Here is a 144,179-nt window from a genome sequence, read left to right as displayed (position 1 = left end):
TCAGTGGAAAAAAATCATAATTACATAAACTGAAGATCAGACTGAAAAGTAAGCGACTGTCTGGGGAGCAGTGGAGCATTTGACCACTAACAATATCAGGAGGTCGTGGAGACTAAAGTGGAGCTTAATGGAGAACAAATATGGGAGACAGGACTCCAAATGAAACATCTGGATGCATAAATTACAAACTGTGATTACAGTTTGTTGCACAGGCCCTTAACTGGTAAAGAAGTCAATTAATACACGTTTTTCAATCCTTAGATTCAATAAAATGATGCAGAATTTACAGTTGGATTGTGGTACGATCACTGCTTATATCTTTATACCTCTAATGATCTCGTGTGCCAAGATGTTGCCATATTTGGCTGATATTCGAGCAAAAACTAACAGAGACGTCAGTGCAGAAAAGCTTTAACTGTATATCTGCACTTTCCAAAACTTTTTCACACAGTTTTTGCCCCTGACCTCAAACGCTCGCCCAAATACAAGTCACCCTAACCTCTATGGACTGGCATTTGAAGGTTAGACCAAGATATTTTCTTATTCTTGAATTGTTGTATTGCATTGTCCTTTATGCTCAGTCAGGCTTCCAGGAACGAATGATGAAGCTGCGGTAGGTGCGGTTCTATACCGCGTAGTTGAGTTATTGAACAGACGGTAGCTCTCGCCGCCTTTTGCTCCACACAGTGCTTACAAAATTGCAAATCTGTGCCACCTGTGAGGGGAGAAACAAAGCAAGGAGAAAAAAAAGTCTATTGTTCCTCTGCTCCGCATTACATTATCAAACTTTCTTACTGTATTCAACGACAGACAATCAGTCGCTGCCGCGGTTCGCCTCCGTTCCAGCCGAGCCGCCGCTCATCTGCATAAAAAACCAGCCATATTGAACATGATCTAAAGGGTAAAAAATGGGCTGATAAAACAGAGGGAAAGGGTCATTAAGCACCAGGTTGGGAGACAGACAGAGACAGCTAGGGAGACATAGAGTCCCAACTTCATCAAGATTAATCACTGACATCTGGTGCCTTGGAGGACCTAGTTAGTAACCCTCTGTTTTCCCCCTGGTTGGGTGTGAATCATCGATGGCAGGCGGAGATGCAGGAAGCACAGCCCTGGATGCCTGTTGTATCTTTTGTCACACTGGGTGACAAAATTGTATAATGAATGACAGAAGGGAGTGTATGCAAAAACACTTGTATTCAGGTGCCTTATATTTTCATCAATAATTCAGCAGCGGTGCAGTATTTATGGCATCGGAGGCATTATTGTGGCAGCTTCTGTTGACAGAAAACAGAGATGGATGGATGGATGGATGGATGGATGGATGGATGCATAGATAGATAGATAGATAGATAGATAGATAGATAGATAGATAGATAGATAGATAGATAGATAGATAGATAGATAGATAGATAGGTGCAATAAACCATGATTGAACTGTTATTTACCTGTAAACAATGTTGCATCTCATTGAAATTCACATAAATGACAAAAATACTCCAAAGTCAAGGATAAGTTGCGGCTCATATGCAGTGTAAGCGTGTGTATTCATGCATCGGTTTAATTAGATATATAGCCCAGGTCCGATAACCGATTATGATCGCCACTGTAAAGCTCATAATGTGGTGAAAATCCAATCCGTGAGGCTCACCGGGCAGCAAAAAAAAAAAAAAAAAAAGGAGGCAGACATATTACGCTGAATTAAGAATGAATGAATATAAGGTGGGAATCCTTGACACCTATTGGTTGATTTAACAGAGTCCTGCTTGCAGATTGCATGGAGGGAGATGAATTGATGGCGAGGTGAGGGTAGACAGAGAAGGTCGAGCAAGAGCGGGAGCCGAAAGGGGGAGGAAAGAAGGGGTGAGGGGAGGCGTTGAGTCCTCTCAATTAACTAGCAGCCTGAAGGAGGCTCTTCTATGCTGGTTACGCTATATTATTATGTTCGCTTTCAGCCCCTGGGCTCCGGCTTGTAAGGAAAGAGTAGTGTGACCCACATCGACAGTACACATGCTTTTTCTTACACTTATTATTTTTGTTATCGGTCGGTATCAGTCGCAGGCTGGGGCTCGTAGCGGTGGAGCAGGTGAGCCGGCTGATGCTGTTGTAAACTGGATAATTAAGTCTGAATCATAAGGAGATAATTAGGTGTGTTGTTAGGGGAGACTGGCAGCAGAGCAGAGATCAGTCTGCCTCGGCGTTACTGCAGAAATGTGTGGCTGTGTCTTTACATTTTTATGGTTTAACACGGGGATCATTCAGGAGGTTCGAATTGAGGTGGTAGAATCTCATGTCATGTTTTTCAGATGATTACATGGTTCAGATGGTTTGTCACACCTTGACTTTATGACCTCTCATCTAAAACAGCATCGGTTGACCATGTAAAGGTTGATTTTCACCTACAAGCTAACCTATTTTGCTCTTCACTGTTCTGCTCTAGCCTTATTTTAGCTTTATTATGTCATTCCATACCGTTCAAAAGTTTGGGGTCACTTAGAAATGTCCTTATTTTTGAAAGAAAAGCTTTTTTTTCAGTGAAGATAACATTAAATTAATCAGAAATACAGTCTAGACATTGTGTTAGCTAATCGTGTTGAGGGGCTAATTGATGATTAGAAAACCCTTGTGCAATTATGTTAGCACATGAATAAAAATGTGAGTCTTCGTAGAAAACATGACATTCTCTGGGCGACCCCAAACTTTTGAATGGTAGTGTATGTCTTATTGCATTTCTTATGTTTTGTTATTTTGTGCTTTTCTAACCAATACATGGCACAAGAGTTATCTTTGGTCTTTTTTCTGCCTTAAAATTGCTTAGAGTTTTCACAAATGCCGTAACTGCTGCTAATGTTTCAAAATGTATATCTCATTCATTGCTGTCAGCCTTACCATTGATTATAACCTACCAAATCAGAATAGTTTCAGACTTTCAATTTTAAATCTAACAGTGACATAGGATGTAATGCTAAAATTACTGAACTATAAGATTAGAGCACAGAGTTTGTCATTACAAAACTCCATTGAGACATTAATATGAAACCTTATGACTAGTTGTACGTCTGTTGTTCCATCCTTCATGTCTGAATCCTGTCAGTTATTAGCAATAGTGATTCCTCCCCCAAAAATGTTTTAGTTGTAAAGTCAACCATATAGCAAACTCACATATTTCCCTCCGGTGCAACATTACTGCCTTCAAACCTGTGCATTATGAATATTTTGAGCATTTAAAAAGTCTGTACAATATCAAATTTTTTCTGCATATATACAAGAATATAGTCTGCAATATCAGCATTTTCTACTCAAGGCTGTGCAATATCATTCTCTGCAATATCAGTATTTTCTTCCATAAAGAATAACCTTGTGCAATATCATTACTGTCTTCATTCAGTTGAATCTCTGCAATATTTGAATTTTATACATATGGAGGAATCTGTACTATATCAAAACAGTACTTATGTATATTTCTTGCGCATTTTTACTTTTTGACCGATTTTGCACTTTCCTCTTTTGCTGTTCTATCACTGCAAATTGCTTTGGTCAGTTTAGACCCTCAAAAACCAAAGAAATCAACCTTTAAGACCAATTTAATCACTAAAATTGCTGGAATGCAGCTTTCCTCCAAAGCTGTAGAAGAGTTTTATTAAAGGATGCCATTCACCGTAGTTACGAATTAGGCTTTTAAGCACAAAATTATTTCCTGCCATTCGGAAATTTGGTATTTTTAACATTTTTACTAAGAGAAAAACAGAAAATCTGAGCAAATATGTTGTCTACATGCCAGGGTTTGTGGAAAACTAACTGTACCAAGTAGTTTTAGTCGCCCAAACTCAACCATTTATTAGAAATCATGTGTATTTTGGAGCTGTACTTGCAAACCACATGTGATAATGATGATACCTGATCAGAAAATGCTAATACGGGTTGTGTTCCAAATGACCTCGTTGCTCTTAGAACCAGATGTGTTACATTTTTGCTCATTATTCCCAAAATCCGTCGGCCACTTGCTTCCAATTTAGACTCCGTTTGACAGAGTGCAGGTTAAAAATCATCCACCGGCATGTTAATCTGGTTTAGACAAGCTCTGTTCTGTGTGGTCTCAACAAATATAATATCCCATTTGAGTCATCTATCCTGGATTTCCAAGGGCGTCATCTCATTATTGATTGGAAGAAAGTGAAGAGATATGGATATTACCGGGCTGAAGGCCACAGAGGTACTGAAGGTGATTCATGGGAGGGTCTTCCTCATAATTCAGACCCTGGACAAATAGTTCATTTCCAACAGTGTTGGCATTTGAAGAAATCAAATTCTTGAGGTGAATTTAAAGCAGGGCCAGAGGCGGATCTGTACCTCGTGCCTACCTGGTGGACTCCTTTGAGGTGTCGCAGTTATCTTTCAATTACCACCACAATATAGCTCTCCTGCACACACAAACACCCACCGTCCCTAATCCACTGTAAGCTCAAACACTGCCTACTGTATCTGCTGCATGACTATTAAATGCCTTTTCTTTCTCCACCCCCATTTTTACTTCTTTTTTTTAGCAATGGCTGCAGTATATTTTATCATAATGGTTGCTATTGTTGCACAAAATCACTAGAAGATTATTGTTTTGCAGACGGAGGGATGAAAGAGTAATTCTCACGGTGCAATTTTTTACTGCAGGGACTAACCATTATCATTTTCCTGACCGTGCCCTTTCTGGTAATTCTCCTCTATATAGCCTCAACCTTTCTTATGGCTGTCAGTTGTAGAGAGCCAATTAACATATTGTGTCCGAGGGAGTCATTCTTCCCAACACTCCTCAGTTTCCCTCCTTCTGTTTTTGTCACACTGCTAGCTGGTGGGCAGAGTCACACAAATTAGTGGTGTGGGCTGGAAGGCTCAATTACCTTTTAAGGACTTTAGAGGTAGTGTGTGTCCGTGTCAGCCTGTCTCAGAGCTTCTTCCAACCTGCCTCGATAAGGGCACAAAACGAGAAAGGGTAGCGGGAGGAGGAGGAGGAGGAAGAAGAAGAGGCGGTGGAGGTGGTGGAGGGGGGAGTGCAGCAGGAGGAGAAGAGCAATTGGTGTGCGAGGGGCTGGGTTGAATTTCTAAATGGTCTAATTCCTGTCTGTGCAGAGCGTCTCACTGCTGGCATCCACTGTTTCCCCCAGAGACGATGGCAACTCTACTTCTCATCAGCCCACCTCAGTCTCACCTCAGCACCTCCCCGTCCCTTCTTGCCTCCCACATTTCTCCCATATCTCCCATATTGTGCGGAGCGAAGGGGAGGCGGAACAGCCAGCAGAAAGTCCATTTGAATACGGTGGCAGGGGTGTATTCTCAGAGGGCAGCACCGCTCTGTGAGCAGTGCCAGGCCTGGCCTTGTTATCCATCTGTGACCATGTAATGGAGATGGATACTGTACCACTGGCAGAGTGAAATGGAAGAGATACATGGGCCAGTAGATATCAAGCATCTCAAATACTGGAAAACGCTGCGAGCATTGGAAATGTTAAGCATGAAGCAGGCGTGGAAGTGCTGCGATGTGTGACTGCTGGGACATCAGTATTGCTGACGCTGGGAAGCAGGATGACATAGATACTTACAGATGAGGCGTGACATCCTAAAGGCAGTTTATTGCAGTTTGAGTCAAATATTTGGTCGTTGTTTCGGTTGGTTCAAGACAACAGTGCAATATCGGGGCTCATTTGACCAAGAAACCCAATGATATTTTGAGGTAATCGCCTTTGTTTCCACAGATATTGCGCCATTCGACTGTCCGTGCTGTCTGAACAGCAATGAGGCTTTAAAGGAAATGTAAAGCTCCCACAAGATTATGTTTTCTATCAACTTGATGATGAGATGAAATCAATTAATGCATTTTTGCTAGTGGCAGAAATGCTGAACCTGCCGTCACAATGTCATTATTTTTTCATCTTGTTCCAAATCTGCTTCTAGCATCCAAACCAAGACAAAAGCGTGTCATTATCAGATACTTCTGCTCAAAATCTACCATTTTTCTGCATGGTTAACACATCAATGGGGTGTTTGTTCCATAAAATAAGCAGTCAGCACAATTAGCGTTCACATTTCCAGTTTGTTTTTGCAGTGTACTGATATCAAAAACAGATTTAGACATCTGGGGTTTCATACGTAACAACCCCAGTTCAAAAATGTGAACCTGAATTTCTGCAGTATTACAGTTTAGTACTATGTATTGGAGAGTAGCATTTGAGCAGTGTTGTAGGTGAGCTGGTGTTCTTGAGCTGCAGTGAATGCAGAGATTAGTGGAAAAAGAGTCATCAGCATATAATTACAGCTAACCCAGCTAGCAGGGAACATTCCCACAATATTAACTAGCATTACATACAAGTTCTAGTCAAAGGACATTTAAAGGACATTTATTTATTTCCAATACTGTTCCTATCCGGTAAAAAAAAAGTGAACTAAGAACATTTTATTGTCAACACTCAGAGGATGTTTGGAGGATGTCGATAGAACCACAATTTATGTTCCGTGATAACACAAGAAAACAATGCTTTTCACATGTTCTTGAGGCCTCAGATAGATTTTTGTAAAGCATTCCCACAATGTGGTGCTTTTTCAAAGGAGGAGCAATGTCGTGACCCAACACCTTTAGGATTTCTTTGGTTGTTCTGCCTTTAAGGTGAACATTCTGGGAACTAAAACTAAACTTCCCACTGAAAACATTACTAGAACTTTGCAGAACTTTCTAGCTTAACTTCTCCAACTACAGTCTAGCTGGGAAGCCATATTACAGTAGGAGGGAGTTTTATGGAATTTAATCAATGTTTGGAGCTCTAGCTGTATTTGTTTAACTCCTATAATGGACCCCTGAAGTATCACAATCGATAGAACAGGACTGAAGATGCTGCTTTTTTTTATTCCGCACATTCTTTTTCCTTGCAAAAACCTGACATCCACATTATCAGCAATGCAACTGGTGATACAAATTGGAGTTTCAGGTGTGTAGCAGTTGCTAACAGCAACTGTCAACTTGCCATCAGTTAGTTTGATTATTTTTTTTTAATGGGCTTACTTTTTGTTTAAAAACTGTCAGTCTTTGCCGACACTGATTGAAAGGACATCACTTGAGGCAATTTATTGGATTTCCTCTGGAGCAACGGAAGACTTTAGAAACTATTTTCTCATAGGTATATGTAGGAGAGTTGGGCCGATGGATGATGCTTATAATTTAGAAAGTCAGTAAATAAGTCGCAGAAGAAGGAAGTTAGCGAGAAACTGTACGTGAGCGAGTTCTTACTATGTGAGGAGTCTGTGAAAATGTTATGCACGAATCAGCAAAGTGTTGCAGCTGAAGAAAGGCTGAACAAGTATGTCACTTATGTGAATTCAAAGAAACACAAACACGTGATGAATTTCATAAGACAGCTAAACAGAAGGGGTTGCTTCACCATGTGCAGGGACACTATGTTAGCCAAGCTTTGTGGTGAAAAACACTGTTAAATTGAGCATCTGTATTGTCCTTTTCCTCACTGAGAAGACATTCTGTGTTGGTGTAAAGAGAGGTTTAGAAATACCAGTAACTTGCACATTATGCTATTGTGTTTTTTGTTCAGTGAAGGCAAAGGAGCTGTTTTGAGAGCAGCAATGTGAAACAGAGGAATTGGAGTTGTATATGAGCCGATTTGGTAGACATCACCCAACTCTAGTCTGACTATTCTCCAGTACTGGAGAATAGTCAGACTGCATTTTAATATTATTCTGATATAGCTACAAAAAAAGGCCAGAACTTGTTTGTATTTCTTTAAACTAATCATGCTTATTTGCATGGTGCTAAGCCCAGGATACAGTGATGGTGCCCCTTCAGTGCAGTGACAAGGGGGATTTAGCTGCATTCATTTGAAATCTTTAGTAAAACTTGTCATTTTCAGCCTGTACAATGCTGTTTGGAGGTTGTTGGGAAGTGGTTACATCTTGATAGTGGATAGGGAGGAGAAAAGTGCATAAAAATTGTGGCACAAATGGCAGACTTATGCTGGAACTCTGCAATGAGTCAGAATACCCAACCCTAATATGTGTAATAATCCCCAGACATTAAAAACAAGATTTGATTTGGAAAAGCAGCTGACTTCCCCTCAGCATGTAGCTGAAACCGGTGTCTTCCTCAACTTTTACCAAAGTTTCACTGTCTTCCTCAACTTTTACCAAAGTTTCACTGTCTTCCTCAACTTTTACCAAAGTTTAACTAACTTTAAGTACAAATGGGACTCCCAGTGCAAACCTCGGTCTTTGGAGTCAAGTCTTGTCCATCACTAAATATTAAACATCCCATATTATGCCTCTTTTGAACAAATTTATCAAAGTCTCAAAAGTCCCCATAGTGCACCTTTCAGTTTTTCGGATCACAATACTGCAAAGAAGGCCAGAGCTGTGAATCACAATTCGAGTTGGACAGCTATTACTTAGTTGAGTGTTACATAGCATAGAAGGCTAACAAGTTGTGTGGGGGCTTGAGGAATGGCAGAAGTAAACATCCTAGAGTTTATAGCTACCAAAAAGCAAAGCAAAGATGGATTCCCACTATATGGGACCTTTAACACTAAAAACAACCCAAGAAAGTAATAACTTTTGCTTCAAAACATAATTGGCATCATCACCAGGATGTGATCTTTCTTGCCATGTTGGACTTAGTGTTTGGTAATTTATACAGCCTAAATCACAAAAATATCTCAAGGGGCTTTAAAATCAATCTATCTACATCACTGTGTCTTTAGTCATTTGGTTGAGATAAGAAATAAGATTTGCCCTCAAACATTTCATCCTTCATACTGTCATTTTCCTTTATTTACAACAAAGAACTCAGTGGGAATAATGTAATGAACATGCATAAGTCAGAACTGATGATTAGAATGATCAGAAACGACAGCAAAAGCGACAGAAAAGGATCCAAGTTGCAAAGAAGGAGAATTATGCTTTTGTCAGAAGATGAGATGTGTAGACATGTAAGCCTTTGGAGTTGATGATGATGATGATGATGATGGAGAAAAAAGCAGCAGCAAAACCACTGTCTCAGCAGTGGAGGGATGCTGTAAGCACACATAGCTCAATTTTGCATGACAGTATTTCACTTAAACATTGTTTCCTGCCTTAGGTGCTTTCCGATAAAATATACTTTTGTTATGCTCAAGCTCGCCCAAGAAGTCACAGTCAGCAGTTAAATTCACACATTACCCAGAATGTCGGGTTACATTTTATTTATTGATATTGTTTGATGTATTTATAAGTCCAAGCTCATGCATTATACATGTGGTCTTAAGGTCCGTATAAATCTTTGCACAACAGAAAGGGGGAAACGTGGTGAAAGAAATACAGGCCTGGGAACAGGAAGGCACAGTCATGATCAGTGGGATCCTATTAATAGCAGTGTCAAATCAAGATACGAGGGCATGAATGGAGAATATTTAGTATTTGTTTGCATATAATGTCTACATTGTGTTTATCACCGAGTCCAGTAAAGTCAGACTGAACACGAAGCTTCCATTGTACCAATTAATTACACAGTTGATTGCTTGTGTAGAAGTCTGTGCATTTATTTTAGACTAATCCAAACAGATATTATCCAGTTCGACCCTGTAAGTTGTTCATTTTCTGTCTCCATGTTTGATTAATGAACTTCCTGCTGCCTCTAATCCATAAATGTCAGATGTGCACTTCTTCTTTTGTTCAAACAACAACAAAAAAAAATATATCAAGCACACTTTTTTTCATGTGTGTGTAAATCGCTCATTACCTATTCTTGTCAGAAACACTCCCGCAGCTGTTCCTACTGTATCTGAACCAGCAGCAGTGTGCTTTGTCTTTACGGTGGTGGCTGGAAAAATGATGTGGGAGGTGCACTGGAGAGAAAAATGATTTTCACATTCACTCAGCTTCAGCCTCAGTCTGCTCAGTTCATCCAGACTCCGGTGCTTTTATGTGGATCTGTGGACGGACACGATGGAAAGTGACACCTGATTGTTAGAATTTCTCACTCTGCATGCCATCAACGTTGTCCTCAGTGTCCAGTTTTGCTATTAAATGAGCTCAAATGACAATTTCAGTGCAGTTTACAGCGTGGAGCACGTGAGAGGTAACTTTTGTGACGTGTCGTCGTCGTTATTTGTGTTTGATCAAAAGGGAAATGAAGGGAGCGGCTGAGACAAATGCTCTTTGCTGTTGGGGAACTTTGATCCTCCACCAGGGGTCACTGTTGTGCAGGGAGATTGATCTCAACTAACCCCCTCCTGAGAAGATCAATGAGTCCAAGTCTTGATGGCAAACCCCCCGGCCCCCTCCCACAACCTCATTTCTGTGCATCTCTGAGCGTCTCACTGTGTGTTTATGCATGTGTTAAAAAAAAAACAAAAAACACACACACACTCACACAGAGGGGAATATATGTGTGTTTGAGCTGTCATTTTGCAGCGCTGCCATTACTCTGTGTGTTGAGAATATGTAGTGCTAAGTAGTCGCAGCAGAAGCAAACTACTGAATGTGAAAGTGGTCCTTGTGCCGTGGCCTTGTGTGGTTGCCAGGATGGACCTGGGTACACGGCTGGAATGTGAAATGGTTTTTTTCTGCACGCCGCACATGTGGTACCCTGGCAGCAAGGTGAGTCTGGTAGCCTCAGATGAGGAGGGAGGTGTTAGCAATGCCACTGCTCACTGTGGACTCGGTCAGCTCTTTCTTGTCTGTCTGTCCGTCCGTCTGGTCGGCTCATTGTGATGCTGTGCAATGTAGCAGCATCCTTGAAAAGGGAAGATAAAGGAAAAAATAGTGCTGCCATTTTATAATTATGTGATGATGATGCAGCAATTTTGGGGCCTGAAACAAACACTATTGTTCACATAATTATTGTATTAACACCAGTCCTCTTCACATACTAATTTTGATTGGTGGAGCTCCCATATGCAGATTTATTCTGATTGTTTCGGTTTGGAGCAGGTGCACAATGCATTTCACTGTGCATTGTGCTTTGTAGGTTAAAGATATAGAATGCAAAATATAGAATTGCAATATAATAATTCCATACAATGAACTCCTCTTGATATAAATGTAAATTAAATAGCATTAAAAATGACACAGAATCAAAGAAAATAGAAAGTCAAACTGTAAAACCAAAGACAAAATGTTCAAAAATACAGTAAAAGACTATCAAAAGCTAACAGAAGAGAAGACATTATATACATATATTCATACATTTTTTATTTTTTTTTTTGTTTTGCATTAAAGCAATACTTGAAGCCAATATAGAACAGAATTTTTCTGCCCATTTCCATCATCTAATGTTTCTGTAATATCTTCCAGTATTAGCTGTTAACTCTGACTTGTTTGTCACCACCAATCAACCTGCTGGATATTTCTATCTAAGTGTAAATCAACAGTGTTAAGTCTTTGATAGATAGATTGTGGAGAACATCATGGACGCCATTTCCCAAATGACACATTGCTGTTAGCATTTTGAAATGCAGAACAGTGAACACTAGAAATGAAATCTAATTAACCAACATATTGGGGCTTTTTTTGGGGTGGGGGGGATTTAAATGAAGTGCGCATTAAAAAAATCTCGATCATGTTTTATGCACCATATGTTTTAGACATTTTATTGCATTTTTATACACAGCAAATGCCCCAGAAAAGCCAGAACATCACTGTGGTATTTGCAGACTGCGTTGTTTGTCCATGTGTTGCTTTATTGTGGATTTTGGATTCCATTAAAATAACATTTGTTCAGAAACAGGGCTATTACAAAATCTTCACTTACTGTAGGGAAGCGCAACAAAATAAAAGCATAAAAAGCACTGAGCTGAGTGTTAATAATATATACTGTATGTCTGTAGTTTCCTTGAACGGGCAAACCATCTGTTCCAGGCAGCCTGAAGCCTCCCTGTTCTAATTGTCCCGTCTGTGGTGTTTGATGTGCATAATTAGACTTTTAATAATCTTTGCTATGCAGGTGATGTTTGCCACGAGTTCACAGAGATTTGTATTTCCCCAATGGTTGTAATGGGCACTGTGAGTCTCCCGTTAGCCGTGTCCTACTCTGTCAGTGTACAGACGCCATTTTTCACCATATATGTTTAATTTTAGACATAAACAAATGGTTTTAATTACAAGATCCTCATGCACACATGCATTTCTGATCCTGATCATGAGATAATTATAAAATAATGTACATCAGACTAATAGGGCAGGAATAGGAACGCTGCTGAAACTAATAGAAAACATTGGAAACACATATAAATCAGGGTTCATGCTGCCTATATTCTAACCTACTGTATCCATGGCAATGTCATTCTTACTTTTGTTGACATTCACGCTTATATTCATTACATTATATCAGCAATCACACCAGTGTATTTGCTGCAAACTCGTGCAACGCATGAAGAAGATCGTGTTTCAGTGTAGTGGGCAAAGTTAGAGCCAACTTTGACAAAAATTAAACAAAGAAAATGGAAATTGTTTAAAATTTTGTTTCCATGGACTGTCATCGTAAGGTGGCGTTGTAGGCTTCAATAAGCATGGCTGCAATAGACAGAGCAGAAGAAGTCGGAAACAAAACCAGCTGTTTGCCAACTGCCAAAAATAAAAAAAACCCTCAAAGGCAAGGAAGAAAATAACTTCAGCATCTACAAGACAAAAATGGTCTTTATGAACTTTTTCAGTCTGTAAAATTGTATTTACTGAGTCATGGAAGCTATTTCTGGCCATGTTTTATGCTCAATAATCCCAAATTCTTGATTTTGAAAGACTCAAAAACTATCTCACATGAGCACAACCAAATTTGTGAAAATTTTTTCTAATTTTTGCTGTTTTCAATAACTTTCTCTGATGATGTACTTTATAATGGCCATAAGTATGTTGTGAAAACACAGTTACTGACTTCTTGGTCACTCAGATCACACAGACTAAATTTTAAATGAAATTCCATCCATGGACCGTCTTTTTTAATTTTCTATTTTTGACATGAGAGTAAAATCAAAGTTGAAAAAATAACCTTTTATTTTTTATTTGTATACTTCTGAATGGGATTCATGAATGAATTACAAAGTGATTGACACATTTTCCAATTCTGGATTCTCAACTGAATATAAAAAGAACAAATTAACACAGATTAACGTAAAAGCTCCTCTCTTTTAAGTCACTTACTTAGATCAAATCATAAAATATGACAACAAGAAAAGCACTCAGAGTGCAGTACTCCACCAAAGCTGCTCAGTTGTTGTATCATTTCCGACGGATGAAATCTTGAAAAAATTTGTGGCAGAAATTACGGCAACATAGAATGTGGCCATTTAGTATAGATGTACCCACAAACAAAATGACCTGAGCACAGGCGTATGTTATGCATGTGTACGTTATGTATGAATGCCGAATCGTGTGACCTGAACATGTAGTGGGCAGTGGGAATTGATGGGACTCGGAAACACCCCCCACAATTTAATAAGTTGTTCCTTGTATCATTTGTGATGGATACGTCTCGATAAGTCCACAGCGGTGGATTTGAAGTAGGATGGCAAGCATGTGATCATCAGCAGGCAGCTGACGTAGCGTTCACTTGTTGTCATGGTTACAGTGATGCCGTGCCGCTATCTTGCAATGATACTGAAATCTTAAACAAATCCGTGGATCCAGATTATAAGCTGCATCACTGCCAAAATCGCATCATCTCGTCCTTGTGTCATTTCTGAGCTTCCCTGAAAATTTCATGTGTTCTCGTGTCCTTTCATAAAGCGATAATGTTTTCTTTTTCTAAAACAAAGTAGAGAAAAGATACCCCTGTACGATGAATCAACTCCATCCAAGGCCTCTGCAGTTGTTAAAAGATCTGCATACTGGATGGTTCAGTGTTTGAATTTTCACTGTGCTGGAAGAAAAAAAAACATAGAAATAAAGCGCACAAAAGAACATGCAGCAGAAGTTCACAGTTTTCTATTATCCTTTTTTTAGACTCCAAATGAGAGAACGATTTTTTGTGACTTTGCTGAATGTTAAACTGAAAAGCTATTAGCTTATTTTGTAAAACATACTGAAGTCTTTTTTTGCTTCTGCTTTGCAGCTGGAGAGGGAGTGACCTCTTGGTAAAAAGACAACACAATATCAGAAATGATCTTTTCATTATGGCCACGACATAGCAAGCACTTGACAGCAGCATGGTGGAGTTCAGAAACAAACTAAAGAAGTCTAATATGTTCACGGGAATAGCAGGAAATGATACAAAAGCTGATTTTAAATGGTATAAAATGCAAGCTGAGACACTATTTTAAGCCTTAACTAACTTAGATGACTGAAAAATGTTGGTGTTGTGTTAAAATGCAAGGCTTTTTTCAAGACGCTGATGGGTTTAGGAAAAAGCAGCAGGAAAACGGCGTTACACACATGTCCGACATTATTTAAGACGATTTAAGCACAGCGAGGCATTGCAGGAATGCTGTTTGATAACCGGGCCTTCGTGTTTCTGCGGCGCTCTCGGTGAGTTTTGTCGGGCGAGGCACTCCAGCACAATGGTAGTGTTTGTGGCATTGCTGCTGCCGAGGCCCCCTGAATGCCCACAGTGGAAGCGGAGGTTTAAAGAGCACACTCAAAGGACTCGCTGATCAAAGGAGCGTTTCATCTGCGAATTCTGCCGCTGCGTCGAATGCCAGAGACATGTTATGACAGAGATCTGATGCTAAGAGACTGACAGCAGAGTCTCTGATGACCTCTCTGTACAATGCGAGAGGGAATAAACAGGAAAATAAAGAGCGGTAACAGATACTGCACAGATTACACAGCATCCATAATTAGGAAGACAGGAAGTTCACTGAAGTTCAACATGAGGCAGATTAGGAAAGGGTGCATAGATGGAACAGTAATGTAACATAAAAGTAATCTTATTTCCTTTATTTGCATTTGCAGTTTTGTTTTTTTAATGAAAGTCATGATGGTTGAACTGATTACTAAGAAGAAAAACTACAATATTTATTTTTCTATAAAGAGCCAAGGGAGCATAGTCTTATAGATGGATGTCTCGTTCTGTGGGGAGAAAAAAGAAGAAATAGCAGTTTTTATTTTGCTGTCAAAAGAGAGATACCAAAATAGGAGAAGAAATGGTCATGCACTGGTTTTTGGATATAGGGTGAACATAAAAACGATTTACTTTTATATAATTTGCTCTGTCATGAAGTTAAAGTGGAAAGAGGGATGTCACAAAAGAAAAGAAAAGGTCATGCATACTGTTTTTACGAATGTAGGGTGAACACAAAATAGCTTTACTCGTCTATAATTTGTTCTATTCCATGTGTAACATTATTTTGAAGCCAAACACTTTATTTTTTCAAATAATTCTGTTAAACCACGTTTTAGAAGCAATGTCTGATTTTCATTGGTTAATTTTCATAGAATTTTTATTTATTATTACTTTTGTCAGATTCAAATTATTTCTCTGACCATTGTGGGTTTTTCTTTCATTAATCGAGGGGTACCAACAATTTTGTCCATGTGTGTAGAGTGAACATTAAGATGCATTACTTTTATCAAATTTGCTCTGTCACATATTAAAACCACATTCACTGGCCACACAACACAACATACTGTTTTATGGATATAGGGTGAATGTTAAGAACTTATACTTAAATGTATTCATATTTTTATGGGATGTGCTCTGTCCTGTATTTAAAATCACATTTATTGGCCATAATACATTATTTTGAAGCCAAAAGTCCAGCAGAACTTTAATTTAAAAAATACTGAAATTGTATTTATTGTGTTTTTTTTACATAAGTGACATACAAATCTCTGGTACATGACAAGTTTTTCTCTGCAGTTGTCTGTTCTTATGACAATTGTGACAAAGTGGTGGAGGTGAAATGTTGTAAATTAGCCCATAGAGATAGTTAGGTGCAAAACTTGATAGAAAATTGTGTTTTACACGCAAATAATTAATTATAATTCTACCTACAGTAATATAATATGGGTCACATCTTATTATCGTACTTATCTGTCCCTTAGGAAAGTTATATATATGATATCATATATCTACCCAGCACTTTCCACCCATAATAGTTGATGAATAAATAGGTAGAAGTATTTTTTCCTCTGTCGTTTATTTGTATCAGCCACTGTGACAACTATTCCTGTTAAATTACAGTAGAATACTGTTACCTGGGATCCACAGTATTTACAGCATTTTCACAATGTTAGGTAAATTGTAATTTAACTAAACAGCGATTCATAATAAAACAGAATGTTTAAAATCTCTACAGGCAGTGTGGAGGTGCTATGTAAGACAAACCCTGGATGTTACTCTCCACATATCTTATTATGGCTCGTCATCAACCTCCTTGCAGCCTCTCTGATCCCTCGGCGTCACATTTGAAGGCTCTGGGTCTCCTTTAGTGTCATTTTGCAACACGGTGTAGTCGCATCAACCTATAAAACCATGTGAACATCACAAATAGACGCCATGAGACCGAAGCCAAATGTTCTCAGCTTTTCAGGCAACGAGAAGTTTGCTTTGTAGCACGCTGTTAGTGTCGTAGAGGGTTTTAACCCAAACCAGCATCTTTTCTAAGACAAGCAGTGAGAGAAAATGGAACTTAAATGACAAAATTCAACAAAGCTAAATGAAAAAACATGCAGTCCAACATAAATGCAGCACAAAACAACCATTTTACTGGTTAATTTGTAAAATTATTTCATTGCAATGAGGAGAAAGACAGATTTTGTCTAGGAAACATTCTTTACACAAAAAAGTTTCTTTTCACTGTAACTTTAAACTTCATGGGAACTAAAGTCTCCATTTGTGAGCCTGGTCATTACTGAGAACTCTGGTCATTTTAAGGGGATTAACATTTAAAGAAATGATGAAAAATAAGATTGCTAACCTCCTTCTGAGGCTTTTTTAAAGAGGAAAAACTTCTATATCTCTATGAGCTTCAAATATCGACGCAGCACTGATGCCAAAGGTCAGACTGAAAAAGGAAATATTTGAAATGAAATATTTCTATTTAAACAACTTGTATTGGCATTGAAATACCATATTTAGCACTGAAGAAAGTCCTACTGAACAATAAAACACAGATATTAAGAATTATTTAAGGTTGATTTGATGTTTTTTTATATTTTGATGTGCTTTTTAGTGATAATCTTCAGATTTTTTTCATTGTGTCTTTTTAAGGACTTTTATTTTGTTAAGCTGTATGGATTTTTTTGGTTTCAACTTTGTATCACTGTTGTTGATTTACGTACTGTTTAATTTGCATACAAAGATCTGCAGTGGATTGGCAATCCTGCTATGAGGAATTTCTACTATCTATGTTTTATTTTTCAGTGGAATTGGTCAATGCGCTTTTCGTTTCTTTAGATTATTTTCTTGATGTCTGTCTTTTTCCAGTGACTTTTATTTTGCTGAGCTGTCAGTATTTTTCCATTTTAGCTTTGTGGTACTGTTGTTGATTTACACACTGTTTCATTTGCATTTTCATTTTCAATTTGTAATTTAGATTTGCACACCAAGGGAGCCTCTGGAGCCTGAAGTGACATTTTATTTCACAAACTACAGAGTTATGCTACGTTATTTCCCTTTGTGGAATGAGGAATTTTTGAGGAACGGCGGAGTTATGTGACAATTGGCGTATGTGTGTCTGTCTGTCCGTCTGTCTGTCTGTCCGTCCGTCTGTCTGTTAGCAACATCACTCAAAAACGGACTAACAGATTTGAATGAAATTTTCAGGGAAGGTCAGAAATGACACAAGGACCAAGTGATTGGATTTTGGCAGTGATGCAGCTTATAGTCTGGGTCCACGGATTTGTTAAAGATTTCTGTATCATTGTAAGATAGCGGCATGGCGTCACTGTAACCATGACAACAAGAGAGCACATGATTGTGATCCTACTACAAATCCACCACTGTGGGTTTATAAGGACTTATCCATCAGAAATGATACAAGGAACAGTTGATTAAACTGTGGGGGTGTTTCTGAGTCCCATCAATTCCCGCCGCCTGCTACATATTTAAGTCACGTGATTCGGTATCTGTACGTAACGTACACATGCATAACACACGCCTGCGCTCAGCGTGAGGTTATTTTGTTTGTGGGTACATCTATATTAAATGGCCACATTCTATAGTGCCGTGATTTCTGATCATCAATAACTAATAAACAAATGCTTCATTTCTTTCTTCTGACCATGCCATATGGGGGAATGAACAATCTTGGAGGAGTACTGTGCTCTCTCAGTGCTTTCTTGTTAATATCTGTATTTCATTTTTCAGTAAATTTTTGTGTTTTGTTTAGTGCCAATGCAGCTTTTCCTTCTTTAGTTCACATTTTTCTTTCAATGCCAAATTTTATTTTCCATCCCAAACTACACTGTCTTAAAATAAAACTAGTCTGCGACATCCTGGGAAACAGCTCCACAAATATTTTCACAGGCCCCTTGACGAGTGAACCGATTATCTAAATTTATTAAAACTGCCAAAACACAGCAACACACTCTGCTCTCGACGACTGTATTTTAAGTCCACAAATCAACCAGCGTCGTTGGAAACGTTTGATTAAACTGTGCGTTGCCTCCGGCTAATGTCAAGAAACTAACTAACAAAGTGCATTTTTCAATCTGCGCGTAGCAGGTTCACATGCTAAATAAAGCCAAGAGAACAAATTAACTGTCACCAACAAGTCATCCATCACTGACCCCCAACTGAAAAGGTAACAGGTCGGCTGTAGTTAACCTTATTGGCTTTAATTGTTCCCAGGTGCAATCAGGCGCTCACAGATTCTCTGAGGGCACATTGTTGAGGTCACTTCACTTCCTGCCTTGGTGCATTATGGTACGAGATCCGATCAAAGTCGCTTTTGCAAAGATTTCAAACTTCTATCGAGCAGCATTTGTCCTCATCAGTTATGTAAACACATTTAGATTCACGCCGTTCGTCAAAATAAAAGCATGTATAGGATACACACACTAATCTTTGAAATACAAATTGTCGTCTCATTTGAGCCGTGGAGACTGTTTGGTCAAAATATTTGTGCTTTAATTGAAAGACAGAGTCAAAAAAAGAGAAAAGCTACAGTTTGATCAGTTCACTTCTGAAGTTTGCTTTCATTTATTTATGGCTCTTGTGTCACTGAAGTTATTTTTGTTATTTCCATGTAAAGACCTGTTTTGCTTTGTGTGGGTTTTTTTGTTTGTTTTGTTTTTCCATCATCGCGGCACCTCACAATTTATTTCTTCGTTTTCCAATTCCCACACCTTTCCATCATTCTAATGTTATCAGTCAGTCGATGTTGCTTCCACCCCTCACATCCAGCCTGGGATGGATAATGCTATAATGTATAATGAATAAAGTTTTCAAGCTTTCATGAAGGCATCTCTGATTTTTTGGCAGCTCTCTGACAAACTTCATAAATCAACAAGCGGGTTAATAAATAAATGCTTCTACCTGCAGCCTAAGAAAACCTGGACTTTTCACGAATACGAAACAATGACACGGCGGTTCGGAGTCATGTGTCGACGCTTGAGTGGGTTTTCAAGGTTAACCACTCATGAAACGGCACTGTTAATCTTTGCTGCTTTCATTGGTTGTGTCTTTTACTCTGCATCAGCAGACACTGAGAAATAAATTATCCCAACATGGTGCATTTATCCAGTCCAAGCAAACAAAAGTACCCACACATATGCACTACAACTGGCTGAAAGATTCCACCGGGGGGAGAATAAAGGCAGCACCCAGAACAATTTCAACATAACCTTCCCTGTACAGTCTATAAAGTCAGCGTTTTATTACAGTGCAGTCGGAGCAGCGCTGCATGCAGAGGCGGCAGCACAGCAGGCAGCATTATGATGTTCTGTTTAGAGGAGAAACACACCTTTGATGACTTTTACACATAGTGGAAAGCCATCAATCAATCCGTTGCTGGGCGCATCGCAGGAGAAAGTGTTGTAATTTACCCCTTTGATGCGTCTAGCCTCCCTCAGTCTGCCTCGTCTTCTCCTACTTCAGTTAGTGATTTCTACCGCCGCAGAAGGGGGTTATCTGCTGCAGGTAAAGAGAGAGAGAGGGGGAATACTGCAGTAAAAGTTTTCTGAGCTCTGTGGTGCTTGCAGTTATGTAAAATCCCAACCCAGTCGTTGATTAACCCCTAAAAACTCATTTCTGTGTATTCAAGTTACATATGTAGTAGTTTTTTTCCCAATGAAAATGATCACTTACTGCCTTAAAAATGAAACTCTGCACTGTTGCTTTCTTACTTTACCAAGGTTCTAATGAGTAGGTATTGCTGTGAGACTGTCAACCTTGATGCTTTCCTTATTTCTGTAGAGTTTTGTTGCCTAAACCCAACCGAGCAAACTTCAGAATGTATCTGTACTGCAGCTAATGACAACAAAACCACACTTGAAACCTACAGACTGTATATAAAAGACAGATGCTGCCTCTGGTTCTGAAAAGAGAACCCAATGCAGTTGTGTTTTAAATTGGCATTCTTTCAAACAGCCAGCAGGGGGCAACTCCTCTAATGGCAAAAAGACAACAGATTGCAAGAAAATTATACTACTTCTCACTTGATTTGCAACCTTAATTAATTTTTTTTCTAATATGTTTACGGTCTCCATCACTAGCTTTAAGTCTTCTTCCATACTGGGTGCTTATTTTGTAAATCATGCTTTCATTAAGATTACAATAGACAATAAAGTACTGTATGTTTTTAAGGTGGAAAGGCCTTCCTCTAATAGCTCCTCATGTGCCTTTCAAAAGGGCAAGACTGTTACAGGAAAATGCCAATTTAAGTCCACAAATCAATAGTTGCCACATCCATCTTTAATGTACATATGTGGAAAACATTTCAAATGGCAGCATAGCTAAAACAAAAAAGAAAAAAAAAAAGCTTTGATTGAGGTGGACATCAACCTCACAGCTTTCAACCATCGTCTCTTGTTAGTTTTAGATCATTTTTGAATAGCTGATTTTACATGTTGCACGTTTAAATTGGATCTCATGAATGGTTTCTGTTTATAGGAACAAAAATAGACCGAATAAATCTAATTTATCATGTGCTGGACATATGTTTCAGTTTTTGTTTATCTTAAATCAACAAAAATTAAAAAAAAAATACCCAACCAAACTCTCTAACAAAACCTTTTCCACACTTATATATCATAAATAACTTGAATTTTCTCTTTATTTATTTATTTATTTTTTTAAATTCTTTGGAGAGATCAGCCTTTTTTAAGGTGCTGTTTTTATTAAGTCACAATGAATTACCAAATCGGTGCACCTCTGACCTGTGATATTGCTCCGGTAGCTATTAGAGCCCTTGAGCTAATGGTCAAGGACAGTTTTATGAGCCGACTGAGCTTGTTGCCTCGATATGCCATTTGAGTTAATGAATATGTCTTTGTGTTCAGGGAGAGTTATTAAAAGCATTGTAATATTTTAAAGGTGAACAGAGGCATCTTTTCTGCACAGAAAACAGAAACATACAACCTGAAAATGTGTTTTTAATGAATTCTGTTGGGTTTTAATAGTATCATGTTGTCTGGGTGTTTCTATATTGATAAGTTTTCAGTTCCTGCAAAAATTTCTGACACAGGAATAAAATCTTATCATGAAAACACTGACCACTGACAGTCAGAGGCTGATTTTGCAGTGCCTCTTTGACTATCATACGTCCTTGGTGCAGCACATCTTATGATGAATCCTTATTTTTTTTACCGACAGGGACATCAGGGTTGTTATTTTTGAGGACAAAACACATAAGGAGCAGTTGTCTCCGTGTTAAGATAAGTGACCATGCTGGAGCTTCCACATAACCACCATTACAGTATATCTTTCTTATTCTAGCTCAGAGACATTTCCAGAATCAATGTTGCTCTGCCAATAAATGCTCTTGAGTGAAGTGTTCATTCCCTCATCTTATCCTGACTCGACTAGTGCAGGGCCTAAATTATGTGCCCTAGCAACGGTGCCTTATTGCACTTTATGTTCGTTTAAACACAGCCGAGTTGCAGCAAAGTGCCTGTGAGGACTAGTCATGGTGCTCCCATGTGCTCCTGTGCTGATTGCCAATGAAACTACATTCAAGATTCTCCTCATTACCATTGGAGTAGAGTCCTGCATTGATCAGGTAGCAGAGATCCCTGCAGGAATCCCCAAAAAATAAAACAAGAAAAGCACTCAGAGAACGCAGTACTCCTTCAAGGCTGCTCAGTCATTGTATCATTTCGACGGATGAAATCTTTAATAAAAAATTATGTTGCTTACGCACGTGTACATTATGTACGGACACCGAATTGCGTGACCTCAATATGTAGCAGCAGGAATTGATGGGACTCAGAAACATCCCCACAATTTAATAAATTGTTCCTTGTATCATTTCCGATGGATAAGTCCCGATAAGTTCGCAGCAGTGGATTTGTAGCAGGATCACAATCATGTGATCATCAGCAGGCAGCCGATGTAGTGTTCACTAGTTGTCATAGTTACAGTGATACTGTGCCACTATCTCAGGATACAGAAATCTTTAACAAATCTGTGCATCCATCACTGCCAAAATCTAATCACTTGGTCCTTGTGTCATTTCTGACCTTCCCTGAAAATTTCATCCAAATCTGTTTTTGAGTAATGTTGCTGACAGACAGACAGACACACAGACACACAGACAGACAGACAGACAGACAGACAGACAGACAGACAGACAGACATATGCCGATCATCGCATAACTGCCATATTCCTTGGTGGAGTAAAAAAATGCAACAAATCAGGGAGAAGTTCATTGAATTTGCACTTTAGTTTGAGGTTTGTGTCAGTTAAATTCCCATTAAACTCTAATATAAAGCTGAATTGAGCACATGAAGACAAGCATGTCATCAACAAACGCATGTTTCTCTGTTATTTATCAAGTAATCACTTACTACATAATGAATTGATAGGATGACAGTCTGGTTTCTGTTCAGTTTCTCACAAGCGCTTTGGCCTACGGAGCCTTTTTTGCAAGGCGGCACCACTGTGTGCAACAAAATCCATCATGGTGACACATATCAGCTTAGTTGATGTGATAAAAGCACCAAAAATAAGGACCCATTCAGCACTCTGCAGGAAAAACGCTAAGAGCTCTGGCTTCATTCTGCATCGCCAACTTGTTGATGCTGCATCTGCTGTGTGTTTTTGATTGTGCCGCCATCTCTACTGTTTTTAGCCATACTAGCAGCATGGCTCTGTGGATGGCAACGATGGTCCGTCCATCTGTTTCGTTCAATGCAGACGGAACCATCGCTAGCGTCGGATCGATTGCCACGAAATTTGTGGGTTTTTTTATTTAAAATGCTTCCGGCAGTCTGTGCATCACACAATAAAGGAATAGAGGCGCTGAAATAGTTAAAGGAAAAGCATCCATTTCTGATATCCAAGTCTGCACTATCCCAAAATGGATTGTCAAAAATTTCAGCGAGGAGGCTGTCAGCTCTGTCTGCACCGTGACACGGGGCACTGCTAGGATTTGTCTACACATTTCTTTTTTGCAGCCAAAGCTGTTTGGTCGGGCTGAATGATTAATATTCCTCTGGATGACAAGGGTAAACAGAATGAACTTGTCTGTGATGGCAGTTCACAGCCTCAGGACAGCCAGACATGGATAGCAGTGCAGACAAAATACCCTTAATCCTCATCCTTTTAGATTAGGGAAACAATGCTTGTATCAGGAAAGGGCAAAAAATGATGACTGCTGACCTGACAGAGAGCCAACGTGAAAATTGCTTTTCGGATTATTATATTTAAAATATGCACTCACATATATTATTGACCTCAGATGCTTTAATTTTCTTGTTGAATCCAGCGTTTGACAAAAAAAAAAGGAGCGGGGTCACATGAATGTAAATGTACTTTTTGTGCATTCAGCTCGCATTTAGCTTCCAGTGGAGGTGGATGAGTCCAGTTTGTTGCTCAAGGGCACCGTTGGAAAAAAAAAAAAAAAAAAAAAAAGAGATCTGGCTCTTTCACAATAGGACAGGACCATTATGTCATTAAGCAGTGTTTGAAATAGAGTTTTTTTTTTTTAAAGCATCCATAGTGAACGTGCATTTCTAAAGGTTTTTCAGGCTCTTAATGCAGTATAAACATTAGAGGAGGGTAAATCTAAGTTTGAGGAAATAAGTCACTCTCTCCTTGTAGAAAAGGGTGAAACTGAGTTAATCCACTTTAGCAGCTGGATTGAAGTCTTTGATATTAATCTTTACATTATTCCCATCATCCAAATGTACTTTTTTAAAATTCAAAATACAGTGTTTATATTCAGGGCCGCACATCTGCATGATTGCAAGCGACTCGAGATAAGTGTGTATTTTTAGAAAAAAAAAAAACGGCGTTCTCCTTAACACATTTCCATTCTATACTTTGATGTTTTTTTTAGTCACTTTTGTCTGCGTTTCGGCATCTTTCATGTGCGAAAGTGCATAACAGCGGAATGGTAAACAGCATATTACTGTTGTGTTGTGAGGAGAGGCAACAAAAAAAAGCAGAAAAAAAAGGAAAAAGGACAGGGCCTCATAGAGAGTAAGGGCACATAAAAGAACATTGGCACCCAAGAGCGTAGTTCATTGTAATGCTAAATAGGAAGCAGGAGTGATTCCGCCTGTGTTTATCTGCCAGGCAAAAGTTATCACACCCGCTTACTTCAGCTTAGAGCCATTCATGGCATGCATTTCCGAGTGCCACTGATCTAGCCCCACGTCAGAGGTTACACAGATCAGCAAAACCTACTTGTAAAATGCAAATGCCGAATAAGAAATTAGGAATGAGACTGTGGCGGACAGATAAGGTGGCGCTCGTCTAGATTTTTGCACATCGGAGTGAAATTCTTGCAGGAATTTTGCATTGTGACATTAAGACCTTTTGTGTGTAATTCTGGCATCGGAGGACTGTTCCGTGAATGTGCAAAAACCTCCCACCAAAGTAACAATTCGATACGCTTGTTCCACACGATTTTCACCCACAACAACACCGGGCTGCTTGGTCAAGGACAGGGAACACTTTTACACTTCATAAACAATTTGTTGTTCTCAAAAGACCAAAAGAAAAAAAGCAGACATTCGGTACATAGAGTTCAGTGGAGTGCAGGCAGAACAAGACAGGGCTCCAGCACAGGCAGGATTACAGAGGATAACGGAGATGTAATTGAAAATAGGAAGATCAGGTTTCTGCTCGGATCTATTTCAGCAAAATCTGGACTAAATTTCGTTAAATAATGCATTTCTAATCTTTTTTTATTTATCTTTTGCAGGAGGTCAAGATTCGTCCATGCATGTGAGTAAAAAAGAGATTACAGTGCATGTTTTGTCATTTTTGCTGCCTTTTTTTTATCTTTTAATCCCAGATCAAATCAGTACTTCTTAATATAGATTTGGTGAGATAAACCATAACGTCCCGATCCCTTTATATGTTGTCGGGCAAAACAAACGCAGAGAAAACAGGGGAAATGGGAAAACCTCTTAATAATAGATGAGCCTATTTGGGACAGTGTCCAGTCCAACCACAGGGGTTTGCGTCCTAATATTTCAACAACAAAGTGCAGTGCATGCCCATGCTGCTAAACTGTCACCAATTTGGATTCACCCTTGGTCTCTCTGTTTTTCTTTCACACACATGCATGAAATAAACACTCCCACCAGCACAGCAGGTTAGCTTCATCATTTCTGGGAGGAAAACACACACACAGACTCACACACATAACATGCACATATTCACAAAACAGGGAAAAGTTTCAGCGAGAAAACTTGTACAAGAAGCCATTGTTTTCGTGGAGGTTGAAAGAGAAACAAAAGGGCTGCAAGGTGTTTGTAGACTTGGTTCTTGGAGGTTGATTGAATGCTTGGGAGATAAGCCCGGCGACATTAGATATCCCAGTGGGTAGAGGATGGGAGGTTAATCTCATTCTCCGCGATGATGCATCCGAAGTGACTCTTTTTGCCAGTGGTATCGTTTCTGAGCACTCCTTGGGTTCCAAGGGCAAGGAAAGTGTCCATTGGAGCTGGTGCATTGATTGCTTCAAGATTTGATTAAACCCTCGGCTGTACTCCAAATGTAAGACAATAGCATTGAGATAATCTCACCTTCTCTCCTCAGGTCAGACATAATGCGGTTTAACGATATGGCTGTGCACTCCGCCCATGTAATACCTCACCTAGGACATTTCCAGTTAGCTGTAGGCTTTGTTGAGCTATGCCGTGTCGAAATTGCCAAAAAAAAAAAAAAAAAAAAGCCTCCACAAAGGCTGGTGCGTCTCGTGTTTACCTTTGATCGCAAAAGAGAAAACCTTGCTTCTGGATAAATTAGTGTCCCAAATGGCCACATTGATAATTAAGACCTAATATTTAGAGAGAGATGTGAAGGTAAACACCAGAACAACCCTGCAGCCTTGGATGGGTCACGTCCTCCCAAAGGGCAGCTCCTGTGACTCTTAAATAGGACACCAGTCCATCCACTGCTGCCCATGGCTAATATCTTTATTAAACCTCATTAGCAGCCTTCCTATACAAATTTATTCGCTGCAGATTACCAAACCAGGCTCTGGGGTGGGAAACCACAGCCCGGTAAATCATTAATTGATGATCCTGCAATTCCAGTCCTGCAGTATTTCTCTGAGCTGCAAGACTCAAACTAACAACCTCGCATGTTTTTGCCTCAAACGTTCTCCACACTATAAGATCTTTTTTCCCTAATAGGGGACTACAGAGAGGCAGAGCTTTCTTCTGCAAGGATCTTTAAAATGACCTTGTCTCAGTCCATTCCTCCCTGAAGCTAAACATATTTATTCTGCTGTGTTGTCTCAAAGTCAGAAATTGCAGCTAAATAATGGCGGAACACTTTATATTAAGGGCTTTTGTCTCACAGGGTTTAACAAAGGGTATGGGGATTAGGCTGTCATGAACTGTATAGTAAGTAGGGTAGGGGGTCTGAAAGACACTGAAATAATACTTCTGCCTCCCAATAGGAGAGTAATTTCCTTGACAGGATGGGTTCTCCAAAAAGGCGTGGGTTTTCTATTTCTGGGAAAGAGATCTTATTCAGACACAGTTAAATCAGAGACCCTGCTGAGGTGAGATGCTTGTTCTTCTGCTGTAGCTTCCCTTTTTCTTTTTAAGACCGTGCAATTTTAGTTTTCCAGTCCATTCTGTCTGCTCAGCTCACTCCATTAATTTCTCTGATGCACCACTGAATCCTCCTCCTGTAATGACGACAATTAACCTGGAATCACAGTAATATTAAAGACTCGAATCGGTGCACATCAGCCAACTACGAATGCTAATCGACTTGATTGTTATTAATTTTGACATTACGTTCCAATTAAAGATAGCAAAACACTGATTTCATTTTCTTTTCATTTTATGGTTGGAGATTAAGAGGGCATCGATCACACCTGAATGACTCAGTATGTGTGTAACTAATTAAAGACTGAGATTGCAATTAAGATAATGAGTCTAAGTTTTCAAATGGAACACACAAACAATGTTTAACCCAGGCAGTTGGGGACAAATGCTATTAACTGCTCAGTGTATATCGCAGTGTATAGTATCATCTGCATTCCCAGGACATACCCTGGAATGAGCACATTTTAAATCTCAGATGAGCTGTAAAGGCTGGAACATACTTATGTGAGTAGCAGCTAGTTTGACAATAGCATAACTCTTTGTTGTAATTTGGTAAATGGGCATGTTAGCTTCCTCAGAAGGCTCTGTTTGCATGGTTTTGCAGAAGTGTTTGCACATATCTTTGCAGAACCATGCATATAATCCCAGGCTTATTGAGGCTGTGTTGGGGAAGAAATGTCACGCACAGGAAGGAGGGGTGCCGCAGTAATATTTCAATGCTGAATCTCAGATCAAATTATTTTTTTAATGTATTATACAGGCAGGACATCCTTTCTGCCAAGTTTTTATAATCAACAAATGGGTATATAACCTGTCTCTTCGCTGACAAGTGCTGTAACTCATTGTCTCTGGGCCTTTTGATAACAATGGGGTTTGAAATGGTTTCAGTTCTGAAGCACATTGTGGGGGTTTAGCTAGTAAAGGGACACCATGACAAAGACTTCAACTCTTAATGATCTTTGACTGGCACACATACACTACCTTTCAAAAGTTTGGGGTCACCCAGACAATTTCATGTTTTCCATGAAAACTCACACTTTTATTCATGTGCTAACATAACTGCACAAGGCTTTTCTAATCATCAGTTAGCATTTCAACACCATTAGCTAACACAACGTAGCATTAGAACACAGGAGTGATGGTTGCTGGAAATGTTCCTCTGTACCCCTTTATAGATATTCCATTAAAAACCAGCCGTTTAAAGCTAGAATAGTCATTTACCACATTAACAATGTCTAGACTGGACTTATGATTCCTTTAATGTTATCGTCAATGAAAAAAAATTGCTTTTCTTTCAAAAACAAGGACATTTCTAAGTGACTCTGAACGTTTGAATGGTAGTCTATTTTTATAATCCACAAATTGGTGTGCAAACTGTTCCCTCCTTGACAAGTGATGTAACTCATAGGGTTTGGGCCTTTGAACAAGAATAGAGTCTGTAATAGTAAGGCAACACTATAAGAAAGTCTTTTGAGATGCTTAATGACCTTGGACCAGAACATATATTTTTGAAATCACAAATTCGTAATAAATTGGTAAATATACTATCCACTCATTGACAAGCAATGCAACTCATAGTCCTTAGGCCTTTTAGCAAGAATAGAGTTTGAAGTAGTTTCAGTTCTTGAGTGCATTGTGGGGATTAACTTGTAATGGTCACTATAGCAAAGTCTTCTGCAATGCTTAATGACCTCCAGCCAGCACATACATTTTTTATCATCAACAAATTGGTATGTAGACTGTCCTCCTAACCCTCATTGACAAGTGATGCAACTCATAACCTTTGATCCTTGTAACAAGAATTGTGTTTGAAATAGTTTTAGTTCTGAGCCATTGTGGGAGTTTAGTTAGTAAAGAGACGCCATGACAACATCTTTTGTAAAGCTTAATGACCTCCAGAATGAGACTGTGGAAATTAGTTTTGTCAATAAGGTGGTTGGGTTCAGCCCTATTGATAGAAAGTGCATAGTACAGTTGTTGCTCCTTAATGTCGAAAGAAGCCAGCTGACAGGGTTTGGGTATCTGATCAGAAGATTTTTTGGGCATATCTACAAGTTAGATAGGAACTAAGCTTTTCTTCACAATGAGAATACTAAAAAATGAGTAAACAGAGCAGATATGCCTATCATAATTAGCTTAAGATTCAGGAGTACAGTCAAATTGTTTCCTCCTGCTCTCCCCTGCTGCCTAATTCTCTGACTTGGTGTAATGGCAACTTGCCAAAACCGAGTTCAGTAAACAAGGTTTCTGTGACTTCATATGCCTTTTGTTCACTTATCCTGTTGCTTGTAATTTGGGGATGTGAACCTAAATTGACCTAAAACAGAAATGCAACAAACTAAATGTTCTTGTAAAGAAAAAACCCACACAATTCAGTTCTGTGACTGCACCATTACACTTGGAACAGATAGCATGTGTCGATGCTGTTTTGGGAGTTTGGACACGGCATCAAAAGAGAGGAAGCAAAACTGACTTCAGCTATCCTTTTCAGTCTTTTTTTTGGACATTTCAGAACAGCTGAGTTCAGACAAAGGGCCATTTAACACCTTGAAAATAACACTGAAGAACATGTGAGAGCTTCAATCTCCTGAAAACAGTGATTGCAAATCTAGACTTTCAAGCCGGACATCCACAAGTTGTTTGTTTGGTGAAATTAAGTCAGAACAACACTTCGTCTGGATCCGTCTTAAGCTAATTTAGTCATGTTTATCATTCAACTATTTCTTCTCGGATATGCAGTAGGAGCACATATCCATTTCTTTCTATAATGAATAAATTCGGTGACACCCAACTATTCCTTTTCCATTCCCCGGCATGTTTTAATTGTCAAAGTATGCATGCGCTCTGAGGTGAGAATCTTGTTCTAAGGCTTGTTGACTTGAAATAGCTCATTAAAAACAATGCTGGTATGCATGTGTGTAATTACATATTTTGCCTTGGATTTCCTCCAGATGCAAAGGCTGACCTGATTTTCTTAATGACTAAAACCTCGAGTCCATGCTGGTCCCAGAGACATTTCTGCACAGTGACGTTGCTGTGCAGTTGAAAGGGATCTGGCCTAATTAAATGAAATATCCTGATGCAATGGGGCGTCCTGAGGAGTGTGCAGTAGGATGTTCGTTTGATTAGAGCAGCAGTCTATTTATTATTGGATAAGGCGAGCTTACACTTACCTTTGCAAGTAAGGACATTGATGCTCAGTTTCTCTGCCTAATGCAGTGAATATGATTTGTCATTCATTATTTAGTCTTTTCACTTTTGCATTACTTTCTATAGAATAACATTAATGAGGGAGAAGTAAAACCCTTCACTAGTAATAAAGCTTAAGACTGTAAAAAAAAAAAGCTGGTACAGAATGTTTCAGTGAGGTTATCTGTTTTAATTAAAGCTGGATTGCGGGACTTTTACATATAAATGAACATCGGTTACATTCAAGCCCTTGACAAACGAGTTCACACAATGTCAATGAAGTCTATCAGGTAAATCTCGCCATATGTATCTCTGCTTTCACTGTATATTAGAGTTATTAAATCTTGTGTCTGTGGTCTGTGATACATTCTATATGTTTAAGAGCAATGATCGGATGGCAGAGCTGAAGAGGAGAGTGGGCATAGCGACAGAGATGGATTAGGATAGAGTAAATGGCATAGACTGTGGTGGAAAAACCTAGGTATCATCTAAGAGAAGTTTACGATAACAAAGAAACTCGAAGTTCAAAGGAGGGATTACAGTCTGAAAAGAAAACCATCAATGGAAAGGAATAAGCATGTGTTGAAAGAGTTTATGTAGTTACTCTCACTGCCAGAAGGGGGAGACTGAAGTTCTACACTGTAGGTTTAAATGGAATCTTTCAGTGTTAACCTGGTTGTTGCACACCTAGTTGGATACCAATCGACAGCTTTCTACTGGAGGAACTCTGGTGACAACAATGTTTACAGAGATGGTCCCACAATTGGAACTGTTAAGTTTGAGTGGCCAAAAACAGCAACAAATAGTAGCTACTGGACTCAACTCCAGTTCTACAAGCATGCAGGAAATAGAACAATGAAACTTAACCTAAATGGAAAATTTTACATTGTCAGTGGCGATGCTAGGAGGATAAGACTATTACTCAACAAGGACATTAAAATGTCAAAAAATGAGTTCGTAGGCTGAGAGGGGAGTATGGAAGGTCTGGGTAGGGGGAAGTCGGCGGTGTGTGGCAACAAAGTGGCGGCTGGGAGAATGCAGCGGTGCAGTGGCGGAGACCAGGTTGACACAGTGGGGGTCCAGTGGTGGGTGAGTAGGGTTGAAGGTGAATCCAGAATATTATTTGTTTGTTTTTCGTGCCGTGCCTCAGTGATGCACTAGATATTTTTCTTCCTTTTTTATATGTTTATTTCATAATAAGAAAAAAAGAACCCTGCTTGGTTCCTGTTTCCACCTCTGGGCTTCAATTCATGAAGATTCATACCTGTGGATGAACCACTTTGGTGTAATTTATGACCCATTCCACAACATTTACCTCACCATGATTACTAAGATAAGGCTATAAAGTGGAGCAAAATTCAATTTGGACAGAAGTGGGTGAGTGTAAAAACATAGCTGAATTCGGAAAACACATTTTAGATGGAGAAATCAGTGAAAAAACACCTCTGCCATTGTATTTTATTAATAGTTAATTTGCCTCTGCTTTTTTATAAATGAGCAGGGAGAAGGATTTCACAAGTCTGTGTCCTGTGGCATTATACAAAAATCAGAAGAATTTTGTTTGCTTTTGTGTAATCTCACTTGGGGGGGGAATGAAAAAGCACACTATTTGCCCTCATCGCCTTTGCTAAGATGTAATTGATCAGCCGCTGTCACACATGTATGAGTAATTAGAGTGATTTCTTGGTGAGAATATTCTGGTATTTAAGTGACTACACTTTTACTATTACCGGATTTATTAAAAATGCATTCTCCCACTCATCATTAAGAATGTAGGCTGTCCAAAATCATGTTGTTACACTTGTGGTTTTTGTGTGGTTTCTGGCTCCAGAAGGGAGGTGTGTCTGCAGATATTAAACACTACTTTCCCTCCGAAATGAGCTTAATCAAAGAACCCCCTTTGAGGGAATACTGTATGTGCTCTTAAATGTAAAATGTCCAATTGTATGAACAAAATAATTCCTCATAGGCGTCATATTTCTTCACATCTGCCCCCAATGGTATTTTCTTCTTCCTTATATTTTATCATGTTCTTTTTTCTCCACAAGCTAACAAAATGCCTCTTCAGAAAAGAGTAAAAAAATAATTATCACAGCTCTGGAGTAGGGGAAAAAAGAAGAGGTAATTAGCACCGCTGAATTAATCAGAGATAGAAAAATTGCAATTATACTTGTTCTTATTAAGTTCCATTATTTTGTGGACCACCATGAAATTATTTTTTCTAGTATTGCATTCCCTTGTATGACTTATTAATAACAATGGTGTTTTCATTTAAACTTTAGAAGTGGTGGGTTGCAATTGAACTTAATTCTTTAGTTACAAGGTCGGCCTGACATGAAATCTGGCCTGCATTAAGATTAAAACATATATATGAGGTTCAGCTTTAACGAGGAGCAGTTTTTAAGGAAGCAAACTGGACAATTCTGGCCCAGGTGTATTCACCAAAACTCGCATCCTTGAATAAATAAAGGCAGCGGTATCGTGCGCTGAAGGACAGAACAGAACAGAATGCGCCATTCATTCACAGTTTCTTTGAAAAAAAATCACGTTAAGATGTGCATGTATCAAACATTTCATTGCTGATTGTGGCAATAGTCAAGTTCATCAACAATTCTGTCACTTTTTTACAAACAGCTCATTATATATGGGAGCAAAATGAAAGGTTTTGTTTGTATTTTGCTTCATTTGCTTATACATCTGCAGAATATTTATCATTACTCCACCAAGGAGGTGGAGCCTTGGCAGAGTTATGTGACAATCAGCGTTGGTTTGTCTGTCTGTCTGTCTGTCTGTTTGCAACATTACTCAAAAATGGACTACTGGATTCGGATGAAATTTTCAGTGAAAGTCAGAAATGACACAAAGACTAACTGATTAGATTTTGGCAGTGATGCGGCTTATAGTCTGGATCCATGGATTTGTTCAAGATTTCTGTGTCATTGCGAGATAGCGGCACAGTGTCACTGTAACTATGACAACAAGTGAACGCTACGTCAGCTGCCTGCTGACGATCACATGATTGCGATCCTACTACAAATCCACCGCTGCAGACTTATCAGGACTTATCCGTTTGAAATGATACTAGGAACTATTCATTAAATTGTGTGGGTGTTTCTGAGTCCCATCAATTCCCGCCGCCTGCTATCGGTATCCATACTGCCTCTGTTATTGCTGCACTTTTTCCCTCACATATACATACCACTTATGTGCAATAACTGTTTCAACCTCATGTCTTCTTTAAAAAAAAAAAAAAAACTACATAGTGTTCTCTGCGTTTATGCACTGTGTGTTTCTATTTATTCTGTACTGCCTTTATACTATTTTTTTTTTCTCCTTGGAGCTGCTGTAATGGTGAACTTTCCCCACTGTGGGATCAATAAAGTTTATCTTATCTTATCTTATAACGTACACATGCAAAACACATGCCTTTGCTCAGCGCAAGGTCATTTTGTTTGTGGATACACCTATTAAATGGCCACATTCTATAGTGCCATAATTTCTGCCATGATTTTATTCAAGATATCAGCCGTTGGAAATGATGCTTGACAGAATATTGCACTCTCTGAGTGCTTTTCTTGGTTGACCATGAAACACTGAGTACAGATATTACTATGAACACAGTAGTTAAGAGTATAATGTAGTCTACTTTTACTTCCACATATGGAGGATTCAATACACAATCCTGTTTATGGTTTCTCATTTTCCACTCATCTACAATACACCATCCTCATCAATAACCAAGCAGTGGAAGTAGTGGACAGTTTTAAATATCTTAGGATTACACTCGACAGTAAATTCACCTTTGACCAGCACACCATGGACATCCAAAAACGAAGCCACCAGAGACTCTCAGCCATCCGTAAACTAAAAGGACTTTATGTTGCCCCCCCATCTCATCCTTTTGTTGCTGTATCAAAGCACCATCCAATCTATTCTCCTGCACTGCTCCATCTGCTTCTATAACATGTTCTCTGTTACAAACAAAACCAAACTCATAACCACCACAGCCTCCAAAACAAACAGTTTTCCCACACCAAACCTCACAGAATTAAACAACAGGGACATTACATGAATTGCAAACATAATAGAACAGGACAAAACACACCCGCTGAGCACATATCTCACCCCCCCAGATTTCTGTGTAAACATGGATTCAAACAATGCTGGATTTAAAGTTCTTTGAAAAAATGGCATTGCAGATGCTTTACAAAGCTCATAATGCATTCACTTTATTTGTTAGAGCTCAAGGACTCCCTCATTGTGTTGTGCTAAGAACACATGAGAATAAGAACGTTGGGTGGGACACGTTAATTGGGAGGTCTAGAGGTTCTCCTCCAGGAAATTCTGAGTGTCTGGTGAATTGTCATGCGCCAGTTTGTGCCTCCTCTGCAGGCATCTATTGTTGTTGTATTGTTGCGTCTTTGAGTAATGTTGTGGAGGTTTTTAATAATAAAAGTCCTCTGCTTCTTTCAGACGTCAAATGCTGTAAATATTGACGAATGCTCCGATCTACGCCTGTGAAAGCATAGTTTTGATTAAAGAAAATCCAAAAAGCACCATTATTGTCAACAGCAGAGTAAAAACATCCTCACAAATAGAAAGGCTGCATCATGAGAGAGATGCAGGAGAAGTCCAGATGCATTTTAGAAAATTACCTTCATTGTGTTTTTGCTTGTAATGGTTATTGGTTTGTTGATAAGTTTTTAAAAAGTTGATTGCATCCTTGCTTTTCTTAGGCGTTAATCAAATGTTCCAGATGGTTGTTTCAGTGCAGAACAACAGAAAAAGGTAACTTGTGTTTAAGCTTCGTTCTTGTTCTTTGTTTTTCCCTAGAATTTGCTTCTCAGGATTGCACGTTATTCTTTTGATACTTAGAGCAATCCAAATTTTTGGAGATTTTTCATGTGCGTGTGCGAGCAGTTATTGTCATGAGTCAGGAGACCAAGTGACTCCACAATTTTAACATCAGGACCAGAGTTAGGCATGTTTTTGTGACCACTTTTAGCGTTGCATTTGAAATTCTAGCATGAATCTCAAACTCAGCAGCCAGAATGAACCAACCTTCATGTTAACAATTATCACTAGTGATGAGGGGTGGGTCTGCAGCGACCACAAGAGAAGAAATGGTATTATCATGGTGGAAGGGCTGAAGGTTCTAAAACCAGCCAGGAAACACTAGGGGCATGCTTGTTTTCTTCAGCATTAATGTGGATGTGCATCCTGAATTAGTCTCCCAGGGTTAGATAGTCGACTGTAACATCTTGAGGTGTCAGAACAACTTCAACTATCATGCAAGGGCATCTCGGAGCTCCAGTGTGCTTTTTGCCTGATCACAGCATGGTATTTTTGGGCCACAACAACGGAACCTGATAGATTTGTCTCCGTCTCCCTCTTTCCAAAATGAAATTGAAGTCAAATCCATTTTGACACATGGCGAGGGAGATTATTCCTACTTACATAATGTGACTTCCAGGAGCACTGGGAGCAGAGTCACTGAACAAGGAGCCCACCTTGCCTGGAATAGTGGCCACACTTGAATCGGGAGTCATGTTCAATTTTTAAAGGCACAATATTGACATTTTTTTATCGCACCTCGTACAGACTTCCATCCATGTATTATCTATACACCGCTTAATCCTCATTAGGGTCACAGGGGGCTGGAATCTATCCAAGCTGACTTAGGGCAAAGACAGGGGACATCCTGGACAGGTCACCAGTCTATCACAGGGCTACATAGAGACAAACAATCACATTCGCATTCACACCTACGGACAGTTTAGAGTTACCAATCAACCTCAGCATGTTTTTGGACTGTGGGAGGAAGCCGGAATACCCAGAGAAATCCCACACATGCACAGGGAGAACATGCAAACTCCATGCAGCACTTTGGCCTTGCTTCTAGCTGCAAGGCGAAACTGCTAACCACCACGCCACTGTGCTGCCTTGTACATACTTACTGAAGACAAAACAAAAGCTTTCCCTGCTATCTAGCAAACAGGAAACAAACAAAAAAAACAACATTGTCCTGTAAACCCATTCCTATTTGTTGAGCATGTGATCCTACCATAAGAAAACACTGAGCATAAGAGGATGCAGAAACACAACTTCCTCATTGGTCAGCAGCTTGCTTTTGGTCAGTGGCATGAATTTGGATGGTAAACTATGTTGAGACTTCACGGATGGGAGCTGACCCCACCACAACATTTAGCATTTTAATCGCCTCGTTTTTTGTTTTTTTTCAACTTTATCCTGTAGCATTTCCTCTCTCACATAATAGCTTGTTGTAAATGTGCTCTTGTACGCTTGTTCGTATTAGAAAACTTATTCCGATGTATCACGTCACCCCATGCCCTGTAGCTGTACAATATAAGAAAACATTAACACTCTAATCCTCCCTGTTTAATGTATAAAGTTTCAAATCTAGTTACAATTCTAAACTGTGATCCGTCATGACCTATTGCTGATATGTGTATCAGTTATGTCCGCACTGCTCAGCGTGGGCCAAACCAAACCACAGATCTCCCACTCAGCTCTTATGTCTATAATTAGTTTCATAGTGAGAGCAAATTCATTTTCACATGCCTAACAGCCTCCAACTGTCAGGCGCGGCCAATGGATATGGATGGACCCTATTCAGCTAATTACTCATAAGCAAATTTGCCTTTTTCAGCCTTTGCAATAATAAAAGTTGTACCTTTAGCCAAGACTTCGCTAATGCCCGTTTTAATAATCACAGTGCCTATATGGGATGTGTAATTAATAAATAAATGATTGCAAAATGGCCCTTCAGTGGGGTTAGAAAGACAGCAGTGAGTGGCCACTCAAAACATCTTTCAGTGAAATTATTCTTCTGCCCGTTCTTCACAAGCCCTTTCAGCCTTTTGGGAGTGGTGGTTATGTTATGTAGATTAATTTAGTGGTGTCAAGCTGTGCCGACCACATGCTAGGTCACTGCTCACGTCTCCATCTGCTGCACTTACCAGTTAGTCTGTTCTCAAAAGTGGACCTGATGCCACGAGTGAATTCTGAAGTGTTTCATCTTTAAAAATTGAATCCACTTTTCAAAAAAAAATTTGGGGGGGGGGACACACACATCTGTTTTGTAAGTGGCTCAAGCAGTTTCCTTCCAGCACTGAGTTCAGTTATGAAAACACTGCCGTTTGTGATTGGGAGGTGGTTCAATTCATTTTCTTGACATTAAATCTGGTGTCAGTGCAGCTGCAATCTGATCCAAGTCTGTTTTTTTATGATTTCAAACCCTCTACAGAGAAGAACAGTAAATTATGCAGTAGGTGGGGAGATGATTAAGCATCCTCACAGCGATGGGTTTACAGTTGCTAGCAGAAATAAGACTGATGGTCCTTTGGTTCAAAATTATTCTTTACAAGTCCAGCCTAGTTTGTGGTAATTGATAATGAATGATAACTGGGGTTTGCTTGGGCATCATTAATCATTCTTACAGGCTGTAAATACATACGTTAAATGATACAGCCCTTGAGAACTGAAGGAATAGAATAGAATAGAATAGAATAGAATAGAATAGAATAGAATAGAATAGAATAGAATAGAATAGAATAGAATAGATTAGAATAGAATAGAATTTTATTGCCATTTGCATGTGTACATTGCAGTACAGGTACATTGGAATTCTTTGTGGATTCTAATGAAAAAGGTAAGACCCATCACCAATAAAAAAGACAAATACAACATATGCTACTGTTCAAAAGTTTGGGGTCAGCCAGACAGTTTCATGTTTTCCATGAAAATTTACGCTTTTATTCATGTGCTAACATAACTGCACAAGGGTTTTCTAATCATCAATTAGCCTTTCAACACCATTAGCTAACACAATGTAGCACTAGAACACAGGAGTGATGGTTGCTGGAAATGTTCCTCTGTACCTCTATGTAGATATTCCATTAAAAATAAGCCACTGTGCAGCCCAAGTGAAAAACAGTGAATGTGAAAGTCAAAACGAGCTTTAAATCATAAAATAATACTACAGTAATGGTCCAAGATATCACTCAAACTCAAATCTACCACCAACAACCCCTTCAAATTATGTTTTGTTTCCACTGATATGCACAAATTCATTGTTTTATCACCACTAAATGGGGTGATAATGGCTGAAAAAATCCAAAATGGGTAAAAACAAAAACACACACAAACACAACGCCAATGAGTACAACAACTAAATGAATCAGCAACAATCGATTTTAATCAGTTGCATCAACTTGTCGTTGCACTTCTATCACAGACACACATGTACAGTATATGTATACAGACAATTATTTCCACCTACATTTAGAACTATGAGCAATTCAGATTCAAAGCAACAGAAAAATGCAAATTCTACAAAGAAAAAAAAACAGGAAACATTCATTCCCTTTTACAATGTCACATCTAGCAATGAAACATGGTATTATTTTTTCTGACACGTCCCATTAATAAGTCAGAAGTCATCCATCTATCAGTGCAACACATTTCCAACTGTCACAGCTGGACCACTAAACAAAACATGAAAGCCCCTTTATGTTCAAAAGCCTCTTTCCTCTCAAAAAAGGGGGTGGGAGTGGGGAAATCATGTCATTTCTATCTCTTCATGTTTATTTGTTGTGTTTTATCAACAACACGTCTGCGAGCACAACCCCTAATCACCTTTATTTGAGCGTACGCTTCCTTTCTCGTGCACAGATACGCACTTGTGATTTATATTATTGTGCACAAGCAAATTCGAGGTCAGCTTTGATCTATAATGCAGCGTCATTTCTTACAGGGACTGCTGATGAGATTTTCAGCTTCATTTGGCTGAGGTCTTGAAATTATATTTTGTCTAGAGGGAAAAGGCATATGGCTAATAAAGCCAGGGAGTGAGTTATCAGTGGAGTTCTCTGTGGTGCATAATAATGCAATGTAACCACTAAAGAGTCACTGAGTAATTTTACCTTGAGTGGAAATGTGAGTTCCACTGACACCGGATAGCTCAATATATGATTATATTCCCGATACAAGAACTTATACGTAGATGTAGGTATATACAGGGGAACCTACAGAGACGAGAATAGTCACAGTTCCCTGAACTATTTCTTTATTATCTGCACAGATTATACCTCTTGACAGCCCTACTTAAAGGAGTAACTTAACACCCTCCAAAGACACACATTTTCCCTTTCCTTTTAGGAGCTTTCATGTAAACAAAAAACAAAAAACAAAAAACATTTACCCTTGTTCAGAAGTCTGAAGGACAGCCTTATCCCTTGTTTATTTTACCTCTCACTGCTGACCTATTGTGGCTGAAATGCCAAAGCAAAGACAGACAGTTAAGAATCCATAGCAGCCACTTTGGCCTCGGTTTACCGCAACAAACGAGGCAATCGTCCACCGAGGCGATGCCTTCGTGGACCAGTTGTTGGATAAAACTGGCACATTTTGCGTCCGTGGGCCGGCTTTGACAGCACCGAGACTCCTGGGTTTGCTGTTGTTGAATACTAAGAAAATACGCTTTAGCACCATTGAGGTGCTCAAAAATTTTGCCTTGCAGTTCGCTGGCGGGAACCCATTTGGCGTTTAAGCCTCTGTTTTTCAGGGTAAGTGTGTCGCCTGGTGTTCTGTCATTCAGACGTAGTTCACTGTTACGTTAATGCTCCTCGCGGTTTCTTTGAGACAGTGACGGAGAGATATGTGGCATGTGCAGGATTGGATAGTACATCAAGAGACACATAATGCATTTGTTTCTCATGTTGCTGCTGTTTAGGGAATGCTCTAAAGCAATCGTGCTTTTAGTGACATGGACAGTGGAGGAAAATCACTTATTACATTTACCTGAAGAGCATCTCTTGTAGTAATGAAGCTTTTTATGTTTTTTGTTTACTGGAAGACATATTGTGAAGAAAATAAGCAGATGACTCCATGGTTGACGATTTCTGTCTTGAAACTACATCATCTCAGAAACACAGACTCAGACATCTTGAGTTTCAGGCATAAAAAAACCAAAGGAACCAGTCCATACAGTAGTTTTACAGTGTTTTAGCAGAATTGTAGAGATGGTTTAGGGTGACATCTAAGTTGTTTTAAGGCCTTTTTGAATTGTTTCATGGAAAAAAAAAAACTTCAAAAAATGAAGCAAAAACCTGTTTATAGGGTTTAAATCAACACCCAGTTGCGGACTTTAGATATAATTTTGAATTACATGTTCTTTTCCTGAGTATTTCCATTTTCTGCTACTTTAAACATTCACTTCAATTCAGAGGCCAATATTGTGATTTTCATCCAACTATACTTATTATAACTCAGGTTTCTTTGCAGTTTTAGTTTATCAATACTAAATGTAATTACTAAATAAGTTATAATGTCATTATGTAGTTTAGACTCAATCCCCAAGGATAGATTCATAAAATTCCTAACAGATAAGCTATAGAAAGTAGTTAAATCATTTTTACCATTGTGCCTTGTAAGTGCCTTTAATGACCAGTAGGGGGCTGCAAAAAGAGACCTGAGTTTCTAAATAAAATTACCCTACTTCTCACTTTATTTGTTGCCTTAGTGAAAATGTTCCTTGTCATTTTTTGGTCTCAATTGGTAGTTTCAAGACTTTTTGAATGCAACAAAATGTTCACTTAGTAAAATATGGTACCATTTAGAGGAAAAGAGTAAATGAAGCAGGGCATGTTTTAGAATGGGGCTACTGTGTGATTGACAAACTACTACTGTACCGCCATTCACAAACACATATTTGTTCTTTTACAGTGTGACTGTATGACTACACTGTTGTAAATCTGCTGAAAATATATTTACTTTACAGATATTTGATAATCACCTTTTTATTTAATTTTATAGTTTTCCACAGTTTTTAACATATTTTTTATAGGCACCCTTGCTGACAGATTATTTTTCTACATTAATGTGATTTTATGTGGTTTAGGCTTGGGCTATTTTGAAAGTGATACATGAATACTACCAGATTCGACCCTGTAAAATTAACATTTTGACTTTTTTGGAAAGGTAACCAAGGTGATCATTCACACATGAAGCCAACATGTTCAGATGCTGTCAGATTAATGGAAGGCAGGGAGTCTGAAAGGGGCTTTATTAACAGAAATCCACAGTTTTGTGCTACTTTTTTTGTGGAAGGAAGGCAGAAAAAAATGTTTGACCAAGGCCAGTGAAACATCTTTGCTTAAAAGAGGGAGTGGGACTTCACCTCTACACAACACTTTGAGTTTAAAAATCAATATAGTGTAAAAGGATGGCTCCTTTGAAGACTTGGTGGTGGCAGGGAACTTGTTAGAATTGAAGTAATCAAGCAGAACTCTGGACATTATACCACATGACCACATAAATGGAATTTTAATCCACACTGAACAATGCTGATGGTGGTAATGATGTCACATCTTCATCATTTTACAGTCAAAGTCAAAGGCAAAGTCAAAATTACTTACAAAGCACATTTAAAAACAAGAAGAGTGGAATCAAAATGAGGTGTAATTAAAGTAACAAACCATAAAACCAACAATAAATGGACAAATAGGCAAATGAGCATTAAAGGGAAGGATAAAATAATATGAATAAAGAGTTACAACACAATAAAAAAAGATGATGTCATAGTGTCAAACTGCACTTGAATGCAAATGAGAAAAGTTTATAAAGTCTGAGCAGCTCTTGAATGAAAATGTTGCAGAGATTTGGTGCATTTGAATTTACGTCAGTGCTCGAACAAGGGAACAACAAAGCAAGAGTTCTAAATAAACAATAAAGTCTTAAAACCAACCCTAAAACAGGCAGATATCCATTGGAGAGAGGCCAGTTTATGAAAACAGGATGCTGATAATATGAGTAAAGATGCATAATATTGGTGCAGAGACAAAAACTTATTCAGAGGACGTCCATTTTGGCCGCTAAGACTACGCTAACTCACCTGCAAGCCCTGTATAATGCTGCAGCAGCTGTGGCTGTCACTCTATGGATGGATTAATGTCTAGTAATCATACTTAATTATTATCCCCACCTGCTTGCGGACTGCCTGAGACTGTGGGACCTTGTAAAACGCAGAGCTGAGCGCCAAGCAACCGTCTCCCGGGAGATGGTTGAATGTCACCAAGCAAGCCTGGCCAGCCAAGGAACATTCAAGGCTGTCAGGTTGGCCCAGCGCTTTTTGGAAACCGTATAAAAACAAAAAGGTCACCGGTTCAATGGCAGCTGCAGCCGATATGCCCGTCTACACCGGCACGATCTGCCCTACTGTCTCTCAGCATCGGAGACACTGACGGAGTTATTTCTGAGTTAGACGCAACATCTGCTCATTGGAATATGATTTTTTGTTGTTGTTGGGAACCGTCTCACAGTATGAATCACACAAGCAGTGCTTCCATCGCAGTTGTTTTCAGACTTTGGAGGCATTTATAGTCTGTTTTGATGTTTTTGTTTCCCGAACTGCACTTTTTCCTCTTTAATGTCGGCTGTACAGAAACACAATGTACAGCGCTGTGCAACGTTAGGAACCTCAGGGTGATCTGTGCTTGGCATAAATAATGATATATTTATATTTGTATAATGACTCTGCAAAAACTGATTTTTCAAAACTTCCTTTGTGTTGATAATATTAACCCCACTAACATTTCCAGCTTGAGTCAACACTCTTCAGTACATCTAAATGAACATCAATATTTCATGTAATTGGAAGGCTTTTTTTTTTTTTTTTTTTAAATCAGGATTGGGAAGTTATTTACTTACTTTATTTGTTTTATTAACATTGTTTGGTCATTTCCTCATTTTAAGTGCAAATACACAAAAGCGTTTAGCATTGTATTTTACCCATATTATGTATTAAAAGCTGATAAATAATTCTGCTAAGAAATAGTCCCTCCTACAGACCCAGGTTAGATATTTTCCCTGTGTTTTCAGTCCTTACGCTGAGCTAAGACAGCTGGGGCTTCATATTGAACTGACAGATACAGTACTTTGAGAGTGTATTGATTTTTTCCACTTAAAGGCCAGTTCATATGATTTGTGCATGTGTTTACGGTGGAGACTTTGAACACAGACACCAGATGCACATGTGGTTGCATTATTAGGTGCTTGTCGGTCTACCACTACAAATGCACTGCTCCTCATGTTGAATAGAGAAGAGCCCACAAGGCTCATGTGGACGTTTTCTAAAAGACTGGTGGTACTTTTGCTCTTTTCTCAGGAAACACCGGCTACTTTTGTCCTCTTGTGGGATGGGTGAATGTAGCAGGATTTCAGGAGAATTTAGAATTTTCCAAGAAAATGTATGAATTAAAGAATCTCAAAAATCCAGCAGTGACTACTTCAGTTGCAGCTCATATAAAAGTCAAACAATTTGCAAAAACATTGCAGGAAGATTGCTCAACTTTTATGTCTTATAAAGAATGTTCTGCGGTCAAAGGTCTAGATAACATCTTGACAACGTTTTTCAAGTGATGCACTGAGAACATCCTTCCTTGTGTTCATTGGTGAACCATTTTACAAAAACATGTTCTATTATGTGTTCCTACAAGAACATCGCCAAAAACATCCCCAGAACATTGGAAGAAGAATTTTCCACATTTTTAAATACATCACACTACAGGAACATCATATAAAGGACATTCTGTTATCTGAGGTCTGGGTAACATCTTGAAAAGATTTTTGAAATGTTTCATTGAGAACGTCCCTCCTTAGTTTTCATCAGGGAAACACTTCAGAGAAGAACCTTTTATAATATGTTCCTTCAAGAACATCCCCAAAACATCCTGAGGACATTGTATCAAGAATGTTCCACCTTTTTAAAAAATATAATATTGCACTAACGTCTTATAAAGGACGTTCTGTCATCTGAGGTCTGAATAACATCTTGAAAACATTTTTTGAAGGTTGCATTGAGAACATCCTTCCTTAGTTTTCATTGGGGAAAAACATTATAGAAGAACTTTCTTTAATATGTTCCTTCAAGAACATCCCCCAAACACTCATAAGACATTGCAAGAAGAAAAAATCACCTAAATCCTTAACAACATATGAAAAACATTTTTTGAATGTTGGTTGAAGAACGTTCCTCCTTTGTTTTCATGGAACATAATCTGTGCTCCCGTTAACATCCTCCGAATGTTGACATTAAAACATTATATTAACTTTTTAGAAATATTACTGGAAATCCAAAACTCTTAAACATACTTTGAAACATTGATTAAAACATTTTCTCTAAACAATAATTAGAACTTGTAGGTAATGATATTCAGCGTTGTGGGAACGTTGTCAGAATTATGTTGACCCTTGCAGAGAAATAGATGCAGAAGCAAAGAAACGGCTTTAACTGTTGCCAAAGAAGTGAATGTGTCTCAAAATAACTTAAAAGCTATTATTCAAGAACTGGAATTGAAAATATAGCAGAAACACACAGAATTTAAAAAAAAAAACAAAAAAAAACCAGTTTCATTAAATTCTAAAACTTTAAAAAGGAATACATTATTCTGGATTGTTGGAATAACAAAATGTTAAGCAATAACACCAAAAGCACATTTTTATCATATGTAATCTCAGTTCAGACTGGACTCAGGTTGAGTCAATGCAGCTGCAGTCTGGGGACACATATTATTTCTATATCTTCCTTCTGTTGAATCAGTTGCAGTAATGCGACTGAAGCAGGCAGAACTGTGCAGAGATAATTAGCTTCACATCACAGAATATCATTCCGGACTTGGGATTTGCAGATGCAGAAAAGGTAAATTTGCATCCATTTCCAGTGATCAAAGGTATATGAGTTTTTGTCTGCCTTCCTATGAATTTATGTGGTATCTCATTATAAGTTGTTTTGTTTATCTTTTACAGTAACTTAATTACAGCCTGCAGAAACAGATGTCTCGACACCTTTCATTATGAAAGGCTAGCCAGCGAGATCCAAGAATCCTGCTCCACAGGCAACCAGAACAGAACATGAATTTCAATTCACACAAGACAGAGGGAGCGGTTCCATTAGATTAGCAACAAAACAGTGGAAAATAAAGTGAAACATAAATAGCATCTTCATTTAGTTTTCAGCTTGGTCAACAATTGAACATTCTTAGAGTGGGGAGCGTAATAAGAATTTTTTTCTTTCATGTTTTTCTAAAGTGAGCCGCTTCATTTTATATATTCGCTGTGGGATATGAGGCTTCTCTGAAAAGAGCTTTTCACTGACTCTTTTTTTTTTCCTAATACTCATGCTGGGTGTGTTGTATAACGGAGCAGCATAATTATGCTAGAAAGGAAATCTATGGAGAAAGTTAAAAGATGTGTCTGCTTCGCTCAGTGCGTTTGAAAAAGACAAAGTTGTTTTGTGTATCACTAAGTTTATGGGAAAAATATGCTCTTCAGTAATAATGGAGCCGGTGTAACATTGGCTTTTTCTAACACTATTTAGACAGGAGTAATGAAGTGTGTGCAAGATTATATCTTTTCATATCATTTCCATACTTGGAGCACACTATAGGAATGGATGTTTTGTGAGGTTTTAATCAGTTTTTGGAAGGTAACAACAACATTTCCGCATAAATATCTCACTATTTTTGCTTGGAAAATGGTTCCATCCATCGCCAGAGCTGCTGACGAACGAAACCAAGAATTCTGCCTGTTTTTGCATTATTTCTAGATAATTACTGTTTGCTTTCAAGCTCTGACAATTCATTAAAACGATGCGGCAAGTGAATCGAAGAAACTGAACCCGAGCCGTGTCAGAAGTGTGATTTACCTGCCTGAAAGTTTGTAGCTGCACTCAGATAAAGTCAGAGCCTCAAAGTCAGTCAGACACACCAACTAAAGTCTGAAAGCACATTAATATTGCCAGCCTGGCTGTCAGCGTTACCTTAGGTCTCAACTTATTTTATTCCCACTTCCCTTCCCACTGCTAAACCCTCTTGTTTTAGATTGAAGTGTTGTATGGAGATGTGCAAGTCATATAAATGCAAATCATATAAATCTTTTTACCTCCTGCTAAAGGAACATTATAACCCATTTATACATTTAAACTTTGACAAATCCCACACTAATGCTTTATTGATGAGTTTTACAAACTTTAGTAAACCCTATATGCAAACCAAATCCTCTGAATAAATGTTAACAAATGATCTATTGTCCGTTATCGGGGCCAGATTACTTACAACTCATTAAATCTTCATATTGAAACTGGTTCTTACAGTTAAGCCCAGAATTGGCCAGTAGGTTTCTATTGCCTAGAAATTGTATATCAAGTGACAAAAAACAGTAAAACATTACGTTAGATATGTTACTCGTTAATAATTACTGTTTTCTACTATTTTTTTTTTTGCATATTTACAAGAGCTGTTTCCAAAATTACTCATGCACCTTCAAGTTGTTGAAAATTCTTGAGAAAACGCAACTTTCATACTTTATCAAATGGTTCCAGGACTTTCTACTGTTCTAGAGTTTTTTTCAGAATTAACTGAGAACAGCTGATGCATTAATTCTATAGTCAGTTACTAATCAATTGTAAATCATGGCTTCAATAAAAAGAGTTTCATGAGAACCTTTGGTTGTGCATTGTGACTGCTTAGAAGATGGGAAAAGGCTATGAAGTCCGATCAAAGTGTTTTCAAGTGCCAGTGGCCACAGTGCAAAGAATAATCAAAAAGGACAAAGAGTTACATACCGTGAAACATCTCCATGGTTGTGGTGGGAAGCCAAAAAGCAAAGAATCCAACCATTCTGATGAATCAGAACCATTCTGGTACCAACATCTCAAGACAGACACTCCAGCCGACAATGAACGAGTTCGGTTTCAATGGACGCCAACCAAGGAAGACTCCACAAAAGCTCACCTGCACAACCAAAGAAAAGCCTTTGGCCATCAGTTCAGTGGTTGGATGAGCTAAAAGTAAGTTCGTTTGGACAGGAATATCATCCCAGTGGTCCAGCATGGTGGGGGGAATGTGATGCTTTGGTGGTGTTTTCCAGCCAACGAACCAGATAACCTTGTTAAACTGAATGGCATCATGAGAAAAAAGAACTACATTATGATTCTGGAGGAAAACATCAGTCAGTCTGCAGAAAAAAACAACTTGGCTTTAAGGAGCACTGGGCCCTCCAACAAGACAATGATATAAAACATGCAGCCAAAGTGGTCAAGAAATGGTGAACAGACAACAATATGAGCATGCAGGAGTCCAGACCTGAATCCCACTGAGAATCTATGGAGGAAGCCAGAGGGGTGGCAAGAAAACTGTCCAACATCAAAGACTGGAGACATGGAAACAAGCTTGTTAGCAATTATAAGAACCGTTTGATTGCTATGATGGCAAATAAAGGCTTTGGAGAAAAAGAATCATTTTGGATTATGCATTTTTAGTAAAAATGTACAAAAAGCAAAGAAATAGTTAAAATCTATCAGCAGTATCTCTAATACAATGTCTGTTGTCACTTATTTATGCCATTTTCAGCCAGAGGAAACCTTTGGTCAAATAAAAAATATCCTAAATAATTCAAACTCTTGAGCCTCGCTGTGCTTCTAATTGCCTTCAGTCAATAGTAGTGTCACCAGAGTAGAGGTAGATGAAAGATTAAAAAGTCCTTGCATACAATATGTTATGAGATGCATTATTTACTCACAACTAACAGTTTAATCTTTATTATCAAGGGAAGTCTTGTGATGCTGCAGGCTTTTCTGGTTCCGCTTTGCCCCACTGTATGTAAAATAACAGAAAAACCATGGCTGGCTTATTCTGGTCCTGAAGTGAATGAAGTGTTCCTGTGCTTATCTCAAAACGTAGATACGTTCTATAAACCTTTGTTCATCTCTTCTCTATTTTATTACTCGAACTTTTACAGTACTTATTCAACATAATACATTTTGTGGGTCATCGTTGTCAATTTCCGATTAAAATACGTCTCCCTCTTTTGCATAATGCTGTTAACACATTTCCCTGTCCTTAGCTGGTTTACTGTCAAAACAAGTCATCTGGGTTACCCCTTTATCAGCTACCCACTCAGCACTGCTAGAGATAAATCCCTCTTACTCTTTTACCATGCTGCTTATCACTGACTGTGCCATGATGTGGTCACAGCAAATACAGCAAAAAGAAGATGAATCTGCTTGTCTGCACAAGTCACTACTGCAGATATGCCTGAATTTTAAATTCACCTCAGAAGTAAGCTTATATAAGCCCACCAGCAATTAAAGTTTCCAAAGTGGATAGTTGCCATTTTCCTTCTTAACAGATTTTTATTTTTTTAATTTTTTTTTTAGTTTACATCTTTATAGCGAGGCAAGAAGGAGGGGGAAAAGGACTGGATATAAATTTCTAGTGATATGATAGTGATCATTTCCAGGAGCTTGTGAAATTATAATTAAACTAAATCATCTTGATTATGCAGAACTTTTCCAGTATGCTTCAACAATGTTGGACTGGCATGCATGAAATCTACTACTTTATTTTTACACATATGGAGTGGATTATTTGCATGAGTAGTGATGAGATTTTGAATAATTTATTTCAAAACAGCCACTTACTAACATACATTTGCTCCATAAAGCTAGATGTGTGTTGGATAGATGTATTAATTTGTAATAGCAAAGCTAATATTTTTAGCATAGCCTGCAGCAAATGCTCTAGTGATGGGGATTTTGGTTGACTGGTCTAGACTCTAAACAGCTTTTGGATGGATTTTTATGGAGTCTTGTACAGACATTCATATCCATGGACTCCAGAGGATGAAGCCTATGTCTTTTTCTGATTCTGTTATGTACCAGTGAACTGACATTTTGGCTATATGTAAAATTACGTTGCTGCTGCTGAATAGATTGCCTTAAAATTCTGTACAGATATTCATGGTGCCCAGAGGATTAATCCTACCAACTTTGATAATTCCCAAACTTTTTTCTGGTTCCACCAACATGTCAAATTGTTCAATTAACCTGTAAAACATCTACTCAGCATCAATTCAGTGGATGTTTTATTCAGACATTCATGGTTCCCAAAGGATGCTCCTTCTGATGTTTACTCTTGCACCACCATGAAGTTGCCTTTTGTCTTTTTTTAGCATAAGTTTTCTCAATTATTTGATAGACTGCTATGAAAAGGTGCAACACAAATCGATGCCCCCTCCCTCAGAATGAATTATTGTCGTGTTTATGATTATGCTCAGTCCTCATTTAACACCATTATTCAGACAATGTCACGGCAAGGCTTTCAGAAACATCCATAGGACCTTCGTTTGCATTCCTGTGTTTGAGATGAAGGACAATGCTGGACTTCTTCTCCAGTTTCTAGGTTTTCCAGTGTGACGAGTCTCGCTTTATCTAATATATGATTGATTGGATAAAAAGGAACGACAGTATAGAAATGAAACAAAGGGCAAAGGTTGTGATACCTTACGAGCAAATCTAATCCTACAGAAAATACATTTAGCTTAAAATGTAATTGAGAATGTAGCTTAGTTGTATAGGAATGTCATTTTGTGGAGACTGGATTCAATTGATAAAAGACTTCCACAGAAGATACACCTGCGTTTCCTCGCTTTAAGCTCCTTCAGAATCCTCTTTCCTCACTAATTGTCTCATTGAGGTGCATTTAGGTAACTGGAAGATCTTCTGTGACGGTGGAAGGGAATGATTTCTGGGTTGCACAGCTTGGGAGATACCATAATGAAAAGCACCTTTAGTCTTGCTGAGAAATCCTTTTTCACCTAGAAATGACTCATCTCTTACTAGCAGTAGCTAAATAATCCATTGTGTCAGTAAAAGAGGAAAAGCTAAACCAATGAGAAACAGACCTTCAAAAAAGGCTGTAGAAATATAGATGAAAATTTCATGAGGTGCCTTTAAACATATCTTCTCTGGAGTCTATTTGTAATTAATCAGCTGCCCAAGCAACTGTATGCACAATGCAAACCATAAATAGGCAGAAATTGATTCATTTAGTTTAAAATGACTTTCTCAAAGGTACAAGGACCCAGAAACTCTTTTCTTGACCCACTTACCATTTTACATCAACCCTGCTACAATCTGTTGTATCTCCCTGCTACAAATTTGAATTGAAATTGTCTTGTCTGCTCCCAGCGCTCAGAAACTGCATCTAACATGCTTGAGAGACTTTATTTTTCATTTGTATGAGCTATCTAACCTTGTGACAATCACACTGCCACCCATGTGTATAATAGTTGTTTGGACATCATTTCGGAAAATGGAAGTTAACATACCCAAACATGTTACTGTATTGCCTGTTGCAGAAAAAAAGATGTATATATCAGCGTTGTAGCCCTGCAGAAGGTTTGAAGCTCAAAATGAAATAAAATAACACATCTTATCATAAAAAGAGTGATTTATAAAGCTTTATGACATCTGTGTCCTTCTTAAATTTAGCAAACACAACAGCTAGAAACCCATTCGGAGGCTTTATTGTGTTGCTGGTGGTATCGTATTGAATAATGTGCGTGTGTGTCCTTAACAGAGCACTACAATATGTTTGGATGATTTGAGGACACGAGGCATAAACGCGTGTTATAAATTTAGCCGGAGTCTTGGCCTTCCTTCTCCCCCTTCGTCCCCCCGACGACCAAGGCCAGGTCCCTGCTGATGGAGAGAGAGGGGTCAACTCTGGCAGCAGGAACAAAGTGGACTTGACAAGTGTGAAAGATTTAGTGCTGGGCATTTAGAGTGATCATCTTTTCCCCTTTGTCAGCAGGTAGAGAAATTTCTCCGCCCTTACTGTGTCCTTGATTCAAGTTTGATGGCACAGGGGGAAATCCTGTCTCCTCCCTCCGCTGTGATGTTGTCCTTTTAATGACTATTATTGCTCAGAATGGGCTGATCAGTGTTGTTGTTGCTATGCCAAAGCTCGGCTTTCTGTCTGTATGAGCTGCATTTTTACCGATTTAAAAAAAGAAAAAAGAAAAAAAAAAAAAAAAAAAAAAAAAAAAAAAAAAAAATATATATATATATATATATATATATATATATATATATATATATATATATATATACACACACATATATACATATATACATATATACATATATACATATACATATATACATATATATATATATATATATATATATATATATGTATATATGTATATATGTGTGTATATATATATATATATATATATATATATATATATATATATATATATATATACACACATATATACATATATACATATATACATATATACATATACATATATACATATATATATATATATATATATATATATATATATATATATATATATATATATATATATATATATATATATATATATATATATATATATCTCAGAGGAAACATTACAGGTCCACAGGGAGGACTTTAATCTGCGGATGGTTATCAGTCTAAAAAACTATCACCAGCCTCTTGAAAGGAATTACCATTCTTCTGTTGTCAAGTTATATTTCAACCCATTTCCCATTATTTCATTTGCTCCTGCACTCCACAACTCCCCTCTGTATTATATGACTTAATTTTCCTGAAGAGCAGCAAATGTTACAGTTCAGTGGAATTTTGAGGCCTCTTAAATCCCAGGGAGTGTGCCTCATAGATTCCAGTAAACTATGAAATTAAATATGGGACCTCCTGTGTGAATTAGATTTAAATATGCCTATTACTCTGGCAAATGAATAAAAAATATATATTAAAAAAACGAAACATAAGATTAACTTTTAAATGATGGTGCGAATCCTCCTGTTCCACAGCTTCATAATTAGGTCATTAGTGCAAGCATGATGCTTCATAATCCTTCCCAGCAGCTGGCGTGATACTACAGATCCATATCACCCTGTTATCAGCACTCCAGAGATGCAACTATTGCTGTTCTTCCAGGATCTCACCTGGACAGTGAGAACAAACAATAATAAGCCATAAATCCACCTCGGTTACGTGCCAAGTCCCCTGATGAGATGGATTTAGAGGCAGTAGGTTCAGGTGAATACTGAGCCGTCTTAATGTTGGGTGCTGCTCTCCAGAGGAACCTACTTTGAATTTTTTTCCATCCAATCTCCATTTTAATTTGACCTCCACTTTTCTATTATTTATTTTTTGTGATTTAAACAGCTTGTACATTAAAAATACCAATATTGCATCATGTTAAAGCAATTTCTCTACCACAGTGGCTGCAAAAAAAAAAAACGCTACACTGCAGTTTTGATCAGAAAATACTTATGCATACAGTAAGTTTTAACTAAACTTGTAGTCCTTATCCCTGAAGTATTGAAAAAGCTTGAACATACTGATTAGTTGGATGAAACACAGACCTTTATTATGCAATAAAAACAAAGATGAACCGGAGTTCTTAGAATTAATGAATATAAATATTATAAACTTCAAATAATTTCATCGCAGTGAAAGCTTTGATTGCATTGTTTGAAGTATTGACTAAAAGCACTGCTTTTTTCTTTAAAAAAACAACTAAAAACATTCATAGACTTGCTTTTATCATGTCTATTTTATTTCCCTTACTATTACTTCTGTATTTATTTATTCATTATTATCATTTAATTTTTAATCTTCAATTGTTTTCCTATAATAATAATAATAATAATAATAATAATAATAATAATAATAATAATAATAATAATAATAATAATAATAATAATAATTATTATTATTATTATTATTATTATTATTATTATTATTATTATTATTATTATTATTATTATTATTATTATTATTATTATCAACAACAACAATAGAATGATAATATTTTTAAATCTTTATTTCATTTTATTTGTATATTTATTCATTTCATATTTAAATCTAATCAATTATTTCATTTTATTTGTATATATTTATTATTCTTTTTTAAATAGCTTACCCTCAGTTTTGTTTTATTCAATTTATTCTTTTCCTTTAATGTGAAATGTGGCATTATTGATGCTTTTATTATTTTATTGCTGTGTTGTATTGATTTATTTACACTGACATTCCACATCTTGCATTTTGTATCTTTTATCATGTTTATGTTTGAACTTTTTGCTCCTTTGTAAGCTGTTTTTTTAAAGTGCTATATTAATAAAGTTACTTTATTATTATTTGTACAAATCTCACATATGCGCTCACTTGCTAAAGTTACTTTGAACTCTGTATTTGAGGTTTTGGTTGCACTCGGTCCTGTTGTTTCTTTGGTGTTTTTGACTTGGTGATCAAATTTGCGTCAGTGTGTTGTAGGAGGCTTGCTAACTGGAACAACAAAAACCCACTGTGTTGTTGCACCAAAACCAATTAGAAACCAAGCCATGACAGAAGGACAGTTTTTGTAAGTTTGCAGTGAGTGTTGGAAAACAGAAATTCAGAAATCCAGTGAGCAGGGTTGACTTCCAAATTTGTGAACATAGTTTATACTCCAAAACAACAACATGTTTATGTATGGGAACATTTTGTCAATAAAAACATGTCCATGGAGCCCAATGGTCAAATATTAATTGGCCGCTTCTTGTAAATGAATAGTAATGTAGCAGTTTGTCTCCGGTATTAGATATTATTCAAGTTTTAGCAATTCCTCTTAAGTTTTATCCCACCTCATAGAGGAGTCACAGGATTAGTTCAGGTTTTGAAGCCTCTCAATAGATGTTCTATGAAACTGACACGATGCTTTTTTCTCACTTGTGCTGCAGTCGCTTCAGAAAATATGCATACCATTTTACTTTATGTGCCTTTTAAAGTCCAGTAAATTAGACTTTTAATGGACAAAATCAAAGTTTTTCCCATCACTGTTTACTCAGTAGCCATATCTTTCAAAATCATAAAAAATCACATGCAGGAAAAAAAATCCATTTGCAAATTTAAAAAACCCAACTCTAAGTGTTCAATCCTTTTAGAGAATTACCACAAAAGATCTGAAGCTGCAGCTATAAGGATGTCCATAGAAAACTGAATTAAGAGTCTGATTACTTTCATAAATCCACGATTTCCATTTTTGATTTTTGGTCATATCGATGTAACAAACAGCAGATGTCATCATATCCTGAAGGAGACAGTTTAACCCCACAGATACAAAATAAAAGCCCTCTGATTCTGTACTTTGTGTTGCCTGTTGATGTTTTGAAGAGTCGACTTGGAAAAACTACTTTTTGTGGGATTAGTTTGCTGTGGTCAATTTGACCTGAAACATAGAAAGTGTCTGATTATTTTCACATCATACGTTAGTAATTTATATAAATGTAATACTGTAAGTTCTTACTATCGATATTTAGTCAGGTACATTTGTATTGTATGTAATATTGCAGCATCTCAACCTTAATATCTATGTATATTTAAGTAAATTTGTACTATATGCAATATTGTAGAGTCTTAATTCTAATATTTAAGCTGGTAATGTTAATTTGTGTGATATATAATTAGTATAATTCATCATGTACATTTATACATGTAATATTGTGGGATTTTAATCTTCATTTTTCAATTTTGTGTTACATATAGTATAATATTGTAGGGTCTTGACCCTAATGTTTATGTTAGTCAGGTTAATTTGGCTTAGATATAATATTGTAGGTTCTTAAATTTAATATTTAAGTTTGTATTGTCAGTCTTGGCTGAACTGCTGTTGTTTTATGTAATAATAAAAATAACTGAAATAACAGTGACTGGACTTGACTTAATAAGTGCAAAGTTGACTTTTATATATTGACAACAAAGTTAATAATAAAAGTGCCTAGGGTCTCTGTCTTTAATTAGTATCTAATAGTGTCTTTCGGTTATCCATAGCCTATTCACACTGTTTAATAAACTGTAAGAAATGACTTGCTAAACATGTTTGGTATAAACATTCCTTAAAATGCTTAAAAGCAAAAGTTTTTAACAATCTTTCTAACTTTTTTTATCAGCACGTTTTACACACATTTAATCTGTACTAATTGAAAACATAATTTTAAAAGTTGTTTAAAGCTTTGGGGGGGGGGGTAGAGCACTGTGCTATTTGGTGGGCATTTGAAAAAAAAAAAAACGAAAAATAAAAGCAATAGAAAAGCAAAAAACTACTTCCTCTCCTGAGGTCATGTGATTTATATAAACAGACGTCGGCCATCTTGTCTTCATTCAGGCGCGTTCGGGAGAACTTGGCCGTTAGCCAGAAGCGAACTAGCGGCTACTTTGCTAGCTCGAGCTAACGTTAGTTAAAGTTAATATAGCTTAGGACTAGCTCGGCGACCGATAAGGTTAACGGAGTAACCGCAGTAACCTTTGAGAAGCTTTGTGAAGAGGTAAGAATGAAGGAGCAGGTGGCTAATACCACTGCTAGCTTCACAGAAGAGAGAGAGACCACAGGGCGGCAGTGCACGGCCACGGACATCCGCGGAGGAGTCCATTAGCGCCACCAAGCCTTAACTGTGAATTCAACTATCAAATAAAGTCTCCTGGACTGCTTTTGTACAGGTTGGTGTAATGTTTTTAAGTGGACTAAGTGTCGCAGATAAGTGGATATTATTTTTACATTAAGCTGTGGACGTTTTTCTGGGATTTTTACTTAGCAAACTGACGGTATGCGGTGGAAGCTGTGCACCAAATCGCCGCAGGACTGCGCCAAACCAGACACAAATCAGTGGGAAATCATCAGAGGTAAGCCTGAAATTATTGTATTTGCCGTGGTGGATTTTCCATGTTGTTGTGAGCCCTGCTGTGTGTTTCTGCGTGTTAGCTAATTTGGTTGTGAAGCTGTGTATGTAATATTTATGGCTTGTAATGCATGAGACATGGAGTTTGCTGTTGGTTTATTGTTGCAGTCTATATTTACGTTTTAGCTCAGAGATGGCTGTGTTAGTCTGCCAATGAAGTTCAATATGCTCATTCAAGGATTTAAATAATGCCTTGCTGTGTTGGAGTTAGAATTTTCTCCCTCTTCCTGTTGATTATGGCTTACCTACATGCTAAAACAATCATATTGTTGTTGTTTTGACAGATGTTGTAATATGAGTGATGAATTAAGGTGGCATTTTTTTTTAACCCTTTTCAACATTTTTATGATGATAGCCTTAATAAGTAAATTAATTGGGCAATTTTTTTTTATTTTTTACATAATGTTTTAGGTACCTTAATATTTAATTTTAACAGGCTAATTAGTACATGTATTATTGCAGGGTTCTTTATCATAATATTTAAGTGTGTCACATTTATTTATATAATAGATAATACTGTAATGCCTTGAACTTACCTAAATATTTAAAATGATTCCGGTAAACTAGTGTTTTTATATATATATATATATATATATATATATATATATATATATATATATATATATATATATATATATATATATATATATATATATGTAATACATAATACTGTCGGGTGTTAATGTTATTATTTAAATTTGCTTGGTACACCTGTACGACATATAATATTATAGCATTTTACCTTTAATATTTAGATTAGTCAGGTAAATGTGTTTGAGAAATAATATTGTGCACGGTTTTAACCTTAGTATTTAAATTGTTGCGGTAAATTAGTATTGTATATGATACTGTAGAGTCTGCATATTATAATTGAAATTTTCCAGGTGAATTTGTATGAGATATAATATTGTACAGTTTGAACTTTGCTATTTAAATTAATTAGGTAAATTTGACATGATATTTGTATGCTTAATATTATATCAGTCAGGTTGATTTGTATTATATGTAATATTGTAGGTTCCCAACATAGATATTTATATTGGTTGGGTAAAATTACATTGTACATAATATTGTAGGGTCTTAACATTAATAGTTCTATATGAGATATAATATTGTGGGATTTTAACTTTAGTATTTACATTAGTCGGGGTAATTTATAACGTACAGTGTATGATATTATTGGTTTTCAACCTAAATATTTAAATTAGTCAGGTAAATTTCCATTGTATGTAATATTATTGGGTCATAACATTAGTATTTAAGTTTCACAGGTCATATTTGTATCAGATATAATATTGTAGGGTTGCTGTCTTAGTATGAAGTTTGTCTGGAAAATTTTCTTGACCTTAGTATTTACATTTGTCAGGTTAAATTGTATTATGCACCATATTGTAGTGTCTTAACCTGAGTATTTAAAATTAGTCTTCGAGATTTGCGTTATATATTGTAGTCTTTTTACCTTAGTATTTATGTTAGGCAGGTTTATTTGTATTATATATAATGTTGTAGCCTCTGTTTGTGAAGTTATAGTTACTGAAAGCAACAGATTGATTTGTTCTGTAGAGGTGTTGATGGATGTCTGCACCTGTGCCTATAGTATAGTCTAAATGTATTTGAGCTATATTGAATTGTCTAAAGGGCCAAACAATTAATTAAGGAATCATTCCCCAACTATTTTGAATATAATTTTAAGCAAAAAAACAAAGAGTCCTTCTTTTTCATTTTAGTATTTTTGCATTTTTTTAAAACTCATTTTTCTTTAAGACATCAGCTCGGGATTTGAGAAACATAAAAGGACATTTTTTTTTTACCATTGTCTGATGTTTTATGGAGCAAATCAAGAAAATAACTGACAGAGTAAATGACAATGACAGTAATCATTAGTTGCAGCCCCACTTGATAGAATGTGCAAGAAGCCAGAATGAATGTAAAACCATTTGAGCAACTTACGCCGCTAAATTATGTGTCTTTCTTTACACTACTGCTTGGAACCTGCTCGTTAGACTTTCACATCCCTGATTTGGTATATATTAGCACAGTGAACAGTCCTTGCGAAGCTGTCTTAGGTGTAGCCCTGCTCACCTGACACAGTGCTTCCCAGTGAAACGGCTTAGAGCAGATGTATTCTATTAATTTCAAATGAGGGCTCTGTCGATACTGCTTGGAAACCATGGATTTTGATTCTCTTTTTTGTTGTGAACAAACAATGGAAATCACTGCACTGTCAGAAGGCTTTACTGAAGCCAGTGAATCATATCATTTTTAAAAAGTGCTCTCTGTGTATATCCTTTTTGTATTCTTCTATTTAAGATCCAAGATGTTCATGACAGCACATCTTTTCACAATGTATAATTTCAAATCGGTGGAGTGAATAATATTCTATCAGGAGAAAGGGACACAAGGATAGAACACAATACATTTCCATATATCCACAAATTGAATTCCCCTCAGGGATCAATAAAGAGCTATATTTAAATGGCAGCAAAAGCTAAATTTCATTTACTATTTGCACTTGATGAGCCATATCACAGGGAAAAAAAAAAAACAACAAGCTCTGTTGGCAGATATTTCATATCTTGCCATTAAATGATAACAATTATTCGATCTGGATTTTTCAGCGCCGGCAAAGTTGGGTTTGCAAGTTGTATGCAGTGAAGACTACTGTGCATAAAGCATCCACAAAGAAATACCATTTACCTGCCTCGCTCACATTTAGATGTGTGATCTGCCAGGCAGGTACAAAGGTTACAGTGCAGAAAAAGCCAAGAGAAAGATGCTGAATAATGCAACTTCAGCGGTCAGTGGAAGACTCGTTATGCTGGTTATGAGAATATACTTTAGGTGTCTGCGAGGAGGAGATAAAGGAATATGTCATTATCTGACAATAAGTCAGAGAGAGGAAAGGTAAAGGCCAAGATTTTCAATATCATCATAGTCAGAGGAATACAGGCTTCTTTCCTCAAGAGCTTTTTTTTCAACTATGTACTGTAGTTCTGTCAGAAAAATTGATGTCTTTACACCGAGAGTTTTAAGATGTGGAAAATCACATTTGCCTGGAGAGATGAAAATGAGAGAGTACAAACATCTCTTCAAGGAAAACATTTTAAAGTAAATGAAATCGGGGAGCCAATCTAAAACTAAACAAGATAAACTGTTCCACAGGTATGTTCGTTGTTAGTGCTCAGAAAACATTAGTCGAGATATTTTCTTTCTAGATTTGATTTGACAAGTCTGAGTTTAAGATGTCTGCATAGCACGAATAGAACCATGAAATACTATATCTCCACATAGAAAAGGCACTACTTCAAACAGCATTTGAAATATGGGTTTAAAACAGGGGAAAAATACTCATTATAAATATGGGGAAACACTATAAACCATCCTCAAAAGGAATTTTCTGGTAGTTTAGGATTTCTAATAAAAATCACTTTGAGATTCAAAAATAAGGGTGCTCTTTGTGAGCTGGTGGGAGCTATTCAGCAGTCTACTTTGAATTCCTATAGTGGAGCATTGTCTTTGAAAACGTGCTCCATGTTTCAAACAGACAGCCCATGAAATGAAAGAGTAAGCATCGGATAAAAGAGTCTCACTGTTGATAATGGTTAGAAAGCCAAGACGGCAGGAAGCAGTCGGCTATGTCTCATTTGGGCCTCATTCAAACCAAACAGACAATGGGCCATTAAATTGTGACATGTTTACAGCTTTGTGTCATTTGTGAATGATGTAAAGTATGTGGTGTAGCATTTCAAGGCGAATGACAAGCTACAACTGTGGTACTGTAATATACGGAGAACACGCGGATTCAGCAGGAAACAAAAACTCTGACAAGTGGATAAGGGCTTTGGCAAATGGCTCCATAAGTCTCTCTTGTCACTTATATATATGCTCCCCCATGTGATCCATCATGGCAATGATTGGAATCGGTATGAAGCTCGGGTCAAATCAGCAGCTGGCCCCTTTAAGGGAGTGCAGAGAGAGGGAGACTTGGCATGGTTGGCCTGTTTAAAGGTGATGTAAACAGGCCCTGATGGATGAAGGACTCCCATCCATCCATCATTCTTCCATCCTGAAGGGCCTTAATCTTCCGCAAACACAATCCTGCCTCTGTGCCCCTCATCTCGTCCACCTTGTCTCTCAAGTCCTTAATAATATCCCTTCGTTTGGGGACCTTGTTCCTGCACTCTCGCTGGACAGAAAGAAATGACACCGTCTAGAGGTTAAAAGCCCTGAGAAGCATCGCGAAAGGACTCTTGAGCTGAGAGTTTTCTCAATTTACCTGGCTCATTATTTATTACTGCTGTGACATGAATAATACAGGACCAAACAATTGTTGACATCTCATTAATTGATAGAACCCAACCTGTGATAATCCGCTGTAGGGCAGCTCTCTGAATTAGCTTTTACTTTTTTCTTTTTTTTTCTTTGTTGAAATGACTGACAGCCTGAGTTCAGATTCAACACGTAAAATCAAACTAATTTGGGCCCATTAACTATACAGGTGTTCAGGTTTATTTTTGAGGTACTGTTGAGGATCATATATACTGATATGTACCGACAGTGACGTTAAATTGGCATATGTGCATAGGATAAATGCATCTGTTATGGTTCCGTACATCCCTTTGACTTTCAATTGATTTGAGGCATTAGTTGGGTTTTTGGCTTTCTGTCAGTTGTTGTCTCATTGCCCTTCCTGTTAACGCCAGTGCAGCCAAGCTGCTGTCTCAGCTAAATAATGTAAAACTTCAGGGTCTGATGGGAAGTTTTATAAATGTTTGCCAAACCCGGCCACCAGACATCATTAGGTTTTGGTTGCCAAAGTTGATAGAATATTGGACTTATCTTGATAAGCTTCAGTATGAGTGATAATGGTCCAACGTGCGTATAGCCCATATTTCAGCACCGGCAGAGTGATAAAGAATGATTAAGGACATTTGTCACGACACAAGTGTCTTCTTTCCCTTTTTACTATTAAGGACAAAGACACACAAATATACTTGAGGGCATAATAAACATATATACCTTTTATGAACTATTGACCTCTAAATGTATCAAGTGCAGCATGTTGAGTCGTAAGAATGAAGTGTTGCACACCTTTTAGGCTATAAGAGTGCAGGACACAAAAACATGAGGAACCATTATTCATAAATAAGCAAAAATTATGCATAAACAAACAAAGGTTTTCCAGCTAGTGTTGAGGATGAAAGACTTGGGGAAATATCTAATTGCAATTTTTCTGACAAACTGATATTGGATAGACTTTATTCAGTACTTTATTTATTTAAACCCTGGATCAGACAATCTGCATGACAGTTATCCTAAATTGTAGTCATTTGTGATTTGCTAATTGCATTGTTTAAATTGGGATTTGTATTTACAATCAATTAGTTGTTTCAGCCCTAACTAACATGTATTTTGTTTCTTGACAGGAGCAAAAGTGTGAAATATAGTATAATATAATGTAGCTTTTGAAACAATTATTAACACCAAAAATCAGTAAAAGCTGTTTAATTTAACCTAACAAGAGCAAGTCTCTTCAAATTCTGCTTTCAGGAGGTCTCTGGTTAACAACCCCTTTATTTGTATTCTTTTGCTTCCAACTGCAGTTTTGTATTTAGAAGAAGTGCCGAGTTCAGTGATTATGTATTAGAACTGGTATCAGCAAAGGTTAAAGCAAGAATATTGGTTTGTAGCACTGAATAGTCTTAACATCAAGTGCTACCTGGCGCCCTGATTCAGTCTGACACAAGTCAGCTGGTCACCACCTGCACTGCTTGAGCAAACTAAGCTCAAATGAGTTTCTAACAAGGGTCGACTGTTTGGTTATTTTTTTTTTGTCTTTTTCAGGCCTGATACGAAATATTGTTAATCAAGGAGACGAATAGCTGATAATACTGGAGTCAAAATTTAGAATAAAACACATGTAACATAATTCATTCTGTGGGTGGACATGATATTCATTGACCGCCTAGTTGTTAACATTAGTTTAGGTTTTTATTTATATAGCTGGCAGTTAGTTTAATGATATGTAAGAGCTGAGTAGGTGGAAGAAGTGGAAAGCTTTTGGCAGTGTCAGACTTGAGAATGTAAGTGAACATATGGCTCAGTCATAGGCAGACTCACTTCATCTCGAAACTTTGTTTATGTGCCATATTGAAAGTGCCGGTAGGAAAAAAGTGCTTGTTCCAAATTGACAAGTACTACTGTTACTAGCTGTGCATTTAGATCGTGCCTTTGCAAGGTAATGCACTGCAGTAAACGACAATATGATGTAGGGCTGCAGCTATCTATTATTTTAGTAATCGAGTATTCTATCGATCATTCTGGCAATTAATCGAGTAATCGGATTCTGCACAAGGCATGCACGTTACAACATCAAAAGCGGAAGTGAGCATGTTGTGCAACAGAAATAACCATCTTGGACACATACAGGCTATAGTATAGTATAGGGGCATTGTACATATATAGTCGGAAATTATACAATGACTGAGAAGCCTTGGTGGAATACTGTGCTCTCTGCGTGCCGGTATGGACTCAAATGCAGCTGGATCTCAACGTCTTTCTAAGTCCCGCCCCTACTCTACTTCCCATTGGCTAGTGATATTAGTTTGGTTGAGAGCAAAAGCTGCGTTCCCCTTATTCCATTGGTAGATTGGCAATGTAGTCCTATCTTTTTTTTTTTTCAAGCCAAATGCTGGCACGGTGCCTGAATACTTACAGAAAGCATACAGTGAAGGTATGTGTCCACTAGATGCATTTTTCCCGTATGTAAACGCGCCGCATCTGAAAATGGCTCGCATGGTGGGCTGTCACTAGCGGGCCACAACATTGTCACATGACAGCGCTTGAGCTTCAGCGGGTCACTAGGTGGTCACGTGACCGATCTTTCAGCTTGACAGTCCGGCAGATGCATCGGATAAACATAGCGGCTCGGCTGCAACCTTTCTCCTTTATTTCAAAAACACTTCAGGGAAAAGTATTTCTGAAAGCATTTGAGGCGAGAAATAAACTGTGCAGCAGCTGAATCTGTCCTCATTTTAGTTCACCGACGGCTAGTTTAGTTGACCGTTTAGACAGCGGACTGGTTGGGCACTCCTGCTGTACACAATAGAGAAGCTGCGCTGGTTAAAATAGAAGCATCCCCTCAAATTTAAGGACCCAGTTTGTATCTAATGAAGTCTTGGTCTGGCATCGGACCGCGGTCTGCCGTTTCGTGACCTGGGGTCTAGCATGTAGTTCATTAAATGAAGCGTTGATTCAGAGAATTTTGCCTTGAGGAATTTTAGTAATCGAATTATTCTCATAACTCGAGGAATTGTTTCAGCCCTGATATGATGCCTTTAAAGTCTGAAAGTCAAATGCTATGTAAGGCAGTAGTATGTCCACATACATTTGTGTACTTGGTTCCATAGACTCCCTTACTTGCAGTTAAGGGAAATCTTGTGATGTTTTATAACATAATGATATTTATAGCTATGTGCTTTCAATCCTTTTACATTTCTACATAGTAAAGCCTTAATGCACAAAGCCCAGTTTGGTCTGCAAGGACTTGGTCAACCAGTTGCAAGTTTGTTTGCTCGTTTTCAAAATCCCCTTTACTATGGTGAACAACAACCACTACCTCTGGGCTGGCAACCTACCACACTAATTCTACCTTTTCAGTGTATTTGGATCGTGCATTAAGGCAGTCATGATAGTTTTTTCAGTGAATTGTCCCTTTTAATTACAGCGCTTGCCTCCCTGTGTGCAAAGGACCCCAAAAAATTCTCTATTTTGGGTGAAGATCGTCCCCTCATCCTTTGCTGAGCTCTGCCCAAAAACAACTGCCACTGATTTAAAGAAATACCAACAAGCCAGAGTGTTTTTCCCAGTATAGAACAACGATAATAAGGTGCTGTCAGACCGTTCTGCACAGCAGAATGGGCTGGCTATGTGAGACTGCCTTGGGTCGAATTGAATCTCGGTCTTATCACCCTATATTGGTACCTGACCTCAGTAAAGGAGAACAAATCCCTGCAGCCAGGTTATAAAATCTTGTAGAGAGATCATCTAGAGAAGTGGACGCTCTTTGAGCAACACATTATTGCCAATGGTTGTGTCAGAAATTGTTCAGCAATCATACTTGGCTTACAACCTCAGTAATGCATTTTCATTTTGAAACGCATAACCTCTGCTGTGTTTACGGCCATTGACCACACTATTCCTGTATTTTAGCACCCCTAAAACTGAAACTTTGGGAAACACTGGCTTACATTGTTTTAGTTTGAAAACTGAGAAACTGAGACTTTTGCAGACACCCATGTCTGCTTTATTTACTTTACATTAACTACATTCATATCCTGATTCATCACACTACACTGTTACCTAGTGTGTGCACATAGGTTATTTCTAAAATGGTGCTAAAATGTGAGTCTGGACAGAGATTGTTTTTGTTTCAAAATGCTGTGTTAAAGTGGAAATTTATTACTGTGCAAGTATCCTAAGCTGTAATGTTAGGGTGCACATATTCTTTTGGCCATATAGTGTGTTTGTGTGGGTCAAATTTGAACTATTTTTGATTTGAAGAAGCCGCAAGCAAGTACGGGCTAAAATGAGAATATAGTGAAGTTTTCTTTTTACAGTATTGACTGATTTTCTGCCTTTATATTTCTTGGCCTCCCCTGTGCCATTGTTTGCCTGCTATCCTGCAGTTCAGTCCAATTCCAAGTTTCCATTGTGGGCAACACGGTAGCTCTTTCTGCCATGTTGACGGGTCCTGTTATTGTCAGGCTCTGGGTCTAAACAAGTCTAATATTTTCCAGTTTAAACCCTAAAATGCTAGTTAAATTTGGTGTAATGTGTACATCACAGATTTTGTTGCACTAATTTCAGAATTTATGCTCTATTTTCTCTCTTTCTCCTGCATTTCCTGCATTCACAAAACACACAGTCACTACACGCTGTTTAAATATTGTTTATAGTAGGTTTCCCCTCAGCGATGCATGTAAAACTGAAAAAGCAGCCTCTTCTGTGTGTGTAATCTTTGGTTTTTTCCCTCAAAACTCATTCACTTATCACTCACCACATACAGCGTCTGTATCTCTGCCATGTACCCCAGGCTGTAACCATCAATTGAGTGGGAAGTTTACTGCAGCAGCAACCTATTATTGTGAGAAGCACAGAAAAATGAAATGGATGCCTTAAATACTTCTGAGCACCTTTGTATGTTTGGTGGGTCAATAACAGAGTAATCTCATTCTTCACAGTCTTCAGGTCACAGACTGGCACAATACAAGCGTTTCTTGGAAGCAAACAAGCAGTGGAGAGGCAGAAATATTACTAGTTGTGTTCAGCATACAGTTTACCACAGCGTTAAAAAAGACAAAGCTTTTCTGGCTTTATGGTAAAAATAAAATTGAAATAAATACAATTTTTCATGAAGTATTCATGCATAAAATACTGCTTTGGTGGACTTTTAAATTACAAGGTCTTACAGGTACAGATTATGCAAAATTTGACAAACTTAACCACTTAATTTCATTTATCTCAACTAGCCTTTATGTTTTTGTGAATAATAATTGTTTTTCTGAAATATTGTTTCTGACATAAAATTACCTCAAGTTAATAGAGAAAAAAAATCTAATTATAGATCACAATCAGCAGTCTTTTTGGGATTTCATGCTACCTTTGCAGCAGTCTCACTCACAACTGATTATTACATTTTTGTGAATCACTGTTTTAGTTTTAGTGATACGAGGTTCCAGCTACTGATTCCAGACCTCTGATCTGACGCCACCTCAGACTTGGTCATTGATTCAAATAACAGGATTTATGTTCATGCTGCTTCCTACCTGGCTATCCTCATGAAAAACTGACAGAAAAAAAAAGCAAGAATTAGATTGTGTGTGTAAATTTTGAAAGTCAACTCAAAGAAATAACAGCACTTGTTAATATAGGCCCTGAAAACCTATTTTCTGTTTGTATCATAACCACAGTTATATGAAATCTTAGATTAAAACAGTATTTTCTGCCAAAGTTGACAAGGGAGATTTCCTCTCTTGTCCTTGAGTAACAGACAGATTTAATCAATATTTGAATACAAAACGTATGACAGTTTATAAGTTTTCTCTGTTCCAAGACCAACCTGCCATTCATATTTGATTAAACTTGTGACAAATATAGATGTTCAACTAAAATCACCTTTGCCAGTTTATAATAATCACGTGTTTTCAGATGTGTTACCAATAATTTTAGTACAATCACTGGCTGTGTAATGTGTTGTAGCTGAGCAGTTAAACAGTTATCGAGTCTGCAGACTGATGATCGCAGCATCCTTTAATCGGTAAATGTTTGTTCGGTGGCTCATTCAAGAAGCTTAAAGTTCAGGACGAGATGCGTGCTCCTGTTTGTAAGTTAGATAAGGAGACGTTAGCAGGGAAGCTAATGTTGTCTGTTTACTGTTTGTACCTCCTGTCATGTTGTGTTGTGTAGCAGGCTACTGTTTGGCTCAGCGTCTTACCGCAATTATGCAACATTTGATTACCTAAATTTACACAGACAGGTGCTGGGAGACTATTCCATCAAACTCATGATGAACTCAAGGGTGCCGTCAGTAAACCTGAATCTGATCATCTGAATTTTATTCTTTTGTTTTCAAATGTTTTTTCTCAAAAAATGTTATTTGTAGAGGAGATATGTGTGTGGCAGCAGACCAAAAAAATGTGATTGGATTTCATTTGGACTTTAATTCTTCCTATAAAGTGTGTTTCCTACAGGCAGGACTGACAAATCTATTAACCACAGACTGTTACAACAGAAAAAAAAAACGAAAACTATAGTCGCAACAATTCACAATTCTTTTGTTAACCGTAAAATAATCAGCATCTATTTTGATAATCAATTAATTGGCTTCAGTAATTTAAAAAAACAAAAAAGTCTAAAATCTTTTATTCCAGCTGCTGAAATGTGAATATATTCTGGTTTCTTTGCTTCTCTTTAACAGTTTAGTGAATGTCTTTGGGTTATGCACAAAACAAGACGTTTAAGAATGTCACATTGAGCTTTATCTTACATTTTATATACCAAGCAATGAATTGATTAATTAATAAAACAGTCACAGATTAATTGGCAGTGAAAATGAGAGTCAAAAAGCTTAAAAGTTTGGCTGAATGACTGAAGTAAAGTGATGCAAATTCAGTGTGTTTATCAGGCTATTACCATGTGTTATAGCAAGTTAGAATTCCTTTTTGGTTTTGCTTGTCAGTATATCAGTCATAATGTTATTTACCCAGATTGTTGGTTTTTCTTGTCGGTTTTGTAGCTAAAATCAACTAATGAGATGTCTACCTACAGAGCTGCTAACTCCCCAGAACTAGAACTAAACCCCCGAGCTGTGGTTATTTACATCATCATTATGGTTGACAAATCAAAAAATATGAACACATTTACCATGGGTCGTCCTGCACTTGTCCCCGCCAATAGTGTATTTTTATTCACTGTTGGCATATTCAGCACAAAGTACTGACTGGGAGAAGAAGTTGCCTAAAAAGTTACAGTGTGAAAGCTTTATTTCGCACAAGAAAGAAAGACATATTCAGTGAGTAGGAGATCCTGAGTACTTTACAGAAATATTTATTGCCTGTGAAGAGACGTCCACATTTTAGTACTGAGATTTCGCGGATACGCTCAGAAACTGTGATTCACAATGACTGATATTGTGAACTGTCTTTTTATTATTCCGCTGCTCTGCTTGACTTCAGTGTGTGAGAGATAAAAAGAAGCCCCGTGCAATTTGTCATCCTGTAGTAGGAATATTAACTCCGTGGAAACGTGAGACAAAATGAAATATGATAAGTGTGAAGAGAAAACAATCAATATGACAAGAGTTTTTTTTTTTTTTTTTTTCCCCCTCGCCTTGTCTGGAAATCCTTGTAAGGGCGTGAGGGTTATTGATGGACAGTGTTTTCTTTTGTCTCAGCTGCTGTGGAAAAAGTTAACTCTTAAGCAGTATGAATCTAAACAAGCTAAAAACTAAACTTTAATATGCAAACTTCCACTATGCTGCAGGCAAAAAAACCCCAACAACTGCAGTAACACAGTAAGATCGGGGTGCAGCAGGGACATTTACGTTACGTTTACATTTGCAGGGTAAGCGGCCCATTGCGACTGCTAATCAGAATAGCTCTTAAGCTGCTGCACTGGTGTGGCTGGAGAAAGAGGTCTGTTAGGGGCCTGAGTGCCACCTGGTCCTCTCCTTAATCCTTTAACCTATCTTCCATGCCCCACCAAACAGTCAGCTCCCTCACTGTGGACAGCCATTAATCATCCATTAATCTTCATTTCTGTTTGGTCCCACATGATTTACTGATATCTGGCCTAAAACACACACTGCGCTCTTTCATATTTCTCCGCTCTCCTCATGTGGTCTCTTGCCGGCGCGATTTATATCGTAATCATTGAGGCGTTCCCTCATGGGCGTGTTGTCCTTTGAGGTAGAAATGATAGGTACGAAACAGACTCCCAGGCCTTAGATAGATGTGTTGTTTTATCTTGCTGTTAGCTGTACAGTCAAGTGAAGTGTAAAATCACAGAAAATGTTGCAGCGTCGAACCTTCACCCCCCCAGGCTCCGAGTCAGCAACAGGTCTTGGGAATCCATGCAAAACAAACACTAATAATAAACATAGCACTCGGTGTGACACAGTTCATGTTTTACTTGTCAGCAGTGTTTTTTTTTCTCCTGGTCTTTAGAATATTTAATGACACACTAATGTGTCAGAGTAAAGTGTCTTCAAAGGGTGACATAAATATACCCCACACACGCAGTTGGAGAGGATTTAATCACAAACAAGCCCTTTCAAGTGCCTTTAAAACTGTTAAACAATCGCCAGCGACTTGGACTGCGAGGACACAGCAAAGGTATTTAACACTGAGACCCCTCTGTGTGTCTCATCTCTGTCAATTTTTGTGTTTTTCAGTTTCAGGGACTTGACTTTCCAAACTCTGTGGAACTAACAGAGGAGGATTTAACTCTCACTGCTGGTGTGGCTGACATCTCCACACCAGAGGTCATCATAATTCACTCACAAAGTCAATACTGCTGTGTTGTCAAAACAAGAACCATCTTGACTAGCATTCTCCTTTCCTGTAGAGACTCTCACATCAGTACTGTAGTTGGGCAGTAGCAATTTTTCTATCACAGTGCTCGGACTCCGACACTCCAGATGGCCGCTGTATAACTTGCGAAGGTCAGATGTCCATCAGTCTGGATGATAAACTTATTTACAGGTGTAGCACTGCAATCCTGAAACATGAAAATGTGTCACTTGGTCCTCACAGCACAGCCAAAGTTCTCATGCTGAACTGCCTCTATATATCCGTTAAATATGCAGTGGATGTAACGGCATTGTAATTAATATGAAACAGCACATGCTGATTTTGACACAATGAGATTTACACTGTTACATCTAATTTAACTGGGCTTTTTATATCAGTGAAGGCATTAACATTTCACTGTCATAACCAGAAAGAGCACAAAAGTTGTTAGTTGGGGTCAGTGAAATGTGAAATGAAGCACAACAGCAGCTTATGCTAAAAATGGATAAAAATGACAAAAACAATATTAAACCAGCATAAATGCAATCAATGGAGGATTGTTTCAAGGCCTTTTAATGCTTTCTAAGTGCTACGACATAATGTAACACTAAAAAAAAAGTCTTTATAACTTTTCAAGTGCAATATTATTATGTAGCACTGCTGTGCTTTATAACTAATTTCAACAAGTGGAAGCAAGTGAAAACAATTAGAAACAACAATTGGAGACTAATTTTAAATGCAAAATCCCAGCTTGAGAAATATGCTCTCTTGAAGTTTCAAGGCCAGTTGTGATTAATTAAAATATCAGTTTTAAATAAAATCTGGACACCAAGTGGGAACTAGTTACTAGTGAAACTAAAGATTACTAATATAGTTTATTACCTGCATAGCCAGACTTTCTATGTGAAGGCTAACCTAAAAATAATGGGTACCACAATGGGGATTATTGACTTTCTTTGTTAACCAGGTTCTCCTCTTCAGGCTCTGTGCTTGCTCCGATTAAAGGTTTTTTTTGATGCATCATGGGACTCTTCTTTGCCACAAAAAGAACCGATTGTGTGCTGCCTACTTCAGTCAAGAGGAACAGATTGTTATAATGGAGTGCTATAAGGAATGAAGTGAAGGAAAATGATTACAGTATAAATCGTTATTACTTGCACTCTCAGTGCAGCTGCTTATTTCCAACACGACAGCTGCACATTACAGGTCTGACACTGTCGTATTATAATGGAGATGCAGAAAACACCTTAGTTTTTGCCAAAATCGAAGTGAAATTAATATTGCTGATTGAATGTTCTCTATGATCAATGCCAACACATTAATCTATGTTCTATTCTTGCATTGTAGTACATGCCTCAGGTCGAATACTTACATTTTCTGCCCAAACGAGACTTGTGTGAGTATATTCAGTACAAGTTGTGTGCTTTTATTATCTACATTTCCTCCTGCAGCCATACTTATCAGCATTTTTCTGTTGCATGCGTTATTGTGTAACTTTGGGCAAAAGCAACAAACCCTTCCCATTTTATCAGCTGTGTTAAACCCTCTGCAAAAATCTTTTCATGCACAGATTTCATACAGCCAAAATTCAAATCCACTCTTTTCAACAATGTCCATCTTGAAGTCAACATGCAGCTCAATGCTAAAGAAGTGCAAAAGAGCTGTAGGTGTCATTCTTTTCATTCCACTCACCTTCCCCTCTCAGTGGATATTTCAGAGTTATTTCACACTTGCCTGGGGGATAACAGTGTAACTCAGCTCAAGCCACAACTACTGGTGGCACTGCTGTATCCAAGAGTTAATAAATAACAAGCAAGCATAATGTAAAATTGTAATGGAATATGAAATGGCAACGATAACGTGCCACCGAATTCGAACGTTTTCAAAAACCCAGCATTTTTGTAATAATGTTATGACTTCAACCAAGCTTCCCACTGTCTAATATTTTAGGTTTTTTGGGCTCACCTCAATTGCCATTTTACACACACTGTTGTCTACAAAAAGGCATGCTAATCCACACAGAGCTTAAAGTCTAAACCTAATGCGAGAAGTCTATTCCAGACAAAAACATATTTTGTGTAATGTTGTGAAAATTAGTTCCACCAAATATGACCAACTTTGAAACTGTCTTGACAGAAATTAAAGATTGTGCATGATAATTTACATATCATATTGGTTATTTGTGCATGATGTTACCCATCCTTAAAGTTGAATTTTTAATATTATTTATTAGGTATATTGCAATTACTTTATGATTACAATTGTTTCAATTTCTATTAATATCATAAAGACTAGTACATTGCTTGTTTAAACTGGGCTAATCTTGGCAGTCAGTAGTGTAGCTTTCAGCTTTGTCTATCAACCAGCTTATTCATACTACTTTAGGCTTGACACTGACTGTATTGGGTTATTAAAATATTTACTTTCAAACTCAAATTATGGCATAGTCTTAGGTTCCACTTAATGATGACTTTTTATTGATTAATCCTCTTTTTTCGTTGATTATTGTTACGACTAATTTATCAATTATCTAAAGATGATTTCTATAGCTTAATTAAACAAAAATCAAGTTCCATATTGTTGGCTCTCTGTTCTTTAAAGTCCAGGTTGAATTTTTTTAGCCGTGTCTTTTTCTCTGGGAAATGCATGCTATGGCCTATGACCGGGTGCAGCCATCTGATGCAATGTTGTTGTAATCAAATACGTTGTCATCGTCCCCCATTCTTATCGCAGTCGCCATCTATCTTTATATGTTACTCAAGAACCAATCATCCAAGCAAGTTCACACTCGATGCTGTTCCTCCTCGGGTTCCTGGCGATACACCCACAAAGCGTGAAGTAGATCAGATCAGCAGTAGTTGAGAAAAATAAAGAACAGACACACTGACTTAAACACATAAAAAAGAGATTGCTTGATTTCTTTATGAGCAAATCCATGTTCTTTTTGTTTTTACAAAGCTTGAGAATATGAAAAAAACAGTGATGTGTCCTAGAGATCAATTTATTATCAGCTTGGTTGATTATTGGGTCCGATATTTTGCATTTTCAGAATATTTATACAGTGAATTTATTTAAAAATGCCTGATGCAGCCACCTGTCTCCATAGTCAGTACTCTCCCACCAACAGCACTATGCTATGAGTAATAGCCTTTAATTAAACATAAATACAATATTAATAAGAAATGGTATTGTAATATAGCTTTTGTGTTTCGGTTACTCTGAATTTTCACACCAATATTTTTATTTTTACTGTTCTCCTTGATTAGTGATCATTTGTATCTGTGTCGTCTGTAAAAACTCAACCAGTGATGTGTCACTTTTCTGAAATTTACGTCTTCTGAAATGAATTTTTTTCCATTAAATGCCTCTCAAACATACAGCAACTGTGCTATCATATTTTGATTCCACCAGAAATAATCTCCCTCTGGAACAGTTTTACCTTTCAAACATGCCTGTACTGCTAGAAATCCTATCTACTCAGCTTAAGCCTCCTTGAAATCGCTCCCACCTTCACCCTACCACTGGTACCTGTGAGTTCACTGCGATGTCTCTAGGACACTTCTATCGCAAATGACATATTGGCTGTTCCAGAGATCCAAACCATGACTTCCAGTTACATGACCTGCTCTCTCAGTGCTGTGCCACTCTGCATAGCGCTTCTTCAATGTCATCAGCACAACTCTCGAAAAGTCATCTCAACTCTAATCCATAATTTCCTAATGGGATAAAAACAAGTTCTTGATACAGGAAAGTGGAGAATAAAGGAGTATTCTTGGGGGTAGTAAGTGCAAAGAAGTGTGAAGAATGACTCACAAGTTGCTTGTTTCACTCTGTTGGCAACAACAATCTGTCAGACAGCTTACTGGGATTCACTCAGTGTCTTATTTGAATATACACCAGGCCGAGGAGGAACACCTTATCACGGAGATGTGAGCAACTGTGATAAATTTGCTGTATCCAGCTGCATTGAGCTGATAAGCACCCAAATTATATTCTCTCACATGCCTGCTCTAATTAAAAAGAGTCTCTCAGGTTTCAGCAAGTCACCATTTGATGTATTTAATCTTTGTTTAAAATGATGCAAGTAGTGCATAAAATTTTGCGATTACCCCCCCCCCCCCCAGTTCTCCAGATAAGAAATAAATAAACAGAATATTATATCCATGCCCTCTTTTTCCCGACCACCTGCTGCTTCCAGTCGCAGTCTCGCCGCATGGTAGCTGACATCATCAGTATTCAGCCCGCCTCTTCCCCCTCCTGTCGCTTCTCACAAAGGAGCCCTCGGGGCATTAGTGGTGAACCTCTACCCACATGGGACCTATTGGTCCCCCTGACACCTGTCTCCCTCAGGTTGACCCCAGTCACGCTGTGGATCACGCTACGATGCCTCCGAGCCTGAATCTGTCGCCATAGTCAGACATTGAGAGGCAGCTACCACTAGCCGACATGCAGTGCTTTTGGAAACAAAGGGAAACCTTCCAGAGAATGAATTAAAAATATCGCCAGTAAGATCATATTTATTCGAACGAGTCTGGTCACTTTCACGGTCTGGTTGACTATTGATTGTCAAGCCCTTTAGCTGGGAGATACACTTAATGGAATTAGAAAAGTTTTCCAGAATTGACTTGGAAAAGGCCATGGCTGTAAGTGTGGTAAAAAGTCACGTTGAAAACAACAAGACAGAAATCTCTGCCAGGAGAAATCGATGCCTATCGCCATGTCCAGTACTGTATATGATGATGATATCTTTATTTTCTTTTTGTCAGTGGAAGCACATGAAAGACGTCTTGTGTAATGTTTGTCCTCGAATGCTTAGGAGACCTTAAAGAGAATCATTAGAAAGACAGAAGAATTAATTCCAGTAATGTCTTCACTGTGACAAGTTATTGAACCAGTGGCTATTTGCATATGTTTCACAAACTCCGTAGCCATTATGCCATATTACATATGTCTGCATTACAGACAAAATATTGGCTCCGTAGAGGATTAAAATGAACCCCTATCCTTGACTTTAATTATGTTTTTGTCATTTGTATTTGCAGCATCATTGTGTGAGGTAGAGGGAACACAATAGTTGTCGTTTTGTGTATTGAATTCATTCAATACTGCTGCTATTTCAACTTGTTACTCATTATTCATTCATGTTGGCTCCTGTCAAATTCACACTGTGATAAAATCCATCTAAATACTGTTTATTTTATTTTAAGGTAATCATTTATGCTGATTAAATATGTATGAATAGTTTGCCAACGTGCTTTGTCACTGTTTTTGAAGATGCTTTAGCCTTAATTTTTTTTTTTTTTTGGACATTGTAGTGAGCAAAAATCCTCATCTATGATTAATGATTAAAGAGTTATAAATGAAATATCAACATTTTGTGCGTTCGCAGACAGATAATGATTAAAAATGCAGGCCTGTTTTACATGCGTGTTTGTGATGTATTAACATCTTTTACAGGATCTCATGAATAAGTTAGGTGTAGCTGTTTCTTGAGTTATTCATATGCTAAAAGGCCTGTCAGTCTACTTTTATTTATATTTGGATTGCTGATGTTGCATTTAAGGCTATTATTACCCTTACCATCTCTTATCTGAGTTTACCTGCTGCATACAGTTCTAAATACAGTCACACACACTGACTCTGCAAAGTTATAGCTGGAACTTTTTTGCTGAAAAAGCAAACTGTTCACTTGTTCCACATAGTGAGCCATGAAAGTGACTCTGTGTTTTACATCCTAACAGCACACAGTAATTTACTCTGCAGCAGCTGCAGGGACCACACAACAACTTAAAGTCAACATGAGTGCCTTTTCATTTTTGACCACTGATGCAGAAATTTAAAGATGCAGGTAATTTATTTTTTTTTTTGTTGTTATTGCAGAAAATACTCCTACAGTTAGTTGTGAAGCAGCAAGAAGAAAGAGATGTAAAACTTGTTTATCAGTAAATAAAGATAATTGACTTAATCTCAGAGGGTTAGGAAATTTTAATTGCCGTAAACAGCCCTAGATTATAGGATGTTTAGGTTAATTTGCCCCTTCTTTGCCCCTCTCTACATACAGAACAGAATCTGATCCAAGGATTTTGTTGTTCTAGATGTTTGGATCTGTATATCTCTCAATCTTCATCCACAAAGATTATCGGCACCTACTGAGGAGCTTACATGTGAGAGATGTTGGAATAACAAAAGCTCCAATCAGCAATGGTACACAGCAAATGAGAGCCTGGTTTTTGCAGTCTACTTAATGCATTGAAATATGAATTTTCATAACTCTGCAAATGTATTTTGATACCTTATGTTTTATTTATGTTTCCTTTTGATGCTGCTGCAACAGTATGAATTTAACAAGGGGCTATTGTTCAAAACCATATACGTCATTTACCGCTTGTGTTCCTAAGAACTAGAATTTAATAACTGATAATCAGCAGCCTTATCAATAAATAATTAATTGGTAACTTGGAATGAACTCAGTGGATATAATTCTGTGTCCTAATATGTACCATACTCTACTCCAAAGGCATAGATTATCAGCAAAAATGGCACTATCTGATTGCATTTTAAATTCAACCACTAATGGAGACTCTGACTAGTAGGCATTAAGCATCCCAGAGGACTTTGTCATGGTGGCCATTTATTAGCTAAACTCCAGGGACTGCAGCTAATATATACAGTGGTCCCTCATCTATCGCGGAGGTTACGTTCCAGACCCCCTCGCGATAGACGGAAGTCTGCGACCATATTTATTTTATTATTTATATATATTTTAAGACTTTATAAACCCTCCCCACACACCGCACAACACCGCAGAGCAACACTATATACAGCGATCAGATGTCTATGTAAAATGGACAAGGTGAGATGCTGAATGGTCCTACATGGGGGAGATGGACAAGACTGATGCTACACGCTGAATGCTACACATTTTATTTTGAGTAAATATTTTTAAAATATGTTTTATTATTTTTCATATTTTTTTTTTATATTTTCATTTTTTTCGGCTAGAAAAAGCTTATTTTACTGCAGAAATAATTAAAATAATGTAGTGATCGCAGAGCCAGTCGATATGACTGAACTGTTGTGCTGCAGTGCACCATTAGAGTTCAGGGTGTTGGGGGTTTAAATGTTATTATTGTGGTTTATATTAGTGTTACGGTGTTATTAGTGTTTGTGTTTTATTATGTTTTTGTGGTTTAGTGAGCCTAGTTAGTTTGGTTAAGTGTTGTGTTGTCAGGACCATGCGTGTGAAGTGTGGTGTGTTTAATGACTTCCTGCCACATTTTCTATGGTGCTGCTCTCTGTGTCAAAATAAAAGCATCCGCCAGTTGCAGAGTGCGTAAAAGGCAGATATCCTTTCTCCAGTGTCGTTCTTCAAGATAGCTTGCAATAATAAATGTATAAAAATGCCTATATACCGCAAAATTCCGCAATGTAGTGAAAAGTCCACAATACCAAATGCAATTTAAAAATCCGCAATATAGTGAGACCACGACAAGTGAACTGCGATATGGCGAGGGATCACTGTAATACGTTTTCTGACATGCATGTCCTTTGTCTTCTGCCTTAGCATACTTTTAAGTGGTTAAATTATTAATGGCAATTACCGATTAATCAGTAACATCCCGGCTGAAAGCTAAATGATGTAGTTATTAAAGATATTGACATTGTTATGGTGTTTTCACCTGTACTCACTTCCATTAATTAACGGGAAATTAAGTCCTGTTCTGACCACATGTTTGACCGTCTCCCTGTCGGCTTCAATGTCACCAGGTTCCAGATAATGATGTCCTCTGCATTTTTGCAGAGGAAACATTTCCCCAGCCATTTATCAGCGTCCACTTTCCTGTGTACAGTCTGTCATGTCACACTTTGCCTGTGCAGCCGGAATGTGAGGCACAAGAGGACTGTGGTGTAAGGCCAAAGCTTTCCTTGTCTTGCGACGCTGAGTCTCTCTGGTGAGAAATGACACTCAATTTGTTCCCCATCATGCTACCTGGGTAGTCACGTATGATTAACGTACCCCTGCCGAGTGACCCGTGACGTGTTTTTCTTCCATTCTGACTTGGCGTACTTGGGCAGGCACAGCACACGCAGCCTTTGACTCACTGAGCGTATGGTAAAGTTGTGGATTTAACCTCTCGCTTCTTTTTTTTTTTTTTCCCTTGCTGCACTCGCATCTGGCAGAGTGTACACTTGTGTTGGTCTTTCAACATGTAACAGAATTTGGAAAACTCCTCCAAAACTGTTGGCAAGGCTTATAAGTGTAAGGATTTGCTCTATTTGCAATTCAGCCCACTGGAGAAAACCTTTCTGACACCATTACTTTTTGAACACACCGATGTACTTTCACTCGGGGAAAGTGCAGTTGCTGAAAAATACACCATCACGCAGAAACTAGCCAGGTGAATTCTTTACACTACCTGGCGGTGTGATAAGGAGAGAAAGAAACTCGAACCCATGCATGTTGCAAATGAAAACGGTGAAATGTTTTGTGTAATGTGGCATACATATGTAGTGGAGTAATTCTGTTTTTGATAGATAAACAAATGAGAAGGAGATGTGAGAGGGAGATGGGCAGTTTATATTAGGGCCAGAGAAAAGCGGTACAAACTGGGTCTCCAACAGCTGTGTGAAATGTGTTCTTGTCGGCCTTTAGGGAGGAAATTGGAAAGACTAGACGACAGTTTGGGGAGGCACAGAGGGAAGGAGGAGATCTGACTTCCACAGAGACCTTGTCTGTGAAAAGAAGATATGGAGGGGACATGCTTATAGATCCATGGACAAAATGAGGCAGTGCCGACACACACCCTGGACTCAAAACATCCCAAAATACAACTCCATTACTTGAAAGAAGACCCAAATACTTGAGAGAGCTGGAAGAATTTAAAAAAATAAAAAATCTTGATGGAGTGAACAGCATGAAGTTGCAAATGTGAGCTTGGGGAGTAGAGAAAATAGCTTGTCTGTGTCACATGCTAAACTGAACATCTTTTTTCACACGTCTGGCACTAAAGTAAAATTAAAACTCAGCACTGTCAAAAACATTCATCAAATATCTTTTTTTAAAGTTGGTCTCTTTGAAATTGTGGGTGTGGGAACTTTTGATGCCTAGTTTTGACATCTTAGCTATTATCTCACTTCTGACTTCGCTAGCTACGACATGAAACATTCAGTTTGCCATCACTGAGCTCTGGATGGAACTAGAACTTGTGATTTGTAGGTATTAGGTTAGAAACATCCACTTTAAGATGCTTCACAGGTTTTTGTGTTTAGGTAATGTATGCATATGTTTTTATTAGGGCTGTACTGTTTGCACGGGATAAACAAATTCTGAATTTTACTCGAATTTACTGACATTACAGCACGGATGTGATGTCAGATCTGTGCACATTCCAACATCTGCTGTTGTCACTGTTGTAGTAGTTGTCATGGCAACAGTAAATATATCAAAGCAGCAACATGACTTGAAAAGAGTGGGCAGCGTTGTCGCCCATCAGGGCGTTTGTATTTAGTCTATTGAAACATAGGCCTTGAAAAATGTTTCTTACCCCAGCTGCTATGCACATCATCCATCTCTATATCCTCCGAAATTTCCCTCTTGTTGTTGATCTGATTTTGCCATTTCTGCGAATGGTCCACAGGCCTGTTGTGTATAGGCGTACTCCTGCATTTGCACCTAAAATGCTGCCAATAATTTCCACCGCAGCCTCCATAATTCATCCGGGACAGAGGTAGAAAAGGGTGCACAATAAAAAAAAAAACAACGAAAATACCCCCCAATCAGTGACATGCAGATTCACACGGGACTAGTGTTATCACAGGATGTTGATACTCAGTAAAATATGGTAGGTGGAACTTTTACTTTACAAATTACAGACATGGCGCATTTGCACAGGATTAAGATCACAGACATCCTCTGGAATTATTACAAATCATCATTGGTCCTGAGGTAATACTAAACTTGTGCGATTAGGGCATTCTTTTCAGTCTGTTTGCTCATGCAAAATGCGACGCGATTAATACAGATTAAAAAGGAATTCTATTTAATCCTGATGAATCAAAATTAATCCACAGCAACCCTATGATTAATCTGATCAGCACAAGGTTTTTTCTTCTTTCATGGATTGCCACCTGGGTGGGATGTTATCATACCATTAAATAAACCTAATCATTGTGCATGATTCCTATACGTGAGCCAGTAGGGACCTTCTGTAGCTTCTATCAGGCTTAGTAGGCTGTTATCACCTCATTTAATTGCAGTGAAGTTGCAATTTTGCGCTTTAAAAAAAAAAACAAAAAAAACAATAAAAGTCTGCATCTAGAAGTTGGAAGGCTTGGTGGTGGTGTCAGTCAGTGGGCTTTAAGTCAGGAGATTTAAGTCCTGTGTCAGACCATTAATATAGTATTATGTTTGACTTCAGTCTCTTGTCGAATTATAATTTTGCACTTTGTTTGGTTCAGCATAGGTACCAAAAGTACATGGTTCAATTTCAGAAAATGAGATTGTCATTCATTTATTCACTCACGTCCACGAGGTCGCTGTTGTTGTTGGGGTTCCTTTCTATTAATTGATAATCATGATATTTGGTAAGACGAGATAAGCCTTTATCAGTGGGGGAAATATGCAATGCTACAGCAGGAAAAGGGGAGAGTGCAAACGTAACGAGAACATCAGTAGAAAATAGAAAGAAATAAAATGTATACATAAGTACTAATTGTTCCATGTGTGTATATTCACATATTACACAGGAAAAAATGCTCTGGATGTGGAAGAATAAAGTTCATATTAAATTAAAACAATGACGCACATATCAATTGTATAGCACAGATTCTTCAGTAAGTACAAATAATGATATAAGAAATACTGATATTTCACACATTGTGTATAGATATGCACTGCATAATTCTTCTGCAAGCAGAAAAATACTGCTATTGCTAAGTTTCCTGTATAAATAGAAAAATGAAAGGTAGAAGAAGTAACACACCTACTGAGCCATCTAAAAGGTAGAACAGATCCTTATGTATATGGGGATTGTGGCTGCATAATGTTAAAAGAAATTGACATTGGGATATTTTTACTTCTCTACAATATATGTTTCAACCAGAAAAAATACAGACATTTTCACGAGAAGTCTTGAATAAATATTTGGAAAGAATTAATCACTACAGAACGGTTGAGGTGATTTTGAAGGGCATCTGAAATGAAAATGGAAATTTTTTTTTTTAAAAAGCTGAAAAAACCTGGAACTTTTCTCATATGGTGCAACACTGGCAGTAGCATCTGGAATAGTGTTTTGCTTTGTATAGCCTTCAGATCTAGCTTTGCGCTTGACGTACAGAGCTCTGCAGTGCTGATTTAAATGGTCAAATAAATTAGCCATGTTGCCTTGTGTGGCGGTAACAATTGCAACACGCTGCTGACAGAGTACCTGCTTTTTTTTTAACATCATCCTTTCTGTACCTGAAATATTTTAACACAACTGATGTTGCATTTCTTTTGACAACCAAATCTTCCTTTTTGGCTTGTCTTCCCTGTTCCTCACAAGAAACTCTGTATCTTGTAAATTAACTTTCAGAAAGGTGCAGCCAAAAACCCTTAAATCGGAGTCAAAACGCAACCTTGAAAGTTTTCTTTGTCTATTATCCATTCAGAAATGTTGCAGCATGAATTATTTGAGCTAATTTGTCTGACTTCACATTGCACTGCCTGCAATGTGACTGTTGCACATTCAGACATCGCAGTGTCGAAGCTGAAAGGACATATTGTGCAGCCCTAATGGGAATCAGCCATTTAATAGGCTGATAACATCAGAATCCTGTGGGATTGCAGAAGAAAATGCGAAACAGTTAGCCTTCGTATCTAAAACAAGAGCTTATTTTCAGAATATATATCTGTGGCACAACATCTAAGCCCTGAGAACCAACCTGTGTGCGTGACCCCTATCAGCACTGTCTGTGAGGAACTGCTGGAAAAGAAGGGGAAAAAAAGTTGCCATGAAGAAAAGTTAGTGGAGCTCAAAGAGTTCAGAGGGCTTAGATTAGAGTTACACAAGAAGATTAGAAACAGAAAACAAACAGTAGGTAGTGGCAGAGAACATTCTCTGAACTAGAAACCGTACCTCCTTGAAGTGGGAGGGGAAAATATACTGTGCAACACATGAGAGACTAACCAGAACCTAATTTAAATTGCGCTTTATCTTAGAGGTACAATGGAAAAAGACCACAGAGGATTCACTCATCAAACAACCCAGGAAACGTCTCCATGGGTAGGGGAAGAAAAAAGGAATAATAATTGTGTACACTCTGAAGGACTAAGATTTGTCATTATAGAAGGGGAGAACAGAGGGAGAAATAATAAGCAAGGGATTTCTAACGTTATTTAAAGAAGTTCTAATCATTAGTCCGCTGTGCAGCTCGGTCAGAGGAGCCACCAAGGCCTCTTCCTGTGAAAAGAACATGATCAAAGAGGATGAAGGTTAAATAAGTTTAGTGGGTAGTAAGACAAGAAAACTGACAGGGTTTCTTTTCATTTCTCTGCTCACTCGGCGACAGAAAAGATGATGTATCATTTGTCCAAAGCCAGAAAACATTCTGAAAATGCAAGAAATTGTAATTCACACAATGAAGCGGATTGTGAAATTGGCAAAAAACAAAGCAAAGGTGGTTTTGTTTCATTTCACATGAAAGACGGCCAGAAACAGCTGAAAATCTATCCAAATCTCACCATGCGGTAGAAGGTGAAAATCAACTGTTAGTCAGCTGCTCCTCTCCAGATGTCCTTGTATTTGCCAAGATTGAGCTCAACCCGTTTTTTCCTTCTTTTTTTTCCCCAGCCAGCCTCTGTCCCCTTTTCTACACACTGCAGCATCTCTTGTGATCTTTTGCCGTTAATAAACACTTCAAAACCAATTTCCTCACATCCTTAAATACCCGTGTATGTCCTCCGAACACAACACGGTGTTTGCATGCTACAGCCTTCTTGTTATTGCACTCTATATTTGCACCCAGACGATATTAAAACTGAAAACTGAATGATGTGCTTTGTCTTCATAATTACATTTTTTTTATTTCTGTTTGGAATAAGCTAAAGACTGTCAGATTTTCATTGCTAGTAGAAATAATCATATAAGCCATGGGTGATATAACTTTATCTGCTAGCTCCTGGCTGTTAATATAAAACAATACTAGTCACAAAATTTGTATGAGCACTTTAAATATGATATTGATTCTGCAATATATCCAAGTGCTTCCTTTTTATTGGTTCTCGTGCAGTAGGTTTTGAAAAATGCCACAGACCTCTTATCACATAGATTAGAATGGATCGCTTTTAATATTACCTCCAATAACGGGTCTTTGTTCCAAATGGCCATTTCCCGTCACTGCATGAAAAGTCAACTTCCATTTGACAAGACATTTAGTATGGCTTATGTGGCACAAACTGTGCATAAACTTTCAAATTGAACTTTTGGGGGAAATTTCAGGATATTTCTGGGTGTTCTCTGCGAAGCCAGAATTTCTGGATCATTACATGCGTTTCTCCGTCCTGTATATCAATAGGCAGAATGTTGCATTTCCCTCTCTGCCATTAGTCAAAGTGGGCTAATTTAAAGTAGGGACACTATTGGGGTTTGTGTGATAAATGACCCATGTGAGAGCCGCCCACAGTGGGTAATGGAGGGAAAGGGTTGAGTTACAAGCAGTTAGAATACAAATACCCTCCTTTTTTCCCCCTTCTTTTGACACTGCTATGCGATATAACATCATGTCTGTACACTCAGTTCCGTGTTCTATCTGAGTAGGGTTCATGTCTTTCATAGTACATCCAATTTTAGAATGAAACAAATACGTTTTCAGTGCGCACGTTGTCCCTTTCTGTGAAATGGAAGGTTAGAAATTCCTCTGTAGATGTTCAGTGACAGCATCGCAGTGCCACCAGTCATTACTTTGATCATTGTGTCCTGGCAAAGATCAAGAGGCATTTGCTTGAAATGAAAAGCTAAACATTTATCTATAGACAGTTCTGTTCCTACACACCGATGTCAATGTGAGCCCTTTTCCGGCTGAGAGAAAATACTCTTTCGTTGCAGTTTCATATAAGAAAAACATGGATTCTACTCTGAAAACATTGGACTTTTTCCTACACTGTCCTCCAAATACCAAGTCCTAAAGCCTAGACAGCATAATAGTTTTCTCCTCATCACCTTCCAACATTACCAGTATGAGTGTTTTCTAATCTCTGCCACAATAGCCTCGGTTGACAGTGTGTTTTCAGGCAGATACATCCATATAAAATAATTTGTATTAAAGATTTCTCGCCTCTGTGGGTCAAAGAGTACTGTACCAGTTTAGCAGTGCACTTCTATAACACTGCTGTACTCCCAATGGACAAAAAAGAAGGATTCTTTAAGATGTAGTTAACTTTAGGGAGCTAGAACTGGTTTGTTTAGTTGTTCAAACGATGTGGCGCAAGTAAACCATTACTTATTGATGTTGATAAATGCAGATTTGCATGCTTTGTTGGCTCAAAATAGTCTGTCGGTTTTAGTCTCCATAGTGGAATTTTTGATACCCCCTGAACACCAGCACTAAAATTTAAAAAAAAAAAAAAAAAATCTATATACTTTTAACCAGTAAAAACAAGTTCTGCATGCATCTTCCTGCAAATTGCACCTGAAGCAGGTACTTCTCAGCTTCTAAATTCACAGCCTTTTATTTTGCAAACAAACATTTTAACACTGTTTTCATTGTAGTGAAAATGGAGAACGTTATGAGCTAAATGGATATTTGAAACCCAAAACAGGTGTACAACTTTCATTGGATACATGGTTGAACAAGGGTTTTAAATCTATTAGATGGAAGATCCAGAGGTGGAAGTTGTCTTAAAGTTACAAAAATTACCAAACCATTTGATGGAATGGTCAAAGATAACAGGAAAATGTATAGCTAATTGTGAAATAAGATAATATATCATTCTTAAAGTCAAGCTAAGTGTGTCTGTCAGGCACCGAGGACGGTATGAGTTTATAAAACCATTCACATGAAAGTTTAAACTGATCAGATGTGCTGTGTAAGGTATTTTAAATGGCAGCCTTTGCAATTTGGCAGTTTCATTGCTTCAAATTGCGATTTTTGAGTATGTAGTGCTTCTTCCCCCGCTGCGTTTGAAAATCACTGTCTGCATTGCCAGAGGAGTTGTTTTAGTTGTTTGAACCAACAACGTGAGAAGTCTACATTTACAGCATGAACGCCATAATCCTAATGACAGTGCACATGATCCACTGAAATCTCAGTTTTCTCACTTTGATTCTTACATCAAAAAGCTCATTGAGGCCATTTAAGGATCCATTAAATTTGCCTGATAAAGATTACACTGGTGCCCTGGATTCTGTGCATGTATTCCCAGTTTGGTAATTGTCACCTGATGACAGCGATCAAAACCATTTCCCGAACAGCTGCTATTTAAAAACTAATTCAACACCTACCAGCCAAAATGTGATATGCGATTGGCCCCTTTTCACACCCATGGCAATGTTCTTTTGCCAACACCAGGCAGTTATGAATTCCAGTCCAAAATAAATATGCTTTCACCTACCAGTCAACATACTGCATTGAACTCTAAGCCTGTCTCATGTTTTCCCTCAACAATGGGTTGCATGTACAAGGAGTCCATTTTTAAGCCAATTTCTTTAGGGCCTAATCTGTGTGATGGTAAATCTGAGTCACCACACTCGGGGTTGGCCGCTACACCGAGGTGAATTAACTCCTAGGAGTTTTCTTCTGGGCTCGAAAACACAAACAATATTTGTGTCATGATCTCCAGTGGCCTCCTGAAAGAAAACTCAAATAAAACAACAAAACTGTATTTATTAAGCTGTTTTCCTCCAGCACAAAGCCAAACACCTGCTGGGTTGTTTGGCTCCGTGTTAAGTACGAATAGCACTTTATAAACTCGAATGGGTTTTAGACACTGTGGCGGATAGTGTCCTTCAAATATCCTTGGTCAAAACGCAATATCGAGGCGTGAATTCTGCTCTCTTGGACCACGTTTTCATTAATTCCAATGTTTCCTGGACTGACTGGTGTTTTTTTTTTTTTTTTTTTTTTTGGCCTAGCACAAAATTAATACATGTCATAACAGCTGTTGCAAAACATCAATAAACTGTCAAGCAATAAAAAAAATAGAGCCGGCTTTAACAGAGAACGAAAGAAATTGGCACAGACCAATGGAAGCAGCAAAAATGTCATCTGTCTTGGAAGATTTGGAGAGCTCCCATGAAGTGGCTTGCAATTATATTGCACATGTCACCACAGACAAGTAGATAAACAACACTCCTTCAGTTCGTATTGAATCAGCCTCAGACATTGATTGGAATGAGTGTTTCATAACTGTAATTGCCTCTTTGATTCTGGTCATTGATCTAAATGTGAACGATTGTCTATGAAATGCAGAAAAAAAATGAAATTATCGGTGTCTGAAAGTGTATTTCATTAAGCTTGATTTCCATATCAATGTGGAATATGACATCATTGATTGATTTTGATAGTTTAACGCATTGAAAAGATGGGAAGTTATACCTTCAGAGGGGGTTGGTGGTTGTATAGGAACAAGCAGTGCCCACTGTTTCTAATTTCTCTTTCAGTTAATTTTCACAATGGAATGGAATGAAAGTGTAATTTCATAGCTTTCAATGTGACTTAAAAAGTCATTAGAGAAAGGGTGGGGGGAGTCACCAACCTCCGTGACATGCCCTACATTTCTATACAGGAGCTCTGTCTGGAGGCAGCCAGCCGACAAATACATCACCAACCAGTCTGAGAAGACATTAGCTCACAATGATATTTGTAATGCGACACTTTTGGGAGAGGTATTTCTCATTTTGTGACAGAGCGAGGAAGGATAGGTATGGTAAACAGTGGCTCCCGAGGATAATTTGACCTCTGAAAAGCAATGCCATTTATTTTCCTCAGCTTAATGATACAAATATGCTTGTATTTTATGAAGAAATACTACCGCAGCCAGGCATCTGTGCGGATTCAGTGCTGGAACAATATTAGAAGCACATGGAATAGAAACCGGAGACAAACAACTTCAAATGTTAGGTATACATTCAGCGTAGTCTGGGCTTTCAGTCAGAACATCTTATCAAGATAAATATCACAAGTTGTCAGCATGTGGTTTTGGTGGAAAGTACACTGTCCACAGTTTTCTTCTGGATGGCATTTTATTTTATAATGGTATTAAATCCATATTGAACATAAAGCTGCTGGTGTTTTAGTGTATTAAACCTGCAGTGTGCAATTTTTGTCCCTCTCGTCTGGCAGTAGTAATATGTACACAGAGACTATAGACTCATGCTTATGACGTATGTGATTGTCATTGATCACTTCCTCTTTTAAACTGTAATCCTTACTCTTTTTTTATCTGGAGGATCTGAAACTAGGTGCTTCTTCAGTTTAACCCACATAGGCTCCTTCATGTTCTTAGTTAGGGCTGAATAATTCTTTAAAATTGATCGAAATAAAGTGCAATATCCAAAATTTGAGGAGCTGCAATTCTTTGATAAAGATAGAATGTGTCACAACTAGGGATGCAAAGTCTCAACATTCTTACCTGACAATCGGTAGTGTTATAAACCAATAATCGATTAATTGATAAACAAAGTGGGTGCAGTGAACAGTATTCCATATACCATATAACTGGGTCAATATATAATTGAGGGACTTTTGAAGTCCATGGAATATATCTTGCATACATTTTTGTTAAAAGTAAAAAAAACAGATCTTTTTTTAAGTTCATTATGATCATGTCTTTAAAAATCCCATAATTATTTTAATTAAAAAATGACTGGATATCACCACAATGTCAACTAAATAGCCATCCGAATTTAATAACAACCACCTTCTAATTAGCTAAACAATAATAATATGAGCTTATTCAAAAAATTGTTTTGTGTTCTTTTTATTAAGTTGAGACAGCAACAAAATAAGAGATGACACCAGGGTGTTAAGGTCTACTTGAACCAAATGCAACGGAAAGAGGTGTTTCTAAAGCAGTGATTTAAAAGTTTCTAAAGTCTGAGTAGTTCTCACATGGAGAGGTAAACTGTTCCAGATATTAGAAGCAGCAGCTGCGGAGACTCCATCAGCTCTATTTTTAAGCCCGGATCTGGGAACATGTAGGAGCATAGATTGGTCGATCTCCCAGCTCTAACTTTGCATTTGGTAGTTCAAAAGCTAAGTAAGGTGGCGTCAAGCTGTATAAAACCTCAAAAACAAACCATAAAAATCTTCAAATCAATCCTTTTAAAGCACAGACACTGACACTGAAGGTACACCCATTCTATGCCAACATACAAAGTTTAAACCAGTATAACTGTGTGCTAATAAAAGTGTGAATAACTTTTTAAAAATCTTTGAGAGGGAGATGGGGCTAAAATTGTGACTCAGCTCAAAAAAACAAAACAACAACAACTAAAATTGCAACTCCCATCACAATTCTGTCACAATAACTGCAATATAATTCATTTTTATTTTATTTTGCATATCATTCAGTGCTTTCCTAGTTGCTGCAGTTGCTTTCCATTTCGGCTCTGGCTAAATGCAGTGCAGGAATATCACCACATAGACAGATTTACCTGCAGTATAGACATGTACAGCGGCATGACTAAGCATGTGACATCTGTACAACCCTGCATTGGACTTACAGGCAATTTACCACTCTGTAAGTTCATTTAGGTGTGCTCAACTCATAATTATGTTAGCTCCAAGTGCGTGTGCAGTTAATATCTGTCCCTGTCTGGTGCACTTTAAAGCCCTTTTAAATGAAATTCATCTATACCTTACTTCTCAGCTCCTAAAGCTTCTTAAGTACATTCAAAACCCAGCACAGGAATAGGGTATTTTTCCACCAAGTTTTCTGTTAGATTGACAGTAATGGCACTTCCCTGCCAGACATTTGGCATTTGATTACTAAATTGTTATCAGTGGACCGAGTTGGGTGAGTCATTGCCGGGGCTGAGTCTAAATTTAGGCCTGCCACATCTGCAGATAACTCTACTGTTGGAGAATGCTCATTTGTCAATAAAATATGACCACTGACAGTTCACTGAACCCATAATGGATTCTTTAGCAACCTTATCAAGTGATGTTCTTTGAAGAGCTGTATAGCCTGAGGGTTTTTCTGCAGTTTCCGTGAAAGGACCCCCTAAAGGATTATTTTTGTTCTTTTAGCAGGTGAGGGGGCACTGACTCAGCATATTCACAAAAGCCCAAATTATTCAAGATGCTCAGGATTACCTTTGGTGTTCTGCCACTGTCGTATATCAAACAAAATTTTGACACAAGCCGTCTTTGTCAACAAGCAAAGCGACTAAACACATTTATCTCCCATGTGACAAAGACTTGGCTCCATGCCTGAGAAAAATAACAAATCATTTTCCAGCACACCATCTTCAGATGAAGAGCAAGTCTTTATTTTGTTTCCTGCCCAGAGACGATTATTAATCAGCCACGATAGGAGTTTGATTCTTTGTGTATGTGTTTGTGTAATCCTAACGACTTATGCAAATAAAATAAAGTTTGAATTAATTTTAATGAGTGCGTAACAAAAGGGCCAGAGCTAATTAACTAAATTCCTTCTCTTTGAAAAATGGGTAACACTGACCCCCCGTTGAATATAAAACAAAGCAACGAGCATTGGAATACTCATTATAAAACATATTTATGTAACACTGTGAGGTTTATGTGACCGTGTGTCCCATGGGAGGAGGAGGCAGATTGTAAGGTGGAAATATATAGTTTAAGCTTCAAAGCACAATAAGGTATATTGTATTAATTCATTCTGCCGCCTGCAGGGACTAAAGGATGTATAACAGAATTAAGTACTTATATTTGCTGCATCTCTGCTTCAGTTTCTTTCCTCAGTAATTTTTATTTTGAAGTTCAGGTAGTGCTGTAAAAATGCCCCCTTTTATAAAAGATAAAAATAGCTCGACATAGAAGAATACATTTACTGAAGTCGAGATTTCTTTTTTACCACAAAGCAGTTTGGTTTCTCGTATCTTTGAGCTGAATAACAACAAGGGATGCTACAACAGCTTAAGAAGATGTATGGCACTAGCAGAGTACTATACCATCAGGTATAGTCATTAAGGGACACAACAGGATAGGATTTCCTATAATGAATGCAAGGACATGGACAAGATGAAACCATTAACACTGTGAAGAAGAATCTTATAATAAAGGTGAGACTAGTGTCATGTTGTTAATAGCTGCAATTATCCATCAACGGGCAAATGAGCCATCAACGTTTACTGCTAGCTCTCAATCACACAAATCAGCCGTGATTGCTGTGCCACTGTGGAACAAGCTCCCTGCCACCTTTAGATCTGCTCTAATGCCAGGTACTATTTCTTTAATCCCCCCGTCTGCCATTTGTACAGTCATTAACCATTGTTGTACCAGTCTCAACCATGGCTGACAGTTGAATCACATCTCCTAACTACCACGTCTGCCGCCATCACAGTGGCTAATTGGAGAAATGGCTTTGTGCAAATTAAGTCAAACCATGTAACTATCAGTCCAAGAGAAATGTTGTGGTGCAGATTAGTATGGATTTTAAGAGCTGATTCTACTGCTGCCCTTGTCTACCAAAGCCTGTAACAAAAAAATTACAAATGTAGTTAATCTGCTAACTAGTTACCTTATCATTTATTTAATATTAGCTTTTACTTGGCGCTATTTCTGTACCAAATCAAGCCCCTATTGATTGCATCAATTCACTATGTGCAAAAAAATGTTTATTAGCAAAAAAAATTACAAAAGCACAAACAGAAATGTTGACTGCTAATTGTGGGGAGTTTGCAAAGTGTTTGTTGTATGTTTATTATCCCTTAGAGCCTCACGGGTGCACCTTCCATCCAAATTTGCATCCCTTCACTTGCTCTCAAAGAATTGATTGCAGTATGGTACAGCTCATATCAAGTTATATTGCATAACTTGGCCTTTCCAACAGGCTAGTTGTTTGTCTGTGCAAAGTCTCGTTGAGAGAGAGGAAAAAATAATTTACATGAAATTTAATCATAGTTGCAGCTTTTATAAACTCTGTGTCCCTTTAAACACCCAGTTACTCAAGAACTTGCCATTGCATTGATGTGTTAATAACTTTGTAGGTTCATATCTAATTAATGCAAGCATTGAATGTAATATCGAGCGAAGAGTGAAACCAGAGGTTTGTAATTATGGTTGTTACATATTTCTACATACTGAAATGCTTCTTGGTTAAATATGTCAAGATCTTATCATTTCATTACGCAGGTCAACCACGTATCAAAATAAACAGCAGAACTCAACCTTTCTGATGAGAGTAGTTGTTTGCCGTGGTCAAAGATTATTCCAGTTTTGAAATTACTGCACATTTCTGTCTTGTTTCCAACACAGGGCTGACACTGTATTAAAAATAAAAATAATGGATTGTGCTTGCCATTGGAATAATTTAAAAGCTGTGGTCAAAAGACGAGGTCAAGTAACCTTTGAGCAAAGGCAATGGGAATTCAAGACTCTGGGCTAACCAGGTGTTGGGGTAGAGTCGGGGTGGGCGGCTGATATTTTTCTAATTTGCTACCTATACAAGTAGGCTACCGTATGTGAATGCTTAAGTTAATAAAATAATGATGACGACAAGACATCCAGATGGAACCTCTTACTGTTCAGTGACTGTTTAGATGCCCGTACTGTCTTGGCAAGCAGAGAGCATTGTGGGAGTTTAACTGGTAAAAGGCCACCATGAGCAAGTCTTCTGTGTCTCTTATTGCCTCCAGAGCTAAATTTGTTGATTATCCGTAAAGCTATTGGTTCAAAATTTGCACCTGTACTTTGAATTTTGCCAGATTCCAGATAATCTCCCCTATACAGTTTTGCAAAGATACTTCTACTGTCAGTATTTTATGGTGAGATACATGGAATTTTCATAATAGTTTTTTTCCTCCTTGATTTAAAGGCCAGTGTATAATAAGAAATTCTAAGTATTATCATGTCAGATGATGAAAGATGTGGAAAGCCTAGAAAATATAGATGTAGCATATATGTAGCAACAGTAGGCAGTTACTGTAGCTTTCAGAGCCTTTTTCGACTTTCTCTAAACTCAGCTATTGGCTCCTCTAGCATTATTTTCTCAGGATTGTATATCATTTTCTTCAAATAAGAATTACTGGCACAGAGGGGACAAGGTTCAGCGAGGTAATTCACTCACTAAGGACCTCTTGGCTACCATCAGCTGTCCATTTTCAAGATTGTCGTCTTGATCTCCAATGGGACCAAAGTTTACACAGGTTATTCAAAATACCTATTTGTATCATCGCCTTCTGTCCCCGCTGTCCTCAGCCAGCTGGTCCTCTTTTATGAAGCTGTTTTCAGCCCAAGAAAGGAAGTAAACTACAACCGATTGGAGCAATACAACCAATATGATCTCATAAAATCCTACATTTTGGAGTCTCTGGGTCTTTACTCCCTCAGTTGTGACTGCTGTAAAGTCAGCTCAGTATTTGTGAATGGTACAAATTTGCATGTTAACTGATTTTGCCTTAAAAAATGTAGTTTTTAATGCTGTACATGCCTAGCACCTCCTAGAAAATAATACTGTTAGCCAATTAGCAAGTCAAAGTTAAGATTGTTATTCTGCTGGAACACACAACTAGAAAATTTTCAACAGTTTTGCTAATGTGTTGCTTGTTTTGAAATGGAAACCTCGAAGGATGAGCAAATGAATTCACTGTCACAACAAAGTCACTTGTTTTTAGTTGTACAAGCAGCAGAAATAAGGTATAATATAACTCTCATAGGTAACAGAACAATTGTATTCGGTGCAGGAGTTTTTTTTTTTCCTTGTGAGGAAAGAACATTTGAGGATAATCCATAAGAAAATCACTTAGTGCTCTTCACAGTCATAGCTACTGAAGCGCTGAGGACCTCCTGTATGACTTGGAGAGGGGGAATTAAAATACCCATCTGTGTTACACAACGATTTTGGCTTGCTGCTCCTCTGGCCTACCCCCAGGCAAACCAATTTCCATTTGTGTAGTTTATTCAAACAATGAATTGCCGGACCTGAAAAAATTCATAATCATTACCTACATCATTTGTTTCACCCCTCGGATAGCGCTGCATCTTAATGAAGTACACTATGTGCTTTGTAAGTTCTGAATTAATCAAACAACAAACAGCCAAGATGTTTTTGTATATTCTTTTCAACAGGGAGCTCCTCATTCCTCTTTTTCTTGATATAGAGATCCTCCATACCTCATCAATATGCACAGTTAGAACCCTTTGCCACCTGCTGTGTTGTTGAGTCTGTTTTTTCCCCCGAGATTTCCATTTTGGCATTCTGCCTTTTATTAGAACGGATACAGATGAGAAATGTGTGGACTTCCTGCTGACGGCGTTTGCGGCCATGTGGTATGCGCTCTAACCGCTCGGCTGTTCAGTCACCCTATGTTGTTGATTGTATTTTGATGACCACTCAACAGATAATAAATGTAAGGAACATTATATCCTCCTAATGAAAATGCAATCGCTATATATTGGGTTCTCGTGCACAAAACTGGAAACTAGCTCAAGCAAAACAGATTTCTACAGTTACAGTGTATCAAAGATGTCATACATAAAATACGCAACAACATAAAATAGAGTGAATTTGCATCAACTGAAGGGCTTTACAAGAGACAGATGACTGGACTTTGACATGTAGTATTCTGAAAGCTTTGTTTACCCCCTCAATACGCAGAGGAGTTTGCTGATCTCAATACTTCCCTCACCATCTGTCTATCCTCTGATTCTTTAGGCTGAGAAATCCAGAGATGTTCTTCGCAGTCTGATGGTGGAGCAGTTCATTTCCCAGTTGACAGAGATTTCCATTTGCATCCGATATCAAAGTTCACATCAGTTGCTTGTTTATGAGCCAGTGTTTTACATCACAACAACAGCGTGATCTTTTGGGCATACTGGAAAAGACTGTACACATTGAAGTTCATAGTAATAACTCGAGGAGCTGCATATTCTTTTACTTTAATACTTGCCTGATCGTATTATTCGGACTAATTATGATACCGGGCAACAGGTTTGTTGTTTTGTAACTGTTGGAGCACTGTTGCTGAAAACAGTATCTGTGCTCGGTGAATGCACCTTGGAAAAAGACCTACTGATAATCACAATGCTGACAGGCTGTTGCCAAGCAGGTAAAATGTTTCACCCTTTTAGCTTTGCGCGTTAGGCTGCCAATATTATAATTAACACTAAGCACAAAGTAGAGCAGAGGCTGACGGGAATGCCACAGAGTTTTGGAAGTATTTAGTCATAAATTAAAGTATCTGACAGTTTGAAATGTTTACCTGAGGTTTACGGCATCACTGCAGTGACAATAATTCATCCTGAGAAGGACATGCACCAAATTTCTTGGCAATGTGTCCGATGGTTGTTGAGATGTTTCTTCCAAAATCACAAACCTAGCTGTGTAGGAGGAAAAGAATGTAATCACCGTCTGAACTCTTAAACCTTTTGAAGCTTTTGAAAGGCTTGTTTTCTTTAAAAGAAAAACAAAAAATTACACCATTTGTCAGAGCCAGAAAGACACAAGTAATCGTCGAATTTTCCACTTTCCAGCTTTTTGTGTACTAATCCTTTGTGATCTTCGCTCTGTCTGGAAAATAAACTCGATCTAAGATCAAAATTGTGACATTTAAATATATTTACTCGATTCTACATGTCTCATTTAAAAATTTGCCAAAAGCAACAGTGTTTGCACCTGATAATCCTGTGCCCAAAAGTCATTCCAAACATTTTGAGACTGTTCAAAAGAACTCCAGGCAACGTTCACAGTAATATGGAACAAATTTGAGAGATTGAGAGCAAAATAGCCCAAACACCATTAATAAAATACCTGCGGCATGGTTTACAAATGCTATACAAAGGAGCAAGTTGTTGAAAGATAGATTTATTCATGGTGTTTGAAGAAGTTGTAAAATATCTGTTGTGTGTAGAGCCAACCTTTTTCTTCAGTCTTGGTAACACCTATGGGCAATTTCACGTTTGTTTAAATTTTTGTAAAATGAAAAGCTTCTTTATTTTTTCTTTCTTTATGATTTACAGCAGAGGTGTCAAACTCATTTTAGTTCAGGGGCCCAATTTCATCTCAAGTGGGCCGGACTAGTAAAATCAGTGCGTATTAACCTAAAAATAGACACAAAAACATAGACACAAAATGACAACCAAAAAAACCAACAAAAGCAGGACAAAATATTGAGACACAAAATGACAAGTCAGACAACAAAAAACTAAATATTACAAAAATAAGACAAAATGACATGTCAGACAACAAAAAACTAAATATTACAAAAATAAGACTCAAAACGACAACGAGAAACAAAATGACAAAAAAAATGAGTCCGACAACACAAAACAAAAAGACAAAAATTAAGACAAAAAAATTACAAGGCGGCAAAAAAATGGACAAACGACAACTGAGACAAAAAATACATAAATGACATAAACAAGACAAAAAAATGACAAAAGCGAGAAACAAAATGACAAAGAAAGACAAACAACATAAGAAAGACAAAAACACAAAACAGCAAAATGATACACAAAACAACGAATAAAGTAAAACAAAAAATGACAAGAAAAAGACAAAAAACACAAGCAAAACAAAAACGAAACACAAAATGACAAAAACATGAGACAAAAGTCAGACAAAAAAAGAACAAAAACAAGACAAAATATTACAAAAACGGACACAAAATGACAAAACAACAATGAGTAATCTGGTATTTTACTTTATGATCAAAACAATTTGTCAAGGTCTTGAAATAATTTTAAATTTGTAATTTTACAAATTTACAATCTGCAGTTAATGTCCTCTCTGTAATTTTTACACTGTACAAAGTGGGCTAAATTAAACCCTCTGGAGGGCCGGTTTTGGCTCATGGACTGCATGTTTACCACCCCTGATTTACGGCATTATAACTTTGTTATATGACATGAAATACCTTTCTGAGTTCTCTCTGTTTCTAGTCGTGGTTGTGCTGTTTCAGTAGAGGTGCAGGACTTTATTTTCCAGTAAAAAATTAGCCCATTGTGAGTAAAAATGTGGAAGGAGCAAAGAAAATACCCAGAAACTGATTGAGGTTCAGAGAGATAAGAATTTTTTATGGCGGTCCTTTTGTTAATTTTTCAAGTACTTCAGCCAGGACCACAACAGTGGACCACCTGATAAAGCAACCGACAAACACTGCCTTCCCTAGAGCTGTGCTGCTACCATCTGGCAAGTCATAAACTGCTAATACTACCAGAATGCCCCGTGACAATGTATATCATTTGTTTTCATGAAAGATCCGCTGCTGCAATATGTATCTACTTGTAATGAATAGGCCGAAGCATGATTTGACCATCTCTGTTTACATGCTTTCATAGATAGATAGATACTTTATTCATCCTGTTAGAGAAATTAAATATTTTTCAGAAAGATATTTATTTTTCTATCTTACTTGTATTACATTCCTGTACTTTCAATACTGAAAATAGCACACTGAGAAACATAATTGGTGCTCGTCCTCTATTCATTTTCTCTACAGTGGTGCCATCCATTACTGTTATACAACTGAGATGTAAAGGGTAAATTGAACTGGTTTGTAGAAAAATGCTTCACATAACACATTCACAATAATTAAAGTTATACTGTGTAGTAAAAAGTGAAGGGAAAGTAAGTGTTCTCTTTATGCAAAGACATAATAGTATGTCCGTAATACATATGACACTCGAAGCAATCACGCAATTCCCCAAAGCTTAGCTGCACGTTCATATTCCGTCTCCATAGCACTCCACATAAAACTCTATTTCAAAGGATGCTACCTCAAAGTTTTGTCACCGCAACACATAGCTCGTATTTTTTTTCAAGCGGCAATTTTATTGAAGCGATGCACCACAATGGGTTCATTACTCAGACATCTCTATTGGCATCCCACATTTCACTGAATCACCAGCGAAGTCCTGCTCCTCACCTGCCGGGCACCACATGCCTCCACTCTGGGCTGAACCTCAGACTCATCTCTCACTGCTGCCCCTCGCACTCTTTCCATCAATCTACCTTTGAACCTCTGGATATTCCTAACACAAGGCTCTTTGCCTCTACGCTACCTCCCACAGTCGGAGCCACAAGCAGTATTGGTTCACGAGGACTTGCATTTACGGTGAAGGAGTTGAAACATGTTGGAAAAATTTTCTCTGTTCAGTGTTGTTCAGAAATGTCAACAGCTTTTGAGAGTATGGGAAATGACTTAAATGTAGTAGCTACGAATGCATACAGCACTGAAATAACTGGGCTTGTGTTATTGTATATTTGTTGGCATTGTGTTTCTGATGTGTCCATTCATTCCATCTTTGGAAAATTAATATCACTTAACACAAACATCAACTTGAACTGATTAGATTTTGGTGATCAAAGGTCACGGTGACCCTCCAAGACATGTTTTTAACCATAACTTCAGAATTCATACAATAATCATGGCAAGATTTAACCTAAATGTCAAATACGATAAAATGATGAAGTGATGATGTTGTATCTCCAAAAAGTCAAAGGATGTAAACAGTAAAATAACAGGTTGGGGCATATTACCACCAAAAGGTTATTATTTGAGAAATGAGATCTAATTAAAATACCAAAACAATCATGGCCTTAGCACAGCTTCAGCATTGATTATTTGATCACACATGCAACATTTGCTCATGCTGGTTTAGCATAGATAGATAGATAGATAGATTAAAAAGTTAAAAACGTCATATAACAAACAAAAGGTGTTAAGTGATCTTAGGTTGTTTCTGGTTTGAGGAAGGGTCAACAGATTGTCATTTGTTAGGAGTTAGGGATGCAAATTTTAACCGATAGTTAGCAATGTTATCAGTCAGTCAATTAATCGTTAGCGAGGTACAGCGGACATTATTTCAATTGCTCATAAAGTTCTTCACACTATGGTCACATAATGTTTGTTGCAAAAAAGGCTTTGTTTCATCAGCGAGTCAACAGTAGGAATGACATCATCGTTGACTCTGGTTGAAAGGTATTAACCACCAAATAAGTCTTTGTCATGGTGCCCCGTTGCTAGCTCAACTATGCTCTCTGCTTGTCAAAGCAAAGCTTGAGTCTATAGTATTCATCAAAAAACGGTAGTCTTTCTCTGCATTAAACATTAAGAGGCTCCACCTGGTGGTGCAACCAGGTACTACGGCTAATGGATAGAACATTTTCTGACATGAATATATCTTGTCCTCTGCTTTATTGGTTTATATGTTCTTAATCAGTAGAATTATTAACGGCAATTAATTGTTTAACCGATAATCATTTATATCCCTATGCAGGGTAGACCAGCAGCCGGCAGTAATTGGGAATTCTTTTCAGTGATATGGCAATATGAGTCCTGATTTTAGAGAAAATGGTCATTTTGATTTTTTTTTTTTTTTTTTTTTTTTTTTTTTTTTTGCTGCAGTTTATACCAAACAAGCATGTTCTCCTTATTTGAGAAGAATATGATTTCCAGGCTCTGTAGCACCACAGTGCATCATTTATGATTATTTTTTGAGACACACTTTTCCTTTATCAAAACGTTGCAGCTCCTGTGATTTGGATATTACACTTGACCATATTATGGTTCCGATAATATTCTGATTCATTGTTCAGCCCTATTTGCTGGCCAATAATAAACCCAGCACGAGTACCTCAACCCCGCTGTCCATGCACATTCCTTTTATACTATTCTCCAGTGTGAGAGGAGCTGGAGCAGGCAGATTATTACATGGTGGTTTTTCTTTATCATTTGTCACTGTCAGAATAAACAGAGATCACCTCCGAGAGATCACGGTGTGTCACGGCATCTTCTTCATAACAACACAGCACAAAAACCCACCGGATACACTCTTGCAGTGGCAAAAAACAGATATAGTGAGAAATTTTTGCATTTGCCTAAATAGTGTTGTGGTGCAGCCAAATAAAAAAAATGCAAAAAGTTAGTCTGGAGACCTGCTTAGCCTGCCTTAAGGCTTCCCATCATCCCTACCTGTTCTATGGAAGCCTGATGCCAAGAGACCCGTAAAGCTTCAAAAATGACTCATATTTATAGTTTCATTTGTAAGAAAAGGACTCAGCAATTTCACAAAACTGCTGAGCACTGTGATTTTTTTTTTTTTTTTTAGCAAACTCAATCAGGAGTAAACAGTGCATGTGTTGGGGACTATTTTCAGCCGTGGATTAATGCAGATTTGGTGCAGATAGCATATGTGGGATCGACTCAAAATAAACTATGTGTGATGTGTGTGTTCATGGTAATGAAGGAACGCGTTAGCAAGCGCAATGCTGTAGCTTCCCAATGTGTTTTTAATAGTTTCTGGACAAAAACTGAGCCACATGACACAGAGGAATAGGATATTTCAGGCTTTTGATACATGTATTATTCTCATTAGTAGGATTGATTCTTTAAACAAAGACTGACAAAGCAAACGGGGAATTTTTTTGTTCATGAATACACCTACTCTGATTTAATGCCACCAGAAAAAAGCGATCTGAATATGCCTAATTTGTACAGTAGCTATTTCCACTGTGAGAATATCATGTCAGGATTTAATCGCTGTTGGTTTATATTAACTGAGAAATTATTACCTTTGCAAGGCGTGTAAAGGAAACGTTGTGACAGCTGTTGTTGCTAATTCTATTTTGGTTTCTCTGTTGCAGTGCTGCGAGTTGACTTGTGGCAGTGTGGCAAGTCTGCTGTGAAATTTCACCAAGATTTTTCATATGTTGCAAAAAAAAAAAAAAAAGATAAGGAAGCTCAATGTTGTCCTCACTCTGTCATATCTGATGGATCTGCGGCTGTGTAGAAAGTTTTGCCCCAGTTTTGAAGTGAGGAGGTCCGGGGGTGAGGAAAGGTTTGCCTCAGGCGCCTGCAGCTGTGTGATGGTCTGTTACTGGGAGTTTTCCACAACCCACTGGGACAAAAACAACTCTCTGGTCAGTCTCAATCTCTGACTTGTACCTGGATGGGAAAATCTGCTCGAAAGCCCTTGGCTTTTTCATTTATATGCAAGAGGCACACCGGATATACTGTATATCTGAAATCTCTCATCCATGCTCGATTGGTTTGTTCCTTGTTTTTATGTCTAGCAGACTAGCAATTAATATTTGTTGTTCTCCAGCATGACTCAGGGATGATATTTATTGGAAGATCAATGCTTGTTTTCTTCAGTATTGTTCCAATTTCCTTTTGAGTCACGGAGGCACTCAAACTGATATAGACAAACATTAAACCTGTTGTCTTCACACATTATTTTCTGTTAAAACTGCAGGCTTGTGTTTGGAATTATGATTACACGATAGTAACAGTTGCTGTTACAAAGCTTGGGCCTTTCCAGGAGTGTTTTTTGAAAATAATTTTCTGTGCTAGGAGGAGAAATTGCTCCAGTCTTTGAAACACAATGTACCAAGAGGTCTTACATCTGCCTTCTGTGAAGCACATACTCCAAGCAATGATGCCATTTTTAGAGTTTTCTTTATTTTTCCTCACACAAAGAGATTAAAGGCTATTATAGCCGCGATGCTTGTAAAGGCGAAGGAACGCTCCCTATTTGTGAATCACCATATTGTGGTAATCGCTTGAAAATGAGAAATGTAGCGATCACACATCTCTGTGATTGATGTGAATACAATGTTGTCCATTTTTAAGTGCTCCCATGTGGACAGTTTATTATTTGAAACTAAACATCCACTTAACACCAGTGCACAGTGTTTAAGGCAGCATTTAAATGCCCTACTTGTGCACCTTCAGAAACAAGTAGTGGGTGTATTGACAACAGCAGCAACGCGTTTTAACTCGTGCCTGTTTGACATTTACAGTGCATGTACAGCTTGTTCCTTTCATATTTTTGTTCAGTGTCATAATTTTCCTATTAAAACAACCAATTCAACAAGCTTCTTAGGGATGCATTAATAATACATTATCACTCCGTAAACTGCAGGGAAATGCAATGTACCTTGACCATTTTTTTCTTTCAAGCTCATGCAATTGTTAAATATTTAAGATGCATATTCACCAAACATAAGGTTGTGTCACTGAACTGACATACTGTACATCTAGTTTAAAGCTTATTGCCCTTGTGAGGTGCTGCTCGTTCCACAGTGCTGCTGCTGACACCGCTCGCTTTGCAGTCTGCTCCAGCATCTGCCAGCGTATTTGATGGCACATCAGAGGACACAGTAAACATTGACAGAAACATCTATCTTCCCGGCAACCTGTTTTTATGGATTTATCCCGGTTTAGGTGCTGGCTGTCATAAATGGAAAGGTGCTGTGATCATTAGCAGCTGTGTCAGGGGTGAAAGCCACATAAGAACTGAGGTGTGTTATTATGTTTTTTTTCCTGATTGCTTTGTGATTTCACGGAAAGTAGGCCCCATTAGTAGGGATAAACTCCCACTCTGATTATGAGGACGGCATAGCAAAAGATTAACAATGGTAATGCTTGAAACGCAATTACCAAAGGCAATTGCAACTGTTGTTCTTTAACCACTAGTGGGCCTTCACGTTAGCTGTGTGGTGATTATACATTACTCATTCATCTTGGCTTTCAACATCCTCACACTGATGCGTATCCATCTACTTTAACTTTGCCTGTGCGGGTGTGTAGTTTATCCCGATAGCTTTGATGGAACTTGAGTCATGACCACAGTTTTGCAATGAATCATGCGATATTACATGTTGTTCCGGCCTTTTATAGACACATCAAAGCAATTAGAGCTTAATTTAATTTGGGCCGAACAGCAGGAAGCTGCAAATTTTCAACCTTAAAGTAGAATTAATTTATTGTACAATTTACTTTTGATATTAAGTTTATTAAATGACTACCACACAAGTTGTGCTTAACGCTTAATGGAGAAAGTAACACGTGGAAGCAGGGAAAAGCTTGTTTTTTTTTTTTTTTTAATTTTATGATGAAGTTAATGCCTAATGTGTTGCAATTCATCTCCTTTATTAACCTGTTTGATAATTAGTGCAAGTTGCACTTGTATGTGGAAGTTGTGTAGTATGGATTACAAAAAATATGACTTTACCTGCTTGAAAATCGTTCGAAACTGAACACTGTTTGATAAAACATTGTTGATTTGTAACACTTCTTTGTAAATAAATTGCCCGTCAAAAGTGCATTGTTATTTGATTGTAGCAGAAGAAAATAGTTAGTAGGGGTGGCGAGAATGTTTCAGCTTCACTGTTTCCATCGCGGTTCAGAATCCAACAGCTTTGATCGAGATGTCCGCTCCAAGTGCGCCAAAACAACAACAGATGGTAGTTTCTGGACATAACTCAGTGACAGTGAGCACATGGACAATAGAACAATGGAGGGTTTGTCATTTTATATGGCAAATTTTACGTTGTTTACAGTGATGTTTGAGACAATACCGCAACTTGAAAACAAGAGGGCGGAAAAACTGACCGACAAACGAGCTCTCTTCAGTTTTTCAGGATCACTCAGAAGAACCTACTTTTGTTACTATTATTTCTCCCTAGAACATATCGCCTAAACATAAACCTCTGACTTGATTTCTATTTTCTAGCATTTGCTGCATTGAACTGAAAGCTACATTTGCTCATATGCATTATGTCAATTAATCATTTGATTGTTTAGAGCTTAAAATCAACTCTTTTAAAGGGAAGTTTCACTTATATTTCAATTATTACCACCTTGGGTTGTGATTTTGTACATGTTGGCTATGAAGAGGCTCGTAAACAACTCAATTCAACATGAGCTACCAGAGTACAAAAATAACATTAACTAGGAACAGCTGCTAGCACAGACAACCAGGTCAGCAAGACCTGTAGCTTAATTCATTCAAGATTCATTCTCTGTATTGAATTTATCACTGGTACACAAGACTTTTATCTTTGTTTTGTTCTGGAAAATGGGTGACAGTGTAGCAGTCTTTGTTTCTGCCTATCGAGACTAATGTCTTGTCCACATTAATGCCAGCGTTTTGCAAAAACGAGCAGTTTCCCTTTGTGTTTGGGCCTCTCATCCACATGTAGATGGCATTTTAAGTCTCTCAAATGGAATTTTTTTAAAAATGTTTTCTAAATTTAATGATCCAACAGCACAATTCCTGCATGCAGACTGTTGCTTTGTGTAACATGTGCCTGAAAGAACAATGGCCGACCACACTAACCATTTTTAGTTAGTACTTGCAGTGCCCATATTACTTGTTCTGCAGCATCTGCAGCTTGAAAATCCGTACAAATTATTAAATTACAGAATGTTCTTCTCTAAATGGTAAATGGTGTGCACTTATATAGCGCCTTGGTAATGAATGTTTCCAATTGATGTAGAGCGTTTGTAGTCTTTTATTGTCTTCTTGTGCATATGAAGAAGTATAAGGATGAAATATTTAGTTTAGCAATGATTGTGTGGCAGACTTTTTCCTATGAAGAGGAAATATCTGTTGATAAGAATATTTGTGTTAGTGTGCACAAGATGTGTGAGTAATGCTGCTAATCTGACTTGTAACACTTGCTTCTTACTTGTCGGGGAACACTTGTTTCCTGACTTGCAACACTTTTTGAATCTATATGGCACCGTTAACTGTTATGCACTAAAACACAACTAAAATCCCTTGCATGTGTAAACCTACTTGGTCAGCATTTCCTACAGCCTCCATGTTCGGGGTCCTAAAATGCCATAGTAGTATGGATGCTAGGTGTAAATATAGCAGGAGTTATGTGTTTTTTAATTACTCTGCCATTATCAATTTCCCAGATAATACACATTTCAAATATTGTAGATTAGCTGCAGTACCTGTTTACTTATGTTAAATACTGTAGCAACCAGAGGAGGCTGGCTGGTTTGTGTTGCAACCAGAAAGCACTGTGAGGGTTTAGCTAGTAAAGAGGCACCATGACAAAGTCTTCTGTGAGGTTTAATGACCTCCAGCCAGCGCATAAGTGTTCAATAAAGCCGAGATAACAAGGACAGTACTCCTGTTTTGCAGTAGCATATGGAACAGCTGTTTTCTGGCTTGTTTCATACGTCTGCTTGGATATAAACAAATAATGGACTACGTTTCTTGCCAGTACCGATACAGTCAAATTTTTCGTGATTGGTCCTGATCCTGATCAGAGAATCAGGCTTGGGACACGTGTAGTGCTTACTATTGCACACATTGATTATTCCACCAAGTAACGGCAGAGTGATGTGATGATCGGCGTACGTTTGTCTGTCTGTCTGTTCGCAACTTTGCTCAAAAACGGACTAATGGATTTGGATGAAATTTTCAGGGAAGGTCAGAAATGACACAAGGACCAAGTGATTAGATTTTGGCAGTGATGTGGCTTATAGTCTGGATCCACGGATTTGTTAAAGATTTCTGTATCATTGTGAGATAGCGGCATGGCGTCACTGTAACTATGACGACAAGTGAATGCTACATCAGCTGCCTGCTGATGAACACGTGATTGCGATCCTACTGCAAATCCACCGCTGCGGACTTATCAGGACTTATCCATTGGAAATCATACAAGGAACAAATGATTAAATTGTGGGGGTGTTTCTGAGTCCCATCAATTCCCGCTGCCCGCTACATATTTAGGTCACGCGATTTGGTATCCGGACATAACGTAGACATGCATAACACATGCCTGTGCTCAGCGCAAGGTCATTTTGTTTGTGGGTACATCTATATTTAATGGCCACATTCTATGTTGTTGTGATTTCTGCCACAAAATTTTTTTTCAAGATTTCAGCCGTCAGAAATCATACAACTGAGCAGCCTTGGCAGAGTACTATGCTCTCAGAGTGCTTTTCTTCTTACAAAATGTATAAATGTGCATGTAGCTTATAAGCAGCTTCAGGTTTTTCCCACTGACTGCTTGCTCTCTCTCCACTGAATATTATAAATTATGGAAATTATATATTGGTTTTATTGGGAAAAGCTAAATTCAAACATGTATTTAGGGGATGTAATCAACCTCTAAAGCTGAACTGAGAGCACTACCACATCTTTGTAAACAGTACATGTCGGTGCAATGTTCAAGCACCTTAAGTGACCAGACACCCTGAGGCTGTATGTGCGTGATCATACTGTACATGTGTTCATGTGTACAGGAACACATATAGATGTGCAACTCTTACTCGGAGCTAAACGTGTTTTGTCTCCTTTGGCTCACATCTGTGACTATAACAAAGCACTTTTTCTTTTCCCGAGGGGTATTACACACCACACTGACATCAGGGATAGACACGTGAGAGTGCTCAGTGTTTATTGAGTGAACTGACTTGGTTACCAATTTGTGTTTGAAGGGAATATTTTATTGAATACACGGCGTCTAAGATCTTGGAACGATCACTCGACTTAAAAGAAACAGTGCTTCATATTCAGTGTCGTCTAGATAAAAAAAAAAAATCATCTCCCTGTCACTCCTAATAACGTGTTGTTTTAATCAGTAACACAATACTTTCCCTCGGAGGCATGCAGTGGCAGGCGGATTCCAGATCAATTCCTCACACACACCCACAGTTAAATACAGAAACATGGGCACACAAAATGCACAGATAACAGATATGTAAGAGGTTTTCTGCCTCAGTTGCTTTCGGTCAAAGGTTACCTGCCACTTCTGGAAAACTGTATTATTTTACACTCTATTATTGTCGTAACTGCCTTTGAATGTGCCTGGGATGAGTCTGCTGAAAGCTTACCCCCCCGCCCAAAACACAAACACAAAAGGTCACTTGAACAAGCCCTTCACCTCTCAGACAAAATCTTTTCAGCCTCCTTTTCCTCGACCCGTTGCTTCCTCTAATTGTTGTCCATCTCTCGACGATTTGGTGCATTGTTTCTGTCTGCGAGCCACTAAAGTGACAGTCCTCGTTAAACAATCTCAACGAGGCTTGGCCGAATATAATAAGCACAAACTGTAACCAAGCATTAGCGGAGCCAGACCAATTGAATCCTACGAACAAGTCATTTCACTGATGCCATCTCATCGTTGTTTCAATTCAATTTTCGCTTTACAATCAGGCATTAATGAATACCAAATGAAAGACGTCGGCTGAGCTCCTGCCACGGCGCCTCCTGTATTGTTTCCTTTTGCTTGTTGTAATGGAAGCGTTCGCGCTCGGATCCCCTCATGTGTCACACTCGTCATATACTGTCATTCTTCAAGGTTTTCTTTTGCTGTCACGTTGTATGGCGTAGCCACCGTGCCCTTCAATTTCTGCTTTTGTTCAGTCTGTTTGTTCACTTGTGTTTACTTGTCCTCTTATTACAACAGACACCCACAAGAATTATCGGCATATTAAGCACTTTGCTGTGATGGACCATTTTACAGTTCCTGCATGTGTTTTTTTTTTTTTTATTATTAATAACATAAAATTTGACAGAATCAATATTATGGAATATCAATCAAAACATACTGTAAATAACAGATTGACCCCTCAACAAATCAGCTAAAGTCAATGTATGAAAATGAAAAAATCATACTATACTGACATGGCAATGGCAATAATACCTGTGTTATAATCCTGGTTTATGATTTCCCTTAAAGTAATAAATTACTTTAATTGTAAGTTTAGGTGGAAGAACTATATATGCACACCTTATTAATTTCAATTCACTGGTAGGGATTCAATTATTTTTGCCTTATTGTAGCATCCACAATAACATCGGAGAGGAACAGAGCCGGAACAATTTGAAATGACCCTATTTTCCATACCATCATCATGCAAACAGACAAACAATCCATAATGAGCTGAAGGCTGCACACAATGCTGCACATTCTCAGTGGGAAAGGTAGTACTGGCAGCCTTTTTTTGTAATACAACATTCATATTTTGTAAGCATTTTGGAGCTGACAAAATTAAATCAAATCACAATTAAATTATTGGTTTTAAGTAGGGATGGCCCCCGATCAGATCTGAGACATGTAAGATGTAGTTTGTGCTGAAACTGAACCCGAATCTGATACTATTTTCCTAGATAATGCACACTAACTTTTTCACTGGTTACTGGCAAAACACCTCACTAGTTGGAAACATCTGCTTATCGATAGATACTACAATTTACTTATGTTCCCTAAATGCCTCACAGTGCAGGCTATGGTACATGCTGCTAGATGGCTGCAGTGTGCTCAGACAGTTGTGTGAGGAAAAATTAGTTTGAAAAGAGTAAATAAGGTGTTCTAATGTCAGATTTGTCCAAGATGAAACCGAGTGATTTTACCTGCATTTGCTGTTTTCTATCAGTGGAGTGCATTTTTCAATATAAAGACAAGAGTCAATCATTTTCACATAGTTATTAGAAGCTTAAATCATGATTGTGCTTCAAACTTCACCCTTTCTGCCTCCTCTGTCCTCAATTTTGGTTGAGGAATGACTCAACCAAAGCAGTCTGTGCCTTCATCAGGCAGGAACAGACTGACGAAGCCATGGGAGAAATAAATGTTATACAAACAAAACCACTATACGGTCATCATGCACAAATGCGACCACTTGAAATTTTACCTTGCACACTGTCAAATAAAGGTTGCATATGTGAATTAAAATGATCAATGTATATTTGTGATAACAGAATAAAGGAAAAAAAAAATATTTCTGCAACCAAGCTGTTCCTTAATAGGACATAAGTGGTCATGAAAGTTGTTGTGAAGCTCCAGAAGGGCTCTGTCTGACAATCTGGAGAGGGTAGTGTGGCTCAAGAGGCTCCAAAAAATGGTGATATCCCACATTTTCTAGCACAGCGATGGGCGTGTTATTGAGCGCGATGAATTCAGTTACTTTCTTTGTAATCTCTTTGGTCTTGTTGTTGTCTCAAGCAAATTTCTCTCTATTTTTGAAAGTATCCTCCAGTGTTTGCTTCAGTGCAGCATTTGCCAGTGTTTCTGAAATAAACTCGTGTTCCGGTCAGTGTTTACTTATTGGATGCTGCATCAGACAGGTAATATAGTTGCCACAAAATTATGTTCCTATTCAAATGAACTGCATTTTCAAATGCATTTTGAGGGAAAAAAAATTCTACAAGATTACGTTTGGAGCGCATCACAAATACGGTTTGATCTTTTTGCCATGTATTTTACTGCTTCACTATCGTTCCTTTTCAGCCAACCAATTATACATTAGATGGGGTGTGACTCGTCACCATGGTAACCCAGAAAATGGAGGAGACACTTCAAATATGTAGGGAAAGGGTCATATTTTGACCCCAAATCAGGATATTTTTCCAGCTCCTAACAAATTAATTTAGGTGCCGAAACTTCACCAAGTTTCTAACATGTAAATGTGATATTTTCCAAAAATGATCATTTTTTTTTCCTTGATGTTGCCATTTTAATTTTTGAAGTATCAAAACCACATTTTAATGGGGCTTTAAACACAGCTTGTGAATTGTTCGCCATCTGATTATGATGGCTCATTTTAAAAACAAGCATCTAAACAAAGCCACAGCTACACAAGCGAACACACTTTTCTGAGGTTTGTTCCATGTATGCTCGCAAAGCTGAACCACCATTTGATATCTTCTCGTATTATGTTTCCCATTTATTCATTTTCACAGCCTCTTGTGTCTCTTTGCATGAAAGGGTATTTAAACTTGAAAAGCAGGAGAAAGAAAGAATCCTTATAAAATACATCTGATTGATCCCATCATGATAAATGATCATAGAGACATAATGTTCTTAGGTAACAAAAATCATAATAGTTAATGGCTTTCAGACTGATTTAATGAAACAGCAACTCCTGCGAAAAAGCAAAAAAAAAAAAAAAAATCACAGTCTATGCTTCGGTGTTATTGCGGTTATTCTCACTCCGCCGTGCTCACAATGTAATCTAGGGCGAAATAAAATTGGAGGCAGATGTACGGCAACCTTGATCTCTCACCCCGGGAAGAAGCACCTCTAACACCCGCTTGCATAAAAATGTGTGAGATCTAAAACCGACGGGCTCCTTCTGGTGGGTTTGGCTCACGAAAATGGGTCTTTTGAGAGGGGTGGAGAAAGTGCAGGGCTCATCAGAGGGTTGGACTGTCAGAATGCCCACCCACTCCATGAATCAGACAAGGTGGTGGGAAAGGAGAGAATGAAAGAGAGTGAGAGAGAGGGAAGTGGGATGTAGGTGATGATGTAAAATGGTATGATGGGGGTGAGCATAAAACGAGGCAGAGCGAACACGTCGCTGTCATGGATCACAGGTGGATGAAATGAAGTCGTAACACCGCCAGACTTTCCCATTACCTCACAAGTACTTCCACATGCCGGCTGAGAGACTCCTCAGTCTAAGAGAGCGAGCATATTGCTGTTGTCCGCTAAAAACCTGAAAATATTTATATTTCGGAAAATGTCATGCTCCTGTGGAGACAGATAAACTTTTCAAAATCCATTGGATAAACTCAAAAACCCACGATTGTCGAGCTGATAGCAAAGCTCGCTTTCCTTAGATGGTTTACCGCACAGCAGCGAAAATGCACTTCTGTCTGCACCTACACCAGCCTCATATTTCATTATTTCTTCCACCTGTCCTTTGCTAATTTATTTGGTGTAAAATAATCCATTATAGTGACTGACAAAAACATTTTGTTGCCAACATGAGGACCTGGCACAAGGACAGAAAAATCACCCTCCTCTGTTTTCTCTCAGTGCTGTGCTTTCTATCAGAGCCCACAAAATCAGATCTAGGAGGAAGTCACATGCAATGATGCCACTGTATCGATTTTAATTATCCCATTACTGAGCCTGGAGGTCTTATATAAACAGATAAGCTAAAGACCTCCAACTAATTACATACAGAGCGGCATCATGCATTTATTTTGCTGTTGATTAAAGTTGCTTCGATTTATGTTAAGTAACAGTGTGATTCAAATGCAAAACATATTGGCTTTGACAGAGGGGGAATGGGATGAGAGAGCGAGTAGGGGAGAGAAAGAGAGAGAGCGATATGAGACGGATAAATCTAAAAAGCACATCTTTCTCTTAGCATTTTGGCCTTCTGTCCACGGGCATTCAGACTGAAAATAACACCGCGTTAGTGGGGGCATGTTTCTTCAGGCACCAGTGAGATGATGAAATATGATCCAAGAAAGCTTGTTTAGACTTAGACTGACTTTATTAATCCCCGCTGAAAAATTCAGTTGTTACAGCAAGGCTAATTGGTGATTAGAAAACCCTTGTGGATTTGTGTTAGCACATGCATAAAAGTGTGAGTTTTCATGGAAAACATGAAATTGTCTGATTGACCCCAAACTTTTGAATGGTAGTGTAAGGAATTACCCTCTTCGAAGTGACAACAACACTGATGCAGCCAGTTGGTGCTAGAAATCACAGTGGATCCTTTGGATTCTGTTGTTTTAACAGTTAATTGAGTCATCAATTAGCTGTCAATAATTACTCTGATTATTTTGAGGTTTGATTATCATTTGAGTAATTTTATAACAAAAAATGTCAAAATTTTCAGATTCCAGCTTCTTTTTGTGACACTTAACTGAATATCTAGCTTTAGGAAGCAATGATCGACTTTTTCATCCTTTTCTGACATTTTGTACACAAACCAACCAATCGATCAACAGATTAATCGACAATAAAAACAATCGTTAGTTGCAGCATATGTCAAAGAAACATCCATTTGATAACAGGACCCATATTTCCCATCAGATCATTGCAGTGTAATGAGATAATCAATGTTATTCACTTTAATTTAAGGTTTTGGCTGATTAGTTTATATTCTACAGCGCAAATACTAATCTGTAACAAAGTCTGTGTTCTTTTATTCACAGGAGGAGCCAATATATAAGAATATACAAGCTTTTGGCTAATTTGGACAACTGTCTTCCGACTCTGACTCAAAAAAATGTCAATATAGCCAATCACAGAGCACAGCTGCTGTCATTAACCTTTGCTGGTGTTTTTAATTATTTATTTATGATTTATACACAAACACACACACACACACACACACGGGAAAAAAAAAAAACAAATTGAAAATGCTCGTCTGCATGCAAGTCATTTCCCCACATAAAGCAGCGTTTTCAGATTTAGCCAGCTTAGTGCGGACGCCGTCTCTGAGCGGCAGAGAGATGCAGGGGAAAATGCAGAGAATAGAAAAGGGAGTGAGGAGAGAGAGGGGGTGAAGAAATAGGAAGTAGCAGAGTGGAAAGGTGAGGGCGTAAAGCTTGAATGCTTCAGCACCACTGCCACCACAAACAGTGTTGACCTGGAAAGCCTCTGTGTGGTGGAAATCAGCTTTAAGAAACCCTTTTAGAGACCTCCTCAGGGGATTAATGCTGTTTTGGTGTTTGGGGTCTCTCTTTCTCCCCACTCTCTCTCACTCTCTTGCTATGTTTGTGTGCATATGTGTGTGTCCGTTGCATGTGTGTGTTCATGTCATGGGTGCGTTTGAGATGCCAGTGTGGAATCAGTAGGAAAAAAATAAATATATAAGGAGCATATAGTGGATTTTGCAGTACATGTATGTGTGTGGGAGAGAAAGAGGAAAAGGCTGATTGGCGTTTTGGTATTATGTCGAGGCGGAGATGCAAAAGAGACGCAGATGTGATTTCATTGGTTGAATAAAACCTGAGCAGAGCGCACAAGCCGCCGTTTTTAGAGGTCAAGTGAACTAAACCTAAACAGCAAAGAGGGAGTCTGAACAATAATAATAATGTCATGTCAGGAACATGTTTTTCATTTGCTTCATGATCTTTTTTTTCTTCACCCCCCTTCATCCCTACTTCCTGTACCGGACCATTGGAGCACACAGAGGTTTTAATTGCAACCTACCAGTTGGGAATTTCCAACTCATGACTCTGAATGGAATGCAGTCACAGCCAGAAACGCGTCGCTTCAATCTGGCCGTGTTAATTTAATGGATAATTAATTCTAGTTTAATATAACTTGGATCTTGTTTTTATCGATTTGGACGTCAATTGTTTTAGTTATGTTTGCATTGCACTCAGCAGAGGGGTTTCTAAGATTTTTAAATGAAAGATGAAGGGAAAGGATGCAAAACAGGGCAGGAAAATGACTGAATGGCAAGATGTTTTAACATTTAGTGGCTAGACTGGATATGTATGGCAGACATATCCTTTCATAAAAGAGCATTTCGGATGTCACTTTTATCATTTATGTGTATTGGATATTTCTCATCACAGATATCAAAAATGCAGTTTCATGTAAATGTTTAACATCTGTAGCTAATCATGAGTAGCAGTTTCAGATATCTACAGTTTAATTGTGACTCTTCGTGATTCTAGTTCAAGATATCCCATTAATCCAAGATGTCTACATTGGCGTTTTCAGATAACCCAAAGTAAATTTTAACTACTCAGAATTATGGAGAGATCTCAAACTGGAATTCTGCCCCGTCAAAATAAGATAAAATAAAAGATAATATATGGGTCAATATATAATAGAGGGACTTTTGAAGGGGGATACATCTTGCATACATTTTTATTAAAAGTAAAAGAAACTAATGTTTTTGGTTTTTTTTTGTTCATTATGATCATGTCTGTACAAATTCCATAATTATTTACTATGGAAACAATCCCTTATTAATAAAAAATGACTGGATATCACTACAATGTCAACTAAATAACCATCCAGATTTAATAACAACCACCTTCTAATTGGCTGAACAATAATAAAATTAGCTTATTCAGAAATTGTTTTGATTGTGTTCTTTATATTAAGTTGAGATAATCATGACAGATGTTTCAACTTTCACTTTCAACCAAGTTACCCATTACAAAAACACCTCAGAAGGAAGTGTGTTAATTCCAGATCACATGACCTGCTCCACATGATGTCATTTCCTCCTGAAGAAAAGACTGGCAAGACTCCAAGGCTTTCTGAGTTATTTAATGTGAAGTAGTGCGGATTTATCGCATGTCAACAGGTTTACGACAATATCTTTATAAATAACTTTTTAATTGTAATTTTACTAATTTGTATACATAATATTTAGAAGAATCTTTCTATAAAAATGCCATGTGTACTCCAACTGTAACTGCACATGATGAGCCATTTTACCACCATATTTGAACAGCCTCAGGCAAATTTCTAGCAAATTTCAACCACAAGTCTTGAATTAACAAAGCTGTCATTCACCACAAACTCCTTATTTCAGAAACTGTTTCTATTTCATGATATTTTCTAATAATCTTATCTACCACAACAGCAGTTATTACTTCTGCTATGGCTGTTCAAATACTTTGCTGGAAACCTCACGAGTAGAATCATGCACTAAAATTCTGACTAGATGTAAAGTTGTGAGATAGCTACAACTATTACTTTGCCAAGTCAAAACTGAATTACACGTATCTTTGTTGTTTTGGCCAAACAGAATAATCAAATGACAAAATTCCGACCAGTCACGGTGTGGTTATGTTTAGTTAATACATGTAATGTTGATTAAATGTTAAAATGTCTTGCCATGAATCACACTATAGATATCTAAAAGTGGTTTCTATGGAACAGAAATTGAAGGCTTCAAGCTGGTACAGGTTTTCCTCTGCAGCGAGGAATTACTAGAGACGTTTTAGCTGCATTCACCTGTTTCGTGTTGAAGTAAATTGGAAGAAAAAATACCTAAAGCTTTTGATATTTTCCACCAATCAATCCAAATTTCTTTTCCCTCTGGACCTCAGCAACAATTTCTGTTGAGTGGGCTGTTATCATAGCAGATAGAAACGACGGCGAACCCTTCAAAAATAGAGATCCAAGCTGTAATTGCCCAGATCTGATTATTGTTTAACTAAAACTCCCATCAGCAAGAAAGGGAGACGAAGCAGTGGCAGGAAGATAAAAGGAGAGAAAACCTCCTTGTGCATTCTTTTTCAGCTCCTCTTATCAGCGCTCCACTAATCGTGGGACAGGAAACGGACGTGGTCCAGTGAAAAGCTAATTATCACTGACAACAAATGTCACATCAAACAGGTATTATGTGAGCTGCATGAGGCCTGCCGCACTCAGCGGATCTCAACCAACTGTTTTCACGTCTCCGGATGCTAGATTACTTTTGACAGAAAACATACAAATAAAACATTACCAGGGCTTACAGGGAGAGCTCGCAGAGATACCCACTGAGTAAATTATTCATACATTGACTTACTGAAGGAATGAAAGCTTCTGTCTTCTCTATAATCCCCAGCAAAGCTTTTGGTAATAGTGCAGCGCTCAAGAGTTGCCTCTCACAAGGCTCTATTCATCAAACTTTCCAATGTATGAAATCAGTGTCTGACAGGCTTTTGAAATCCTGCGGCTCCTGCATTATTATAGCGTTTAGCCTCAAACAGCCTCTCAATCTAATGACTTCTCTGCGATGGTGATTGCTTTGATTTTAATTGGGATGTTCTAGGGACGCTGCAGCTTCTAATCCAGCTGTCTCCCACCAGTTAGACAAGGGTTGCTCACGGTGAGCCTTTATTCCCGCTCTGAAACCCATCACAGGGGCAGCACGGCTGCCCTGTTGAGTTTAGTGACGGGGAATAGTGGGGGGAAGGCGGGGTGCCATGTGTCACAGAGGGAGGTGCCTTGTATTTTACAGCGAAGTCATGGGTAATTGAGAGATGAAATATAGAATCCATCGATGTGGTGAAAGTGTCAAATGGACGACGTCCTTGGTCTCCGGAGATGGGGTTATGGTACAGTAAAGTACCATTTAGCTTGTCCATCCTTGAAAGACTAAGCCGTGACCCCTCTGGGGAAAAATACAGAGCGGGAAAGGCTTACCTGGTGCATATCCGTCTCCACAGACAATTGAAGGATCATAGCAGGGTTGAGGAGTTTTTTTTTTTTTTTAACGTGTGTTACTCTTCTGCCACAACTTCGGTATTGACTGTTAAAACTTCCAGTTTTGCTTCCAGTGTTTTCTGTGACTGACACTTTTTCCTTCATGTTGCATTTTGTGGGTATTTTTGTTAGGATTTCTACTCCTGCAGCCCCCAATACACACAGCAGCCAAAGTCCCATGTCAGTTAAAAATCTTACCAACTGCCCGGGCACTGAAAATTGATTCCATTTCATTATATTATTGTAGCAAGAAGAGAGCAGTAAAACAAACAGAGAAACTATAGATAATACTCCACTGCAGAATGCAGTCAATAAAAGTGTGTCCTTCAAAAGACCCGACGGCTAGACTGGATCTGATCTCATTTTTGTCATTGTCCTCTTACGGCAGTTTGAATGATGTTTTCTCAATAAATTATGCACAAGAGAGAAAAGTCAAATGTCACAATGAGTGAGCTGGAGACTGAAAGTTATTAACTCCAACAGTAGTAGTTCTATTCATCATATTTTTTTCAGTTTTCTTCTACGTTATGACAGGAAGGAGGCGTAGCTGTGCATTAATATTACTAAATTGTGTTAGTAAGAACAGCTTAAAGACTGTGTTCTCAGGAAAACCACAGCAGAGTGGATGATGCCATTAATGGCATTAATAATTGAATGGAATTCCTGTGTAATGAAGGTGAGGACCTCTCATTAATACTGAAGGGAAAACATCAAATGCAAATAATACAAAAACTAGACTCGGGTCATTCCATCTTAAATCATCAAATTTTTAAAACAGTTTCTACTTGACCATCTCTGATTTGCCCGGGAATTTTGCAGCAAAAAATATTAATATTTATAAAGATAATTGTTAAATTTTAGCTGAATATATCAAAGAGTTTCTGAAAATCTGTTAAAAAAATTGCTGCTGTACTCACTTTTAACATGCTTTTTTTTGTTGTTCTTTTTGCACATTAAAATTTGAGGCTATATTTGAGAGACAATATCTCAGGAAAATGAAACGGTTATTTCCAATTATGATGTTGATTCAGAATCTGCAATGTTTGAAAAGAAGGGTTAAATAGTTTCTTATTAATGTGAATTGAATGTCATGAAAAGGCCCATCTTGAAGGACATATTAGCAAAACAATTCTTCATACAGAAGTCAGCTAGTGATATTTTCTGAACGACATGTAGCTGATTGTCACAATTATCCAAAACATAACCTATGGAATACTTTCTGATACTAAATACAGGCGGTCCTCGGTTTACGACATCCTCGACCTATGGCGTTTAGTCGTTATGTCAGAACTGGTTATGTGGAACTAGTTGGCGAGCGGAGCGGATGAATACGTGGTCACGCGGCGCTATCAGACGGCTTCATTTGCATTCACTCGTTGTACGCCACCTTGGATTGTGCTACATTCACTAACTTTTTGCACTTCATTCTGGCTCCCAAACGCAAGTCAGACTTTTCTGATGGCAAAGAAAATGCTGTCCAACTAGTTAAGCTTGTGCTTGCAAAATGAATCATGAGTCGTAGCAAACTTTTTTTTACTGTGGCTCTTGATACACATTACAGAGTGAAAACTGCAACAAAAACAGAATAAAACAACATGAACACCTGTAAATGAATCCTTTTAACTTAAGAAGTAAGTCCAAAAGATGAAGTTAATTATTTACGACTTTGCCTCTGTGGCGTTTACAAAGTAGAGAGCTGTACATCCAGAAAAGCGCATACGTGTGTAAAACTAAACATCAAAATCGCGAACAGGAAGTGAAAACTGTCAACACACAACTTCAAAATAAAGGCTTTTTCAAAATAAAAATACATGGATAGTTCTGTCTTAAGCGCTTAACACACCATGAAAGTGAAATTAGATGTAATAAAACGCTTGGAACAGGGCGAAACACCGACAAACATTGGCATTGTTAGATTAAGTTGTGCAACATATTCTGTTATCTTCTTGTAAAATCACTCATACATGCACGAAAGTCATTGGTATTCATGACTTTTATGAAGTTACTGATCAATATTGTGATGCACATAATGGCTTTATTTACATTTTCTCCGGAGTTCCGACTTACGGCAAAAATGGACTTACGTCAGTCTGTAGGAACGTAACTCTGACGTACGTCGAGGACCTCCTGTATTTGGTCACAAAAAAGAAAAAGTTGTTTTTGTTTATTTTTTTAAGTGATGGTGTGAAAAGCTGTAGCACAAAAGCAAAATACAATTAGATAGCTGGTGTTTCAAAATATAACTAACAGTTATTGTTATTTTGATAAAATATGCGAATATTTTTCATTTTCACAGTTTTACCAATTGACATTTATCTTGTCTGAGGTTAGCGAGTCAGTGTTAAGCTGTGTAATGAGCTGCTAGTCTTTAATGTATTTTTTCACCAAGGCTGGTAAAGAATTGTGCCTAGAAACGTCTGAAAAGGAAGAAAATTAGGAAAAGTATGAGTAATATGAGTAATAGTGCTAGCATATGTTTCGCAGCAAGCACTCTAGAAAATGGATTCCAGGGTGCTGCTGCGTCTACCCCTGAAATTAGCTCTTGCTGGAGGTAACCCCTGCCACTGTGAGTCATTCTCTGCTCAGTGTGATTAACCAGACTAAAGAGTCCTGATGGATGGAAGCAATGATGGATCTGCGAGCGCACTTGTGAGTGATGGTGGTCTCCGTCAGTGGTCGTCAGCCCTTTTTTTAGTTCACGACCCAGTAAAAGGCAAACACGCAGCGGCACACAGTCCCTTTGCGGAAGCCCGAACTTGTGTTAACTTTGACACTAAATGGTGATTTTTATTTTCCCTTCAGAGGCACGTCTTCGCTTGACTAATAATGGAAAAAAATCCCTAGAGGCTGCAGGTATTCATTATACCACACGAGCAGGACATTCATCACAAAGATTTAAAAGTTGATAATAAATTTATGTTGGAATTGTATTTTTTAAGGTGCCATCAGTCATCGTGTTCCACTCCCTAAAATCACCTCTGCTTTGTTCTGCTTTCCACTGCCGGAATCAACTTGTTTTTCAAGCTTTTTTATTTCCTCCCAGAGCTAAAGAAGAACATGAATTAATTGGCTGATCTGTAAAGAAGGCTTTTGTGATGAGATAGGAGGCACAAGAGGAGAAATAATATTCAAGGCGCTAGCATGCTTTCTTTGGAGCAAACCTAAGATACCCATGGCTATCAGTTTGCTCAAAAGTGTGCACACACACACAAACACTCCTCTCTTTTTGATGATATGTTCCCACATGCACTTTTGTGTTGAATCACTCCTGATTTCTGACTCGCCTTCCCCTCTTTTTTTCCCCTTTTTCATATCACCTTTGTGTGTGAGGCTTTGTGAATATTTCTCCTCTGAACCTTGCAGTAAATTTTGACAGGGGCCCTTTTCTATCTGAACCGATTCCAAAAGAGGGAAATGTAAAGCACCCGCATCCATTATTGAACAACATCACAACCTGGGAAGCCTCCGCGAGACATTTACATTGTATGGCTTCTGTCAGTCCCTTTGGTAAGCCGTCAAACTCGATGTTCGCGGATGCTGAGGGCTCAAATTGACAAGTGCCAGCTGTGCACACTCTTACACTAATAGATTTATTTATTTTTTGCATTTATCGTCGCTTCTTTAAATAATAAGATGAGACATTTAGATTTTAACAGGCCACTTCTTGAGCCTCCCTCTACAGCTTTGCCTGGGGTTACATGTCATTTATAGCCCAGGTTCAGGCAGGTCATGAAAAATGCTATTTGATGCCAACTTTATTTTTGCACACTTTCTGCTACATGTGGTACAACATTGCAAGTCAGTCCTGTGCTGCACACTGTATCTCTTCCCCCTGCACCAGCCTGCGATAGGGGATGGTTTAATGATAAATGACAAGACACGCATGGCTCAGAGGAAGGTGTGGTATAATTTCAATCTTTTTAATAAGTGCTTTAGTGGCCCGTGTAACTGCCATTCAGTATTTTTTATTTTTTTTTTTTCCGTCTTCCGGGCCAGCAGTGATCTAAGTGGTCAGTAACATATTAGGATGCTTAGCGGAAAAAAACAAGCCGCCTATTGTTTCCGGAGAAATATCCAGTGACAGCAGCATTGTGTTTCCGTCCCGCTGTAATTTGTACGTCTCCTCCTTAGGAAGATTAATTGAAAATAGAATCACCATAATTCTTTCAAGGTTAATACAACACATGCTCAATTAAGTATGGGGAAATACACGGCTGTACTGTGTTTCATAAAAGCTGCACTGGCAGAAGCTGTACTATTTTCCGTGCCACCTAATGATAAGCCTCCTCTCTCGCAGTTATTTGTAATTAAGTTTCTTCTCAGTATTTAGCTAGGAAGATGTCAAAGAGGAGAACGAAGGAAGAGAGGGGGGGGATCTAGTGAGCTGGGGGCTGAAGCTGCCCTATTCCTGAATAAATGTAGAGGGTGAACAGGCTTAGTGAATTTCAAAGTCACCCAGGCGGCTTAATAGCTTTCCTAAATGACTCAGCACATTATTTCCAGTTGTACAGTAGTCCATTACACGGTGCGTTACCATACCCATACAGGGTTCGGTCTCCCTCACTTTCTGTCCTTCTGGCTCAGGCCTGGCATGTGTTCAACAAACCACTTGAGCCTGAATGCAAAATGAAGTCCCTTGGCTATAACTTTAAGGACAGTTCAGTCTTTTTAGTGCCTACCCAGAAGCCCCGGTCCCTGTCAGTGACACCCGTAACCCCTTTGCACCGCGAGCTCCGATGGCAAAAGGTGATAGCTAAAAGTGTATTGCATTGGCCATGGGCACGGATGTGGATGGAATGAGACAGAAAGAGGGAGATAAATAGAGGAGGAGGGAGCAAGAGAGAGCAATTAGTGGTGCTCTACAGCATAATCCCTAGGAGACAAGGCCCATCAATCACATTACTAATCCTTTGTTTCTCAATAAAGATAACCATGCTGCAGGGAGTTAACATTTTCTTAATAAGTCATCCCACTATAGTACACCTGAAATGCCAGATTGGCCCAGAATTATCCTTATCCTTTATGTATGACATTGAATTGATAAGAGGGTGCAGAGACATACCGAACGAGTATGTTATTCTTGTAATTTTGATAATAATAGAGGTTATGAGAGGAGAAAATAAGATTGTCTGGTCAAATCACAGGTGGGCTGTTATTTCAATAAGTTCTCCAACCTAAAGGAAAAAGCAGTTGGTTTGTTAGCGACTAAGGTTTTCTGATCTGGCTCATTTGCTACTAGCATGTTTTCAAGTGTTTTTTGAAGCAGTTGCACTGTAATCTTCATGGTCAAGCTTAGGAAAAGTGTATACAACTGTAAGAGTTCTGTTGAGGGTTTAGAAAGATTGTAGTTCCTGTCAGTCGATTAGCAGGTATTCAGCATTTTTCCAATTATTGGCATTTTTCTTGTTGTTCAAAATCACAGTGTGGTGACTACAGACACAGACATGGTTGCATCGGACCCAAAATAACACCTTTTAAAATTTACTTCTCTTATCAGGAATCAGTTAAAAGAAACATCCATCCATCCATTATCTATACACCGCTTAATCCTCACTAGGGTTGCAGGGGGGGGGGGCTGGAGTCTATCCCAGCTGACTCGGGCGAAGGCAGGGGACACCCTGGACAGGTCACCAGTCTGTCACAGGGCTACATGCAAAGACAAACAAGCACTCACACATTCACACCTACGGGCAATTTAGAATAATCAATTAACCTTCAGCATGTTTTTGGACTGTGGGAGGAAGCCGGAGTACCCGGAGAAAACCCACGCATGCACAGGGAGAACATGCAAACTCCATGCAGAAAGATCCCGGGAAAGCCGGGACGCGAACCAGGGACCTTCTCGCTGCAAGGCGAAAGTGCTAACCACTACGCCACTGTGCAGCCCCTAAAACAGGGCTATTCAATTAAAAATTCACTGGGGCCGGATTTTCAGACTAAGAACATGAGCTGGGCCGGATGTTTTTAGCAGACAGTGAGCAAAGTTAACCATTTAAAATAAACACAAACAGATCAGATAACAAACACACTGGATGTTTATAAACGTATTGCCACATCCAAAAGGACAGAAACACAATAGAAGAGCAGTACTTAGTCTAAACCTGTGCTGAAATACTGCTTCTTTAAATTTTACATTTCAAACACACAACTTCAACACGTTTTGATAGGTAAATATAAGCACATGTTAAGGTGCATATGAACATAAAAACTAAGTGCCGATTAGAAACACCATCTTTTGTTTTGGTTACATCTGAAAGTGCATTAAAAAGTAACTTGGTTAACAGTAACTTTTCAGAACTTGAGACATTTTTCTTCTTTTGAAATAACAAAAAACAGAGTGTGTCCCTGTCCATATTTGGTCTCATCTGAGACAGTCACATATTCAGTGCATATAATAAAAAAAAATAAATAAACAGTAGGCACAGTGATAGTTACTATCCCTTTGAAATGAAATAAAGCTGACATCAAAGTGCATAATAAAGTGCAACTAAGTGAAATAACTGTCAAAACAAAATGTATTTCTTAAATATTAAACTTATAATAAGTGAACATAAAATAGTCACATAAATACATAAAACTATCTTTAGTGTCTGCTACAGCACGCTGCTTTGTTGCACTTACCATGTCTCGAAGACATCTGTGGCGAGAATGTTTGACGTGTCAGACCTGTTTGATAGCAGATGTCACACTCCTCTTAACTTTATCGTCCGTTAAAACTTCATCCACGACAGCCAACATGCAGTCCTTCACAGTTTCTGAGTCTGTGAACGGCCTCTTTTTCGTGGCCCTTTCCTGAGCTGTGCAGGTCCGCTTCATTGTAGTACAGCTCCGGTTGTAAGATGCAGTCAAACTTTGAATTACAGCCGCTCTCTCATGACATCCCTCGGGAAAGTTTGTCCGAAACGCGGCATGTTTTTCCAACGTGGTGTCTTCGGACATGATAATCTTTCAGCACTGCAAAGCACTTGTTGCAGAGTAAACGCATTGGTTTGGCGTACGGACTTGGTGGTAAATAAATAAATACTTGTCAGTCCACGCAGGATTAAACCGACGGTTTTCCTCGCCGATTTGTCGTTTCAGGATAGAAAAAGACATGCTGCTATTTTCGCCTGTATAGAACTGCTAATGTTAACTTTTCAAACGCGTCTCCTCAACACAATGCATTGTGGGTTAGTTGCTAGGTTACGGCAAGTGTTGCATTCAATGTTCGCAATAATGTTGGAATTTTTGTAAGAACTTGTCGTCTCGAGGGTTGCTTTCGGGACGCATGTGGCCCGCGGGCCGCTAGTTGACTAGGGCTGCTTTAGATGGTTGGAAAGGGGTCATTGGGGGGTGGGCCAGTTGTGAGGGGCCCGCGGGCTGCCAATTGAATAGGCCCGCCCTAAAAGAAACATAGCGATGCAAATAAACAAAAAAAGGCTGAATATCAGATCTGATAACTGTTGTAGCTGATGTTAGGACTCATTGTAGGTGAAAATGAATACATGAGACAGATATTCTATCAGTTTATCCAATAGTTAAGAAGATATTTACATTAAAAACAACAAATTTGAACCTAATAAGATAAATAATGTAAAATATAGCCTCGGGATCATCAATGTTTTCACCAATTTTCATAGCAATGGATCCCCCTAATCCCTAAAACCATGCAGTTAACATGGCTAAAAGCTGCTTAGCTAAATTTAGGGAAAAGTTGTTGGCATGTGGTAGTGAATAGGCTGAGGACAGCGGTCTCCTGTGTCTCCAGTAGTTCTCACATTTGTTCTGCCAGGCCCCCCTTCGGAGGACAGAAAACTTCTGCGCCCCTCAAAATTGCAAAAACGTATGTTCTGAAAATGATCACATTTAATGAATCATCTTTTTACAAAACATTATGATCACCCTGAAATTTCTGAAGAAAAATAAGTTCAGTTTCAACAGTATTATGCCTCAGTTGATAATTTACAAATGCACTACAACTGCCAGATCACAGAGTGTCTACAAAGGCACAAAACATTCGTTCACAGCTATCTGGAGCTGAACAATCTCATATTTTACTTTATGATCAAACAGCTTGTCAAAATCTAGAAATTATTTAAAATTTACAATTTTACAAATTCACAGTTAATCTAGCGGCCGGTTTTGGCCCACATGTTTGACACGTCTGGTAAAAAAATATTCGTAGTAAATGAGCCGAGGTCGCGATGTCATCAAGTACGCCGATGTTCCAATTGCACATTAACATTTCGTTCTCCCGTTCTCGGGAGTCCATACTTCCATAACGGCCAGCGCAGTTTGTGCGCCACGAAAAAAAAAGGCAACGTTAAAACAATAGTTCAGCTAATTAGTTTTGCTAAGACAGACCTTTTCCTCGTAGTCACTCACACCCCTCTTGTCATGCCTCTGTGCCCCCCTTTTTGAGAAACGCTGCTTTAGACCAATCTTAATGCTCAACTTACAGCCAATGATGGAGATTTTCAGCCTGAGAACAGTGAGTAGTTGCTAACTTCTGACTGTATGCGGTGGATATGAAGCGTGTGTGCTCAGCCAACTTCTCCTGGATAAGCATTCAAGTTGCATTGCAAACTCTCCCTGGATGAAGGTAAATCATTGTTAACGGTACCCAAATAGCTAATCAAATAAGTTTAGGTTAGTTGAAGATCTAATTGCAAGCTCTCTACCTTTAAGGCATATACACCCTGGCATTATACAGTGAACGGAGTTAGCTCGAATATTCATTATGACAGCCCAAAGGCACTGCTTCAAGAATGAACCATCCTTCTGAGGAGCATAAAGGGAACGCCAGGAGGCAAATAAGAATATCTTTTTGGTTCCTGGACTCCCAGCTAATCTTGCATGTTTTTTTCTGGTGAAATAACAACATTTTCTTGAGAAGTCCATGTGGGAGACCTTTGTAAAATCAAGTCGGCTTCAAATTGAATGAATTCACCGGTGACCTTGAAGGCGTCTCTTTGTCCAATTCACTGCGCTTCCCCTCCATATGATACTTCTTCCACAGGCTAGATCTATCCATCATGTTCTTTCGTTCACCTTTGTCTCAGAGACAACATTTTGCACCTTGTTTTTCTGCTCCCAATTCCTCTCTCTGTTCTTTTTTCCCCCTGTCTTTCTATCATCCCCTTCTCTATCATTTTAGCGGTCTCTTGGAGAAGTCAGCCGTGGATGTGTTGCTGTGATGCTTCAAGGTCAAGAGTGCTTAGCTGGATATTGAAGAGACAGATGGGTGTAGAGACCGAGTGGGATGGCAACGCAATGCAATTATAACCCGTGCCCACTGTCCACCACACACATGCACACACATTCGCACGCAGCACGAGCGAGAGCGAGACCAGCAGAGAGCGAAAGTGGGTGAGAAATAGACAGACAAGAGATCACTGCTATCTCAGAAAACTCTGCGGAGACAATCTAATATCAGCATGAGCATAAGTCCACAACAGTTAGAGCATGCACGCACTCGTGTACAAACAAACTGTCCGCGTGCACTCATACACACACATGCATGGCACGGAGATCGTCTGATAGGAATTGTAATGGCTCATTAAAGCACCAAAGTGATCCCGTGGATGGTTCCAGGAGGAGGAAAACAGAGTGAATGATTGATACAGTGATACAGAGTGTGCTCCCTCCACCAGCCCATTAGGGGTGATTTAGAGGGACTGTGGAGTGCAACTGGAATAGAAAAGAGGCTCCTTTCTCTACATTTCTGATTCCAACCTGCTCTGTGACTGATTGAAAGAGCACAAGAAAATGACTATGTTTTTCGCCATCATGAGATCTCCCCGTTGTTCATAATGGAATTTAGGAGGGAGTGATTGCTCAGGTAACAGCCGTGACATAATAGGTGGTGCAAATTGGGGGATGTGTGACTCTCGGTATGCCAGCTTAATTGCGTTTCGGGGCTGTCCCATGAGTTATGAGTAGCACGGGGTCATGATATGGCGGTGTGTCAGTGCTGGTGACAAACCGGGCTCGAGTGAAATAGTAAAAATGGCCGGGGAAGAAATAGTTGTCTGAAGGAGAACAGTACATGATCAAGGCCCGGCGTAATTTGCCCGGATTGGATGTTATTCACTATCACTAATGGTCATGCAGTGAGGCGCGCTCTCTGGTTTCATTAGTTTCACATGAGATGTTTCGCAGTCACAATAGTGCATGCATATATCATCAATCTGAGCCCGGAATTGTTATTTTCTACACCGCATCCTTCTTTAACATGCAGTGCTAATTTACTTTACTGCCTCATCACACAAATTAGCCATAATATACCTGCAGAGGAATGATACCATTGCTGGTCAGTGCTAATACAGACAGGATTACTTCGCCAGATGGAACTCCTCTTTTTAGGTCACTTCCAATCTTTTTATTTTACCGACCGACAGGTGCTCAACAGTAGATTACAGTTGTGTGAGTTTAACTCTAAAATATCTAGATTTGTTCACTCAAAAAGACAGATTTCCTGCCATCATTCAAGCTCCAAACTGGCAACCTCATAGAATACGTGATAGCTGTTGATTGTGCACCACAGGCCTCCTCGAGTATTTTTTAAAAATAGCAAAACAGCTGTTAGAACCTAAAAAAATCACCCATAGTTTTATATTCAAATATTCATTGCTAAAGCCTAGAGGAGGATGAAGACAAGAACTTGTGGCCCTTCAGTATTTTGCACTGTGACATAGAGCACAACTCTTTGCTGTTTTGCTGTTTTAATCAGCTTCTAACCCTAACCTACTTTAACAACAGTAACTGAGAAATACACAAAGCAGCTGGTGTGATTTTGGGTTCTGCGATGATCGATGTGAGAGGATGGCTTTGAAGTGGAAACGCTACGTTTAAGCAGCTGATTTCCTCGGAGATGTCACCCTTGATTTGGGCAGCGATGGCAGATTATAAATGACTGCATTTACACGGCAAGAGAAAGAGATTTTTTTTTCTTAATTCTTTTGGAATCTGTCTAGTTAGAGACATTTTGGTGTGACTTTGTGGATTTCTTAAATGTCTGCATGTTGTTTATTGTCATAGCTTTCATGGTGTTTGTTGACCAAAGAGCAAATAAACACTCAAAGACATCTGTATGATGCATGGCCTTCTATACATCAGATCAGAGTAGTTACAATTACTGTATGCAAAGTTTTTTTTTTTTTTTTTTTAATGTGCCCCCCAAATTTTGTAAATGCTTGGATATTTTTTCCAAACATTACTTTAATTCCCCACATTGCACCAGCAAAAATAAATTCACAGTGATGCCTAAATCCCATTTCTTCCAAATGTGAAGTTCAATGAACCTAAAGACCGTGTAATTTTTTATTCTAATTTAGATAAATGTTCACTCTGATTGCCTCCAAACTTACTTTTAATTCACAGTTGGTCGACTGAGTCTTCAGCCTCACAGGAGCCTTAATTGTAACAGTGATACTCATTTAAATGAGTCGCCTCCATTAGAGACCACAGGAAGCAGGATCAGGCATCGCAACACACCATCACACAGTGACCCTTTGTCATTATTTACTCATGACTATAGAGATGTCAACGGTATGGAGTCCCACATGAGTCCACATGATTGGGGACAAGAGAAGAAACAGCGGTGCTGTGAAATGGAGCCCAGCTCATGCTGAGGCAATTGAGACAGGAAATGGGGGTCGGTGTGGGGTCATGGCGTCCAAACTCAGCAATCTGAGGATTTTGTATTTCCCACAATCCCTTACTCACCCACCCGCTACTGCTGTCAGACACACACACACAGAGAAATGCACACACAGTCCAAACCCACCACGCCTCCCGGTCCTTTATCCCCCGGAGGTGAGAGTGTGATATCAACCAATCTGTTCCAACCACCCCCGTAACCCCAACAGGCTCGGCAGCACCACCCCCAATCCTTACGGCTCCTTCCCTTTCCCACCTAGTGTGTACCACAGTGGAGCGACAGCCACACCAAAACACACTGCAGCGAGCACTGGACCAGCACTCGCAGAGAGGGTCAGGAGGAAGGGTTAAGTGAGTCAAGAAGAGAGAGGTAGTGGACACGAAGTCCTGCTTGGACTCCGGTTCAACCGATATGGGTATTTTAACAAATTTAGATGCCATTAATTATCGCTCAGTACATTTAAAGCAGCGGTTGGCAACTTTTACGCATTCATGTTTGCTCAGAGGTGATAAAAAGCAGCAGTGACCACAGATGAGCGGGATAATATGTCAGAAACAGCGGTGGCCACATCTCTCTGCTGCTCTCATTTCAAAGTGAAATGTGTGTAAACTCATCTGACCAATGGGGCGAATTTTGAGGCAAAAACTGTGACTACTTAGCCAGCAGGAGACCGGCAGGGTTGAGAGGCATGTCATTTCATGTGTTGCTTTGAATTTCCAGGAATTTCGCCCCCTCCTTCGCCAGCTTCTCAACATCTGATGATGTTTTTCTGTGGAAACAGTATTGCTTTTAGATGATGGTCTACACATTGCTGCAGATACTTTCAAAGTCTGTTTTGTGGAGTTTCTTCAAGGGTGAAGACCTCATTAACCATCTCAAAGACTCACACACTGTCCTTGAAATGAGAATCGGAAAATTAAATGAATCAATTACACACACACATACATATATATATATATATATATATATATATATATATATATATATATATATATATATATATATATATATATATATATATATATATATATATATATATGTATATATGTGTGTGTATATATATATATATATATATATATATATATATATATATATATATATATATATATATACACACATATATACATATATACATATATATATATATATATATATATATATATATATATATATATATATATATATATATATATATATATATATATATATATATATATGTTTATAGCATTTTAGGACTCCATACTATAAATAGATTTTTATGTTCCTGCTGTTTATTATTTTAGAAATGTACTGTATGTTTGGATAAAAATAATTGGTCTAGGCACTGTTTCATATACTTTAAAAGTCTGTTTCAGTGAATTTCTTTGAATGACCAATTCTATGTATGTACATGTATGTACAACCAGACACTCCTGGTTTAGTCCTTGCAATTAGGAATTAGTTATTAACTAGACAGTTAAATAGAATATACATACATTATGTTCCATTGTAGGACTCAACACTGTGGATTGTTTCCATGATGCTGGTGTTCATTATTATTATTAATAATAATAATAATATAATTTTGGTGTTAGACTACGTGTTTGGATAACTTCCCTACAGGAAATCACTGCAATGTCACTTAAATGTCAAGTGATTGAAAATTGCATCACCCTACAGTAATTGCATTACATCTAACTTGGAACAGTAGGGTGTTTGCTTTGATGTAAAATTAAAAACTAACAGTTTAGATTCATTAGATTAAAAATAAAGACCCCACAGTAGGAATTTATTGCAGCTAAAGTCAGTAAAACCTTCACTACTCCAATTCAAACCTTTTATCTCTATATTTTCTATGTCCACTTGTACTTTTGATGGCTGATTTAATCCTGTCCTGCTCGTGTTGCACATTTCTAGAGAGATATTCTTCCATTTTTTAAAACATTTTTTTCAGCTGCTTTTTGCTGGAGGGCCGGTATTGCTCTTTCTCTTTAAAATACCCTAAAGGTGTTCTATTGGACTCAAGTGTTTTGCCATACTTGGCCAGGTCAGAGTTTTTACTTTTTTTTTTTCTACTTGTGTGATTTTGTGCTTTGGACTGTTATCATGCTGGAATCTTCCTCTCCTGCCAAGGTTTATGCAGAGTGGGAGTCATCTTGTCAGCTGGTATTTTAGTATCTCCAAACATTCATATAGTGCCATCTATAATACGGACGAATACATGGTCACGCGCCGCTATAAGACAGCTTTTTTTTTCCATTCACCAGTTGTACGCCACCTTGGATTGTGCCACATTTGCTAACTTTTTGCCCTTCAATATGGCTCCCAAGCGTAAGTCAGACTCTTCTGATGGCAAAGAAAATGGTGAAGGTAAAAGCTGCAGCTGTCGAACTAGTTAAGCTCGTGCTTGCAAAATGAATCATGAGTAGTAGCAAACGTGACTTCTTTGCTGGGGCTCTTGATACACATTACAGAGTGAGAACTGCAACAAAAACAGAAAAACAACCAACATAAATACATGTAAATAAATCCTTTTAACTTAACCAGTAGGTCTGAAAATGAAGTTAATTATTTACGATGTTGCCTCTGTGGCATTTACAAAGTAGAGAGGTGTACATCCAGTAAAGCGCATACGTATGTAAAGCTAAACATCAAAATAGCGAACAGGAAGTGACAACAGTCAACACACAACTTCAAAATAAAGACTTTTCAGAAATAAAAGTACATGGATAAATCTGCCTTAAGGGCAACACACCATGAAAGTGAAATTAGATAAAATAAAACGCTTGGAACAGGGCGAAACAATGACAAACATCAGCATTATTAGATTAAGTTGTAAAAACTGTGCAACATATTCTGTTATCTTGTAAAATTACTCACACATGCATGAAAGTCATTAGTATTCATGACTTTCATGAAGAACTGATCAATATTGTGATGCACATAACGGCTTTGTTTACATTTTCTCTAGCGTTCCGATTTACGGCAAAAATGGACTTACATCAGTCTGTAGGAACGGAACTCTGACGTAAGTTGAGGACCTCCTGTATTGCACTTAACAGAACGACCATTTCAACTCTGATTAGTGGTACTATGGCTTGTTCCATACTTCCCAGTTACTGCTGCAAAAAGTTTCAGCTGATTTTAGTTTTGTCACTGATCTACCTGGACCCTTTCCCATCAGATTTTTCAAGTCCTCTTGCAGTTCTTTCCCATGTGGATTGCATGTTCTTGCAGTTAAACTACTTGGGAATCACAGGTAAACTCACTTGTATTGCAGCGATGACAAGTTTTCTCTCTAGCGTGTCATTGATCACAGGTGTATTTGTTGCACAGTAATGCAGTAATGAAATTGTGACATCACTCCTATAGTGTATGTAATGGTCCAAAGTCACCCCCGTCGATGCGTCGCCATGCCAATTTATCAGTTTAACAGTGGTTTCAACATCTCCCCTGTGAGGACTGTGGGAGAGGCGATGAGAGGAGGAGGAGCACAGGGGGGAGGCAGCCCTGAAGGCGATGAAGCAAAGCTCAATTTGGACATCAAACAACTGAGGGAGAGATGTGAAGGCGGTGGCACGTGGTCCGGAGATGTCAGGAAGGAGCGGTGTCCTGGCTCCATTTCCAGCCCTCCCATGGGAATCCCACGCATGTTGCAACAATGTGGCAACAGACTTCATCCCATTACCCCCGAGGCTCTTTACCCTCAATCTGCTCTCGTCTCGAAAAACTGACAACTTGACTGTATTGAACTTGTTCAAAGGGTTTCCGGGTTCCTGGAAAGACTGGAAAGATGAGAAATTAATCACTTCTTTGTCTTTGGAACTTTCAGACTTGTAGGGAAAAAAAAGAAATGAGGAAATGCTTTTGATTTCAGATTGCTCCGAGTTGTTCTACCGTTATTTAACAGAGAGAAATACAGCAGCTGAGTGATGCTGCCAAGCTGAATATCAAACCGATAAAATTAATTTTGGACAGCAGCAAAAATCTTTCATTACTGTAATGGGGATAAACATGTGCTTTGACCTTTCATTTATTCAGACTGCAAATTAACAAAATAACTGCTCACGCGTTATTAGCTGGAGCTGAATGTGTGGTTTCGTGTTGCACTCACTTCAGATCACTTTCAGTATTTGTGTGCGCTGTCGGTCCAAGCGCTCCTGCGCAGCAACACGGGGAAAATACAGTTAACAATTAGCGCAGTCATGAAAGGTGATAATTGTAAGTTGCACTTCTGTGATTGTGTTTTGGAAAATAGTAGGAGAGTTTCATGTAAGCGGAGCAGCCATTATCACTAGCTGCATGATAAATGGAGATGGCTCTGGGATGCCAAATCTATAAGCTTTTTAATGATTGGTAAGTCATGGTTTCCGGATTGGAATGAATATGGAAAAGATCTTTATCCGCCGGTGGAGTCAAGGTCACCACTGATCTCCTGTCCCCGGGGTGCTTACCAGGAACGTTTTTACAAGGTGCAAATGATACCTGCTCCCCTGCTCTATTTTGCATAGCCAGCATGGCAGAATGTGACACAAGTCATATCATTTATCATCATTTTTCAAGTTGTAATTAACAATAAATGAGGAAAAGGACACCAGCATTCAGCATACAGCCCATACTGCATTCAGAATCAGTACTTAGGACTCCGAGTACTGCAGTTTCTCAACCTTGGTCAGGACACCATGCAGGTCTGCTGAATATGTTTGTGTGACTGTCAGATGTACTTTGTCAAGCAGGCACATGCAAGCATTTTTGCATGGTGTGTTGAAAACACTGGGGCAATTCAAAATGGTTAACATAAGCCAAATACCTCATTCTGCTTTATTCATTTCATGACACAAATTAATTACCGTCAATATCATGCAAATGTGCCAAATTTAGCCAACAGGCTACTATTCCTTTAAGTCCCTCAGCAGGTTGATACATAAACATTAGAGGAGATAATACAAAAAGAAAAGAAAACAACAATAAATGTAATTAAATGTAAGGCTAGGCAATGTAGATGAAAAATGCATGATGAAATGTTTCATTTTGGTTATTATTGATAATTATTATTTTTGATAAAGACCCAGAGAATAAAGGTTTCATTTGAATTTAATGACTTTAGCCTGTACAAAGGTAGTAATTTTAATGTTAACACAGCAATGAAAAATGCACACAAATAAACACAAAGAAAAAAACGTTTAAACAAACTTGTTCACCTTGATACGGATTAAATAAATGACGCAAGTGAATGCAAGCAAGTTTATTTATATATCACCTCGTCATACACAGTGGCTAGTAAAAGTAATTTACAGGCAAATGTACAAAAAACAAATGAAATAAAGTAAAACATTCAAGAAGAAAAACAATGCACATAAATTATATCAATCAAAAACAAGACAAGCTTAATTATACATTGCACAGAGATTTACAGGAAAATTAAAACTGAATTAAACAGATAAAATTACATACGGATGAACAAAAACAAGTATGTGGGAGATAAAATGTCAAAATGATTAAAGTGTAATGAATGTGTAGGCAGTTAAGAGCAGACTTTATAGTACAATTGTTTACTGATTGAAACTTGTAGGCACATGGAGGGTTGACGAGGGCAAAGCCAGGAACGTCTGTTGAGGTTAAGATTCTGAATTGAGGGCCAGAACCTGGTGTCACCGGATGGGGAAACCCATTTTGGGCTACGGTTGCAGACTGACATGCCTTGGGATACCTGCTTGGAAACCAATCATTGAGCGATGAGGGTGAATTATTTCTATTATCAAGGTATGACAGGATGATTATTAGCCATGGTTGGGATTTGTTCATGCTCAGGATGTCCTAATGAAGTTTTTTTTATTTGCTCCCAATTCAATCAGTCATTTAATATGTAAGTTTCTCCTTATACCAATACCATTTTCCACACTTCAAATATTGTAGACTACCTGTAGTACCTGGTTGTGCCACCAGTCTAAGTATCTGACTATTTAATGTTGTAGTGACCTAAGAATGCCCACATTTCTAGGTTTTCTAGGAGACTTCAATGAGGCTCACTGACCGTAGTCTAGCAAACAAGTGTTTAAAATGTAGCTAGGATAAACTAAGACAGTGTTCCTACAGCTCAGTGGAACATAAAGTGCTGTATTTTATAGGGCTAGACCCGAATTTCCAAATATTTGGTTGTTGCGGTGGTATCCGAATATTAACTTTGAGATCCGAATACTTGGATCCCCTCGTCAGCCCCCGCCGTGAATAGCTGCTTTGCTGTCATGAAGCATTGGTATATCTCAGTCTTGTGGACTGCAGTGACCTCTGGGGTCAGTGTTTCTTTTGATTGGCCAGTTGGCTGGCTGTATCACGCAGACCTACTAACTCTGACGTCACACTTCACTTCACCTGTGTTTGTAAACAGAAGACAAAATGCCGAGGACAGAGATATCCATGCTAATGCTATTGGACTCTGACGATGAAAACCCTGAGGAGCAAGATCAAAGTACCAAGCGAGAGATGGAGCAGTATTTGGCGAACTCTACTGGAGTACAGTCTGGCCCACTTGGATGGTGGAAGCAAAACTGTGCCCGCTATCCTGAACTGGCATTAGCAGCCATTTTCTGAAAGGCTGGCTACATTGTGAACAAAACCAGGAGTTCACTCTTGCCTGATAAAGTAGATATGCTCATCTTCCCAGCACATAACATGAAGAGAATGTTAGTAGGCTACTGAAATGTCCGTTCTTCTAAATATGTGCCGCTGTTTCAATTGCACAACTTTACAACTTTTTGTTTACATTTGTTTTATAGAAATGTCTGTTCTTGCCAAATATTTGGATATTCGTCACTAATTGGGCCCGGATAACCGGAGCCCAGAAATTGCTATTCGGACCAGCCCTAGTACCTAGTATTTTATTACATTTCTGCAAAACAACAAATGTAAACAAAGAATCAGGGATAGGTTTATGCTGAAAGAATTCCTATGATAGTAGAATTGGCCTTGGGCTTATCTGCTTTCCTGGTAATTTTCATCTAAAGAAGCTGTTGACGATTCTTAGAAACAGTTTGCCTACTGCTGATGATAAAAAAGTCTATTTCAAGTACATATTGTTGTCATTTTCTCACCCGGACCGACTTACATGCATCAGACGGACATTTAGAATCTTTCTGAAAATAGAATAGGAAAAAAAAAAGAAATACGATAAATACGATAAAATGACAAAAATTTTCATTTCAGTAGGAGAAACTTTCAGCTCTGTCTAAAGTCTTGGAAATAGAATCAACGAAAAGTGTGCCATGCTCATTCATACAAATTAATGTGACAAGTTGACACCTCTAATTGGGGTCATGTGAATTTTGGGACCTGGTAATGGGGTTATGGCCAGAAAAGGTTGAGAAATTCTTCTCTAACGTATTCCAGGTGGAGGGGATAAATCTACTTTCAAGGACTGCTACCTGACCTAGTAGAATTACTCCTCTTTGTGTTGCCGTGGAGAATCTGAGCGTCCCATGATTTACTGTATTGTTGTTATTATCTCTGCATTTTTTACATAAAAGATGATTTAAAATACTAGATGAATATTTGCACTCATCACTTTCAAGAAATCATCACTATCAGGTTGCAAATACCTGTAGGGGGTGTGTCCTAGTGTGTGGTGTGAGATTAAAGTGGTGGCATTATGTATATTTGTATGCAGACCTTCTCCCAAAACAGATTACATTCATTTTTCAAATGAGCGAAACTGTCAGTGATTGATTTTAGCAGGAGGCACTCCAATAATGAGATCTGTGTTTGATGCCACTGACCAGTCTTTACGGTGACTGATACAGTGATTGAGTGATGTCACCTGCACCTTGATGAACATGTCACCGCGGCGACTGACAGGCTTTGCCGCCACCTAATGCTGTCGCCATCCGCGAGTCACTCACCTGATTTACCGCCGTGATCGCTCCGCTTGTCCTCATCATTTTTTAAAAGCTCCTGAAGTGTCATTTCCTGTGCTATGCTTGACTTGAATCTGAGGAAATGAAGCCTGAGAGAGGTGAATTATTACCCACGGTGACTTTTAGACTAATTGAGACCATTACGCCATGTGGCACAGCAAAGAGAGAGTGCCGAACACAGACGCCCGGCGAGCGCGCTCACACACACGCCCACCCCCAAAAAAAGGCGCCCCAATTTGTCAGTTAACCTTAAATGTCAAGGTGAAACTGCTGGCGAAATGCAAAGGTTGAATGCAAATTAATGGCATAAAAAAACACGCTCCCATGACCCCAATCTGTACAGTTCACGGTCTGTGTTTAGATTTGCTTTTTAAATGGGTTATCTTTAATTATCAATGACCCTAAGGCTGAACTGCTTGGTTAGTTCATTCTGTTAACAGTCTACCATGCAAGGATAGTTGTCTAATCAAATGTCACAGTTCACTTGCAACTACAGTGACCTGCATCATTCTAGTTTACTGTGGGAGGGTCCTGAAGTGGGGGCACCGCATTACCATGATGTATGGCTGGCGAATAAACTGCACAGCCTCTGAAATGGGATCCGTGTAGTCTTGCCAACAGATAATACACGGAAGGCTGTAAAGAAGATTTCATTCCTCTGAGCATGAGTGAAAAAGGGGAGAACAGAATGAAGCTGAGAGCAAAATGGAACCCAAATCCCTTGAGAATAATATGGAGATCTGCCTAACATAAGATCCTTGTGGTAATGCAATTTAAGTTAGAAGGAAAAAAATGTCAGGGTAATCTCATCAGTCCGTCAGAGAGAGGGATGTCAGACATAGCCTGTGGCGAGCCTCTAGCAGGGCCGCTTCTATCCTCCACTCTGTCTCCCCTTTCCTCCGACTCGCCTCCTTTTTCTTTTCCATCTCATAGCCGTCGCTGCCGTTGTGTCACTCTCCTCCGTCAGTACTTGACGGTGGCCTTTGCAACGTAACCCAAATCCTAGGGATAAAAATCTGTGCAACACCAGAAAACAAAAAGGGCATGTAAACAAACAAAAAAAAATTGAATGAGAAAAATAGCCTCTTCTTGTCAAAAAAACTGACAGATTATGCCTCAGGTACCATATGCAGAATGTGGCGAGGTCAGTCCAGTGCGAGCATAAAACAGAACGCGTCGGGAGGGTGAAGGAAAAACATCCTGTCTGTCAGATGTTCCTTCAAGGCCTGACCGTATGGAGATAGGATCTATGAAATCGCTGGTCCCTGTAAGCCCTGGGGCATAGACGAGGAGGCAATGACATCCCTAAAGTGGACCAGAGGTAGTGGGTGGGTGTGGGGCGACTTCGCATAGGAGGAGGCATCTTTTTCTCCGGGAGCCTTGGGCGTCACTCGCTCTCAGGTCACCAGCCTGTTGGGGAGAGCAGCTCAACAGGGACAAAACCACAGCGGGAGTGACACGATGTGATCATTCTTATTTAAACTAATGGTGAACAGAGCCAGACAAAGGAATGTGCTGCTAAAATAACTGACTCCCTTGTTTTCTCTTTTAAAAGAAAAGTTATTTTTTACCAAATTTCGACTCTTTGGACTGTTGTTGGGACATGCTGACTGTAGACTTATTGGAAAAAGGTGGCAATCCATAATTTCTGTCAACATTCTCAGATGTGATGCCGGAGGACATTGGAGGGTGTGGAAAAGTGGCTGTGCAGCATATCAGAGGGAGAGATAAGGCCAGATTGTGGTGTATTGATTATAGATAGACATCTACTCTCTAACACAAGCTGCTGGTCTGCTCTCAAGCGCTGCAGAAGGCCTGATAGGTTTGGATGTGCATGTCCCCCGTTGATCAGATCTGTTATTAGAGTGTCCGGCTGGAGCCGTTCTAGTGGTTTTGTATACCGTGGCTCACATTCATTTAATGTCTGAGACTGCCATGCTTTTTGCTTACTGTGTGCAAGATTGGAGAGTGTGCCTTATAGTACTGTCTAAAAATCTAAACTGTTGCAGAAAAATTGGTATTTAAACCACTTTCACACTCAAACTATTGTGTTGCTCATTGGAGCTTTGTGAAAGATTTGATTGTTTCATGACTATGTTAACATATTGAGAGGCAAACATCATTCCTATACTGTGAGATAGGCATCAGAATGCAGAGTTATTAGCCCTAGAAGATTAGTCTGACAAATAAAGCATGGAACAGACACAGATTCATTTATGCCTGCAACTAGTGAATAAGGTTTGACTGTATAAATAGAAGAAACGGTCTTTGTATCAGAAACAATGACACTCTGTAAAGGGGTTGCAGACATCAATGAATCACTGTCATCTTCTTTAAATTCATCTTCAGTGTACAGTGATAGCCTTAGAGTAGCCTCTTTGTTACCTAGTTATATGTGACACAAGCCTTTTAACTTGTTTATGGTAATTGTCTTTTTCCTTTATATTGTTTTCATTGCCATGTGGATTTGCTTGCTCAAGCATCAAGATCATTTGTGTATCTGAAATGGAACCAAAATGAAATGGTAAAGTGTATGAGAGTAACATTCATATTAAAAAAATAAATAAATAAAATCTTGATTTTTAGTTGGAAGCCTCAATGTAACCTTGTCCTTCACTGTATTCATTCCAAAAAAAAAAAAAAAAAAAAATGTGGGCGATACTTTGCTGCCAGAAAATTTAGAAAGCATGACATTAGTTTGGCATGAAGACACATTGGACCGACTAAAAATGGTTGAAATATGCATGGAACAATGTTTTCAGACGACAGTCAGGTAGTACAACTAAACAGCATTGAAAACAATGCATATTTGTAGGGAAAAATTTAAATTCTGGTGTTAAAATATTACAATATGCAACACAAAACTTCGTCAAATTGCCTTTGTATACTTCAGTTTAACAAGGGTTTAATATAAAAGAAGAAATTTCCAACATTAATATCAGTATGAACTAGAAAAGCACTCAGAGAGTGCAGTACTCCGCCAAGGCTGCTCACTCATTGTATGATTTCCGACGAATGAAATCTTCAATAAAAAATTACCTTGCGGTGAGCACAGGCGTGTGTTATACATGTGTACGTTATGTACGGATACGGAATCGTGTGACCTAAGTATGTAGCAGGTAGTGGGAATCAATGGGACTCAGAAACACCTCCACAATTTAATCAAGTGTTCCTTTTATCATTTCCAACGGATAAGTCCTGATAAATCCACAGCAGTGGATTTGTAGTAGGTTTGCAGTCATGTGATCTTCAGCAAGTAGCTGATGTAGTGTTTACTTGTTGTCATAGTTACAGTGATGCTGTGCCGCTGTCTCACAATGATGCAGAAATCTGTAGCAAATCCATAGATCCAGACTATAAGCTGCATCACTACCGACGGATGAGTCTCGATGAGTCCATGTAGTGTTCACTTGTTGTCATAGTTACAGTGACTCTGTGCTGTTATCAATGATACAGAAATCGTGGATCCAGACCGTAAGCTGCATCACTGCCAAAATCTGCTCACTTGGTCCTTGTGTCATTTCTGACCTTCCCCGAAAATTTAATGTTAATCTGTTTTTGAGTAATGTTGCTAACAGACAGACAGTCGCCAATCGTCACATAATGCCGCCACATTCCTTGGTGGAGTAACAACCTGTAACTGTACGTGATGAGACCAAAAAAATGTGTAATATTGGAGCCAGAAATTGGTTGACCACTACAAATACAAAGTCAGTTTGTGTTGACATCTCCACATTATGTACCTGATGAACATTAAACTTCTTTATACAACATTTTGAACACTGGCTATCGCTAGAGCACCGGCATCTTAGGCCCACCGATCACCCTTAATGTTTCATTTACACTCAGAAGGGTCGTGTATGTTCTAGCTAACAAAAATAATTCGCTTCCACTTTTGATGATGTAGCGCACATACCAAGCACAGAATCTGATTACTCGATTAATCAGTAGAATACTCGATTACTAAAATAATCGATAGCTGAAGCCCGAGAAATATCAAACCTTGAACCTAACCAACAGCAGAGTCATAAGCAGGGCTGTTTCAAATGCCCATTTCCAAACACTATTAAAAGCATGTGCAGTGTTTCAGACAAAGAAAAAAAAGAAAGACAGAAATCGCACTGATTTATCTGCAATTCAGACTGCTAAACCTTTGACTGCTGCAAATCTACACGAGCATCTTGGCACTTATGAGTTGTACTGTAAGCAAGAATATGGCATTTTCTTGGGTCGCGCTGTGCGCATTAAATAAAACTGTCTCTGAACACAAGTTATATCGGCACAAATCTACAGTAATGAAGTGAAAATGTGCCTCTGATTAATCTTGAGCGAGAGAGTTATTTACCACTGTGCTGCAGAAATAAATTGTATCCCTGGAACGTTCTAAAAAATCAGTGTTTCATAGTGTTGAATATTCTTTTCAGTATTATTTCTATTGGAAAGCGTTTCTTCTTTTTTTTAATAGTAATTTATCCCGGCATTGCACTGTGCCATGCAACAGCCTGTACATCTGCAACACAAACCATTAGTTAAGAAGTCTTTCTTTTACTTTCCCTGCTTTCTTCCTCAGATCCATCCTAACTTAAACACACACAAACTGTAACTGTACACGCACACAAGCTTGTATGGCGACACTGCTGCACATTGAAACCAGAACAGAGAGGGAATTTTTCTCTCTGTGGGTGAGAAATGGAGAAGACACTGTGGTTTTGTTGTTCTGTTGCCCTCTTTTCTTCTCCTCATTTATTCAAAGCTGTAAGGCAGCAGTCTGGTGCCATCAATCTCAATCGGTCTGCACTTCCTGCGCCGCTCTGATTGGATGTAATGATCTCCGGATGTCACTCCACACACTGATTTGTTTCTCTCTGTGACCCATCTGCTTCCCTATTCTGCCATGAGCAGCCGGAGTGTTTACCGTGGACACACAGGCGGGATCCTCCCACGCTCCGTTCACTCCACGCTATCTCCCGGTCCTGTGTTATCACCGGCCCTCCTCTCCGTCGCTTTTGTGTTTCTTTATCGCTTTAGTGACATATGATGATCACTTACATGTGTGGAACAAAGAAAAAAAAAACATTGAAGCAAGTGCGGGGTAAAAGGTTAATGTCGCTTTTTTTTGGTGAACTACTAATGACAGCAGTGACCTTCATATATAAAAATTGATCAAGCTCATCTGAAAACGCAGTCAGCAGTTACATAATTGTGTGTAGATATTAGCTTAATGCTATCAATAGTTTACCCATGTTAGCGACACTGAGTTGGTACCGGGCCCAATTAACTGAAGCTACCGATATGTTATGTAACGTTAGCTGGCCATCAATATTTTGTGAATGTCTATTTAACTTGTAAAATCTATTATGAGTTATCTTGAGCTAATAACCTCTGACTCTCTGACCTGGTGTCTGGATGCTTGACGTGATGTCACTTTCAAGGCCGCGCTCATGCGACATCGTCGTATTAACCCGACGTATCAAGGAGTAGATACTGAGCCTTAGTACTCGCCAACCCAGTGCACAACTCTGCTGTGAAGGTGGAGACGTGGCGGTGGTGTATTTGTGACAATAACAAAAGAAAAAAAAAAGAAAAATTTGAAGGAGGTTTTTAGATTTAGCAATGGCGGCCCGCCGCTGCTGAATGAATGTAGAGGGAACACTGCAGTACCATTTATAAGTTTGGGCTCACCCGGACAAATTCATGTTTTTCATGAAAACTCACTCTTTTATTCATGTGCTAACATAATTTCTAATCATCAATTAGCCTTTCAACATGATTAGCTAACAGAGTGTACCAGATGGATTATGTTCAAGTTGTCGTTTCTTACTTTAGAATAGCGTTACTTTTTAACTGGCAACTAGTAAGGAAAAGTAGATTTTTACCTTGCTGACATGTCTGTGTTCTTCCTCAGAGTGTCAGCTGACGTGTGATGACGTGTCGTTTTGTTTCAGGTGACCAATTGGATGACTCACAAGAACACAACAAGACAAACCCGAACAAGAAAACCTAAAATCAGCCATCACGGACCACTGTAAAAGAAATAACCACATTATGGACCGGGAGAAGGGGAGGATCATAACATCGGAGGCTAACAAATACAAACAATGGATTAAGGAGGCCATAAAGATCAGGAAGCAGGCGAGACGTTCCATGAACCAGGACGATGGGGCCTTCAGCTTCTCGCATACCTGGGAGTCCATCCTCAAGAGACCATCGGACAGCAGGGGGCGTGACCGGTCCGACAGATTCAGGTACTATTCTTACGCAACGTAGCATTAGAACACAGGAGTGATGGTTGCTGGAAATGTTCCTCTGTACCCCTATGGAGATATTCCATTAAAAATCAACCGTTTCCAGCTAGAATAGTCATTTACCACATTAACAATGTCTAGACTGGATTTATGATTCATTTAATGTTATCTTCATTGAAAATAATAACTACTTTTCTTTCAACAATCAGGACATTTCTAAGTGACCCCAAACTTTTGGACAGTAGTGTATGTTAAGGACTGAAAAATGGTAAATAATTTTTAACTGTTATCTTACAAAATTTTCCTGTTTTGCTAAATTATTGAAAATATCTTGTGAAACTGAAATATGAATTTACGTGTTAACTGTAAAAATGTGTCTGTAAAATTTAAACAATAACAAAAATCTGTATATTTCTAACTGATAAGTAATTCTTTTTGCCACATTTGACCATCAACTTACACAGTTCATTTTTTTATTTAAATTGTCCAAAATATTATTTTACAGAAATTTGCCATCATTTGATAGAAAAAATATCTGTATTCAGGACTGACAAGTGGTATATATATTTTATAACTATTATTTTAAAGACTTTCTCTGTTTTTATTAAATTACAGATAAAAACTAATATAAAAAAAAATACTAGTTCACGTGCTAACCATAAAATCCAGGCCAGAACTGCACAATGTCCACATCAAAAATTAAATAATGTGTTCTTTTGCAACATGTGAGTGTAAAACGACACTGTATTATTGTATTTGAAAAAGCTAAAAATGTAATTATTTTTACAAATACTTGCTGTTCTTTAACATGCTTTCAGAGCTTTTTTCATGTTTTTAGGACTTTATTTTTCAACTTGAATACAAAAATTCCCCCTTTTTTCTTGTTTCTATGTATCAGAAAGATAATAGAAGAACACACCCATCTTCCATGTTCCCATTATTCCCGATACTCTATAGTTGTGTAATTACGGCCCATTTTCTTCGACCATTGCAGTGGAGCCCTCAAATTACTCAAATCTCATTCTTCCCCGAGTAAACGGTGAAAAATGCTCAGCTGTCTGTTGTCTGCCAAACCAAAGCAGACCCTGTGTAAGTCCTGTCTAAGTGGCTTTCGCTGAGGATCAGATAGCAGTCATGTTTCGGAGATTAGGAGGGGAGAAATGGCACAGTTAGGAGGCCAAATCTGTGTAAACCAAACCCCGAAGAACACACATTAGCACTGTGAGAACAGCGCGGGCGAGACCCGCACGGAGAACGTCGAGGCATTAGTGGAACAACAGTACGAGGCTCACGATAAGGACGCCGCTAAGTCAGATGATACCCATCTGTTTTGTCTGACTTTTCTACTTGACATGGAGGGAGTGGACAGTGGGTCCTATCGCTGCCACAGAGAGACCCTCAGCTTAAACACCTAAGGCAGTGATCAGATAGGAAAAGCTTTTATTGTCCAGCTTGTACGCAAACTGCACCTTTAAGCATCACTTGTAACGCTATGAGCCACGTTCTGGCCTCGGTTTTATCAAGCATCTAAGACTGGCTGTCTATAAATTGAGCTGAGTTATAGGACTAAAAGCACTCGAGGTACTTCAGGGTATGAAGTTACACCATCGCTCAAAGAGGAGACTCCTGGGAGAGAATGTAATGTTGCTTTTACAACACTCTCACTCTCTTAAGAAAAAAAAGATATTATACAGCAGCATGGACACTCAGTAAACTTAATTGTATAGGTAAAATACGTACCACTATATGTATATATACACACACACACAAGTGAATAAATAGCTTTTACTCACTGTGATATTGAACTTTATTCCATTCCCCTAGCAGGCTTCAAGTGCACACACTCCTGCATTGTTTTACACTGCATGTAGCAGCAGTTCTTGAATGGAAATGAATAAACCTTCACAGTTGAAAGTGCTGTAAAAAGTTCCCCAAAAAAAAACAAAAAAACTGTTGCACGGATCTGAGCTTCCACAGAAACTCTGTGTTCTTAATATTGATGGAGAAATTGCCTCCCCCACAAGGTTAGTTTTACAAAAAAACTAACTCAAAACGGCACTTTTTAATAACTTGATTTTCATTCTGTCATCTCAAAACATTTCTCCTTTCATGGATTGTGCCCACATTTCTCTGCTTGAAAGCACTCTCCGGGCAACTCCAGGTTAGCACACCTCTGGAGATCTCCCAAATATTAGCATAAATATGACTCATATCTGAGGTTAAGAAAGCTGATAAAGTGCTTTTACCTCTGTGCCTAAAAATAAGATCAAATGTGCGTCACACTGAGAATTTTTTGCCCAGTTTACCTCTTTCAGGTGCTTGATGAAAACCAGACCTGAAAGGGCACACGATGCTTGAACATCTCTGCTGCAGCAAAAAAGCACTGACGAACTAAACAAACTTTTAAACTCGCTGACCGGTCGTTGAAGTAACCCCTAACAGACTCATCTTCGTGTATCGGAATTACATATTCAGAGTTTGTTTTTTTTTTCAAGCTCACCCGTGAGCACTGTAATACTACGCTACACAATGACAAATTATAATATAGGATAAAGTCAGCCTTACATGTTTGCACTGGATTGTGAGGAGTAATGATGATGCATAAAGTCCTACCCTGCAAGTTGGCTGGATTAGTTCTTTAGGTTTGTTAGATATAAAAGCCTGGGGAGTCTGAGTCCGTGTTTTTGAGGTAGTTATCATAGAACTCCAGATTTATGGCGGGAATGCTGCCTATTTTGTTCAGGATATGTCTTCTATAGTGAATAAAAAAACACCATATGGACATGAACTATAGAGATATCCATTGATCCCTGCAATATTTTAATTAATTGGTATCGGCTGGAAACTAAGCCAGATTCTTTGTTACTCCCATTTATTATTATATTATAATTATATTTATATTATTATTATATATTTATTATTATTATTATTATTATTATTATTATTATTATTATTATTATTATTATTATTATTATTATTGTTATTATTATTATATATAGAATATATATTATATTATTATTTACAATCCCATAATATCACATTAGAACCCTAGTACACAGTGTACTATTGTAGTAATTCAGCTGGGAATAATGGTACAGAAAGAAGACGGTGTCGGTTCCTTTGTTGTTGTCTGTTACGTATGAAACGGAATCGGTGCTTTTGAGATTGTCACCTGTATTCAGTACAATTTCAAGGTGAAAATGCTTGTTTCACTCTCTCGATACGTCTTCCAGCGCATAAAAAAAACACCATATGGACACGTTAGCAAGGTTAAGAAAAAAAAAGATTTTCACTTGAGTGTTTTAGGTGCAGGAGACAATATTAAAATTTGAAGGTAGAAAACCGAGGTCGGTGCTTCTTGACTTCCAGTTTGGGAGAAGAGAGCGCAGATGGTTTGATCATCCAGGCTAGGAGAAGTGCTGAGATAGCGCCCATTTACGGGGTTATTTCTAGAAATGCAGTAGGTTCATTATATATACATTGAACAAATTCTTTAAAAAGAAAAAAACAAGAGAAAAGGTGTTGCTGAGTCCAAAAAAGAACATCTTATGTGTTCCTGGCCTTAAGCTGGGTTGTGCAAGGTGTAATGGTTAAACTGAATAAAAAGCTTTTGGGATACTTTCTAAACCCTAAGTCTCTGTGTGTGCTTGAGTATATGTGCATGTTTGTGCGATGATCAAAGCTTTGAGGAGTCTGTACTAAGCAGGTAGGGAGTGTGTTTGGTGAGCTCCAAGCAAGTGTGATCCACTTTATATACAAAACCCTGAAAATTTACAATGCGATTCCACCATATGGACATCACTGCAAGGGAATTCTTAACTAAAGGAGGGGGGGAAAAAATCAAAAAATACAGAGAAAATGCAAGAAAGAAACCAAAGCAAACAACCCAAAGGCACATATCTGAAGCACATTCTATTCATGGTTATATTAATATGAACAAACATTGTCCTGTGTGCATGAATAAGAAATATTGTTTCAGGGTATCTGTTCGAAGTCTTGCGCTCCCCAGATGCTCCTCCTCTGTGATGCTGTAGCTCCACAGTGGACATGAGCAAGTGCAATAGTTGACATAGAGAGAATACGTTACAGCCAATCAAGGACAAGGCGGCCGACATCACCGCCATGTGTCATGGAGCTGACATGCAACTACGGCTGTTTCATAATTCATCAGATATCAGCCGAGAAATAAAACAGCAGTCCCTGTCAGGAACGTTTAATGCGAGCACACCGTGAGTGAAGATGTCAACAAATCTGTCAACTCCATTTGATGCTCAGCTTGTCATGGCTTCTACCAAACAACTGCACGGTTAAGTGACAGAGAACAAAGGAGGTGTGGTGGAAGGCAGGGCGAAAGAGAAGAGAAGAGAGGAGGGGGAAAAAAAACGATCTGGCATGACAGCGGCGTGAACAAAACAACTCTCACATAGGTTTTTAAAGAGTTAATACGTGCTTTACCGTTACCCTTCAGACTCACCCCATTTCCTCCAAATGAAATTCAGGTATCGGGTTTGGTCACTCTCCACTCACGAGTGAAATATGAACTCTCTCCCGAACAGCATCGAGCACTCTGTCC

The 144,179-nt window shown here is 38.4% G+C and overlaps 1 long non-coding RNA gene across 1 annotated transcript; it reads left to right on the top strand.

Moving 5' to 3' along the window:
- The first annotated feature begins 55,239 nt into the window (after positions 1–55,239).
- LOC118470106 (uncharacterized) lies at positions 55,240–139,606 on the top strand. The gene is made up of 3 exons (XR_008600454.1): positions 55,240–55,683; positions 55,779–55,866; positions 139,307–139,606. It is a non-coding gene; the product is annotated as an uncharacterized LOC118470106 (long non-coding RNA).
- Positions 139,607–144,179: the final 4,573 nt, after the last annotated feature.

Source organism: Amphiprion ocellaris, chromosome 22 (assembly GCF_022539595.1).
Source record: "Amphiprion ocellaris isolate individual 3 ecotype Okinawa chromosome 22, ASM2253959v1, whole genome shotgun sequence".
In the NCBI taxonomy this organism is placed as follows: Eukaryota; Metazoa; Chordata; class Actinopteri; family Pomacentridae; genus Amphiprion; species Amphiprion ocellaris.
This window is presented reverse-complemented; position numbering and strand designations above follow the sequence as displayed.